At 31.5% G+C, this 116,240-nt stretch overlaps 4 protein-coding genes across 7 annotated transcripts; 2 read left to right on the forward strand and 2 right to left on the reverse strand.

Annotated features, from left to right (window-relative positions):
- The first annotated feature begins 2,078 nt into the window (after positions 1-2,078).
- Positions 2,079-46,794, forward strand: LOC119609438. 4 transcript variants are annotated; one of them, XM_037964204.1, is made up of 9 exons: positions 2,079-2,159; positions 2,384-2,521; positions 3,579-3,731; positions 7,281-7,433; positions 13,277-13,491; positions 19,820-19,870; positions 25,551-26,177; positions 40,209-40,322; positions 45,384-46,794. In XM_037964204.1, the coding sequence occupies exons 1-9, from the start codon at positions 2,150-2,152 to the stop codon at positions 45,528-45,530; spliced, it is 1,608 nt and encodes a 535-aa protein (XP_037820132.1). In that variant the 5' UTR covers positions 2,079-2,149; the 3' UTR covers positions 45,531-46,794. The 4 variants fall into 4 exon arrangements, with proteins under 4 accessions (XP_037820132.1, XP_037820133.1, XP_037820134.1 ...); XM_037964205.1 differs by having other exon boundaries at positions 25,596-26,177; XM_037964206.1 differs by lacking the exon at positions 19,820-19,870.
- A 14,141-nt stretch (positions 46,795-60,935) lies between these two features.
- LOC119609444 (uncharacterized protein K02A2.6-like) lies at positions 60,936-65,154 on the reverse strand. The gene is made up of 3 exons (XM_037964213.1): positions 64,428-65,154; positions 62,652-63,906; positions 60,936-61,242 (listed from the first exon to the last, which is right to left on the reverse strand). The coding sequence occupies exons 1-3, from the start codon at positions 65,152-65,154 to the stop codon at positions 60,936-60,938; spliced, it is 2,289 nt and encodes a 762-aa protein (XP_037820141.1).
- A 37,704-nt stretch (positions 65,155-102,858) lies between these two features.
- On the forward strand, positions 102,859-108,633 carry LOC119609439 (probable WRKY transcription factor protein 1). Its single transcript, XM_037964208.1, has 4 exons — positions 102,859-103,221; positions 105,135-105,288; positions 105,633-105,760; positions 107,571-108,633. The coding sequence occupies exons 1-4, from the start codon at positions 102,859-102,861 to the stop codon at positions 108,513-108,515; spliced, it is 1,590 nt and encodes a 529-aa protein (XP_037820136.1). The 3' UTR covers positions 108,516-108,633.
- Positions 108,634-111,191: 2,558 nt separating this feature from the next.
- On the reverse strand, positions 111,192-114,059 carry LOC119609435 (60S acidic ribosomal protein P1-like). Its single transcript, XM_037964201.1, has 3 exons — positions 114,041-114,059; positions 113,925-113,967; positions 111,192-111,428 (listed from the first exon to the last, which is right to left on the reverse strand). The coding sequence occupies exons 1-3, from the start codon at positions 114,057-114,059 to the stop codon at positions 111,218-111,220; spliced, it is 273 nt and encodes a 90-aa protein (XP_037820129.1). The 3' UTR covers positions 111,192-111,217.
- Between the last annotated feature and the right edge of the window lie 2,181 nt (positions 114,060-116,240).

Consider the following 116,240-nt stretch of genomic DNA (forward strand, 5'->3'; position numbering starts at 1 on the left):
GAATTTTACTACAATAGATTTATTAATTAATGAAATATGTGCGCTTAGGTGATTTTCGGAAGTGGACTTTATATGTATGGAGCTATGACCTTACACAAAACATATTTGTGTCGAATTTTATCAATATATCTTTATTGGATAATGAAATATGTGCGTTTAAGTGATTTTTTTGAAATTGACTTTATATAGGAGCTATTACCATATATGGACCAATCTGGAAAAAATGTGGTAGAATAATTTTTATGCTCATAAAACATATTCAAGTCGTACTTTATCCCGATAACTTTATTATTCAAAGAAAAATATGCGTTTAACTGATTTTCGTAAGTGGACCATCAACACAAAACATATTTGTGTCCAATTTTATCAAGATAGCTTTATTTGACAATGAAATATGTACTTTTAAGTGATTTTCGGAAGTGGACTTTATATGGGAGCTATGACCAATTATGGGTCTATCCGGAAAAAATTTAGTAGAGTGATTCATGTTTAGACTAAACATATTTTTGTCGAATTTTATTAAGATAGCTTTATTTGACAATGAAATATGAGCTTTTAAATGATTCTCGGAAGTGGGCCTTATATGGGAGCTATGACCAATAATGGACCGATCCGTAAAAAAATTGGTAGATTAATTTGTATGTACACAAAACATTTATTTAACTCGAATTTTATCACAATACCTTTGTATGGGGTCTATGGGAAATATTCGATCGATTGTAAAGATTTTGAACATAATTGATCACCGCCCTGAAAAAATAACGTGTGACAAAATTCATCGAAGTATCTTTGGTAGTTTCTGAGAAAACTTCAAAAGAATTATGAAAAAACCGTAATTTTGTTCGAGGTAGTCTGAAATTTTTACTCATAACTTTTTACGTTGTGAACCGATTTTGCTGATTTTCAATACCAAACTGCTTAGGATAATAATAAATATTTTGGGTGAATTTGGTTGATTTCCTTTGCTTAGTTTTAACGTGAGCGTGTTTTGCACAGACAGATAGACAGACGGACATAGCTAAATCGACTCAGTATATGGACCCAGAATATATATACTTTGTTGGGTCTTAGATGAATATTTCTTGGTGTTACACACGGAACGACAAACTTATATATACCCTCTATCACCACTGATGGTGGTGCAGGGTATAAAAATGTTGTTTCGATATTGTGAAACAGGCAGTAAGAAAGGATTTCTGAAAATTCGAATGTTTAGGGAATAAAACGGGTAAATCCGGTAACCTAATATTTCCTTAAGTAGAAAAGATACAAAAACAGTTTAAATCTTATCGCCGTCCTTTTAAAAAATAAGCGGACAGATGTCTGGTACTTTTTTAATTCGGTCCTTTTAGAAAATAAACGGATAAAAACAGTATTTAGGTACTTTTTTGATACTCCATCATTCTTTTAAAACAGTGAAAATACAAACTCAATTATTTTAATAAAATTTCAGAACTTTGTAAATTTAGTAACACTATAAAAAGGAACTTTTTCTTTCTTCAAAAAGTACTTTTTGAATTTTTGTGTTTCTAGGTTCAATAGATAACTCAAAAACTACATTTTAAAGATCGAAAAAGTATCAAAATGTACTCTTTACAGATTATCTTTAACTCCGGACTCTATTAGCTTAATATCATGTTTCTAGGATCAATATTATAAAAAACTCAAAAAAGTACCAGCTAAAAGCGAAAAATTACCAAAAAAAATATTCCTTTTTAAAATATTATTTTTTAATTTTTATATTTAATTTCCCACATACAATTTTCTATCTTTGATATTGAAAATAACAATAACAACACACATACGCTTTTGAATTTTGTATTAAGCGAAAAGAGTTTTTGTCTAGGATATAGGAAGGTAAACGGTTTAGCATTTCGTTTCTTCGAAAATTTTTATTTATAAATTTCATATTTATATTTATAATTTTTGAGTTTTTATACATTTTTGATCAACAGAGAGATAAAAGTAATTCCTATCAAGATATGTTAATTTAAAAACATATACATATTTTTAATAATTTTATTAAAAAAATATTCTTTTTTAAATTTATTGATATTTTGCGTTTTTTTTTTTCAGACGACACTTAATTCTATCCTGTCAGGGAAGTTTACATATATTTCCATTCGATGATCCGAAATGTTCATTTTCTATGGAAAGCAGTGAGTATTAAACAATGTGAAAATTTAATTAATTAAACGTTATTGTATCTATATTTAAATATATAAATGATTATAAGTCAAATTAACCTTATCATTTACTCATTCTTGTTAATGTAGTGTAAAGTCCAAATTATTTTAAATATATTTCTTTATAAATAACTTAATAAATAGTAAAGCTGTCAAACATTGAAAAAATCTTATTTAGATAATATATTCTATTACAGTTTCGTATGAAGAGGCCCAAATAAAATACGTTTGGAAAAACGATGAGGATACTTTACGCAAAAGTCCCTCATTGACGACATTAAATGCATATTTGATAAAAAATCAAACAACTGCCTGTGATCAAAATAGCTGGAGAGGTGAGTCCACAATGAAAGCAATTTCTCTTGTTTAATATAGTTTATCTTTCATTTCAAATGCAGAAATTAGTTTTGTCGTTTAATGTTTTTGGTATTAATTACGTTTAGTTTTTCTTTTTTAAGGTTCTTCTCGTTTCTTTTGTTTTTTTGTTGAATTCTTTTGTTGTAGCCTAGAAAAGTTTTCTTTTTTACAAAATGTCTATTGTTTTAATTTGTTTGTTCAAATATATATATATTTATCTATTGTATATTTAACTTAATTATATTCACATGTCTGACTTAATGTTCTTTATCATTATTATGGTTTTATACTAAAATATTTTCTAGTAATTAAAATTCTCTCTTATTGAATTTAATTAAATTCCTTGTGTTATTTATATGTAGATTTTAAACGATATGAACAAATTTAATTTCTTAACAAATTCGCAAGTAATTTAGCCAATATTTATTAAACAAAAAAGAAATTTATTTAAATTACATTACAAATAAAATATTTATTATACGTATGAGTAATTAGATTATTTTCAATAGTTTGTTATTGAGAAAGAAAAATTTTGAATTGTTTATTTTGGAAAATAGATTTAAATTTTTAATTAGCTTTTGCTACATGCCATTGCTTTGGATTACTATTTGGTAATATGAATTGGAGATTTTGAAATTATTTTCTTTTTCGGTTGGTTTTCAAATTAGAATGGCTTTCTTTCTAATATTGATTTTAAAAAAAGAAAACATTTTGCATTTGCTAAATTTTATTAATTAAATATGATTTTTGCAAACTTACATAAATATGCATAAACTATAAATAATTTGCTCCTTATAATTATAGAAATCAGAAATATGTTTAAACAATTTTCAGTTTTAGATTTGCTGTTTATTTAGTTTCGTTTTTGGCCTTTAAATTTGGTTGAAAATGGTAGCTGAAAAAAATTACAAAATAATATTATAGAGTTTAAACAATTTAATACAAAAAAAGGCGTTTTATTGTTTGTTTGTATTTAAAAGAATTATACATATCTATCTATCACTTTCTACTATTATTCCAATTTTAATTATGAAGGGAACTACAGCTGTCTTAGAGTCGATTTAATATTTACCAGAGATCGAGCATTCTATTTCACCACCGTTTTTATACCTGGCATTATATTGGTGACGTCATCATTTATAACATTCTGGTTAGAATGGAATGCTGTACCGGCTAGATCCATGATAGGTAACAATTCACATTCAACACCATCTACTACTTTAATCATTTAACAAAGGAAAACCTCCCCCCCCCCCCCCCAAAAAAACAACAACCACTGCAATTTACATACATAATTTTAAATATGTTGTAGTACAACAACTATAAAATTGAAAACTGAATTTTCATTTCAAAACATCAGAAAATCAAACCAACACCATTTCCTTCTTGTCACCACCACAACAATTAAATAAAATTGAACTCATTTTATTTGGATCTTGTTTTATGATTTTACTTTGCCGTCGCTGCCACCATCTTCAGATAATTTATATAATTATTTTAATTATTCCTTTGTATTTATTTTTCTTAGTTGTTTATTTCATTTTTCCAAATTCATCTTTAATTTTTCAAAAATTTCCATGACCAGTCAAACAAATCCACCAACAGATACTTGAAACATTAACAATCTGCCTGGTAGCCCCATGTAACATTTTTACAAATGTTTTACCTAAATACTGCATAATATTTAATTAAAATACTTTTTCAACTTTTATATACTAGACATTTTCAGTTGAATTCCTTTTTTTATTTAATTTTCAATACTACATCCATAAACCTATAAATCGTATCTCTGACATATTTCTTTATTTTTCGTAATTACCCCTTAAGTATTCTGTAGTATAAATTGACAATATTTTTTTTTGTTATATTCAAATACAGTTGATATACGGAATTAATTTCGACATCACTTTTTAAATCACTGCAAATTTTTTATAATTCATAATTTATGTGTTTTATGCATGAACCTATTTCCCAATTAATCGTATCGTTTATAATTCAGAAAGCAAAAATTTAAAAAACTAAAATTAGTTATAAACAGTTTTAGGTTAAAGAAAACTAGGATTAGTATACAATAGTAATAGATATAGCACCAGGGATATATTCCATAAGAAAGTTTTCTAATATAGTATAGAAATTAGGGTGTTAGTCCTAAAACATCTATATATTTGTTTAAATGTTGAACATTTTGTAAAGTGTGTCTAAAATTATTGTTAAAGTCCTACGTCAACTTTTACACGGATAAAATTAATGCAATAATATAATTATTAAAAAAATATATACTTCTACTATATGCACTACCCTAATATATTTGTAAGATCAAACTATTTTCTCAATAACTTTTATAACTTTCAATTTACAACTAACAAGCAACAAAAACAACTGGAATTAAGGTCCAAAAAAATAAATGGATTTTAAACATGTCTATGCTAAAAATCTTTGACAGTACTGGCGTTCGGAGGGCATCTGTTACTTTCTCGGTATTTATTAACAAGTCAGTAACGCCAAACTAGCTATATCTATTTCTATAGCTCTTTCCCCATCTATTAGCTAACTCCTGCCGATTTTTTCCTTGCACAAAAACATGAACTTCTTTTATAGAACTAAATTTGAATCGAGTACTTTTTAATAACATTTTAACCTTTGAAAGGTTAAAAACCATTGTTTTTAGCCTGATAATCCCAATGACTAGAAAATGGGTAGAGTCACCCCGATACTAATATAAAGGAAGAATGTGACAAGGGGTCAATCAATACAGGCCGATTTCCCCTATATCACTAGTTGCGAAGACTCTTGAGGCACTCCTCCTCTCCCCTTACAAGCTATTCAGCCATCTAACAGCAGATCGTCACCAGCATGGATTCTGTAAGATGCACAGAACTACCTTTGTATTAACTGCCATAAGCACTGAGATCACACTGGGCTTAAATCAGCAGAGGTCTTGTGAAAGGACACTCATAACGTCAAAGGCCTTCGATACATTCTTCAAGCACATCTGCAGTCCCAACATCTTCAAGAGATAGATTGTGAATTATATGAGTGGTCGCCTGTCGTTCGTTTAGTTTAGAGTCAAGTGTTCAAAAACCTGTAGAGTTAAATAAGGAATACCCCCTACTGTTTAACTTCTACTTTTTAAACGCCTCATGTTGGATCAAATACCGACTATGAATCACTTTGACTGCGACACCTAAATTCATGTTTACATCATTCGTCCAGGTGTGAAGAGTGTTGCTGAACGGGCTGCATGCAAATAACCTTTGAGCACCGCCTATACGAGAAAAAGAAGGTCCTCGCAGTCAAGGAACATAATGTCATGCTGACTGAGAAGAACCTGTCGCTGCAAACAAAAGTTGCTCTGGCACAACTTAGATTGGGATGGAGAAACAGGCTGAACGCCTACTGATCCCGCATAGACCGTCCCAGTATGCGGCTAGGGTCTCCATGATACCCAACATTGTCCAGACCACCCTACCTCACTAAGCCCTATGGAATTATGCACTAATCCTATAAAAGTAGCCCAACTTCTTAGCTTGGACCTTAATACAGAACCCACGGATTTAAATTATATAGTTTAAGCTGTTACAACAACAACAAAACTCTTGAAGATCTCAAGACAAGGTATACTGATTTCGCTCCGTAGTCAAAAGTTTTAACAATTATACTAAAAAGGGTTCGGGAAGAAAAAATGTTCTAAGCTATATAAAACTAGCAAATACTTTAAAAACAAAAAATTTTATTTCGAGATAAGATCGTAATGGGATCAATAACTCGTTAATGTATATCGAAATGTGACCTGAAAAGCTCCTAAAACTTTTTTTCAATAACACCGTCGATGTAAGCTATTTTGGTAAAATGTAGAATTCGTAAATCAATTCTTTTATGTCGATTTCTGCTTCTATCACAGGGACAGCTCGGACGATATAGCCTTAAGGGTCATCGTGTTGAAACAGTACTTGTACAATACAATACTCACTTTGAAATCTTTTTGAAAAATTGGAAGCTGATAAGCTGAACAGAGCAGCAAAAACTTACGCTGAAAATAATGAGTTTAAAAGTTATTAGAAGTACCTTTCACTACTTACACATTGATATTTTAACTAATTTTTTGAACATGGCGATATCATTGGAGAAAAGTACTTATCACGTTCGCTTACAAATAAGTACTTAAATAAGTCCTTATAAATGTCATATTCTTAAACAATTTTTAACGATTTTAGGAAAATTCTAAAGAAATAAATTCTATTTAATAGAAAATAATATATTCATTTCCAAAAGACGCATGAGAGAATAGTAGCTGTATAATACTAATAACAGGTCCTTCGCATAATCTACATTGAGACATTGAGTATATAAAATAGCTTTTGCCCTTTAATTTAAAGAGATTATCGGTACATATACAGCTGATACCTGTAGATGCTTTTCTCTCATAAACTAATATTATTATGACTGTATCGTCCAATTTTGCATTGTGGTGTTCTGATAATTATGGCATCATCAGTTTAAGAATATTTTAGCAAATATCGGGTCCCTATTTAATGAAAAAACAACAAAAAGTTATTGAGAGAAGTAAATTTGTTTGATCTTGCACCTTGTTACGCGTAGTGTATACTTTATTGTATTATTTCTGTATTAAAAAATCTAAAAAAAAAAAGCAAAAATCAATCTATGTACTAACTTACAACTTTTGATGATATGCCAACATGGTGTCTTCTTCTGTATTCTGTATGTGTTCTTTTAAAGGTAATTACAGTTGTCTACAAGTTGAGTTAACATTTACCCGTGATCGTGCGTATTATTTTACAACCGTTTTCATACCTGGCATTATATTGGTGACTTCATCCTTTATTACCTTCTGGCTGGAATGGAACGCAGTGCCAGCCAGAGTTATGATCGGTACGTAGAATTCTTCCTTCCTTACAAAATAAAAAAATAAAATAAAAAACTATACATACAACATATATTTTGATTTCTCTCTCTCTCTCTCTCTACTTAAATATATTGTAATTGTAGCAACTAGTTATACATAAATACAATTAAATGTTTAAACCAAAAGTATCTGTGTAAAAAAGAAATTATGAAAATACATATTTTTCATAAATACTAGTTTATAGTTGTCGTTATATCGTACTTATTCGTTATCAATCTCTATTCTCTTTCCCTCTTATGTACATACAATATAATAAATAAAAAAATCAAAAGGAAACAATTCAAAAGTAATTGATATGTATTTACATCCGCCCCCCTCGGATGTTGGACTGAGTTTTTAGGTTAAAAGTTTTGTTTTTAACTTTTTGTCTTAGAAAAAATAAAAGAAAAGAAAACAATAAAACAAGAATAGTTAAATGTTTTGATTGTTTCATTGTCTATAATTCTATTAGTAGCAAAATATAAAATCTACAGTTTAAAAAAAATATGTCAGTGTTTTTGAGGTTTTAACTATTATAGTAAGAAAAAGTTTGTGTTTTTGTGTTCCGTTTCTTGTAATTTATTTAACAGCAGCAGTTCAAGTACAAGTTCTTTAAAAACTCGTATAGAAACTTTTTTGTTATTTTGTCTAGTTTTCCCATTTATCTCATTATTTAATTGTATTTTCCTTCCAATTACTTGATGTTTGATTTGATCTGCACTGCATGTCTTATTTCATTGCACAAAATTACATCTGTACCTACCCCCTTAGTACATTTCCTACCATCCATATACGTATACAATCACAAAAATTTATCATTCATGCACACACAAATAGTTCTTAGAAATTGTAATTTTATTTTGATTATAAAAAGTTTAAGGTTTAAAAAGTCAACATTTGGAAAATTAAGAAATTCGTCTATTTTTTCCCAAACTATATAATACCAAGTTCTCAAGATGTAATTATTCGGCCTTCATGCTCTCATTCGTAAGAGCATGGAGGCCAAAATTTCAGCTGTGAACTAAAGGATGTCATCACAATTATGGTTCGATCATCGTAATATGACACTAACTATCAAATATTATACCCTGATATCAGAGTCCACTTTTCCAAAGTTTTAGGATGAAAATTTCGCCGCCACACAGACGATATTTTTGCATATCTGAGGTTTCCTACTTTGGGGACCTCTTACCATGCCTTTGGTGGGCCCATGAGTTCCAAATTCAAAACTCAAATTTGACAACACTCTCCTCTATACACATTTGAAATTCAATTTAAATTTGAAACTCAAATTAAATCGGGAAGTTACAGATTTATTTCGCATTTTTCCCTTGGTGAGCCTTGGTGAGATAATTATCAGATACACAGTTTTAAGGTGCCTTTGGTGGGCCCATGAGATCCAAATTCCATACTTAAACTTAACAATACTTATTATTAAAATATGTGAAATTTCACTAAAATCGGACTACGTTTAAACATTACAGATTTATTTCGCTTTTTTCCTAGATTATACCACTGTGCGTTCATAAATTTCTGATAAACAAGTTTAAGGTAAAAACAAGAAAATCCAGCAATTCCAAAAGAAAACTAACCAAAATTCCAATTTTTGAGATTGTTATTAAATTTTTAAATTTATCTAATAAATATATAACTTATAATTCTTTAATTCGTTTTTAATGAAAATTAATATGCGTAATGGTATACGCGCAATTGGGACGAACGACGAATTTCGTATAGCACGACGAACTAGTCGTCAAAAATTCGTTGCGTAAATTCGTCTAATGGAACACAATCAAATTATTCGTACTGCGAATTCCTTTCAAAATTTGTTTGTTCGAAATTGGAAAAAGTAAGAAAAAGGAACAAAAATTATATTTTTGCGAATCTCCACGATTTTGAGATAATTTTAACAGCTTTAAAATTTATTCGAATATTATTTCGAATTTAGAAAATGTAAGAAATTGGCCTCGAAAAGAACTATAATTATATTTTTGTGAATATCCTCAATTTTGAGATTATTTTAACAGCTTCAAAATTTTTTCGAACATTACTTCGAATTTTCGAACTTAATTTTAAATATTCCAACACAGCATTGTAGTGTCACCAAGTGTACTCCAGACTGCCAAATTGCAGACAATTCGGGCCACGAGAACTGGTTTTAATGGCCTTAATAATTTTTCGAACTTAAGTTCGAATTTTCGAAACTTTTATTTTTAACCAGAGATAATTTTAAGAGCGTAAAAAATTCTTCGAACATTACTTAGAATTTTCGAATATAATTTCGAATATTCGAAGATAATATTGTATTGTCATTAGCTGTACTCACTAAATTTCAGCAAATTCGGGCTACCGGAATTGGTTTTAAAACAATTTTCCCCAATTAATTCGTCGTTCGTCTGCGTAAGAAATAGAAATAAACCTATCGCATAGTTCATTATGAACGACGAATTTCGTCATACGCAATGATTGTGTACATTTTCATATACCCAAGTGTGTTCTATTTCTGACGACGAATATTCGTTCCGAAAAATTCGTCGTTCGTCCCAATTGTGCGTATGCTATAAAAAGGAAGTATTGCCGGATTAAAGCTTTGAATCTGGACCTCATGGAATACCTGGGTATATATAAATATAAATATGATTTGATAGGATTTGAAAAAACATTAATATGAAAGCATTAATGTTTTTTCAAATCCAAAGAAATAAAATCCTTTTTTTTAATTTTACATTTGGAGTTACAAATTTATTTAAAATTTTTCCTTTTCTGTCCCACTGTGGGCTGCTAAAATACTTTAAGGAAGAGTAAAGAATACATGAAGGATACAGCTTATTGACTTAAAACAATGTAGACAAATGTTGAAATTTAATAGCAATTAAGAATGTATGTATATGAACGACCATATGATACCCTACACCACTGAGTGTATTAAAAAGTGGATTCTGGAGTATTTTAACAATCTGTTGAAATTAAAGTGATTTGCCTAAAGACGGGTTATATTGGGGAAGGGGCAACTATGGGTTAAACCTTATAAATTTTGTTACGATTACATTTAAGTGATTTATGCAGAGTTTCATGGTAATATTAATATAAATTGCCACAGCCACAATATATTCCGATCAGTTTTATTACTATTGCCGAAGTTATAGTCAAAACTGTTGAATAAATTTCTATTTAACAGTTAAACATTTAAAAATATTAAATAATAACACTTAATTTTTGTAGGAAGTGCCACGCCCACTATTTTAATTCCGCTCATGTTTATATAAATTACGTAAAATGGAAATGAAATTACTCGTGTATAATTTTGGGACACGATTTATTATAGATATTAATTAATAATTTTTTTAATTCTTGCAATGTTTTGATACTTATCAAAATAGTCGACATTGTAATAAAAATTTCAGGAAGATGCAAGCCCCCTACAAAAAAACAGGCCGATAAAATTTTAAAAAAGTCGAAACCCTCAGACCTAGTTATACTAGCCTCTATCACATCTGTTATTTGAGATATTGTGTCTTGAAATTTGAAAATACGCGATTTTTGGCACTTTTTGAGACATTATAACAGCTCCAAGACAACTTTATTTATAAAATGTATGCCATCTGAAAGTCTATTCGGTCAACTTTAAAATAAATGCTTAACATCTGACATATCTTCTTTCTTCTTCGAGATATATATACCCAAAGCTTGAAAACATTTGGCTTTCAGTATATTCACGGTATTTATACCCTACTTTACTACACTTTCTGATTCGATTTAACGATGTCTGTCCATCTGTCCGTTATTGAAGGCGCCTTAGAAAATATTTCTTATGACGAACTAAAATACTGGGTCCACACCTACCTGAGTATGTATCAATCGACTCAAAATCACTTTCTGATTCGATTTAACGATGTCTGTCCATCTGTCAACTTCAACGCATGATATCTCAGCAACTAGAGCAGATTGGTACTTAACTCTGTCTGTCACCGGTATATTCTTGTCCATGGTTCAATATACTCAGAAATTTTTGTCTTTCTTGTGAAAAGACATATTTCGGTCTTCGCCGGGTTAACATTGAGGCCTCTACGTTGAGCCCAGCTCAACGTCGTGTTCAGAGCCTTCTCAGACCTTCCACACAAGTAATTTGGATCCTATCCCTTTAGAAGTATTACGACATCGTCTGCATAGCAGACAGGTCTAAGTCCTTTCTTGGTTAGGACCCTTAGGAGGCTATTTATCATGGTTACCCAGAGTAAAGGGGACAAAATGCCGTCCTGTGGTGTACCGCAACATATCCTTTTCCTGATGGTTATATCGTACATCTCGCAGCTTATCCATATGTTCCTTAACATGTAGTTGATCCAGTTACGGAGCACCCGTTCAACATAAAACTGGTCTAAGGATTCGATAAGAGTATCAATGTGTACGTTATTGAAGGCGCCTTCGATGTCAATACATACCGCCAGTGTATACAGTTTGCTTTCGAAGGATTCACCTATATAGTGGACAACTTCATTCAACGCCATTTCTACCGATTGTCCCATAAGCATGCTGCTTATATTTGAGATGCCATGCTTTTAACCATACTATCGACTATCCGTACCAAGGTTTTAAGTAGGAAGAACGTAAGACTTATCGGTTGATAGGACTTAGGTGTCGCATAGCTAGGTTTTCCTAGAGCAGATTATTAAAGAAATCAAAAATATTTATATAGACAAAAGTTTTAAAAATTGCAATATATAAGTTTTTCGTAAAATATAGGTAAAATTTACGAAAAAAAATCAGTATTTATCAATTTATTGTTGTATAAAGTTCATGTGACGATATCTCGAAGAACACGAAAGATATGTCAGAGGTTAAGCCTTCATTTCAAAGCTGACAGAATGTACTTTCAGATGGCATACAACATTTTAGAAATTCTGGGGCCAAATTTTGATTCAGCGCTGTTCAATCCTTTATTGTTTACCTTGTTATTGTTTACACATAAAAAATGCTTAATATGTAGTTATAAACTACAACATTTTAGAAATTCTGGGGCCAAATTTTGATTCAGCGCTGTTCAATCCTTTATTGTTTACCTTGTTATTGTTTACACATAAAAAATGCTTAATATGTAGTTATAAACTAGTTTTAGAATCGAAAATACTAATTATATAGTTTGGAATATAATGACGCCAGATTGCATATTTAAAAATTTGAAATTATTATTATTACAATTAATACTTATCTAAAACCAATTTAAATAAAATACGATAAATTTTCCGAGAAATCATGTGTATAATGAAATAATAAAAAAGTATAATAAATATGAAATTTACATACATATGTATATGTAAAGTATACATATACTAAGTATAATCATACATCTGTCATGTCCTTTAGTATGCAAGACATTATTTATATATTGTATTTAAATACATACATATGTATTTTTATCATATGCACTTTAAGTTTCATCCACATCTATGGCAAAATGTGTATACACATCCATGTTACCTTTCGTAGAGATAGTTATACCATAATTTTTGCTTTTGCCGAATCCAATTGCGTTCACCTATTATAACCGCACATACCCTCAAATACACACCCATACATATATTCACCTACAAATTCAATCAATTCACACTCAAACAGTTCAAACAAATATTACAAAAAAAAAGATCAAATATTCAAATACTATCACTGAAATGTATCAGCAACATTGAGACCAAACAAAAATAGACAACATATTGTATTTTATTTTTACTACATATTTTTTTTATTCATTTGGAAATAATATTAATCGATTTTTAATTTCTTTCCCATGTTACGCTTAAAATCAAAAATACCAATTACGGACGGAAAAAAGGTGTAACAACAATGTTGAATTTTTTCACAACATCCAACGGTTTCCGCAGCACACTACCAGTGGTCTCAAATCTTACAGCAATGAATGTATGGGATGGAGTTTGCATGTGTTTCATTTACGCCTCCCTACTGGAATTTGTTTGCGTCAATTATATGGGACGTAAGCGGCCACAGCACAATGTAGTCTATCGACCCGGAGAGAATCCTGTTACACAGGTAATGTATACAATCAAACGAACAACAATAATAATATAAAAGAAAATTCTAGATAGAAAAACCAATCAAAAGTACAGTTAGTTAGTCCATTTATTCCATTTAAATATTTATTTATTATAAACTGTGTATGTATGTTTAAACGAACTTTATGAACTCCCATCATTCAATCGAGGTGAACACATACATACATACATAGTATAAAAGCAAATGAAAAAATATAATAATATAAAATTGAAATCCCTTTAAGGAATATGTATAAAAACATATTTTTTTTTGTGTGGCATAAATTGAATTGCTAAAACAATTTAATCAGAATCAAAATTTTAAAACCAATCAAAAATATACAAAAAACGGATCAAAATCGAACAATTCATAAAACAACAAAATCAATCAGTCAATCTATCTATCTTTCTCTTACTCTCTCTCCCCCTCTATCTCGTTATATTTTTCGATTACCCTGTATTCTCTATTCTCTCTATATAAAACAGTCAATCAATCGATTATACTTTTACTTCCCTTTATCATTTTTCGTTTAATTTTCTCTCTATCATTTGAATTCATTTTATTTTTTTTTAATTTTTAATTTCTTTTGAAATGGTTCATTCTCTAGAGATCACAAACAATCGATTAAAATTCACTCTCTTTAAAGTATTATATCGTACGCTCTCTATATATTCTTTCTCTTTTTAATGTATCCTCAATTATTTAATAATAAATAACAACAACAATATTCTCTTCATATTTATAAATAAAAAAATTCTCTCTTTAACTCTTAAATTTTTTAATAGAAATTTATTTATATATTTTAAATTCTTTTGAGTTTTCATTTACTATAGTTTTAAAACAAAAACAAAACAAAGAACAATATTTTTATTTATATTCCTAATAATTTTCTGTTCACTTTGCGATAAATTATTTTAAATGAAAAAAAACATTTCTAACTATTAGTAGCATTTTGTATTTTAACAATAAAAAAAACATACAAAAAACCCAACAAACAATAATTTATGTGTTTCTATTTTACATAAATATAAAAAATATTTAAAATTTAATTCAAATGTACCACAACACCAGTTCTTTCTCTTTCTCTCTCCTATTTAATATTTATTATAAATATATTTGGTTTTTATTTTTTTTTTCAAAATTTTTAGTTAAATTTTTATTTAAATTCGGTTTGTTTCTAATTTCTGATTGTTTGTTTTGGTATGTGTGAAAATGTTTTGTTTTTTACTATTTTCGGTTTGTACTTCTTTTTGTCCTGCAACAATAAACTACCATAAAATAATGATAATAATATAATAATAATAATTAATTAATTCCTTTAATTGTTTTTGCATCAATTAACCAAATTATTCAATTAATCCATCAATCAATATCAATAACAATATTTAGTTATAAATGAATCTAATCCAAATTGTTATATTAATGTGTTCATGTGTGTGTGTGTGCGTGTCTAATAAATTCTCATTTTATCCATTTGATTTTTGTTTCCCGTCTATTGTGAATTTTTTTGTTTGTAATATTTTATTAAATATTTTTGAAAAAATTTCTTGCAAAACAAAAAACAAAACGTACTTTAAATATTGTTATGATAATGTGCAAGTTGACTTCAAAATTGTCTAAATTCTTAGGTCCACTTACAGTAGTTTAGAGGACTTAGGTATGTATTTCCATTGTATATAAAATGTGATCAACTAAGCAAAAAACCCATAAAAGAATACACTTCAATATAAATTCTCTGAAATGTATGTTAACATTAAACTTTTTCTATTATAAGTGAAAAATAAATTATCTTTAAAATAAGTATCTATAAATTATAGTATTATATGTATTAATTATCTTCTCATACTTATATAGCCCAAATAGTAAATTTGCTAGTGTTCTAGAGCAGTAGTTGTGCTTTCGCTTCAAGTCACTTAATTAAGTTATAATTGTAGTGTTATATAATAAAGTAGTCAAAATTAAAAGAATTTTTTGTTAGTTTTAGTTTATAACAGGGGTCAGAAATGAAGAAATAACAAATTGAAAAAAAGCTCAAAGCTGTAGCCATGAGAAATCTCAGGATTAAGCTCAAAACCAAGTTCAGATATGAAGTAACTGCTAAGAAAGCGTTTTCTCTTAACAGCTAGAGCAGGGCGTTCACAGAGAAGATGGAAGACCGTTTCTTCCTTTTTCCTGCCTTTGCAACTGCGACAGTGTTCATTGAAGGGGAGCCCAAGCCAACTTGCATGTCTGCCTAGCACCCAGTGTCCTGTTGTTACTGCTGTCAACCTCGATATATGCCGTCTACTACGGTTAATAAGGTGTTTTGTGCGTTTCTCATTGAAGGAGGGCCACAATATCTTGGCCCCTTTACATGCGTTGGAGATATCAAGTACAGATCCCGTTCTGGCAAGATCATCTGTCTGTTCATTTCCATAATAGTCCTTATGCGCAGGGACCCAAATAAAGGTAATGTCAGACACACGGCCCAGACTTGACAGATCCTTCTTTGCATTGTCTGACTAATAGGAAAGTTGTAGTACAAGAATTTAGTGAGAGAAGTGCCACTTGACTATCGACAAAAATGCCTATGTTGACGCGAATATTGAGGTCATGTAGTACACTACAGGCTGACATTATATTTCAGCCTGAAAGATACTACAGTTGTTTTGAAGACGGAGAAGAAGCTGGGGTAAGTATATCTCAACCCAGTTTCTTAACAGAAGACACCAGAACCAACACCGCAGCTCATTTTAGAACCTGTAAAGATTCTGTAAAGATTCTGGTGGTATATTCGCTCGGTAAGTTACCCCTACACCACTCGCTCTTGAAAGGAATTCTGATTTTGAGGTAATACTCTTAAAATCTTAGAATGTCATATGTTCTTGATCTCCAACTTATGAATGAGTTAAGCCTCAGGCGGATATTGCCATTATATGCAGATATATAGGTATTCTCTTCATAATAATATAGTATTCAAAGCTTCTAAAGGACTAGTTCTTAGAGCACCTGTTATCCCAATGCATGCTGAACTCTGAACTTTGTATAGCTGATCTAAAACAAACTTCTTCTTAGTTGAAGTCCACCATACAATAGTTCATTATGTAAGAATAGGACTTACTATAGCTGTGTACATCCATTTAACTATGTTGGGACTAAACAAACATCTTTGGTATTAAATCATCCTTTAGACTGCCTAACTATTGTAGTGCTCTTCAGGCAGAAATATCTATTATGAAAGTGAAACAACTTAACAGATCTCGTGATCTCTGGCGTTTATGCGATGCTCTTAAATCAAGACTGCTTATAAGCTTTGGAATATAGCAGATAAGAACATTTGTATCAGTAATTACAGGACACTGTCTCGTAGGCACACATGCTAGGAGACTAGGCATTGGATATAACGACTACTGCAGAAATTGTCATAACGAAGAAGAAGATGAGACGATATAACATCTACTTTGCTATTGCCCAACGCTCACTGATAGCAGGGAATATGGAGGTTCTTTCTGGGATAGTTTGAAGACGTAAGTGGGTCACCCGATTCTTTTGGAGAACTCGACAGAACACTTTTATTAGTTGACATTTCTGCCAAATGACAGTTGCAATTTTTAAAGTTTTATTCCCACCCGATAGGAGTTCACCTAGGGCTCTGTTACAGCAAAGCTCTGTGATCAGACAAATTATATGAGGAAAAGATTTCTGCTGTCTTTTTAAGCCCCTCCTGATAAACCAATTACCTAAACTTCCTTTCTCTGGTGGGAAAAAATGTAACATAAATATGACAACAGATATGGGATTTACTGCAACTAGAGACAACACTCGGACATTTTTTTAACTTGGACCAGCACTCAGGGGATGGCCCCTACTCATGCAGTGCATTGTGCTGGAAGGGAAATAAGTTGTGGGATGGAGGTAGAAGGAGTAGTATTTGTGGATATTTGATTTAAACCTTTTCACATCGAAAGTGGCGGGGAATACTTCTTCAGAAATTTGTTCCACATACGAACAGTACGGCTGAATAATGAATTTTCTCTGTAATGTGTTGTGCGGTTCACTGGCCAATCGACTACAAATAAGTGTGTTCTTCATGAGAGTCGTGTGTTGCGTAAAAATATACGGGTATCGGTAACAAGTCACCTAATTTCAGAGGAACATATTATAGTATCGATATAACAGTGCAATACACCCCACGTTGTGACGGTGCTCCATTAGAGTTGGATACCCTTCTTTCACCGATAAGTACCTTCACCCTCTCCTGTAAGCAGTCGAGTAGACATTGAAGCTCCAGCCCATACATGAGAGTTGTGTTCCATTTTCGGTTGGTTGTAAGTGGTGTAATAGTAAAAAGATCAGATGGAGTGTGGTATGTCTTACACTGTTTCAAAAGTAAAACCGAGACACTTAAATGCTTCTTTCGATACTTGAAAAATGTTTTTAGTCCAGCGGACATCGCAATGTATTTTCATGCCCAGAATATTAAGAGTTTCCGATTCCTTAAAATAGATGGACCAACATTATGTGTCATGTATTTATGTGTTACAAAATACCATTGAGTTTTGTGGGCCTTAAAATCGACTCTGTTAACACAACCCCATTCAGATATTATTATCAAGTCGTGATTGAACGATTCATTCATATTACGCCTCATTGCCCCAATCTCTGGAGAGCTTAGCCTATAATTTAATGAATAAGAATGGCAGATATTGCTGTCATCAGCAAAAGAGTAGATAGAGCTGGAAGTTTGCAATATAAAGATAAGAAATAGGATAAGTGAAAGAATGAAGTTTTTCTGTACCCCTGCATTAATCATGAACTCGTTTGATGAGATCCCATCTATAACAACTTGTATAGTGCGATCAATGAGAAAACTCGATATAAATCGAGTAAAGACAACAAATGCAATTAGTTTTGATACAAGTGCACCATGCCACACTCTAGAGCCACCACTTTACTTTCGCCAAAATGGTGAATGGAATGACACCATTCCATAGAGGGCGACCTCTACAAACGCCATACTGGTGGTCGTTAAGTAAATTGTTGGACTCTAAATATTTGACCAGATGGAAGTTAACCATACTTTCCATAACTTTGGAAAGTGTAGAACAAGTTGCTATTGGGCGATAATTTTCAGGATTACTAGCCTCTCCCTTTTTAGGAACTGGAGAAATTTGCCGGCATGGTATGGAATACTGAAATGATTAGCTAATGCACCAGCTAGCATATGTCATCTGGTTCAGGAGACTTATTTATGTTGAGATCCGTTAAAACCCTTTTAACTGCACGCGATCGGAAGAATATACATGGCATAGCTTTTGATACACTCTCGAGCTCTAGCAGTAATTGATCGCATTCCTCCAAGCAAGAATTAATTGCGAATAAATCAGCTAAAAGGTTTATCAACCGGGGTCAGTGAATATTTGGTCGTACATGAAAAGCGTCGGATATGCAGAACTAGCATTATCCTTTACACTTTAGCACGAAGGTGCTGCTCGTGTAAAGCTTTTTCGCGTCTAAGTACTCTGGCACACGATTTTGGCTCAGTGTGATATCCTTAAAATTATTCCTGGTATGGTATGAACCGATAAAGATGTTTTAGATTATATGTTGTCAAAGCATTCAAAAATAGGCTCACTATGCGGGAGACTCTTTTAAATTTTCCGTTTAAAAAGTAAAATGTTAACATACATTTCTAAATATTAAGATTAATCAGAGCAAAGACAAGATATACTTCAATAGAATTAAAAAAAACTCTATTGTGAAATCCTTTTTTTTATCAAATAATTAACATATTTAATATACATATAGAATACTAATTTAGTTGTTGTTTAAATGAAATTTTCGATTTAAACGTACTCGTATTAAAAGTTTAATTAAATATAAAAATAAAAACTGAAAATATCTATATACAAAATCAAAATCTATTTATTAACATTGTTCCCAATTTCAGTGATTTACTTAAAAATTACCTTTTAAAATGAACTGTGTAACTAACGAAAAAAGAAAGAATCATTTTGATTTTGAAAAATATAAAAAATAATTTTTAAACAAATCATTCATTACATTTTCATGAAATTTAATATTAAAAAAAAAACACAAAAAGAGCAATTTATTTTTCTGTTAATTTAATTTAGACAAGTGTTTAGTTTTCATTTTACTCGTATTATTTGAATTAATGTCAAGAAATAATGACGAGAAATATAATTTAATAAATTTTAAATTTAAATTCAAACTAAAGATATGACATATAAAAAAGAAAGAAATTCAAAATACATTTACATATTTGATTTAACACCCATCTTAAAGTGTGTTTTAGTATCAACAATATTTTATGTAAATTTTCCAGCGTCTTCCAGCGGTTCTAAGCAGGATTGGAGTCATTCTTGCAAGTCCTTTGGTAAGCTATCAAATCATGCACATCCTCTTCTCTCTTTTCAAAACAACACAAACATATACATAAACAAATTTCTCAACAAAACTAAACAAATTCAAATTCATGTTAAACACACAAAAGACACAATTTTGTTAACAAAACAAATTTAAAATAAAATATAAATTCTTCAACTTCACCCACACTGACCATCAATCAACATTGTCAGACATCCTTACAACCACTCACACAACAACTCAACTCTCACATCTTACGTCACAAATCACTTTAAATCACTAACAAACAAAAAAACGCTGCTAAATAAAACTCTAGAATTCGAACTTTAAAAATAAAAAAACTGAATTCGTTTGAGGCAACAATTTATAGTTAAAACTAAAATAAAAAATAATTTAATTCAAAACTTGATTTTTGATATTCCAAAAAAAAAACAAAAACGCTTAAACTAAACAAAAAATGGCATGTGAATTTCGCTTGAATTGCAAACTGATTTCTTATGAATTTTCCGTTTAATCATTTAGTTGATTTCTTTGTAGACGCACGCTTTGAAAGTATTTCTTATTATTTATAAACAATTTTATTTAATGCCATTTATAGAGTTATATTCCTTTTAATTTCTTGTATTTTTTTTAAATTTATTTATTTAAAACAAATATTCTGGTTTATTTTTCTTTACGATTTCAACTCAATTCAATTCAAGATTAAGGACCATTTATATGTTCAAAAATATACTTCTTTTGTTAATGTTTTGTTTTCTGAAACATATTGACCATCAAATCCGTTCATTAAAAATATAAGACAAACAAAAGAAATGAAAACTTGAAATTAATAATTAAATAACAAAAGAAAGAATGAATAAAATAAAAAAAAACACACTTTAAGGTCACTTATAATTGGGAAAAATGTTACGTGTGTATTCGTTTTAATCGTATTTATCGTATTTCCGTAGTAGTTTTTAATTGTATGTAAATAAATATTTAACAAAAAAAAAAAACATTAAAAAAAACTAGTTTAGTTTATAATTTCTTTTAATTACATTTATTTAGAATGCTTACAGTTACAATTACAATAATTAGAATTTGAAATGTATTTAATTGAATTTACACACTTACATACATACAAAACATGTAAATATTAATAATATATTATATATATATAAAATATAAAAATAATAATGACAGAATGAATAATACAATATCAACACCGACTTTACACACTGTCTTTCATTTTACACTCACATACTCACATACAGCGGAAGGAAATGAGTGCGTAAGGCATTATGCAATTGTGTGTGTGAGTGTGTGTATAAGTGTTTGAAAGAGTTTGCCAGAAACTTTACTGACTAACTGATTCTTTAAGACCCACTACTCTTTTCATGAGATACAAATTTGGTAACAATTTAAAAAAATAAAGCAACAATTATCTAATTACAGTTATTCTCAGAATAAGGATTCGTTTATGAAATTTTTACTTTTATATTTTATTAATTATTATTTATTTATGCTGTAATTGGCTTTAAATTCTATTTTATCTATTTCTTGTTTTGCGCATTTTCACATTTCTTTAGTTCGAATGGCTACAAAGAAAATTCAATTGTTTTTTTATATTCTTGGAACTTTACACAAAAAATAAGAAATATTGTGATAAAATGTGTGTAGGTTCGTTTCTCTTTTAAACAGAGACGTTTTCGAAATATTGAAAGATACAATTATTAGACATTAGATAAGGAAATGTGTAAAAAAGAATGATCTGAAGATGCAATTAGGGTACACTTTTATAGAGTTCAAAATTTTTAAGTTTTTATACCCTACACCACCATAGTGGGGAGAGTATTATGCGTTTGTGCTGATGTTTGTAACATCCAAAAATATTGGTCCTACACCCACCTTAATGTATAGCAATCGGCCTAGAATTTGAGTCGATTTAGCTATGTCCGTCCGTCCGTCTGTCCGTGTGTCCATGTAAAGATTGTGCGCACGTCCCTAGACTTAACCTAGAATTTGAGTCGATTTAGCTATGTCCGTCTGTCCGTGTGTCCATGTAAAGATTGTACGCACGTCCCTAGACTTAACCTTTGCGCAAAAGGATATTCAGACTCCCCTGGCAACAGCATCAAAATTGATAGATGAATGCGCTTTGAGTGAGACGGAACTCAAGTGGTCAAATATCACCACTTGTACAATATCAAGACTGCTCTGGTCCACTCTGACAACAGATAAGACTAGAACTCTCTTGTCTCTTAGTAAGAACTCGATTAGACTTCAAACTGGTATAGTTATTGGGAACTGTATGATTGGACATCTGTGGGAACGTATGGGCTACCCAAATTATAATTACTGTAGAAGCTGCTTGGACAAAGAAGGGGAAGCGGTACAACACCTTCTATATGACTGCCCAGCCTTACAAGAGCACAGACTACTCTATCTTGGTAGAGCTCTTTTCCATGATCTAGACTGTCTTAGAGATGCGTCACTAATAAACATGATCGGTTTTATTAAAAGCAACGGCTGGTTTACACGGAGACCGAACGAACCAAGTAGTCAACGAAATTAGGGAGGGAAACCATTCTCTCAATAATAGGGAATGGTAATTCTAAGGGTATCACAATTTTAACAAACAGACTGGTGTAGGATGTCATATGGTCGGCCATACCAGATTATACTTTCCTACTTGTTTTATTTATATTTATCAGATTACACTGATATTTATGAAAAATATGTTCCCAATTATTTAGGAAAAACTATATCGTTTTCACAACTAGTTCTAGATACATGATTATAACCTGTACTTGTTCTATATTGACGTTGAAACAAATGATTTATTTTCGAAATTTGCCACCTTGGACTAGTTCTATGTAGTGTTTTGGAGTCGAGATCAATTCTATTGAACAGTTCTGGAACCATTTATTTAATCAATGATTTTCTTTTCGGATTTGTCAACCTGAGAACTGGCTGGTTTAAGTATGAGATCTGACACCGAGAAACCAAAGATTATCCAAGTTCATACCTTCTAAATCAAAAACCAAACTCTAATAATTTGTAGCTGCATTAGCATTAGATTCTCGACATTGACTTCCACAGACAACCCCATTTTGTTAGTTGATAAACATGCGCCTCTTCATTACAAAAAATAAATTCGAGGTCCTATAAAAGCTTCGTAATAGCTTAACTGAAAACCTATGATTTAATCATACATATATGTACATTATGATAACGAAAATAATAAAAAATTGTTTTTTGGATTCATTTGTCGCAGCCTCTCAGAAAAAAACTGTACTTATTGGGTAATTAGAAAGGTATGTAATGTGGGAACTAAGTGGAAACTATGTACTTTTAAGGTGAATCGTAACTTATTTTTGTTGTACTTGGTGGATAAGTTATGTAATAAACAGTTAGTTTTTGGTTTTTATGACAAACTACCCTCATCTTGGTGTGATTGCAATCCCGGAGTAAAAAGGTGCTACCAGTACCTCTATTTTGCCGGAACAAAAACTACATTTTATTGTTCCATACACAGGGGGAAAAAATGTTTTACAATTATACATGCCAAATTATCACCAAAGTATTTATAATTTTTCAATAACATCCGTTGTCAATGTATGTACGGATAGTTGTCAAATGAATAACAAAAATATAAAAAATACACGACGTTATCAAAACAAACAAAAGATAATAATGTGTTTCCAAAGTGACAACGTTATATTGTCTAACAGAACGTTGCGTTGTCGAAATCACAACGATGCATTGCCGAAATGACACAAAGCGTAATCGAAATGACAACGATGCATTGTTAAAATTACAACAGTAGTTGTTAAAATGATAACTGGGAGTTATTTACATTTTATACACATCCGTTGTCTAAATATTAACAAACGTAGTAAGCACAATTATGACAACGGATTGTATCAATTTCGATACTTTTCTACCGGTTTTTTCCCTCTGTGTAAGTATCTTTGGAATGATTTGTTCTGAGGTCCAACCAAAGCACCTATCATATCTGTTACCAGGGGTATTGGTTGGCCGTATAGAGGCCTCACCTAACCGTATACATAGAATGTATATGTTCTTTGTTTTCTCAATGTATGTGTTGGATAAATGAGAAGTTCGCTAGGTTGCATGGTGATGGATTCGACAGAAACGTACACAAGTGATCCCAATGGGTTTTCCCTCCTTATCAAATTATGTTCAGAGTTTACTATGTGTGTTCTCTTTGGCTTGGATTCCTATTTCAGTCTACCGGAGAGAAACCATTCCATCTGCTTGGTAGTAAACGGATATTAAGTATGTTTTTGGCACTCGGATATTACACAATAGACAGCAATGTTCAGAGAATATATAGGTCAAGTACTCGGGCGAAGTGCTTGTATATGGGCCGGAACCATGTACACTTGCCATCTTCGTGATCTTTACAAGACATAAAACGGTGATTTTGAGTCATCTCTAGTTCAGGCTCTTGTTAAGATAGTACCACAGTGATATCTATGAATTTGCGAATATTTTAACTGCGATATAAAAAATTTTAAAAATAAAAGTGAATTCGCTCAATTTAACGACTGGAATTATTATAACCTAAGATATCAGCTGTGAAGAGTAATTCTAATGTCTTATTCGGATTCATTACAGCTGAATTCTTTTAAAAGTATTCTCTGGTTTTAGAATTAGAAATTTCTTAGAGGGTTTTAGTCTATGACTCTGCAAAGTTAATATATTATTAATTATGTAAGTCGAACTACAAGGAAGCATTATAAACAATTTGAAATGTGGAATGCATGGAAATGAAAAAAGTATTAAATGTTAAAAGTAACCAAAACGAAATATAGAAATGTCCAATTTAAACTTTGTTAAGAAAGTTATGTAAAAATCTAGTATGCATTTAAATGTAAATAAACGTTTTCTAAATCAACATAACAAAATTTGTTAATATTTGTACAAATCCTATAAATGTGTATATAAATATCCTATTCCTTACCTTCATCAATCTTGTTGTCAAGCACTTTAAGACTTTGAGCATGGAATGGACTTGTCACAATTGTGTTTACTTATCAAATATGTATCTTTATGTCCCGTACAAGTTGTTATATGAGAAGAGAACATAAGTAAGGTGAAGTTATCAAAAGTGACTGGAAATTGTTGGGAAATAAATTACTCTGTATTAAATACTCGTATACAAATTAAAATTTTTCAATTTTAGTAACATGATGGTCAGTTTTATAAAACAAAACTTTTGCTGAATATTTTCAAAAAAAATATGGAATCTTAGAGCTATTTAGGTAAAAATTGTTACAATTTTACAGCAAGTAGAATGTATTAAAAATAACATGCATTCGAGTATAACTAAAACGAACTTTAACACAATGCGTTACTAAGACATTTCAATAAACAGAATCTTTCTCGTATAGTTTGTCATAACCATGTTCTGCTGTGTGCATCAACTAATGCATTCAAAATTAGCCAAGAATATTTTTAATTAAGTATGTGTGTATAGTCAAAAAGAAAAGAGAACAACTAACTATTAACAACTACTCTCATGTTTCCATGTTGATGCATACATTTTCTAACAAACGAACAAACATTTTCCCTCCAACATACTACTTCATAGACAAAAACTCAAATACAATGCCAAAAAAATATATATATATCATCAAGACAATATTATATTTGGTGTACCAAGTAACTGTACAAAAATGTAGGAAATAATAGAACGAGAATTTCATGCTGCTTTATCGTCTGAAAAGGCTGCAGCAGGACTTTCGAGTGCTGGAACAAGTATGGGTGTAACGCCAGCAACACCAGCTACCCCAACATCTGAACCTATGACACGTGTTCACTTCTACCAAGAGCCATCGGGAGGAATAATTGCTACAGCTGTTCAGAATCTACGATCCAGATCCATTAAACGAAGATCGAATGTTGTCAAACCGGAAGAGGTGGCCACCAGAGAAGTACCTAGTCATGTGTACGAACACGTTTACACAGAACCCGGTGGTGTGACAACATTTTCAGCTGTACCTTCAATTACAACTACAACTGTTACCATTGAAAGTGATACCACCGATGATGTTGCCGAACAACCTAAATTACGTCGCACCCAATCAATGTCAACCAATACGCCACCTTTGATTTGTAAAGGTGAAATACAAACGGATATAAATGGTGACACCAAAACTGAGCCGGAACCCAAGCAAATGGATGTTGAGCAAATGCCTATAAAACCACCTCGTAAGAAGACATCTCGCTCAACTTCTCCCAGTTCACAATACGATGCATTACAAAGGGAAATAGCCGGAATGATGGAAATTTCCGGAACCGGTAATCTTGTAAGTGCAACAAAAGTTTTGCAAACTTCTTCTCTATAACACACTAACTTGCTAGCTAATAATTGTTGCTTCGTATAGTTTGTCCCCTTCAACTGTGTATGCTCCCAAAGTTGGACGATATTAATCTTGAACTTTGTAAAAACTTTATTTGTAATGAATTTACTTATATTAGTTTTAATTGTTCATATCTAACACTTACTAAACAAAAACAACTACAGCGATAAAATATTCATAACTAACACCCGCAGAGTTTGGCTTTTCAGTTTTGGCAATGGGAATTTTTTTTTAATATCCTGTTTAAAACTTTTACTAACACTATTGCTGGAGAAATTTTTGCGATAGGAAAAAAAAATCAAATTATTATTAACATGATGTATTGCAAGAATATTTTTGAATTCTTTTTTTAATGAATTTGTTGTTGTTATAAAACTTTAACAAATTGTGTTGTTGGTTGTAATATAAATAAAACTTGTTTTTGAAAAATAGGTCAAGAAATTGAAGTAGCCAAACATCTTAAAAGTAAGTATTAGGCTTAAACAAATTAATTAATTTATGTAAAATAGTAATATTTTAATTAACATATTTTGCTTTAACCAATTGTAGTTATATATCGAGACACTTTATTACATAGTGAGTTATTTATATAATGAACTTATTTATATAGTGATTTAGCACTTTTTAAATAGAGTCTCGAAATGGTAAAAATTTCATCAGAATTATTCTCAATATGCAAAATATATTTTAGAGAAGATTTTTGGTAGGACGTCAAAAACAAATCTTTATAGTGAAATGACATAATGCAGGCTTACCGAGAAAACCTTGAGCAATTCACTATTTTATCTGAAGAAGTGAAATACACACACAAGGAGTTATCTCGATAAGACTTTAAATTAAAGATTTGTCAAGAAGACATCCTGATTATATTTCTATGAATAAAGTCAAATTTCATAATATAGTCTTAAATGCAGGGGCTATGGGAATCTTTTCTTATATGCATTCAGTTTACAAGGGCCATTGTAATTTACCACTTCCGATATGTCAATAACTAACTAACTTATTGTAGAGAGTTAGCTATGGAAATAAGTTTTGTAAACTACTCTAAACAGTAAGATGGTGTGTATATTGTAGGGATATGTGGCGCATTTAGTTTTAAAAATTTGTAATTTCAACGATATAAATTTTCGACCGTATAAATATGCTGGATTATGGAAATATAACCATATATGGTGTCATTGTCATGCAAGGTTAGGTTATCACAGGTAGCCAAATCCAGCTTTACTTGGGTCCATGTTGATTTCTTTGTAAAAATACCTGTAAGAAGAAGAAAAAAATTAAAAGGAGTAGAATATACAGAATATAGAGAAAGAATAAGCAAAGTCAAGAAACAGGCAGGATTGCACTGCAAGGTTAAGAAACCCACCCACAATCTGATAAATTAATGAACACAGTAAGGCGTTTCAATGGAATATTCGACAAATCGACAATGGAATATTCGACAGATCGTCAAAGTATCGTCAATAGGTACACTTGCTACCGTACGTATTGAATTTAGAGAGGAATTAGTTGAATCTTCTATTGAGATACAACCAGGAAAGTATCTGAAGAGTCCAGCTACCATCCACTTTCTGTATGTAGCTAGGAACAAAAGGTGACTTTAACTGAATTTTACGAAGACGACCCAATTCGGAAGAGTATTCAATATTACTACAGAAGGTCCGCCACGAGTTCCGTTTTGCATTCCGAACTAGGTTTTTAAATTTATTAACATTCAACTTGTAAAGGGACCAGTTTCTTAATCTCTTAGTCTCGTTAAAAGATCGAAAAGATTCTTATGCTCGCTATATCAGGATTCCACCATGGAGGTTTGTCCTTATTTAGTCCTTTTGATGGTTTGCAGGCTCTCTTCGTAGCAATACTTAGATAACTTGCAATCCAGTTTGCAGCTAAGACTTTATCACTCCTGTTCTTTAGTTGCGGAGCAGCAGGAAAGATGGTGCTGAGACAAGTTTTATGCATCTCCTAGTTTGTTTTCCTTCTATTCAGAAAAGATTTCTGCACCACTATAGTCCAGGTAGCATTGATCATAGAAGGAGCAGTCTTTGGAGGCATTCCAATATTTGATCAGTTCTATATAAATAGTACTAAAAGCCGTAATATCCAAAACTTCCAAAACTTCCAAAACTTACTGTTTGCCACAATAAAAGTGGTTCTGAACCTCTATTTACAGCTGACATATTATATTCTAATACATAGAAAGTCAAATAAACGCTCACCTCTGATGTTTATATCTGAGCTACCCAGGGAGCTATGGTGAGCATTTGCGCCAGCGCCAATAATAGCCGGAACGTGACGCATATTCGCCTAGTGCATAAACTTTCTAACCATTCTGTTAAGTGGTTTGTCGCCATGGTTGTGTGCCATGTAGCAGCTAAGGAGCTAAATGGTGTCATGCAAAATATAATTTTCTCAGGCTCATATCTTGCAAACCGTTCGGAATTTCAATTTACTCTCTGAGGCAAAGTTGTAGCTCTTGTTATAAAAAACATTGTGAACATTCATGTTTTTATTTGAAGTGGAAAGTTTTACATTGTGAAATTGCACTGATTTTATTAACGACACTTGAACGTATACGTGATAATGATTTATTGATATTACAAATATTATGTATACGCCTAATTTATAAAAGAACTTGAAATAAAAAAGAAAAACGATTTTTAAATTTTTTTGCAATTTTGATCTTGAATTGAAGTTTTTTTATTTTTGTCCTCTATGAGAGTAAATCAAAATGCCAAACGGTCTGCAAGATATGAGCCTGAGAAAATTATGACTTTTTACAAAAATGAGACCAAGGCCCCAAATCTCTTGAGGTCCCATAAAAAAGAGCATGACTTTGGGCGAAACTGAGAGACACTCGTTTTTTTTTTTTGGTCTTTTATAACCCTACATGAAGAAATATGTGTCATCACCAAGGCATCCAATTGACATCGATAAGCAGTGTCAGCAAGGTTAATACAATATTACTTTATGTTACAAATCGTTTCTTAAAAGTGCTAAATGAATGACCGATGACCTCAAACTTCAATAAACTGAACATTCAAACCAAATATTATTTTCAATAAAGGTTCACTGTATTCACTTTGAAAATTAATTGACCAAACATTTGGGCCCGCTGACTGAAAGTCAAAATTTCGAATGGACAAAGAGAGTTTGCTTATTTTTTAGGTTCATACAAATTTTCACCATTTTTATAAACATTCCAGGACCAACAGTTTTCGTTATAATGAATAGAACAAATCTAATGTTATATAACAACTACAATGAACTCATTGAATTTAAGTAGCTTATGCTGAAAAAGTTTTATGTAACCTTTTTATCTACATAAATATATGAATTTTTACTAGTCTTATTGTCAGCATGAATATAATAAATAAATCATAACAATTAGCAACAATCAAGAATTATCTCAAATAATACCAAATAAATAATCCAGGATTTAAATTTATTTGATTAGTTTATTACCAATTACATAAAATATGTTAGTAATAGTAATTAGTATTTTAAATATTTATTTGTCAAATACAAACTTAATAAATTAGTATAAACCATTTAGCAAATGTAGTTTTCTACATCTAAATATTTATATGTAAATCTGATTATAAATATTTTGCCCAAAACTATACTACGATTGAAATCAAAACACTAAACAACATGATTAACAAGAACGGAAACGGAACCAACAATTACTAGATAAAGTCTGTCTGACAGAGCCTGACGACACTGACTGCAGCAGCACAAAATTGTATGTTTAAAATGAAAATCAGTGAGTAGACAAATAAATCAACAGATAAATGTTAAAAAAATAAACAAGAAAATGACAAACATTAATTTGTATTTTTGTTTCTGTTTGGCCAAAAAAAAAAAAAATAATAAAATTGTTTGATATTTTTGTTATTTATTTTAGAAAATTGATATTACAATATACACATACATGTAAACATACATATGTATATGTATACATTTGTATATGAATATAATTTGTATATAACATGTACAATATACATACGTATACATATGCATATAAACATACAAAATTTATTTACATTACATTGATTTTTATGTGTTTGAGTGTTACTGTTGGTGTTTGAGTTTGTGTTTGGGTTTATGTCTGTGTTTTTGTCTCTTTATTTTTATATTTAGCACAACGCATCTTTAAATCTGCTTAATAAATAAATACATACATACGTATGTATACATTTTTAATGTGAAAATGTGTTCGAAATACATGATGTATGAAACAGTAGATAATTACTCTTTTTTTGCCTTGCTAATTATAAACATTTACTAAATGTTTATCACTTTTGTTGTTGTTGTCATCGCCATCTTTTTGTTATTGTCGTTGCTGTTATCATTTAATTATGTGCGTTATGTACGTTGTTCTTGTTGTTGATTTTGCTTTTCTTCTCTTTATTGCTTCGTTAATGTTGCAAGTGTAAATTCAAGGCAACATCTACAAGTTAACATAAACATACATACATACTTTTCTAATATTCATGCATACGCATTATTTAGGATGCCTCTTAAAAATATCCCTGCAGTTCGCGGTAACTGGACTGACTAAAAACTAGACTATAGGCTAGACTACAGACTAGACTATAGACTAAACTATAGACTAGACTATAGACTAGACTATAGACTAGACTATAGACTAGACTATAGACTAGACTATATACTAGACTATAGACTAGACTATAGACTAGACTATAGACTATAGACTAGACTATAGACTATAGACTAGACTATATACTAGACTATAGACTAGACTATAGACTAGACTATAGACTAGACTAGACTAGACTATAGACTAGACTATAGACTAGACTATAGACTAGACTATAGACTAGACTATAGACTAGACTATAGACTAGACTATAGACTAGACCATAGACTAGACTATAGACTAGACTATAGACTAGACTAGACTAGACTATAGACTAGACTATAGACTAGACTATAGACTAGACTATAGACTAGACTATAGACTAGACTATAGACTAGACTATAGACTAGACTAGACTAGACTATAGACTAGACTATAGACTACTATAGACTAGACTATAGACTAGACTATAGACTAGACTATAGACTAGACTATAGACTAGATATAGACTAGACTATAGACTAGACTATAGACTAGACTATAGACTAGACTATAGACTAGACTATAGACTAGACTATAGACTAGACTATAGACTAGACTATAGACTAGACTATAGACTAGACTATAGACTAGACTATAGACTAGACTATAGACTAGACTATAGACTAGACTATAGACTAGACTATAGACTAGACTATAGACTAGACTATAGACTAGACTATAGACTAGACTATAGACTAGACTATAGACTGACTATAGACTAGACTATAGACTAGACTATAGACTAGACTATAGACTAGACTATAGACTAGACTATAGACTAGACTATAGACTAGACTATAGAGACTAGACTATAGACTAGACTATAGACTAGACTATAGACTAGACTATAGACTAGACTATAGACTAGACTATAGACTAGAATATACTAGACTATAGACTAGACTATAGACTAGACTATAGACTAGACTATAGACCAGACTATAGACTAGACTATAGACTAGACTATAGACTAGACTATAGACTAGACTATAGACTAGACTATAGACTAGACTATAGACTAGACTATAGACTAGACTATAGACTAGACTATAGACTAGACTATAGACTAGACTATAGACTAGACTATAGACTAGACTATAGACTAGACTATAGACTAGACTATAGACTAGACTATAGACTAGACTATAGACTAGACTATAGACTAGACTATAGACTAGACTATAGACTAGACTATAGACTAGACTATAGACTAGACTATAGACTAGACTATAGACTAGACTATAGACTAGACTATAGACTAGACTATAGACTAGACTATAGACTTAGACTATAGACTAGACTATAGACTAGACTATAGACTAGACTATAGACTAGACTATAGACTAGACTATAGACTAGACTATAGACTAGACTATAGACTAGACTATAGACTAGACTATAGACTAGACTATAGACTAGACTATAGACTAGACTATAGACTAGACTATAGACTAGACTATACTAGACTATAGACTAGACTATAGACTTAGACTATAGACTAGACTATAGACTAGACTATAGACTAGACTATAGACTAGACTATAGACTAGACTATAGACTAGACCTATAGACTAGACTATAGACTAGACTATAGACTAGACTATAGACTAGACTACTAGACTAGACTATAGACTAGACTATAGACTAGACTATAGACTAACTAGACTAGACTATAGACTAGACTATAGACTAGACTATAGACTAGACTATAGACCTAGACTATAGACTAGACTATAGACTAGACTATAGACTAGACTATAGACTAGACTAGACTAGACTATAGACTAGACTATAGACTAGACTATAGACTAGACTATAGACTAGACTATAGACTAGACTATAGACTAGACTATAGACTAGACTATAGACTAGACTATAGACTAGACTATAGACTAGACTATAGACTAGACTATAGACTAGACTATAGACTAGACTATAGACTAGACTATAGACTAGACTATAGACTAGACTATAGACTAGACTATAGACTAGACTATAGACTAGACTATAGACTAGACTATAGACTAGACTATAGACTAGACTATAGACTAGACTATAGACTAGACTATAGACTAGACTATAGACTAGACTATAGACTAGACTATAGACTAGACTATAGACTAGACTATAGACTAGACTATAACTAGACTATAGACTAGACTATAGACTAGACTATAGACTAGACTATAGACTAGACTATAGACTAGACTATAGACTAGACTATAGACTAGACTATAGACTAGACTATAGACTAGACTATAGACTAGACTATAGACTAGACTATAGACTAGACTATAGACTAGACTATAGACTAGACTATAGACTAGACTATAGACTAGACTATAGACTAGACTATAGACTAGACTATAGACTAGACTATAGACTAGACTATAGACTAGACTATAGACTAGACTATAGACTAGACTATAGACTAGACTATAGACTAGACTATAGACTAGACTATACTAGACTATAGACTAGACTATAGACTAGACTATAGACTAGACTATAGACTAGACTATAGACTAGACTATAGACTAGACTATAGACTAGACTATAGACTAGACTATAGACTAGACTATAGACTAGACTATAGACTAGACTATAGACTAGACTATAGACTAGACTATAGACTAGACTATAGACTAGACTATAGACTAGACTATAGACTAGACTATAGACTAGACTATAGACTAGACTATAGACTAGACTATAGACTAGACTATAGACTAGACTATAGACTAGACTATAGACTAGACTATAGACTAGACTATAGACTAGACTATAGACTAGACTATAGACTAGACTATAGACTAGACTATAGACTAGACTATAGACTAGTCTATAGACTAGACTATAGACTAGACTTTAGACTAGACTATAGACTAGACTTTAGACTAGACTAGACTATAGACTAGACTTTAGACTAGACTATAGACTAGACTATAGACTAGACTATAGACTAGACTATATACTAGACTTTAGACTAGACTATAGATTAGACTATAGACTAGACCATAGACTACACTATAGACTAGAATATGGACTAGACTATAGACTAGACTGTAAACTAGACTATAGACTGGACTAAAGACTATACATTTTGCATGTCTGATTTAGGGTATCTCTCTTAAAATAAAGTGATGGCTGTAATCAATATGGTTTTACATATAGTTAAATATCAACCTTCTAACAAAACTCTACAAATAATTTTAGATTGCCTAGTTGCTATTTACTTTGTACAGATTAAACAGAAAAAAAACTAACATGAAAAAAATTAAAATGCTTTGCTAAAAACACACACATTATATATTATATTTTTTTAAATGTTTTTTTTTATAAATTCCAGCACAATTCTATTGGCCCTTCACCAACTCAATACTGTTGCCACCACAAATCATCTGTAACTGTTAAAAAATCCTGTCATTATATTTACATTAATTTAAAACTACTTATTTACTTAAAGTTTTGTTCAAATTTCTTTATTTTCTTATATTTATTCGATTCTTTTTTGTTCATTTTCTTCTGCAAATTAACATCGTTTTGATAAAACAAAAATACTTTATTACCATAAAGTTAAAGAAATCATATACATAGATTTTAAATTTACTTATTGCTATTTAGTGTTTATATGTATGAGCAAAATTTCTTAAAGTTTAGTTTTGTTTTCTTAATGCTTTTATAGAAGTTTCAGGTTTTATTCCGTACGCCAAATATATAAGAAATTTTTGGTACTGACATATAGTAATAACCACTAAAGTTTGCTTCTATGTATTAAACTTTCAGAAAAATTAGTCTAACCTCTCAGCGTTTGGAAAGGATACTAATGGTATTTATTATAACATGTGTTAATAAAGTATAGACTGTAATGGACTCAATTTTACTGACTGCTCTATAGTCAGAACTTTAGAATTACTAAAGTTTGTTTATTAGTATAGATTGGTCTATTGTCAAGACTGTTCCATAGTTAAGACTATAGACTGTTCTATAGTTAAGACTGTAGACTGTTCCACTTTACTATAGTCATACTATAGATTTTACTCTAGACTATTGACTTTTCTGTAGCCAAAACTATTGACTTTGCTATAGGCAAGACTATAGACTTTTCTATAGTCAAAACTATGGCCTTTTCTATAGTAAATACTATAGATTCTTCTATAGTCAAGACTATAGATTCTTCTATAGTCAAGACTATAGACTTCTCTACAGTAAAGACTATAGACTTCTCTATAGTCAAGACTATAGACTTCTCTATAGTCAAGACTATATACTTCTCTATAGTCAAGACGATATACTTCTCTATAGTCAAGACTATAGACTTCTCTATAGTCAAGACTGTAGACTTCTCTATAGTCAAGACAATGGACTTCTCTATAGTCAAGACTATAGACTTCTCTATAGTCAAGACTGTATACTTCTCTATAGTCAAGACTATAGACTTCTCTTTAGTCAAGACTACAGTTTTCTCTATAGTCAAGACTATAGACTTCTCTATAGTCAAGACTATAGACTTCTCTATAGTCAAGACTATATACTTCTCTATAGTCAAGACTATATACTTCTCTATAGTCAAGACTATAGACTTCTCTATAGTCAAGACTGTAGACTTCTCTATAGTCAAGACAATAGACTTCTCTATAGTCAAGACTATAGACTTCTCTATAGTCAAGACTATAGACTTCTCTATAGTCAAGACTGTATACTTCTCTATAGTCAAGACTATAGACTTCTCTTTAGTCAAGACTACAGTTTTCTCTATAGTCAAGACTATAGACTTCTCTATAGTCAAGACTATAGACTTCTCTATAGTCAAGACTATAGACTTCTCTATAGTCAAGACAATAGATTTCTCTATAGCCAACACTATAAATTTCTCTATAGCCAAGACTATAGACTTTTCTTTAATCAAGACAGTCAAGTCTATAAATTTTTCTATGGCCAAGACCATATACATATCTAGAGTCAGCACTATATACTACTCTGTAGTCACAATTATAGTCTGTTATATAGCCAATACTATGTCCAATAGTCGGATCTTTAGTCAAGACTATAAACTGACAGATTAAATATATTGGTCACATAAAAATTGTTATACAAATAAGATATCGATAAAGTATTTAATTTATATATCACTAATGTTTGACGTAGGGTATAAATCGTAATCCAATGAAAATCTTTTATGAAACTATTTTTAGAAAATTATAATTAAAAATCAATAAAAGTAATCTACTGATAATTAAATCCACAAATATTTTATATAAAATTTTTAGGAAAAAGGGACTTTTTAAAAGTAAAATTTTAAAATGTTAAGAATCCTTCAAATACATATAAATAAAAAAAGCTCATACATACAAAATATAATAGATACTTAACTATTTAGTAAAGATAATTATAATTCCTTTTTAAACGTTTTTACTCATACTACTTGTCACAAAAACATACATCCGACATCGACTTTATGGTAATTTGTATTTTGTAAAAGCGTCTACATACATATCATCATACCATGAATATGTACGTCTTACATACATACATGCATACTTACAACCCATACTTACATATTCATACGATTATAACTGAAACATTCATTTAAATCATGTACATTTCATAAGCCTTGTATAACAGTACTTTAGCAAAATTCTCATGCCAAACTCAAAATAAAAATAATGATAATTTTGAAACATACAACAAACATACTGCATATATACAAAAATGATAAAAATATTAAATATATACATAATATAAAAATCTGATAACTTACACTGAGAAAATTATTATTAATATGTTTTCCTGGAATTTTGAACTTCCGTAATATTTTCTGGAACTAAATAATTCTGGAACGAATAAACTATTATAAATTTAAATGTAATCGGAGCCAAGTGTTTTAGAGTTAATAGTTTCTGCAAACGGATCTCCAAAGTTGGTCCCCTTGAACATACTTCTTTCTATTCGCCAAAATCCTGAAATCTTTTTATTCACCAAAAATCTGTAACAATATAGATCAACAATAAAAACTATTGTGCAAAATTTCATCCTGATCGCAAGGCGTCGGTTTCAAAAGTATAAATATTTGCATGCCGACTATGGCTGTTGGGCTTAGACCCTATTTAAATTCTATGGTTCTCCAACATCGATAATTTAGATTCTTATATCTTAGAAATTTTAATATATATTCTGCTATTTGATTTATTCGTGTTTCGAACTAACGTATACGTCTCTAGGTGCTGTTGCTGACAGAGGCCATAACATCTTCGTGGTTGTAACTGGAAGTGATGTTTCTATATCTTCGAAGTTGAGCAACAGGGCAGCAATGGTCAGAGATTGAATAGCTTGAGTACTTGAGAAAAGACTATAGACTAGACTATAGACTAGACAATAGACTAGACCATAGACTAGACTATATACTAGACTATAGACTAGACTATAGACTAGACTATAGACTAGACTATAGACTAGACTATAGACTAGACTAGACTATAGACTAGACTATAGACTAGACTAGACTATAGACTAAACTATAGACTAGACTATAGACTAGACTATAGACTAGACTGTAGACTAGACTATAGACTAGACTATAGACTAGACTATAGACTAGACTATAGACTAGACTATAGACTAGACTAGACTATAGACTAGACTAGACTAGACTAGACTAGACTAGACTATAGACTAGACTATAGACTAGACTATAGACTAGACTATAGACTAGACTATAGACTAGACTATAGACTAGACTATAGACTAGACTATAGACTAGACTATAGACTAGACTATAGACTAGACTATAGACTAGACTATAGACTAGACTATAGACTAGACTATAGACTAGACTATAGACTAGACTAGACTAGACTAGACTAGACTAGACTAGACTAGACTAGACTAGACTAGACTAGACTAGACTAGACTAGACTAGACTAGACTAGACTAGACTAGACTAGACTAGACTAGACTAGACTAGACTAGACTAGACTAGACTAGACTAGACTAGACTAGACTAGACTAGACTAGACTAGACTAGACTAGACTAGACTAGACTAGACTAGACTAGACTAGACTATAGACTATAGACTAGACTAGACTATAGACTATAGACTAGACTATAGACTATAGACTATAGACTATAGACTATAGACTATAGACTATAGACTATAGACTATAGACTATAGACTATAGACTATAGACTATAGACTATAGACTATAGACTATAGACTATAGACTAGACTATAGACTAGACTATAGACTAGACTATAGACTAGACTATAGACTAGACTATAGACTAGACTAGACTAGACTAGACTAGACTATAGACTATAGACTATAGACTATAGACTAGACTAGACTATAGACTATAGACTATAGAATATAGACTAGACTATAGACTAGACTAGACTAGACTATAGACTAGACTAGACTAGACTAGACTAGACTAGACTAGATTAGACTAGACTAGACTAGACTAGACTAGACTAGACTAGACTAGGCTAGACTAGACTAGACTAGACTAGACTAGACTAGACTAGACTAGACTAGACTAGACTAGACTAGACTATAGACTATAGACTATAGACTATAGACTATAGACTATAGACTATAGACTATAGACTATAGACTATAGACTATAGACTATAGACTATAGACTATAGACTATAGACTATAGACTATAGACTATAGACTATAGACTATAGACTATAGACTAGACTAGACTAGACTAGACTATACACTAGACTATAGACTAGACTATAGACTAGACTATAGACTAGAATATAGACTAGACTATAGACTAGACTATAGACTAGACTATAGACTAGACTGTAGACTAGACTATAGACTAGACTATAGACTAGACTATAGACTAGACTGTAGACTAGACTATAGACTAGACTATAGACTAGACTATAGACTAGACTATAGACTAGACTATAGACTAGACTATAGACTAGACTATAGACTAGACTGTAGACTAGACTATAGACTAGACTATAGAGTAGACTATAGACTAGGCTATAGACTAGACTATAGACTAGACTATAGACTAGACTATAGACTAGAGTATAGACTAGACTATAGACTAGACTATAGACTAGACTATAGACTAGACTATAGACTAGACTGAAATGATGGTTTTACATCTTGGAAGTTGAGCAACAGCGCAGCAGTGGTCAGAGATTGGATAGCTCGAGTACTTGAGAAAAGTGCTTTTACATGTACCAGTAGAACACGGCAGGTGTTCACGTAAAGCACTTCGGCATTTATTACATCATCATCGTAAGAGATTGGTCTAAATTTTACATCGATTAGGGAGCTCAGGAGACTTATAATCGTGATATTTTTAACAAATTCAAATATTTCTTAGCAATTTAATAATTAATTTTTCTCAGTGTATGTTTCAGACATAATCATATTTACAGTGTAATTAAATACATGTTGTTGTTTTTTTTCTAATAAATTCTCATATATAAATACTAAATACATCTAAGTTTTTTTAATATGTTTGTGTGTTTTGTTCTCTCCTCTTCTAATATTTTAATGCTTCTCTGAATTGACATTTAACAACTAATTCAGCCCGTAAGTATAAAGAAAAGTTCTTAAAAATGTATTTGCTTAAAAGCTTTAAAAAAATAAGATTTTTCGTTTAAATTTTAAATCATTGTATTATTTAGTTTGATAGATAATATTGTGTATTAAGAAAGAAACAAAAAAACAAGCAAAGCAATGAAAATATATGTATTTTGTTTATTTATTTTTTTGTCTTTCTACTTTTTATTGCTTTTTTTGCTAAAAATTTTGTTGTTTATTCTGCTATTTAATCTCGTAAAAATATATTGTGTATTTAAATACAAATGAAAAAAAAAATAATAAAAACTTAACCAAAACTATAATAAAACTAACAAATTAAAATGCAATTACATATTTACATACCTATATATATGTATTAAATATATTTATAAATATAAATGTGTATTAACCATGTATTGTATACCCCAAATGCCAATTTTATTTGTTCTTCTATTTGTAATTTTTACTTTATTTTTTTTGTATCTTAACTTGATAAAATCATATTATACAATTTATTTCTTTGTGTGTAATTGTACATATAACTACATACAAAACTGTATGTACTACTTGCAACTTTGTAAATTTTGATATTGTATAAAAATTTTTGTTAAATTTACCCCAAATTTATAAATATTTTAAACAATAATACTAAATTTATACTCACCTACAATACGTACATATATTTGTACGTGATAATTTGTACAAAATATTTGAAATTCGTAAATGTGAAATTATAATTAAAGTTTTTTAAATTTACTGCCGTCTATCAGGGTGAAAAGAAACGTGATGCCGGTGGACCCAATGAAATTGTTGCTTGTACCACATGTGGCGGAAGTAGTGGCAGTCCTTGTACACATTCAGCCAATAATGGTTGTGCAACAGAGGTAAGTACATAAATGTAATTTAATATAAGAATTGTAAAGTTAAGCAGAATTTTAAGTATTTACTTTTTGGAAGTATTTTTATGGAGTACCCATGTGTGTCTTTCTTTATACCTTGGTTAATGCAAATCAATCAGGTACTTTAGCTATTTCCCCTTTGAGCGTAGAGTAAGTCAGTGAATATATAACTTTTTTTCTTCCTTCAAATGGTACTTTTTCATTTTTTATAATATTAAACACAGAAACAAAACTTCTATATTATATATTCGGCTATAAAAAATCTTTTATACACTTCAACGTAGTGTTTAAAAAAAGATAGTATTTATTTTAATAAAAAAATATTTAATAAACAAAATTTATATATACATATGTATCTTTATACTTTTAATCATACACAATCTTCCATCCCTGACTCTACCGTTAACTTTGGCTATAAGACAACAATAACAACATACACCTTTCTATGTTACGCATTGTTCTTGTTGTATTTATTATACCCTACACCACTATAGTGGGGAGGCTATTATGCATTTGTGCTGATGTTTGTAACGCATTAAAATAATAATACCACATATATCCACCTTAAAGTATACCGATCGACTCAGAATCACTTTCTGAGATTTAAGTATGTCCGACCGTCCGTGTGTCCATGTAAACGTTGCAATCAAAGTACAGATCGCAATTTTCCAGATAATTTGATGAAATTTGGAATACACGTTTGTTTTGATCTAAGGGCGAAGTCTATGGTTAAAATCTGTCCATTAGTTAACCTAGCCCCCATACAACTGAACCCCCCGAAAAGGGCTTTTGAGCTCATAATTATGTATAATATAAATGAATCTCGATAAAAGTTCGCACAACTAAGTTTTACATAAGCATTGATGACCTTGCCGAATCTTGAAATGATCGGACTTCATTTGACCCTAGCCCCCTCTTCAGAAAGTGACTTGAATATATAAATATTATATAAATACAAATCTATCCAGCCCCCATATAAAGCCTCTTTTAGAAAATAAGTTTTTCGTCTATAAATTGCTTAAATAAATCGGAATCAAGGTTATATTCAAGATAAATGCTTTATTATGAAAAATAAATCACATTTAATATTCATAACTGGTGTAGGGTATCATATGGTCGGCCAAGCCCGCCTATATTTTCTTACTTATTTTTATAGAATAGAATTAATTATTCATGATTTGGATCTCTTCAGATAATTGATCTCAACAACCATAATATAGACCGACAGACACGGTGTGACAAAATTCTTCTCCACGTGACCTAGTGCAGTTTGTACGTCTAGTACAAAAAATTACTTTTCGAATTTTCTAAATACCCCGACAAATCCATTTTTTTGATATAACCCTCAAAAAAAATGGATTTTTAATTGCTTTAGGAATTAAACATCTTTATCTCATATTTTTTAATACGATCTAATTTTAAAACTCTTCTAACATAAAAAAAAGTGTAAATATTATGTTCGTTCAGAGGCTCGGTTTGCTTTGGACGTTTGGTTTTCGGCAGGAAGGTTTGTTGGAGAAGATGTTCTTTCTGCGAACGCTGCCATTTTGGCACTTCTGATACGGCTTGGTCCGATACATCTGTATTAGATTGAGGATTCAAACACTCTCCTCAGCGAGAAGGGCCTTGGCACAATCTATTGACGATTTCTCAGCTGTTGTAAGTGCATCAACCGGATTAGTTCCAAGACATTCTATTACACAGAGGGAAAAACAAATATACACGCCTGGTACCATATTGACGCCAAAGAGTTTATAAGTTTTCAATAACATCCGTTGTCAAAGTACATACATACGTACGACAACACTATGTAATGTTACCAACGCAACGTTGTCAACATTGCAACAATTCGTTGTCGAAATCTAAATTTTATACACATCCGTTGTCTAAATGTTAACAAACGTGGTAAGCTCACTATTGACAAACAAACCGTTGCCAATAGTGAGCTTACCACGTTTGTTAACATTTAGACAACGGATGTGTATACAATTTAGATTTCGACAACGAATTGTTGCAATGTTGTCAACATTACATACATAGTGTTGCCGTACGTATGTATATACTTCGACAACGGATGTTATTGAAAAATTATAAACAGTTTGATGTCAATTTGGTACCAGGCGTGTATATTTCTTTTTCCCTCTGTGTAGGCACAAGGCGGCACGCCTTTGTACAAAAGCCTCCCTTGAGGACTCTTTGCGAGGAGGGCGGTTTTTGGGAGTCGTGAGGGAGGAAAAGGGAACAGTTCGCAATCTTTTCGGAAACCGCTGAGGTCACCTCTTGGTCCTCTATGTCCGAAGTAGGGAGATTTCTTGGCGTTCCAGCATAGGCCTGTGCTGCTATTGAGGTGCTTGCCATGACGGCCGAGCCGTTCCCACTGCGATCAACCCTACTAGATATCAGCAAAAGAATAGACAGCCAGTTCTTTGCAGTCCACTAGCTTAGGTTTCTCCAGCTAATTTTCCGATGCTGGTTATTGTTTTCCACTGTTTACGTTATTGGAACTTTACATTTGACTCCCTCTAGTATGTACGTAAGGGATTGGACGACCCATGCTGTGACGTGGACTAGTCTAGGAACTACAGCCGATCCATACCCCGGCAATGGAAAGGAATTGTTAGCGACTAGTCTTCTTTAACCACTGTCCAGCGACTGGTCTTCTTTAACCACTGTTTAGGTTCTCGGTGCTGTTTGGTATGGGAAAAAGTGGGAAGAGGAGAACAATTGAGCTATGTAACACAACAACTAATCATTTGCCACGAAATGTATCATGGTTTATGTTATTCTTCTTATACCCTTTCCTTCCCCCCGGGGGCATGTTACCTTAATGAACTTCCCCATCCTAGTGTTATTGAAATCCCGGGGATAAAATATCTCTAGTCTGTCGGGACTATATACTGGTGATGATCAAATGTATTCTAGGTCTTTCCTTGGAATGATTGAACCAGAGAACTAAATAATCTGGTACCACGGAAACGGCTAGCTCACAAGACAGAGTTTCGTACTTTGTGTTGACCCGGTTTTTTTGCAGTGGTGCCTTCGGGGTGCAAGTGGTGGCTGTGGTTTAAACCCAAAATTTGGTTAAAAGACAGACAAGATAAAGTCTATAATTCGGGATAAGTGCAGTGCTGTTACCGAGACAAAACATACCTCACAGAAGAGTGACTGCGGGACTAAGCATTGGAAATGAGTTGGTGTCAAGTGTATTTGATACGGGATGGATGTAAGGTATGCGGGCCTTAGCCATATGTATACCTTGAGCGATGTTTTTCTCAAATAATGTGTCGGATAAATAAGAAGTATGCTGGGCTGAATAGTGATGGATGTAAGATATATATACAAGTGATACCATGGAATTTTCCTTCCTTGTGCGGGTATGTTCAGGGACTACTCTGTTCATAGCAGATTTACCACAGTGTGTTCTCTGTGAGTAAGAACAAGTTCTCGGCTTATATGATGGATTCGTGTTTCGGTCTAAGTCTCTTAGGCGCTGTTACCGACTTAACAGAGATCATCCCATCTGCCTGCTTGTAAACGGAATTGATGTTTTTGCATCTCGGAAGCTAAACAACGGGGCGGCAATTGTCAGAGATTAGATAGTTCGAGTTCTTGGTAAAGGTACAAAAATTACCACCGACGTGTAAAATACACAAAGGGGCGGTGGTGAGTCATCTAATTTGCTCATCTTGTAGTTGTAAAAGAACCACATACCGTTTTGACCTACGCACTTCGACTTCTATACCCTTTCCGATATCTATATGACCATTTTTCGAAAAAGTATCAGCATAGGTATAAGAATGCGATATATTTCAACGTGTATCAATCTAGGTGTAACAGATCTATTGGATTATTTTATACAAATACAATGTATCGGGTGGCTCATAGCTGTTGTGATCATTCGTATCGAATGCAAATGTCCGATGGGAGAACTGAGATCTCCACAACTGAAAGATTTAATAAAAGTAAAAATTAAGTAAAATTTAACTTTCGTAATTTAAAAATAAATATCAAATAAGTTCCTAATAACTCACTTATGTTTTTAAAAAGTAAGAATACCTTTTATGTACTTTCTACTGCTTGGCGTGGCGGACCATATAATACCCTACACCAGTTATGACCATATCTTTATTAATTTTAATAGTAAAGCATTTATGTTGAATTTTTCCTTTATTTTGATAACTTTCTAATGGAGGCTATATATGGGAACTAGGGTCAATAATGAACCGATCCTAACAAAATTTGGTGGAGAGATGTTGGTTGACATTAAAGTTAATTATGCAGAATTTCATTGAAATATACATTTTTTATCAGGGAATTAACAACGTTCAAGCATTTTCAGAGTGAGACTTTGCAAGGGGGCTAGGGTTAAATAAGGGCCGCTCATTACGAAATTTTCCAGTATTATTTATGCTTGTATAAAACTTAGTTGTGCCTATTTTTGTAGGGATATTAGTATATTTGTCATATTATGAGCTCCAAATCCCAATTAAGGGGTTCCGGGTATATGGGGACTAGGTGATATAATGGCCCGATATCAACCAAAATCAATAGAGTTCGTTCTTTGTTCATCCAATTATCTTCAAAATTACGACCTTTAGTTTGATTTACATGGACAGACAGTTTGGTTTACATGGACAGACAGACGGATGGACGGACATCGCTTAATCAACTCAGAAATGATTCTGTGCCGATTGGTATACTTAAAGGTAGGTATAGGACCATTAATTCTTTGCGTTAAAAATATCAGCATAAATCCAATATACCCTCCCCACTAAGGTGGTGTAGGGTATAATAAAATCAGATTAAAGAAATTTGAGATACAAAGACCGGTTTTTGGGGATAACACCCAATTTTCAGGGTACATTAAAATTTCAGTTAGGGTAATCTATTCAACTAGATATACAAACTTGGTAATCGTATACCAAATCAAACTTGCAACCTGGAAATACTCATAGAACATATGTATATTAAGATACTTTTTAATTTTTATTTTAAAATATAGAACATTTCATATTAAACAACTATATTTTTTAAATATATTTTCAGACTTGCTTTGTACAAGTACGCAAGAAGGAACCTCCACATCCAATACGTATCGCAAAAACCATAGATGTAATTGCTAGAATTACATTTCCAACAGCATACGCCATTTTCTTAATATTTTTCTTTGTACACTATAAAGGATTTTCATAAAATTATAAAATAAAGCAAAACAAAAAATTATTAAAACAAAAAAAAAAGAAATAAATTACAAAATAACAAAGTCAACACTAAAAATGCTGTTTATTTTAACGTAAATCACTGCAAATAAACTAAAAACCAAAACGACAATTAAAAAAAAAAAGTAATTAACAAACTGCGAAATAAAAATTTAAATATATAACGAACAAAAAAATAAACGCAAGATATTAATAATAATTGAAAAATATTACAAACAATTAATAAATATCTACATATGCAAAATTCCAAAAGAAAAAACTTAATTGAAATACAACCCCCCTCCATGCCCCACGAAAACCGAATTCTTAATAAAACGAAAGAAAAACATATTTTTTAAAACATCTTGAGAAATTCATATAAATGCATTTTCTTAATTTTATTAAAATAGAGAACCTATTACAAAATTATACTAAATATCATAATTAACAAGTTTAGCAAATTTTTTTTATTAAAAAAAATAAAACAGAAAAATCAAGCTCAAGTTAGGGTGAACAGCTCAGGAATAATTTAAAAATGTTCGAGCAAAAACCAAAAAAAAAATTAAAAAAAAAATATTTTTTACATTATTTTGAAAGCTTATTGTTAATTAAATGGATTTATTTTAAATATTTATACAAAATCTCGTAGATTGGCAAAGAAATTTGTTACGTTATGATCAACTGATCAATAAATTTGATTGCAGCAACTAAATCTGTTTCTTAGTATTGACACAAAATTTCTGTTGGTTGCGCCTAATGTAATTCATATGATATTTATTTCTAGCAACAGATATTCGTTAAAAATATTAGTTTATTATGAGGAAATCGCCATTTTTTTATTTAAATTCAAATTAAAAATGCATTTATATGAATTTACTCCCATAATGTGCTAAAAACAACATAAATAGTGAATTAAAAAAACTTCATTTAAGCTCAAAAAAATAATTGAAAAAAAAGCCATAAATGCACCATTCTAGTAAAATTTTCATTAAAATTATAAATAAAATAAAAGAAAATTCTTTAAATAAAACAAACATAAAAACAAATTATTAAAAAATATTAATTAAATTATTTACATTCTAAGCATTAATTTTAACAAGTAACAAAGGGAAACACAAACAACGTGATAAAATAATATATAAATTAAACAATTATATAAATAATTTAAAAATAACAACAAAAAACAACAAATAAATTTGAAATTTATGTAAAAACCCTACCCTCCCCCCATTATTATGTAATAAATTGTAATATTATTTGTTTTTATTCAGCAAATTAAAATTATTGTTATTAAAAGAAATATTAACTTGTTTATTTATTAAAATATAATATTAGTTATTTATTTAAATTAAATAAAATTAATTTAGGAACAAATATAAAAGAGAAACCAAGTTAAAACAATTTAAATATTGAAACTAAAATCCAAAAAAAAACTTTAAATTTAATTAATATTTTCGACTGCCTTTTTTAAACATAATACCAACAAAAAACCAAAAAAAAAAATTAATTATGAAAATAAATAAATAGTTATTAAAGTTAAACATAAATTTTTTAAGTAATTATATTGCGTGTTTAGTTTGAAAAAAAATGTTGCACTTTTTGTGCTTCTTATGTAGAAAGTGGTCTATGCGTTCGGAAGTTCCGCCCAAGACCATTTTCCTATATAAATCAAAAAGTGCAACTTTTAAAATATTAACACGCAAAAATTAAGGAAAACGCTTTAATCAAATGCTAAATTTGAAAAATCTTGTTTCTGTACCAGTAACGTTTAAGTATTTTTATGGTTTATTTTAATAAATCCCAGAAAATTTAAAAATAATTTACGAAACTCAAAGAAATTTTGACTAAATTAAAAAAATATATGAGCATTTAAAAAAAAAAAAAAAACATAACCTTATATCAATGTTTCCGACTGAGACTCTAAATGAAAAGAAGAAAGATACAAGTTTCGTTCAACCTGTAAATATTCTGCCGTCTGAAATATTTATACCCTACATTACCATAGTGGGAAGGGTATTATGCGTTTGTGCTGATGTTTGTAACAACCCAAAATCTTGGTCCTACACCCACCTTAAAATCGTCTCAGAATCTATCGTCTCAGTCGATGTAGCTATGTCCTTCTGTGTGTCCATGTAAACATTTAAGATAATTTGATGAAAATTAGCATATACATTTCAAGGACGACGCCTATTAGAAATAGGCCCCATAGTCCCCAAACAACCGTACCCCCGGAATAGGGCTTTTAAGCTCATAAATGATCTTGTATCACCCCTATATAAAGTCCCCTTCAGAATATTACTTAAAGGTCAAAATTCCCTTATAAACACTAATATCAGGATGATATTCTGCACAAATAACCGATGAGGACATCCCTCTACAAAAATGTATAAGGATAGGACCATATTAACTATTGTCTGTTCTATAGTCTCGACTATTGTCTGTTCTATAGTCTATTCTATAGTCTCGACTATAGTCCATTCTATAGTCTCGACTATAGTCATAGAATAGACTCATAGAATAGTCTCGACTAGAGTCTATTCTATAGTCTCGACTACAGTCTAATCTATAGTCTCGACTATAGTCTATTCTATAGTCTCGACAATAGTCTATTCTATAGTCTCGACTATAGTCTATTCTATAGTCTTGACTATAGTATATTCTATAGTCTTGACTATAGTATATTCTATAGTCTTGACTATAGTCTATTCTATAGTCTTGACTATAGTCTATTCTATAGTATTGACTATAGTCTATTCTATAGTCTCGACTATAGTCTATTCTATAGTCTCGACTATAGTCTATTCTATAGTCTCGACTATAGTCTATTCTATAGTCTCGACTATAGTCTATTCTATAGTCTCGACTATAGTCTATTCTATAGTCTCGACTATAGTCTATTCTATAGTCTCGACTATAGTCTATTCTATAGTCTCGACTATAGTCTATTCTATAGTCTCGACTATAGTCTATTCCATAGTCTCGACTTTAGTCTATTCTATAGTATCGACTATAGTCTATTCTATAGCCTCGACTATAGTCTATTCTATAGTCTCGACTATAGTCTATTCTATAGTCTCGACTATAGTCTATTCTATAGTCTCGACTTTAGTCTATTCTATAGTCTCGACTATAGTCTATTCTATAGTCTCGACTATAGTCTATTCTATAGTCTTGACTATAGTCTATTCTATAGTCTCGACTATAGTCTATTCTATAGTATCGACTATAATCTATTTCTATAGTCTCGACTATAGTCTATTCTATAGTCTATTTTATAGTCTCGACTATAGTCTTTTTTATAGTCTCGACTATAGTCTATTCTATCGTCTCGACTATAGTCTATTCTATAGTCTTGACTATAGTCTCGACTATAGTCTATTCTATAGTATCGACTATAATCTATTTCTATAGTCTCGACTATAGTCTATTCTATAGTCTATTTTATAGTCTCGACTATAGTCTTTTTTATAGTCTCGACTATAGTCTATTCTATCGTCTCGACTATAGTCTATTCTATAGTCTTGACTATAGTCTATTCTATAGTCTCGACTATAGTCTATTCTATAGGCTCGACTATAGTCTATTCTATAGTATCGACTATAATCTATTTCTATAGTCTCGACTATAGTCTATTCTATAGTCTCGACTATAGTCTATTCTATCGTCTTGACTATAGTCTATTCTATAGTCTCGACTATAGTCTATTCTATAGTATCGACCATAATCTATTTCTATAGTCTCGACTATAGTCTATTCTATAGTCTATTTTATAGTCTCGACTATAGTCTTTTTTATAGTCTCGACTATAGTCTATTCTATCGTCTCGACTATAGTCTATTCTATAGTCTTGACTATAGTCTATTCTATAGTCTCGACTATAGTCTATTCTATAGTCTCGACTATAGTCTATTCTATAGTATCGACTATAATCTATTTCTATCGCCTCGACTATAGTCTATTCTATAGTCTTGACTATAGTCTATTCTATAGTCTCGACTATAGTCTATTCTATAGTATCGACTATAATCTATTTCTATAGTCTCGACTATAGTCTATTCTATAGTCTATTTTATAGTCTCGACTATAGTCTTTTTTATAGTCTGGACTATAGTCTATTCTATCGTCTCGACTATAGTCTATTCTATAGTCTTGACTATAGTCTATTCTATAGTCTCGACTATAGTCTATTCTATAGTCTATTCTATAGTATCGACTATAATCTATTTCTATAGTCTTGACTATAGTCTATTCTATAGTCTTGACTATAGTCTATTCTATAGTCTCGACTATAGTCTATTCTATCGTCTCGACTAGAGTCTATTCTATAGTCTCGACTACAGTCTAATCTATAGTCTCGACTATAGTCTATTTTATAGTCTCGACTATAGTCTCGACTATAGTCTATTCTATCGTCTCGACTATAGTCTATTCTATAGTCTTGACTATAGTCTATTCTATAGTCTTGACTATAGTCTATTCTATAGTCTCGACTATAGTCTATTCTATAGTATCGACTATAATCTATTTCTATAGTCTCGACTATAGTCTATTCTATAGTCTATTTTATAGTCTCGACTATAGTCTTTTTTATAGTCTCGACTATAGTCTATTCTATCGTCTCGACTATAGTCTATTCTATAGTCTTGACTATAGTCTATTCTATAGTCTCGACTATAGTCTATTCTATAGTCTCGACTATAGTCTATTCTATAGTTATAATCTACTTCTATAGTCTCGACTATAGTCTATTCTATAGTCTCGACTATAGTCTATTCTATAGTCTCGACTATAGTCTATTCTATAGTCTCGACTATAGTCTATTCTATAGTCTCGACTATAGTCTATTCTATAGTCTCGACTATAGTCTATTCTATAGTCTCGACTATAGTCTATTTTATAGTATCGACTATAGTCTATTCTATCGTCTCGACTATAGTCTATTCTATAGTCTCGACTATAGTATATTCTATAGTCTCGTTTATAGTCTATTCTATAGTCCCGACTAGTCTATTCTAGAGACTCGACTAGTCTCTTTTATAGTCTCATCTATAGTCTCGACTATAGTCTATTCTATAGTCTCAACTATAGTCTATTCTATAGTCTCAACTATAGTCTATTCTATAGTCTCGACTATAGTCTGTTCTATGGAGTCGATTATTGTCTGTTCTATAGTCTCGAATATAGTCAAGAGTCTGTTCTATTCCCTAGTCTCGGCTATAGTCTATTATATAGTCTCGAGTATGTTCTATTCTATATTTGTTAAAGTTGCCTTTTTGAGACAGTCCATTGTGGGCCATTACGGCCAAAAATCATTATTTTATGGTCACCGATTTTAAAGTTAAGTTACTTATTTGAAAGTAAACCTCAGGAGGCAAAAAATTACACAGCGAACAGTGTGATCAAACATGAACTAACATGTTTGTATATGGGCGAGGTGCCACACCCATATACAGCATACTAATTAAAATTCGTATATATGAGAAACTTAAATACCCAGTGTTGAAAAGTTTTTGCACCGATAACCTTGAAATCTACTATTAAAGCTAAATTTACTAAAATTTGTATTTGTAACTTAAGTTTCAATATAAATGTTTAGTGGGAAATGGGCGGCCTAAAAATAGTGGGCGTGGTATCTCTCATATGCATAAAAAAGTAAAATGATTTTATTTTGGAAATTATAGCACGTTAAACTTTGACATCGATATAAACAGGGATACTGTTACAGCTAGAGTCACCAGTGTGTGTCAGTATATTCGTATGATTTTAAATATTTAGGACATGGAGGTACAAAATATAGTGGGCGTGGCATATTCCACATGAATAAGATTTTAAAATTCGTTTATCTGGGAAATAATAACATTTAATATTACCACATTTTGTACAAGTAATTTTAATATCAATATAAATATTTCAAACTATAATGGGCGGAACACCAATATAAGGTGCGGTTGGACATAAAAGCATATAAAACATGCTTGATATCAGGTGAAAACCATGACACCAAGCTAATCCGGGAAAATTTCCGAGTCAGTTAAAGATCATCTTGCTGAAACTCATGTATAGTGGCGTTGTTTTAGAATATTAAATATTTCAACAAATTTAAATGCTCATATATTTGAAGATGTTTTAAAAATTTTATAAATATTTATCTACTTTTATGATAAATTAAACGTTACTGGTACAAAATAAATATTTATGTACGTACAAATGTGCATCTCAGTATGCTACAAAACTATTCACATATTATAGACGAAAAAGAAACATATGTGAATTACTTTTTGAACATACTGTAAAAATAACTCATAAAATTATAATAACATACATATATTGTACGAAAATCGACATACCTAAACTCATATAAATACACACATACACAAACATACCTACATATATTCATACGTGTAAAAAGTGAAATTAGTTTAAATTTAATTAAATTAGTTGTTAATTACGAAATACCAAAAGAAAATAATGCCAGTGTTTTTTAAATAAACTCTAGTCTCTTTTGGAGCAAAACCTCAAAATGCAAAAAGTACCAAAAAAACCGAATAAACCCTACGCTTTATTAGTTAAAAGAATTTTTTTAAATAAATTTAATACTAAAAATGTTATTAATCCTTAAAAATATAAATTTCATAAATATTCATGAAATCATACAAACTTGGTAAAAGTTTAAAAATTAATGTAAAATAATAAGAATTAGAATTGCCTTTAATAAATTTTATTTTTTTTTAATTGTGATAGCTTTTGAAACGGGCATAAAAAATCATTCAAAAATATTTTTGGAATTATGAATAAATTACTTATTTAGAAAAATATAAATTTAACAGTTTAGTCGCTTTAGTCGCTTTCAAATTATATTTTGAACTATAATTTTCTATAAACTGAATAAAATGTTTCCTACTTTTGAATCAAAATGTGTATAAAATAAAGCAAAAAATTATTTGTATTTGCACGAATTAGCGAACTATATATCTTGCAAATATTAATTTTCTAATGCAAATTTCTTCTAACGATATGTTATCTAATGGGCCACGAAAAATGGTCAAGAGGTCAACCCTCCAAAGACCGAACTGAAATTTCTTTCAGAGATTAAACACCTCGGCTGGATGGCATTTTCTTGGGAGCCAAATATCTTTTCGTAATTTTGAACACTAAACTCTCTAGAATAATTAATGACTGATACCATCTACTAGGACAAATACTGTCTTATCAACAAATACATGCTCTATGAGCTCATTACCACTGGCAAATCTGTTGAGAAGTTCTGCTAATTTTCTTAAAAGAGTGTCCTGAATACCTGGCCATCTGTATATAACCATATACTGACACTTCTACATGATAAAGAACCAAAAGATAAAACGAACTGTGTCTCCCAGTTTTGTCCAAAGTCATGCACTTTTTATGAGTTCCCAAAGATTTGGTGCCTCGGTGTACTTTTGTAATATCGTTTTCTTATGCTCATATCTTGCAAACCGTTCGTAATTTAGATTTAGATTTAGAAGTTGTAGCTGTTTTCATAAAAGACAAGTTTATCTTCAGGATAAAAATCGCAAAAAGTTTTAAAAAATTCCATTTGTTACATGTTAAAAAATACTTCAAGTATTTCCCTAAATTAGGCGTATACTTAATATTTGTAATATCAATAAATCATTAACACTCATACGTACAGATGTCTTTAATAAAAGCAGTACAATTTCACAATGTAAAACTTTCCACTTGAAATGAAAAAATGAAGTTGAAGATTTTTGGATTTTATATGTTCACCATTTTGTTCTTTATTACAAGAGCTACAAATCAAAATTACGAACGATGTGCAAGATATAAGCCTGAGAAAAATATCACTTTTTTGCAAAAATGACACAGAGGACCCAAATCTTTGGGGGTCCATAAAAAACTTGCATGACTTTGGCCTTTTTTTGTTGTTTAGTCTCTTATTACGTGTTCATAAACTTGTTCTATATCATATAATCTAATAATCTAAGAAGAACAGATAGTTTAACATCTATCCTGGCAACAACTTCCAAAGCTTAAGGTTCGATATTCCTTATTAATTGTATTAACTGCTAGTCCCCACTTTGACATCATTTTGTTTCCATGGCATGGGGAATATGTAATGAACGGATAATTCAACAATACCTCTTTCTCTTACAGATATATAACTAACAGTGATTTCCTCTTCCTAGACTTTTCTTTTGGTTCCGTGCATTATTTCATTATAGAAACGTCTGGACGACATTTTAGTTAGAATAGCAGCGTGGATCGAATATCCATAACAGTCAGATGGTCAACATTGTCAGGTTTCAAGCGTCGAGCAACACGAAATCATAAGTTTAGGGCTAATTGATTGGTAATGAAGTCTTTAGACAGCAAAAACAGAGTATTAGATTTGCATTCCAGCAGACAATTACATACAATACAATGGTTTACAACGTCTTGTTACTGATCTAATACAAAGTACTAGGTACTAGGCCTGCTTAAATTTTTCATACACCTTAAGGTTCCACAACAATTTTGAAATGGTAATAATCCCATATTGAACAATATCAAATTCTTAAAAAATTTTTGAATCCACATTTAAATGTTATATACATTTGCCCTTTTTTAAATTTTTTATGATTTTTATCATATTTCTTGCAAATAAACCATATGCAAATTTAGTATCATATGAAAGGTCTTTGGGAAACGATTTCAATGACATAAAACAATTTTATATACAACTCCAAAATTATTACATATGTCGTAATTTTTCGCAAAATTGTTAAGTTTTTCAAATGTTTACATAAAATTATTTAATGTAATTAATTAAAATTATTACATTATAAACCTCATACAATTTCACCGAAATGGTTTTTTCTGTTTTTTCAAATTCGTTATGTTTTGTATTTTATTATATTTTAAACTTTATTTTGTCCCAGGCTTTCTGCTAGCTATATTTTACGTGTAATTTCATTAGCTTTACAATGGTATATAACACTTTATAGTTTCATTCTATTATAAATCTAATTTTTCAGTTTAACTACAATATTAACAAAATTTATCCCAAAAACATCTACTTATTTGTTATGCTTGCTTTGTAAACAACGGTTTCTATGTTATTGTTTACATTATTTTGCAATGTCAATACTACATTTCTTTCCTATGGAAGAAATATGAAAAAAATCATAAAAACCTCAAAAAAGTACCTCTTTATCCTTTGATCCAGCTCCCCAATTATTGGCGTCAGGAAAAATATTTTCAGAAATCTTATCTTGGAATCAATTAAACTTTAATTTTAGTTGGGAACATTGACACTTTATTTTTCTTCCATACAGACGGGGCCACCGTAATATACATATGTATATCCTGTATATTGGTTTCGTAGTTAGAAGTTTTGTGATTTTCCACAGACATGTTGCTGAAACGGTCATTAATTTAAATGGCTTAAATTTCAGTTACACATAGAAAACATCTTCTTTTAACCTAAAATAATACAAAATTTTCATTTTTAAAATTGTTTAAAAAAAAAATTATGATTTTATTATATGTATAATAGCCCCTTACTAAAAATGCCCAAAGCAAAATACTCATTCACACATACATTTTTTACCTTTTTTAATAATGTATAAACTATTATCACATATAACTCTTATTAATATATTTAAATTTATTTTCATTAAATATTATCATGAAAGCATGAATAAAGTGTTTCTCATACATTATGCAATTTAAAATGGTCCATATATAAATGAAATTATTTTTTACATTTTAAATTTTATGTGGCCAACAAAAAAGACTTACTTACCTGTGGAAATTTTAAATAAAAAATGAATTGATATAAATAAAACCCATCAACGGGAGTTTACTACAATTATTTTGCATTAAATTTACATTCAATATTTATTAACTCTTAACCCTTTAGGGAGCGACATCATTGCAAGTTGAAATTGAAAATTTATGAACAATATTTGATTTCTTATTAGTGCCTGAGCTGTTTTGAATTATTTTTTGGAAAATATAATAGGAGCCAAATACGTTTAAAGAATTGTATTAGAAATTTTGTATACTACATATATTCAAAAATTACTATATCTTGCTTAGGCCCTTTAATTGAGACACCAGGACGAAGCCTTATGCCAACTTTCATAAATCTATCTAAAATTCCACAGTTTGCTTATTTTGTCGGCTAATTTTCCTGGGCTATATAAAGAGATTTATCGTCCATTAATCAGAAACTCAATTCACTGAACGTAGTTCCTTAAAATTTCCCAATCAGTGCTCCAGAGGGATGAAAAATATGATATAATATGACTAACATGGATCTAATTTTGATAAAAGCCTAGTAATGACAGATAAAGTGTTTCAGGGTTTCAGAAACTACAATCGGCATTCCTTATAAACGTAATATTTACAATAACATTGCTTACAATGACATTTGGATCTAATTTCCACGAGTGCCTGTTAATGACAGAGTAATGTTCCGTCTGAATACGTTAGTTCAATTTTGTATAGTTGTGTCCGTAAACCTGTGTGCCCACTAAGAATATGTATATATATATTATGTCCTATGGTTCCTATGAATAACAAAGGGCCACCACAAATTGGTTCCATTCAGATCTATTGGATGATTTTTGTTTTATCTATCTCCAGCTAAAACCGCATTGAGATATCTCAATCTCAAGTTGTCAAGCATCCTCTTCTCCGTGTGTTGCCCTGTGGTGTCTAGTCGATGGCTGCTTGGATCTACGTAGCGTATTACCTATCCATTTCCAATTGCGAAGGAGCATTTCGGTTTTTATACTTTAATTTATCCTGCGCCATAGCTTCTCATTTGATATTACCGCAGGCTGGAATATGCGATAGCACACAGATGTCATCTGCGTACTCTAGGCATTCCAGTCGTTCGTTGAGGCCCCATCTTATGCCCTTTTTACAGCGAGTGGCATTGCGAACAATGACATCAAGAATATGTATATACAATCAAACCAATATCTGCAAAGTGTCATCCCATAGGATATTAGTTGTCATATCCACCGTTTCATTATGTTTTTAATTTAACCTTCGTTACTTCCGACGCTTCTGTATTCGTCAGATTAACTTCCTTAAGCTTCCTTCCCTTCATTCACTACTGTTTTGCCGATTCTCCCCGAGTGGCCTCTAACCAGACCCACTACGTGATAAAAGACAAAAAAGGCCCGTGGTCAAAAGACCTTTGAGCCCTCAGTATAACTTTTGCTAAGTGGTAATCATTTTCACTGGTTCATATCTTACAAACCGTTCAGAATTTTGATTTATTCTCGAGGCAAAGTTTTAGCTCTTGCCATAAATAGCAAAAATTGTGAACATATAAAATTACTTTCAAGTGCTTCTCGAGGCTTCTTAGACGAATACTTAATATTTATAATATCAATAAATAAATAAAATAAACGTATACGTACAGGTGTCGTTAATAAAAGCAATCAAACTTCCGAATGGTTGTAGGCTATCATATGGTCGACCATGGCCGAATATACCTACTTATTACTTACTTGTTTTTCTTGAGAATTCATTGTTGCCGTTCTTTACAAGAGGCTTAATTGCCACTATATAAATTTTTAATTACAAAATTAAGCAAATAATTCTTAAAATCTCATCTACCAAAATGCATTACAATAAATATTCACAACGAAAATTTAATCTAAGTTATTTCCCCATATTATTTATGTAAATTTGTGCCTTTTCTATAGAAATAATATTAAAAAAAAATTAAATTAAATGATTAAATATAAAACTTGTATAATAAATATTAAATGCCTAATTAAAATGATTTGCAAATGCCTTGTTTTATCAAAAAAAATTTATTTAAAAATTCATATTCACAAATAACTCTCTATCAATGTATTTAATATTTATATATAAAAAAAACACCGCCAAAAAATATTTTAAACCAAATTTTACAACATTCACTCATATTTACAGAAGATTTAATCACAATAAACGCAAAAAAACATAAACAAATATTTAAACAAATATAAAAAAATAATGATAAAATACTCTCGTGCGAGTAGAGTAAACAATGATATTAAAGTAAAACATCACATGTAAACAATATTCATACATACATAAATACGTACATAATATGAATAACAATAACAACAACAACAATAAATGCATAATATAATACTTAGAGCACAGAGCTTATGTTAAATATTTACATACATATAACTAATTTAACAACAACAGCAACAACAACATTAGCAGAGAACAATTATTTACATGCAGACATTGATCCATTGACAAACATGCACATTACTCAATTCTTATACACACATACACATTAACACATTTACTCAAACGGAAATGTATGACAGACATTTTGTAATGAGAAAACGGAAATAAGAAAAGCAAACAAAATATAACAAAAGACTATTTAAGAGAAGAGAGAAAAAAAGCCTTCTTAAAAAAACAAAATACTTGCGTAAATAATAGGAAAAACACACACACAAACACGTATGTATATGCACACATACATTCATACTAATTTAGTAAAAAGAAAGAAAAGTAAAAAACAAATACAACAAAAGAAACAAATCTAGTTAAATGTATGCTGTAAATACAAATACATATTCTACATACATACATACTGACTTACTTACATACATGCCCCTAAAAGTCGGCATTTAGACACACAAGAATAATAATATGCCGATTTTAATAATTTTGTTGAATATTTAAAAAATGTCTTTAATTTTTATACAACAAAACAAAATAAGAAAAAGAAAAAAATATTAATAATATTTGTTTTTAATAATTAAATTAAATTTAAAACAAATAATTTTTGTTATTACTTATTTACGTATAATGTACTTTTTACACTTTATACACTTATTTCCTACCCCCTCCCCCCTTTTACAATTTAAGTTTTAACATTTTTCAACTGTAATTTTATTATTGTTAATTACTTAAATCCACTATTAAAATTTAAAAAACTGAAAATAATTACAAGAAAAACAAATACATTTTAATATTGTTAATTGTTTTATGTTGAACAAATAAAATGAGTCTATTATTATTGTTAAAATGAATACCAAAGAAAAGCATATAATATTGAAATTATTTTTAATTTAAAAGAAAAAATCTAAATAGAATTTAATTACAAAAGAAAAAATAATGGAAAGAAGACATAAAAACATCAAATAACAAAGATAATTATATTTATTTTATAAAATTATTTATTAGTAAATTTCAAACTTCAAATTATTGTAAATACACCAGAAAAAGCTTGGCATTAATAAAAATCTTAAATAAAATTTAACAAAAAAAAGTTTTATTCCTGCACAGTGGTATCTCATAAACTAATGGAGATATTTATAGCAACGAAATTAGGTAGGTTAATAGGTGGATGATCTATGTAGATATTACAGTCCCATGTTCAGAAACTCAGTTTCCTGTTATAATGTTATATCCGGAATATTTAGCTAGCAAGATATTTGAATCTTAATTCTACGAAAGCATGGGCCCATAGTTTCTCTACATTCGTATGAATCAGCATCTCCAATTTTTTATATGTAGTTGTGTCCATAATCCCGTTTGTTTATGTTAGGTTGATAGAAGTATGTTTATTAAATCAAATCCGAAGAAATACATGCTCTATATTCGTCTGAATCCGCACGTCCTATTTTGTATAGATATGCTCTTAATCCTACGTGTCCAGTCAGAATACGTACCATCATACAACCCACCACATTATTCTAAGAGGCCTTATGGGATTCTCTCACCCATACTTTGCGTTTGTCAGCTCCCTTCTCTTTAAAACTATTACATTCAAACTTTCGTAGCCGACTACTCCCGAGTGGCCTGGTACCCATATGATGTAAACCTTACCTATGGAGGAGTATTTGGTTAACGCTTTCCTACAATCCAATACGGTCATAGCTTTAATTATATCACCTGATATCGCCCTAATTCCCTTCTGGCTGTCGGTGAATATATTAAGGGCCGTGGGCGCCATATTTATTCTAATCCAATTTACACATTCCGTTATTGCTCGGACTTCTGCCTGGAAGCTTGTGTTATGACTTGGTAAACGGTGGTATATTTCTGTTTATGTGTCTTCAATATAGAACCCCAGACCCACTTTTTCCCCCAATTTAGAGCCATCCGTGTAACAACGGAGTCCTACTGGTATTTGCTCTTGTGTTGCGCTTGACCAAGATATTCTATCTGGGATCAGCGTTTCAAAGTTTCCGACATATGCTGTGTCTGTTATGCGATCAGGCACATACGATGATTGTGTATAACCTTCCAATGTGTCCAGTATACATTGATGACGTGTTCTGTAACCGCTTTTGGCCAGTTTCCCTAAAGTAAGGAGCCGTTAGGCTGTAAGCGCCGCCTCATATCTTAAATATGTTTTAATGGGTGGAATATCTAGCAACGTTTCCAGAGCTTTGGTTGAAGTAGTACACATGATACCGCTTATAACCAAGCAGCATGTACGCGGAACTCCCTGTAGTAGTTTCATATTACACTTTTATAAAGCCAATTTGTCATAGTAGGGTCTTATTTAATGCCCATAGTTCTCCTACATATCGCCCAGCACCAATATGCCTTGTTGATCCTATCCTCCACATGGTATCTCCAGTTTAATTTCCGGTCGAGGATTACACCCAAGTACTTAAGTTTGTCTGTCATCGATATCTTCTTGCCCAGGAAGCAAGGTTCAGTATACGTAGAAATTTATGTCTTTCTTGTCAAAAGACAGATTTGAGGCCTCTCGGTTGAGCCCAGCTCAAGTCCGTATTCAGAGCCTCCTCAGCTCTTCTACACAAGTAATTTGGATCCTTTCCCTTTAAAAGTATTACGACATCGTCTGCATAGCAGTTAAGGTACTTAGGAGTCTATTAATCGTGGTAATATACTCCTAAGTACCCTAATGTGGTGACAAAATGCCACCCTGTGGTATACTGTGAAATACCTTTTTCCTGATAGTTCTATCGTACATCTCGTAGCTTATCCATCTGTTCCTTAGCATGTAGTTGATCCAGTACAAGAGCACCCGGTCAACATAAAAATGGTCTAGGGATTGGATAAGAGTATCAGTGTGCACGTTATTGAAGGCGCCTTTGATGTCAATGCATACCGTCAGTGTATACAGTTTGCTATCGAAGGATGCACCTATGTAGTGGACAACATCGTTTACAGCGGTTTCCACCTATCGTTCCTTTACATAAGTGTTGGGGTTTGTATTAAAACAAATTATATTTTTATAAAATATTAAATAACAAAAAAGTTCTATTTATTTGAAAAGTCAAAGTAAGAATGAATAAATGAAAAATTATTTTTGAAACATGTATAAAATATTTCAATGTACTCTTGATATAAATTAAAATATAAAACAAGTTGTTATTATTACAAGTGTCTCCAACATCTCCCCTTTTTGAAGTTAGTTGGTAAAACCAAATCTTTCTGGAGGTTTCACATTTCGCTTTGGTCTTGAAATACTTGCTGGAGGTTCAGCTATTGGAGTGCTAAATGTTAGTGGTGAATGTAATTGATTTTCAGGAGAGCTTGGAGTTGAATTTGCTTCAACTTGTCTTTGTTCTGGAGTACTTGCTGTTACATTTGCTTCAACTAGCCTTAGAGGGGTTGATGGAGTTGAATTTTCTACTGGTGGTCGTATATGAGATTGATTTATAAAATTCGGTTTGATTCCAAATAGTTCTAACATGAGTTGGATTGAATCTGGCTGACTAAAATTGTTATTTTTATATCTTCTTTTTAGTTGGTTGATATGTGATCTTATTAATTTTGACTTATTGTCGTATATGTAAACATTATAATTAACCATCCACATCCATCCATAATCCACACCATTTTGTTATTTTTAAACACCTGTGCATAAACAAGGTCTTTTGCTTTAAAATTTCTCTCTTTGGCACCATATTTTAAATTAAATTGTTGTTCCATTTTAATATTTCGTTGAGGTGCGGAAATTGAATGTTGAGGTTTTAACAAATCTAAAGTTGTTTTTATTTTTCGTTGGAGAAATAATTCAGCTGGAGATTTTGAGTTATCCCTTGGAGTTAATCGGTAAGTCTGTAGGAATATTTCAAGTATCTCATGGCTATTTCCCTCATCCTTAAGTTTTTGAAGAGCTTGTTTTAGTGTTCTTACAAATCTCTCTGCCTGCCCATTCGATTGTGGATGATATGGGGCAGTTTTTATATGTGTGATACCACGAGATTTGATAAACTGATTAAATTGTGCGCTTACAAATTGTGTACCATTGTCTGACACAATTGTTTCACAATCTCCATACCTGGCAAACATTTCTGTTAGTTTGGCTATGATTGTTGAAGATGTGATGTTTGGGACTTGATATATTTCCGGCCACTTTGAGAATGCGTCTATTATTACGAAATAATATTGACCATTGCATGGTCCTGCTATGTCTATATGTAGACGTTCCATTGGTTTTGTTGCTAATGGCCACGACTGTAATGTGTGTTTCACTGGTGCTGTAGCTGCAACTGCACAATTATGACAGTTTCTTACAAAAATTGCGACATCTTCATCTATTCCTGGCCAATAAACATGACTTCTTGCCAATGCTTTCATTCGCTCTTTTCCAGGATGTCCACGATGCAATTGTCTCATGATCTTATTCCTTAGACATTTTGGAATAACGATTCTGTTGTTGTACATTAAACAGTCTTGAACTACGCTTAGACTTTCTCTTCTAGAGTAAAATTGAGTCAGTTCTGGATTTTTATTTGAAGTCCATCCGTTTTGTAGTGCATGAATTACTGACTGAATTGTTTGACATTTCTGAGTTGCTTGCTTTACCATGTTGAATGTTACAGGTAACTGATCAAAATGGTTCATGAGTATGGCTGTGCAATCTTCCTCAAGTGTCGTACAAGCAATGACGATTTCCTCATCTGGTTTTAACTCGGTATCGATTAGTCTTGAAAGCATATCGACACAACCAAATTCTTTTGTGTTTATGTACTGAATCTTGAAATTGTACATCATTAAAGTAAGTGCCCATCTCTGTAGTCTATTTGCTGAATAAACTGGAATACCTTTTTTACTTCCAAAAATAGCTAAAAGCGGTTTATGGTCCGTACACAGGATAAATTCCCTTCCATAAATGTACTTATGGAATTTTTCTACAGCATATACCAGACCAAGTGCTTCTTTTTCTATTTGCGCATAGTTTTTTTCCGCTGGAGTGAGAGTACGGGAAGCATGTTCTATTACTTTCTCCGAATTGTCTGGAAAAATGTGACAAATGTAAGCTCCAATTCCTTTTCCTGAAGCGTCGGCTGCAACTTTGATTGGCAGATCCGGGTTGTAGTGGGTTAAAAGGAGATCTGAATTTAAAATTTCCTTAAATTTTTCAAAGGATTGTTGGCATTCGTTTGACCATTTAAATTTGGTGTTATCTTGAAGTAGATGATCAAGAGGAGTTCTTAAATTGGTCATATTTTTAACATATTTTCCATAATAGTTTATGGATCCGAGAAATGATCTTAACTCAGATATATTTGATGGTGGTGGTAGATCTAAAATTGCTTTGATCTTTTCTTTATCAGGACGTAAACCCGATGAAGGCATGATATTGCCAAGGTATTTCACCTCTTTTGCAAAAAATGTGCACTTCTCAAATTTGATATGAAAACTATACTCACGAAGTCTTTGAAGAACTCTCTTTACGTTATCGATGTGTTTTTCCACCGTTTTACCACCAACGATTATGTCATCAATGTAGGCTGCTGTATCATCTATGCCTATTAACATGGTGTCCATTAACTGTTGAAAAGCACCTGGAGCACTTTTTACACCGGGAGCTAGACGATTGAATGTATATAACCCTTTATGAGTATTGATTGTCAGAAGTTTAGCTGAGTCTGGAGAAACTTCTGTTTGTAAATACGCGTCTGACAAATCAATATGCGTAAATAAACAACTGTTCCCTACTTTTGCATATAAGTCCTCAGGACGATGTAAGGGATACATATGTGGTTCTAGACTGTCATTAAGACCAGATGAATAGTCTCCACATATTCTAACTTTTCCGTTAGGCTTCTTCACTGCAACAATGGGTGCTGCCCACTCTGCGTTATCAACTGGATTGATTATGCCTAATGTTTCCAATCGCTGCAATTCATCTTCAATTAAACTTAGCATAGCATAACCAACAGGTCTCTTCACACGGAAAATTGGTTTGACGTTTGGTTTAAGTTGTAAATGTACTTGTGCTTTAGTACATTTTGAAGGAGAATTTTGAAAAATATCGGCATATTCAGATTTGATGTTATGTAGGACATTAATGTCAATTTCTTGATCCTTTATTTGAGAACATACATTGCTTAATGGTTTGTCCCATAGTCCAAAAATCTCAAGCCAATCTGAACCAAAAATTGAGAGAGTATCAATGTCTACAACTAATAAATTACAATGTTTTACATCACCTTGGAGCCGAACTTGACATGGAAACTCGGCTATGAGTTTGATCTGATCCTTTGAAGCGCTTGTGACATAACGATTTGACAGTTTTGTGCCTGGATTACCCATTTTTCGCCATAACGTTTTACCAATAATCGACACATCTGATGCGGTATCGATTTGCATTTTGCAGATGTTGTTGATGATGAAGGTATTATATTGACTGTGACAAATTTCCTTCTTGACTCATACGAGATCCGGTTGATTTGAACAACATTGGACTTCGGTTTTGAATATTTGTGATTCTTGTTATATTTCTTTTTCTTTTCATGAGTGAACTTGTTTTCTGACTGATGATTCTTGCAGTAACCTTCTTTATGTCCCATGTTTTTACATTGTGTACATACATGTTTTAAATAGGTGCAATATTTTGAATAGTGCATGGCACCACAGTTCCAACAGGGGGTTTTTGGCTTCACCTTACCTTTAAAATCATCATTTGATTTTAGATTTGATTTTATAGCATTTATGGATGATTGTGTGTTAACTTCTACCATTGCTGTATCGTGTTTTAAGTTTAGCAATCTTTGAGCACTAGTAATTAGCTTATTAATGTTTTGATTACGGTCATCTTCTAGAGCTGAAAGACATCTCATTCGAACATCAGAGTATGCATTGGATTGTAGACCACAAACAAATACTAAGCATTTGAATTCATCTGCGTTCATCTCAGATAACTTAAAATTTTCACACAGTTTGTTGACACGAGCTCCATACGAAATTAAATCCTCATGTGACATCTTGACAGTTTGTAAACATTTATATCGAATACTAAAAATTGAATCTTGAATTCCATACATATCCTTAAGAATTTTGACCGTATCCGCAAAAGTGACATCTCTTGGATTTCTTGGTAGAATGTATGCTGAGTATTGCCCATAAGCAATATTGTTTAGTTTTCGCATTAGGAGTCTCACACGTGCAGCATCGTCTAAATCCTTGCCTTCTACGAGAAAAATATCTTCAAAACGAGCATACCAATTATTGAATGTTGATGAATTTGCTTGATCATAGCAAAATTCAGTTATGCTGATCGATAATTTTTCCATTAGTAAATCTTGATTGATGCTTGATGCATTTCCTTGGGTAAGGGTTGCAAGAAGTTTGCTTTGTAACTCCAAAAGTTCCAGTATTTTTGAATCTTGAGCCATAATCCTCGTCGCCAATTTGTTGGGGTTTGTATTAAAACAAATTATATTTTTATAAAATATTAAATAACAAAAAAGTTCTATTTATTTGAAAAGTCAAAGTAAGAATGAATAAATGAAAAATTATTTTTGAAACATGTATAAAATATTTCAATGTACTCTTGATATAAATTAAAATTATAAAACAAGTTGTTATTATTACAAGTGTCTCCAACAATAAGCATGATGCTTAAATTTTAGGTCTTTGTCGGCTATACTGCTTTTAACCATAGTATCAACTATCCGTTCCAAGGTTTTAAGTAGGAAGGACGTAAGACTTATCGGTCGATAAGACTTAGGTGTCGAATAGCTAGGTTTCCCTGGTTTTGGTATAAATATTACCCTTGCATCCTGCCATTTAATGGGGGTATATGTTAATTTCAAGCATGCAGTGAATATCTGAGACAGATGTACGGAAACCAGTCCCGCCTCCATCTGCAAGAGTACCGGGCAAATGCCATCCAGCCCTGCAGCTTTATAGGGAGCGAAGCTCTTGATTGCCCCTTTAACCATATCAGATGTAATTACAATTTCCGTGTTAGCCTCCCCTTCATCCAATATCGGTTCATCTATGTTATTCGATATACCGGGTGGAAAATGAGAGTCCATTAGAAGTTTCATTGTCTCGTCCATATCCTCCTGCCCGTATCATCGACCATAGATTCCGGTTGTACATGAGTTTTGGATAGGAATTTTTTTATCTTCGATACGTCATTTACGCTGTCTACCTGTTCACAGAAAAGTTTTCAGGAGTCTCGTTTGGCTTTTCGAACAAGTTTTTTATATTCACCAAGGTTAAATAGTTTGCGAAGAGTCTTCCCAATGTTCCGGATCTCCCCTGTTACCCAGGGTTTCTGCTGTGCTGATCTCCGCTCTCGCAGAGGCCAGCTGTTCTCGAACGATTCAATCATGACACTTGTGAGCATTCTACTTTAGCGTCTATGCCCTCTTTATTTCGACATTGAAAATTGTCCTGACATAAAGAGTTCTTTAGTATGGTCCCGAACATTGTCCAATTAGTTTTAGACTTATTCCGAAACTTTATCCTCTTTTGTGCGGCCGAAGTATTTTAAATCTTATGTACCGATGGTCACAAAAGGAGTGCTTGTTCGAAACTCTACAATCCTGAATTTCCTTTATAAGCTCTTCTCAACGTATAGTTATATCTAATACTTCTTCTCTGATTCCATTGACGAAGGTAGCTTTATTACCTATGTTGAATGTGATCAAGTCTTTAATATTAAGGAAGTCCATGAGGGCTTGTTCTCTATCTAGTGTACTTTGTTGACGTGTCCTATAACTGACTTTGGCAAGTTAGTCTAAAGTAAACAACCATACGGCTGTAAGTGGCTCCTTATAACTCAATACTACTCAAGTACTTACATACATACATATGTATTACTAAATGTTCATAATAGTACCAAAACAACTCATAATTACTCGTTTAGTTTGAGGTGGTCTCAGATTTTTACTCATATCTCCGTTATTTATTGACGGATTTTGCTGATTTTCAAGAGGAAACTTCTTGTATGCCGTTTCTGACAGAATTATTGAAGATTTAAATCTAAAATATATCTGAGGTCTTCAGTAAATTGAATTCAACAGACAGACGGACATGGATTAATCGACTCCGCTATCTAAGGGGATCCAGAATATACATAAATTTATGATTATATTATGGAATTTATAAACAGAATGACAAACTTATATACTTATACCCTTCACATGTAGATGAAGGGTATAAATATGTCCGTTTTTACGTGTCAACAGTGTCGCCAAATGTGGGGATTTGTCCCCAAATTAGCGATTTCATGTCTTATTTGGGATAAATTTTCGTGGAAGGGACTTGGGGATTTTCGAAAAATTTGGGGATTTTTTATAATATTTCCACTATTTTTGGGGATTTTCATATTTCTTATAAATATTAACAATTCATTCTAGTTTATTTTTTAAAATATTTTAAACAGCGTTCGCAACTTACCCTCTCCGACTAGGAGAAATACTCTTTGAACAAATACAAAATTCTAAAGAATTTTCAAAATCGTAAATTTTTTAGATTATAGCGAATTTCTAATTAAATTGCTCGATTTTATTAATCTTTGTCTCAAATTAATGGTTATATTGTTCTAGCTTGACAATTTTTGAGAAAAAAATGTATTGGTTTTAAATAAGGATATTAAATTCAAAAACATATTTGAGTGAAGTATATCTCAAAAAAGGGATATCTTCGATTTTTGTAATACTAACATTAAAATTAGAATATAGTCTCTGATACATATAGAGAATGGGTCCATTAGGGAATTTCAAGAATATTTTTATAGTGAAATAATCAACATTATTTTCATTCAAATTAAATAATTTTAAAATTAGTTTTCGACGAACAATATTAAACTTATGAAATAATTCTTGAAATTACTGCCTGATTTTCTCTAAATGCTATCACTTACTTACAAATTCTAGAAAAGAATGAAATTTTGAAACGTCATGACGCAACAATATTTTATTTTATTTTTTTAGGAAAAATTTGAAATGACCAAAAAATAATAAATTCTGTCGATAAGACAGTACAGAGCAGGAGCATTCTGCTGTGCACAGAAATTTCGTCAAGCTGTGTGCAGCAATACCATTTTTTTTATATGTGCTGCGCCAAATAAAAGTCAGCCTAGGGATACACAGCAGCATAGGTCCCATAAGTAATACACGTGTTTGTGTGAGGTGCACAGCCAAATCTGCTTATTCGCAGCAACACTCATAACAACTTTTATGATGAGGTGATAGCGAGTGACAATTTGTGAAAATATTTCTATGTGGTTTCAATAAATGTCAGATTTTTTTATATGTGATTTGACATTCTGGAAACTCAAAGCCAGCTGTATGCAATCTTCTTTTCTAATTACCATGTTAATAAACTGTTTTAGCTGAACTGCTTTACCGGCAGAGTTGATGTGGCAATGCTATCCGTTAGTTATGTCAAGACAGTGGTTTGTGTCATTGCTATTAATGTGTGTGGCTTTACTAAATAAAAAAGATACTGCCAGATGTAATAAACTGTGTAGAATGTATATTAAACAAATTGTTGCCAGCACTAATTTATATTGAATCCACTTTTTCAAACAGTTGAAATCTTAATTGCATAGTATCTAAATGTTAATTTTTGGAATATCAAAATTAGCTTTTTGCTCTGAAAAGAATTTTTTTGCTAACAAAGTTTGGAAAAAAACAAGTAAGAAAGTATAGTCGGACGTGACACATTTAAGCAATTTATGGATGAAAAACTAATTTTCTGCAAGAGGCTTTATATGGGGGGCTAGGGCAAATATGGACCAAGCACGAGAAAGTTTTGTGACTGTATTTATATTGATATACTATTTTTTGTGCTGAATTTCATCGCGATATTTGTGTTTATAAGTTAATTTTGGGCATTCAAGTAATTTTCTGAAGGGGACTTTTTATGGGAGCTAGGGTCAAATGAGGCCCGATCTTTATGAAATTTGGCAAGGTCATCGAGACTTGTATAAAACTTAGTTGTGCCGCTATTTATCGATATACAGGTTATGTTGTATGGGGGCTAGGTGAAATAATGGACTGATTTTAACCATTTTTAATAGTCTTCGTCCTTGGGCCAAAAAAATTTCATCCAATTATCTTGCACAAGTTTACATGGACAGCCAGCCAGACGGACGGACGGACATAGCTTATACGACTCAGAAAACGATTCTGATTGGTATACTTTAAGGTGGGTACATCACCAGTTCCGAAGGTGACAATTTCGAACAGAAATCTTTGGTCTAAACACCAAAGTAGAACGAGTACTGGCTATAATCATCCGTTCTTGAACTTGTTGCCTGGCTTTTTTTAGATCCAAATATCTTGTGAGCAATATTATTCCGCATATAATATCCCTCACGAAAACTGATTGAAAAATTCTAAAAAAAAAACTATACTATACTTATATGGTTTTTCCCACCGACAAAGGTGCGCACAACAGGTCAAGATATAAATACATATATGTACATTAGGGTGGACTAAAATTAAAGTTTAATCTATACATATATAAATGAATGTGTGTTTGTATGTATGAATGTTTGTTTGAACTTTATAGACGGCTAAACGGCTGAACCGATTTTCTTGAAATTTTCACAGTGTCTTCCGGTATATCTGGAAGGAACTATAGGCTACCATTTGTTTTGGAAATTCAAGTAGGCGAGGTGCTACGCCCACATACATAATAACTATTAAAAGTCGCATATCTCAGCTAGAGTCCCCAAATTTTGTATGAACCACTTTGACATCCATATGAACACATGTTTGCAAAATGGGCAGCCATGGTACAGTAGGCTTGGCACTTCTCATATAAACAAATCTTAAATCAGTATATATGGAAAAGTATAACAACTAGAGTCCCCAATTTTTTTCGGACCCACTTTAGTAATGACATGAATATTTAGGACAAAAATTTGGCGGACTAGCAATAGGGGGCGTGGCAATTCCTATGGGAGTTATATACTAAAATTAGTTTATCTGGGAAACTATTGGAGTTAGAATCTTAAAATTTTGCACGATGACTTTTAACATACATGTGAAAATTTCGGTGTAAAATGGGCGGACTTTCACAACGGGGCCTTGGCACCTCCCTTATGAATTAAATACAAAAATTCGTTTATCTCAGAAATTATTAGAGCCAAAATTCTAAAATTTGATATCTATGTCAACATTTGTGTGATACCTGGTACCTCCCATATGAATTAAATACAAAAATTCGTTTTTATAGGAAACTATTGGAGCTGGAATCTTCAAATTGTGTACGAAGAACTTTAACATCCATGTGAACATTTGAGAGAAAAATGGGAGGATTGGCATCTCACATATGAATAAATTACAAAAATTCGTATATCTGGGAAACTGTTAGATCTAGAATCGTGAAGAACTCCGACATCCACCCAAATATTTTAAAATTTAACCTATTCGCAAAAATAAAACAAAATATGTATATTTGATCACAAAATATGAAAAAAATTTATAGACAATTTGTAGGTTAAGGTATTGCTTAATGTTCGGCTATGTCAATCGAATATTAGATCATTCAGTATATTTTTATTGAGTAAAAAATGTTCCTGTTTTTATTTCAGCAACGTATGTATGTAAGTCTAACGTAGTAAAAGTAACGTATTTTCTATATAAAAGGGAAATTGCGCCATCATACTTTTAAAACAGCCACAATGTGTTCACACACATTGTGTAAAAACACACACACAACACAGTCAATAATAAAATATATATTTTATTCAGACATTCTTTACAAATTTAAGAAAGATGAATTAACCCCTCGTGCTCTTTTTCTTCGCAGGTGCACGATCATTGATTGGAACGAATTTATGTAAAAAGTCCACTGACTGTGTATTTATCAGCACACATGCCTCCTTAGATGATAAATTGAATTTTTGTTCGTATAAACACTTGTCGCTCTATTTTCTTTAAACAAAAATTGCAGACAGGTAGACGTACATAGGTACTAAGGGTAAGAAAGACGGAAGGAAACCTGTTTATAGTAAGATGAATTTTACATGTGACCATAAATACTTGCTTTAATTATCATGATTTTAAATTAAAATGGATAGGGGACAAATAATATAATTTTTTATAAAACCGTTACAAAATGTACTGAAATTAAATTTTCACTTTTTGGTAAAATAAAAATTAATGCAGACAAGGAAGAATGTCGGCTTTGTAATCATTAAATTCTCATGTATAATTAATTTCATAATTACGTACTCTAGTTCATTATTTTTATACCCACCAAACCAAAATGATTTTGTCATTGATGTTTAGATCTAAAACGTTGCACCGGGGGTCTGCTGAAGGCACTGAAGTTCAATCCGTCTACTTTAAAATTAAGGTTTAACCTTTGTTATATCTTCTACCTTCTTCGAGAAATCTTTGCCTAAAGCTTTATCACACGATATCTCAAATAACTTATATGATTGTTTGATTCTGAGGCCAGATACGCACTCAGATTAGCTCAATCCTTGGTATCCAGGTTTCGACTTTTTCAAATTTTATTATTGCATTTTTTAAATTGTTTAACCTATAACATTCCGATTTAAAATAAAATTAAAGTTTCTTACGAAATACACAAAAAAAACTTTCTTAAATTGTGAATTCATTTACTACTAGTTTGTTCATTCATTCATTTAATCCGCCTCTATAATTATAGTTTAATTTTCTTTTATTTTCATACGATTTGCAACTATTTGCTTAATAACTGCAGTATGTACACCAACAAACAAACATATGTAAATATGTATAGTGTACTCACATAGTATATATGAATTTATTTAAAAGCCAATATTCCCCTCAATTCTGATTTAATGCCCCCGTTCTTCCCTTCCCGACCAGAGGTGTGAGGATGGCGACAGGCGTTGATTATAATACGAATACATTTTAAATTATATTGCTATGTAGTATAATAAGTTACTTGCAGAGCTTTAAATATGTAAATTGTTGTGTTTAAATTCTTAATTGTAAAATAATCTAATTGAATTTATCATTCCGTTTGTAATCCGTCGAAATATTTGTGGTTCAAATCCTATATATCAGTAGTATTAAAAAAAAAAACGTCGATATACACTTTTATGTAAAAACTATTCCAAAGATTACTATAAAATAACTTGTTAAAAAGCACTGAGTAAGCGCATAGACTAATAATCACAGATAATAACTGTAGAGCCGCCTTTAAGACCAGGAATGTAACTAGTTAGTTTTTGAACCTCGTGGAACAAACATAATTAGTCATTTATCCCGAACGTAAATACCTACTACCACTTTGCTCCAATATTACTTGCCTGGTTATCGGGTAAGTTAATTTTTTTCCAGGGTAGTTAATATTTCGGTTTCGGGGTTTTCAATGTATATCCCCTGAACAGTTTTGTTACACAGTTTAGAGCCATCCGTGTAGCAACGGATTCTTAAAGGTATTTCCTCTAATAAGCCGCTTAATCACATTTTATCTGATCAATGTGTCAACGTTCTCAATAAATTCTCGGTTCGTCCCCATCCGATAATTGTGTATAGCCTCCCAATATGTCCTCTATCTGCCTATGGTCAATTCGCCTAAAGTTAAGAGCCGTTCGGCTGCAAGTGCCGCTACATACATATCTTATATGACCTAGAGTTTGGGAATTTTCAGAGTTTTCAATTTCCCGTGAAACTGGAATGAAAAGATTCATTTTCCGGGAATCCCGAGAAATTTATATAAAACTTAATTTATAACTATTTTAACAAAACAGACTAAATTTTTTCTTATAAATTTAACGATATCTAAAATATTCTCTCTTCTGAGAACAAATCAAACCATTTTTATTAATTTTGCCAACGAATTTTAAACATACTTATTTAAATCAAACCTGTAGGGTACTACATGATCTCAATATTCGCGACAACATAAGAATTTTTGTCGGCAATTCTCTCACTAAACTCTTATACCACTACTTCCCTATTAGTTAGACAATGTAAGAATGATTTGTTCTTGTCTTTGTTTGGATCACTTGCTAGAACGGGATCAGCTCTTGATATCTTCAACGCCGTTTCAATAGCAACTCCGTTAGGTATTATAAAGAGCTGTATCCTTACATTCTTTCTTCAGAATGCTGAAGATGGGTGGAAGGCATTAAGGCCTTCTTTCAATGAGAAATGCACAAGACAACTTATAACCTGAAATATGAGGGATATATCGAGGTTGATAGCAGTAACAACAAGACACTGGGTGCTAGGCTAAAAAATCGACGATAAATTATAAAATCGCTAGTTTTTCAAAAATATGTTACAAATACGTTAATTTAAAATTAATGAAGTAGGAAAGTATCGTCGGACATGGCCGACTATATGATACCCTACACCATGGGTATATTTTGAAAATTATTTGTTTTAAATACTTTTATATGTTTATGTTGAATTTTACCTTAATTCCGATGTATTTAAGCAATTTATTAATAAAAAAAATTCTAGAAGAGGTTTTATATGGGAGTTAGGGTCAAATATGGGCCGATCCTCAACAATTGGGAAGAGGGATGAGAGAGAGAGCTGAATTTTATCGTGATACTAATGGTCATAAGTAATTTTTTGGAAGTTTAAGTTATTTTTTAAAGGGGGGTTTGTATGGGGGCTAGGATCAATCGACGGCCGATAATTATAAAAATTGGCACGGTCATTTATGCCTATATAAACCTAAGTTGTGCCTATTTTTGGTGAGATAGTATATTTGACGTAGTTATGAATTAAAACCCCCAAATCGGAAAGTAAGATTGTATGAGGGCTAGGTGAAATAATGGACCGATTTCATTTCAATAGGCATCGTCCTTGTGGCAAAAAAACTCTTATTATCAAAATTTTATCAAAATATCTTAAAAATTGTGGCCTGTAGCTTGCGCACAAGGTTTACACAAGTACTTATTACACCTAAGTATATAACTCTGGTAATCGTAATCTCGGTTGAGTCCAGCTAATGTTCGTATTCAGGGTCTTCTCGGTATTACGACATTACCTGCTATGAAGAAGGCAGGTCTAAATACATTATCGATGAGTTTCTTCAGGAGGTTATTAATCGTGGTAGAAAAGTGGACAAAACCTCACTACTACACCAGCGCAATACCCTTTTTCAGATATTTATATCGACTTCTGTTCATCTGTTTCTTAGCATGTAGTTGATACAGTCACGGAGTGCCCGTTCAACATGGAATAGGTCTAAGAATTGGAAAATAGTTTTTGCGTGTATATGCATACCGCAAGTGTAGAAAATTTGTTATCGAAAGATTTCCGCATATAGTGGACATCTGCAATCGATGAACTTTCCACTGATCTACCCTTTAAATAATCATATTCTTACATTGGAGTTCTTTGCTTTGAGGGGAATCATCTCCATAACGCATTAATCATCTGACCATGTCATAGAGCATAGCTGTTAACTGAAATTTTTTTAGGAATTTCTAATTTTGAACGATATTTTTCACCAAGTTTACTACGGTACTCATTTCAGTCTCTTTACTCCTTTGGCGAGATTGCGAAGAGTCTTTCGAAGATTTCGAATCTTTCTTGTTATCCAGGGTTTGTTCTCGGCAAATCTTCAATCTCGTAGAGGACACTGTAATTCCACATAGTTTGGAATTCGTTTAAGACATAAATATTATTTCGGGATTTTAATTATAATCCAAATATCCGGCATAATGTCCAATTAGTTTTTGACTTTAATCGTCTTCGGTAGTCACAGGATCAGCATGTACCGATGATCTGAAAAGTAGTTCTCTTTCGAAACTCTGCATAAACTGTGTTTGTAAGATCCCCAGAGCCTATTTTTATGTGTAATAAATACTTCTTCCCTGATTCTAATATCCTTCCTTAGTGCGACTTTAACCTATTTCATCAAATCCGACGTTGGTGGTAATTTTGGTAGTCGAAGGGCAAAGTCAAGGTATATATTGCCTCTCACTTGATTCACGAGTGTTGATAACAACCCTTTTGAGAAAAGAAATCATAAGTTCTTATGGAATAGTAACGTTAGAAATTTATATGCTTTAATCCTGAATCATTCGCCCAAGGTTTAAAGCTATGTAAGTTTAGTTTATTTTAGCCATCAGGGCTTTGGTTATCATCTTGCTCCGATGGAGATTTATTTAAATAACCTCAAACCTCTATTAAACTGTCGTCATGTGAGTTGATGAACACCTCTTCATTCTTGACTCCTCTAGGTAGTCTGCAGTGGCTAAAGATGCTGTGGACACCGTTGTTGATACTTCGGTATCTTTATAACAGGCCTTCCAACTGGCATATACCCAATTGAGACTTTAAAATTAAAACTTCAGAATTTACTGGAATGAAAGTTATTAAAAGCTTTAACAATAGCAATCAATATGAAATGACCCTTTCAGCAAAATTACATTTTAAAGAATAAAAACTGTATATAAATTTAGTCATATTAAAAAATTCTTTAGATTATCTGACTTTTTTTCAAATAGTTATTTTTTCGTACATAGTGAAAATTCATAGTTGTTAAAAAATCGTTTTCGTGTACGGATTGTAGTAATTGTTTACATGCACACTTCCTTAATTATTCAGCAACTAAGTGGTCATGGGCGCCAACAACTACAAACAAATCAAAAATTCATGTTCATTTTCTAAATGGCTTTATACGAACAAAAAAAAATCAATATTTTTCCATAAATATTTTAAATAAATACATTTGTATATTAGTATGTATACATACATATGTAAATGTATATAATCAAAAGTATATATGTTAATGAATACGAAAGAACTGTTTTTTAACAAATTTAACTAACTTTTTTTTTGTAAGTAAGTATGTATAACTAAGCAAATAAATATGTATATACTTACTTACACATGTAAAAGAATACAAATTATCAACATTTTGATTATATTTTCTATTAAAAAAATTTCTACATACATGTTTTATTTACCTTAAGTATAATTCGTCAAATTATTCCCATGAATTGTAATTACCAGCTGGTCTGGTCATTAGACGAATGATTTCAGGATAACTAAAACACCAGTGGGTGTTTGTATTTGAATGTGTGTGTGAAAGTTTGTATTGAAACACAACTCACACTACTTTGAATAATTATATTCAATCATATGTATTGCTATCAAAAATAAAATATACGGGAATGGATGGACTCCTTCCTTCACTTGGTGTTATTTAGTTGCGTTAATGTTCGAGTAAATGCTAATGTTTTAGACATTTCCCATACTTTGCTGAGAAACCATTAGACCGTATAGTTTGTCAGGTTGTAACCGTAAATCTATGAATATTAACTACTACTCTGCATGTATAATACGCATACGAAATTTGTTTTCCAACGATTTAACTACCCCCTGGTTAGTTTATTTATTAAAAACAACAAACACCAAGAAAAAACAATAAAACAAAAAGATCAAATCGATCATTATCATAATCGCATAGAAACGCGACATACTAGGTTCACATTTGACACCAAGGACACAATTATTATGCCTTTTTCTTATATTAGTCAATTATGCGTGGGTGAATGGAAAATGAATTTAAAATTTTATATGAAAACAAACAGATGATGTCAACTACTACCGCATCTGATTGAAATTCAAATCAGGTGATAAATTCTTCATGGATTAATAAGAAATTTAGAAAGATTGACTTGAACATTGTTTTTCTTTCAGTCTTCAGAAAATGTATCCATCATGTCGTCCGAGCTAGCATCCTTAAAACCCTGGAAAGAATAATTTATATTCATATATTTACTGAAATTGATAAATCCTTCCTCGGAAGCTTTAAATTCTCTAGTAAGAGTCAGTGTTAATCGAGAAAAAAAAAACGAATTTGTAACATACTCTGGAATATGCAAGATTTCCCAGTGTGTTTTTTTTTTTTCTTTTTCTAAATGTTGAGGTCTTATTACTATCGAATAAGCCAAACTAATAAGGAATAGTCCTAGATAGAAAATGATCAGATCTGCAGAGATCTTCACTGGATTTCTTGAAAAGTTTTTTAGATCTTCCACTCATCTCATAACCTTAGCTTTAAGAAAAACTTACGCTGTTTGTATTGCTTAACTGGTTACCAATGGAGCTGCTTGTCAAAAAACTTGCAAAGTTCACTGCTCCTGTGTGCTTCTCAGAGCAAATCCGAGGTTATCTGACTGGGCATACTTGATATTGACATGCTTAACATAAACATCATACCAAGCCAAAGACTTGTTCTTACTCACACTGTTGTAAATTTGGTATAAACAGAGTAAACCCTGAACATACCCGGACAAAGAAAGAATTTCAGTGATATCACTTGTATAAGCTACCTTACATCCATCACCATCAACTCAGATCACTTCTTATTCATCCGACACACTCACTCTAGCTATACGGATGATTGACGCCCGCATATCATTCATGTGCTTTAGTCTTTTAACCAACATTCTTTTCTAGAGAATTTGGGTTTAAACCGCAGCCACCACGTTAACCCCGAAGACATTCTCCAATAATCGGGTCAGGACAAAGTCCGTAACTCTGCCCAGTGGGCTTCCGGTTGCCGTGTTACCAGATTATGTGGTTCTCTGATTCCGCCGCATGTCAAATCATTCCAAGGAGATGCCAAGGATCATCACCGGTTTATAGTCGCGGGAGAATAGAGGTACTGAGCAGCTCTTTTCCCCAGGATTGCAATAACACCAAGATGGGGGAAGATTCATCAAGGTAACATGGCCCCAGGGGGAAAAATTGAATGGGTATACATGACTGAAGGTTCATTCACTGTGAATCACTAACACTTACAAAAAAATTAAGTAAACTAGTGCACAGACGGCCCGGTAGTGACCTAGGTGTATTTCTTCATTTAACACAACCTAACTACTAATCTAACTAAATATAATGGCGAGACATTCAATAATTTTCCTTATATGGATCAAGGGACACAGAGATAACAAAGTTGATTAACTGGAAAAAGTTGGATCCAACTAGTCAAAAACCTATATTCTGTATTTTTCTGATCCGAAGAAATACACCTAGACCACAATCTGACCTGTTGTACGTTCCTTTTCATGGAAAATGTTTGTAGGTAAAACAATGTGGTGATCACTGTTTGTGTTACAGATCGATGTTCAAAAACTCAGTACACTGGACGAATTCCTAAGAATTTTTCAATAGTATCGCTCTCAACACATTTGGATCTAATTTCGACGATTCAGCCCTCGTTGCGTCAAAAGCTTTTGCCTTCATCAGGTTAACTACCTCGAACCCCTTTTCTTGAAAGCAAGTTCATTTGCTCTTTCCCGAGTGACGTAGCACCCATATGATACAACAATATCGCTCTCAAGATATTTTATTCTAATTTCTACGAATAAGCCTTCGTTGCATCGAATGGTTTTGCGTTCTTCAGGTTAATTACTTCGAACTCCCTTCCCATTAAAGCAAGTTCATTGGCGTGACACTCAAATGATACAAAGTTTATATCTGACAGAGTAATCGGGTCAAGCATTTTTACAATCCCATAAGATCTTGGGTTTTACAATATAGAACCTGAGGCGCTTTGTGTCCCCCAGTTGCCATGTAGCAACGGATTTCTACGAGTATTTGTTATAATGACAATGACATTCCATCTGAGTGCAGTGTTTCAAAGTTATCGACATATTCTGTGTCTGGTAAGCAATAAGGCACCTCCAATGTTATATATATCAGTTATATATTTTTACTAGCCAGGGCCAAGAATTCAGAATACCTTTATTTAATTTACTCCCTTTTTCATTTCCCTACTTCTCCCACTTTTTTTTCTTCTTCTTACAGGAACTCACAAAAGGACTTTTTGAAATCAAGTGGGGCTTACCGCGCTTCGAAATATGGGGAAGACTAACCTAAGCTAAAGAAAACATCTTAAACAGAACGCTCTTCTGTCTGTTGACATCCTTCTAATTGCGAGTCGGTATATTCCGGTATTTCTACAAGTTTTATGTTACATCAACTTTTTTGGACACTGAACCAGGATATTTTTTTTTTAAATTACACATCACACTAACATGGTTTTCCATTGGTGTTATCTTTGGCTATTAATTGTTCTGGTAAGCTGCTCATCCTACGAACGTTACCGTGTAAAGACTATATATATGACGTAGGTAGTTAAATGTTATTGATATTAGAAGATTCGGAGCTACAAACTCAGACAAAAGGGCCTTGGTTTTATCTAACCATTTAGTTTTACATAGTCATTAAACCCAACTTCACCACAGTGGCACTACGTCAAATGTAGTTTTAAAACAATTTACAAAATTTTCAATAGCGCCACTTACATATGTACATTAGCATACGATTAAATACATATTTTCATACATACATAATAAACCTTCATATTTCTAAAAGTTTACTCCTTTGCCACTTAATTCCCTTTGTGTACTCGTGTTCCTTTATTCTTGCGGCAAATGAGTGACTTTGAAAATGTGGTAAAAAAATATACATAACACGTAACCTGCATGAATTTCCATATTGCGTGTAAAGACTTTATTGTGTAAAATATAAAATAGTTTATTATTTATCCTTATTTTATGAACTTTTTTTTGCTAATGTTGTACCAACTTGTGATTTATAAAATAATGGGGAAAAACTTTTAATTTGCTTCATATAGTAATGTATTAATAACCATAGGTAGACTTCAAACGACTGCTTGACGAGCTGTTTGGATAAAGGGCAATGAGTTCAAATAGTAAATAAAAAACGAAATAAATAAAAAATACAAAAACTTATTTAAAAAAATTGGAATGATTCGTATTAATTAATTTGTTATATATCAAACATTTTCCTATATTTTTCATATTATATGGACATTTAGGACAAAAGAAACAATGCCCTCTTTGAAGCATTTAAAAAATTAGGAAATCTTGGGCCATGAACACAATTTAAGGTCCCAAAGGGGGTTTAAAGGACAACATCCCACGAACGGCCTATCCAACTCATAATTTACCATTTACCATAATTTAGTATGAGTTTGTTTATACATATTAAGGCATTTTACGTCATAGAAATTGTTTATCATTTTAGTTCAATTGATTAATTTCACAATAGTTTATTATTTGCATGTGAATACAATAAAAACAAGTAAGAGTGTTATATTCGGCTATGCCGAATCTTATATACACACCATCAAACCTCGTTTGACTAGAATGAAACTTACTTACATATGTCGAATTTCATCTATATACTCGTATTTTTTAGGCCAGTTATAAGCGTTAAAGTAATTTTCTGAAGGGGACCTTATATAGGGGGTAGGGTCAATTATGGGTCGATCCTAATATAATTTGGTAGACAGAATTTGGTTCGTACTAAATTTATTTGTGTCGAATTTCATCGCTACACTCGTATTTTTAAGCCATTAATGAGCGTTGCAGTCATTTTCTAAAGGGGACCTTATATGGGGGGTAGGGTCAATCATGGACCGATCCTCATAAAATTTTTTAGATAGATTTTGACTCGTATGAAACTTACTTATGTCGAATTTCATCTATATACTAGTATTTTTAAGCCAGTAATGAGCGTTAAAGTCATTTTCTGAAGGGGGCCTTATATGGGGGGTAGGGTCAATTATGGACCGATCCTCATAAAATTTTGCATAATGATTTTGGATCATAAGAAACTTACTTATGTCGAATTTTATCGCTATATTCGTATTTTTAAACAAGTTATGGCTGTTAAAGCTGCTTTTCGAGGGGCCACTTGTATGGGGGCTATCAGAAAATGTGGACCGATATTGCCCATTTTCAATACCAAACAAACCTTACCTGTAAGAAATATTTATTTGAAATTTCAACCCTCTAGCTCTTTCCATTGGGACTCTATCGTGCTTTCAACAGACAGACGGACAGACGGACAGACGGACAGACATGGCTAGATCGACTTAGAATTTAATGAGGACCCAGAATATATATACTTTTTTGGGTCTATGACCAGTATTTCGATGTGTTACAAACGGAATGACAAAATCAATATACCCCCCATCTTTTTTGATGGTGGGTATAAAAATCGATTGCTTAATTTACACATACAAAATCATTAGTTGTTATGGTTACACATACTCGTTCATATCTCCAAATTTACAATGATTCACACTGAATTATTCAGTACAAGTTTAATGTTATATTCACAAAAATTAATTGTATCAACCAAGTTTTGCAAGAGCGATTTACGATGACATTAAAGTTATTATTATAATTTAATCGCGATACTAGTGTTTAAATGTCAATTTTCACTTTCCAGTAATTTTTTGAAGGGGACTTTGTATGGGGGCCGAGGCCCGATTATTACGAAAATCGGCTATATCTTTTAAACTTATATAAAACCAAGATTTGGAGATTTTTGTATAGATTCTACAACATTCAACACAATTATAAACTCAAAAGCCCTATTCTGGGGTACGGTTGTATGGGGGCTAGGCGAAATAGTGAACCTAATTCAATCATTTTCAATAGCGTTCGTACTTGGATCAAAATATGTATGGAGTATGTGCCAAATTTCATCAAATTATCTTGGTTTTATCACAAGGTTTACAGGCTTTTGAACTACCCTTAATGTCAATAGTGACAGTGTGTATTTCACCACGCGAAAGAACGATGCAAGCGATACTGGCTTTATTGGCCAAACTCTTAATCAACCATATGAACTCAAAGTTCTTCGAAGTCCTTGATGAGATTGGAAGGGTTGCTAAATTTGGGCTTAACACTATCAGGTTCCGGTACCCTAATCATGACAGGACCAAAGAAGCTGTTAGTGGTGCAGATATACAAATCTGCATCACTGTGCGGCAGCTTCAGCCGAATTATAGCAGTATTCCACAAGCGGCCTTGATAAATATTCTGTACCTATATACAAAATTTTGGAGCGAGTGTGGCGGCTAGGAATCTACTAAGACTCTACGAGTCCTAGTTAGTCAAACCTTCTGGCAACAATCATAGAAAAGAAGTAGTTCTACTTTATCAGGGCAATTCCCCTTGCGAAATTACTGATTATGATATTACGACTCTACGGTCATTCAGACTCCCTATCTTTCAGGCAGAGATCCTAGCGATTTGGAAAGCGACAGTACTGATACGAAATCATATCGATCCAAGGTTAGTTGTGAAAATTTAATTCGATAATCAAGCTGCTCTCAGAGCATTGGCATGTTTCACAGTATATTTACATCTGGTTGTAGATTGTAGAACTGCCCTTATGGACATTATGAGACTGTTAACCATTAGACTATTGGCTGTCGGGACACCGCAATGAGCATGTTAATGAGGTTGCGGACGTACTAGCTAGATTAGCTTCGAACCTTAATACAGGGTATGGATAGTAAATCCACCCATATGTCACTATTATAGGTTGATATTCTGCAAAATCTGCAAAATGTCAAAGGCCTTATATCCATCACTTAATGTGAGGTGTAATAAGATACTGGATAAAGCGTTATAAGGCATTGCTGAATTAAGGCCTTTGCTAGTAAGTGAGGCACGAATGTCGAGAGCTTAACGTGACCACCTGCCATGGCGGCCTTATTTCACGTGAACGATCTACGGAATGACAGGCAACTACCAAGTGTCAACCTGAAAATTCCCTAAATTATACTGGCGCCATACTACACGAAGAGTAAGAAATACTCAACGGGTTCAGGAATCCAGCATATGTTGCTTTGTCACATCACCCAGTGACATCTGTTGAGATGGTATCAGCATCGGAGAGAGAATCCAGATATATTTGGCATTTGGATATATCAGTCCTTAAACCAACATTCTCTCCCCGCAAATTTGGGTATAAACCACAGCCACTACGTGGATCGTGAAGGAATCTCAACCAATTGGCCGGTCAGACTAGGTCCTGTGGGCAACCGGCCACCCGTAGTGCCAGATTATATGGTACTCTGGTTAGACCCCATGTCAAATCATTCCAAGGAAAGGCCGAGGATACATTTGATCATCACCAGGTTATAGACTAGAGGTATTGGTAACACCTCTATACCCCGGGATACAATACACCAAGATGGAGTTTTTCATCAAGGAAATATGACCCGGGGGCGAAGTAAGTGAGGCAGTAATATACCGGACTATTGCAGACGGGGAATAGGTTCCATGATGAACTGTTGGACATTTCGGAACTTAACCCCCGCAATTAGTAATTTCTTCGACTGGGTTTTATAGGAAAACTATGATTGTAAATCTTCCAGGTGTTGAAACCCCTTGAGAATAGAACTGTTTCCATTCATCTCTCCTTTGTTCCTATTTTCTCCTTTTCTTGTCTTCTTCTAGTGTTTTTGTTCCTCTATCTTTGGATCTTCACTCTCTATGAAGGTAATCGCAATGGACCTTATGGTCTCCGAGTGGAGATGCACCCTTCTTAACTTAAACTTAATATAACGGAAAATAACGTCATCGTGGACGCTTTCATTAATAAACTCAGTTTTTGTCAATAATTTTTGCTGTTTATAGGTGGCGTTTTATAATGTCCATGAACATTATGACATACCAAAAAGTATCATAGTGTCCATCTACGTTATGACAACAGAAATGTAATGGAAAATTAGTTTAGAATTTAGTAAAGGGACTCTCTTATCCTGAAAAGAATTGCTTCTAAATTTGGTGCATGTTACATTTCGGATTCCTTTAAAAAAGTGTCGTGGATTGTGAGGCTTTGACCGGGCGTAAGGGTTTTATAGACTCCTTGAAATCCACGAACTTTACGTCATTTTGCTCATAAACATTGTGACACTTTTGAAATTGTCATAACTTCCTTGGATGCTAAGGCTAAATTAAGAGTGTCACAACGTCCATTGACATTATGACACGTCATCTTTTCTATACCTATGTGTGTATGTATAACACCAATAAAAGATCGGACAAAAGATATAGAAAAAGTGTTAACCTAAATATCTCATTAAATTTTGTTTCTATCGAATGTTAAACCCGAGGTTTGACTTTGGACGAAGCCAAAAATGACGTTATATCCAATGTTTCGCAGAATTATTTCAAAAGTTTATAAACCACTGTGCAACATACATTTACACAGTATATAAAAATTTACGAAAGTCTACATCAATGTATCTACATGTATATGTATGAATCTGCTCATACAATAAGTCAGGGGTAGAAAATATTCGAATTTGAGTAAAACATTTAATCGTGTCAGTTGTGTGTGTTTTGTTTATTATTTGCGTCTACACTTTAATCACATCAGGTAGCTACTTCGATACCATTTGATTGTAGTATTCTTACTATTTTATTTACTTTAGCCGAATATTCTCAATGGATGTGTTTTTTTCGATCCATGTGTCTGTGCTTCATGTTGTCAGCTTTAGTATCTTTAGTTCGTTATAGCATATGTTGAGATCATTAAGGTTAATGCCGCTCACTGCATACTCCTGCACCTTGCATTTGCGGCCAAAACATATGGAATTTTAATTTGTAGGTGTGTTTTTGTATTATTCGAGTCAGTTGTAAGTGTATGTCTCGATTGATCATTAATTTTGTTAAAATAATAGTAAATGTTAATGTAATAAACAAATAAATAAATATTGACTCGACCTAAAGGCAAATGATAAAATTATCAAGAAAGTGATCGAAAATATTTTTAATCAGTGGATTAGAAGAATACGTATGTTGGATTTTAAAGTAGTTTTGTTCATGGCATTTTTTAAGGCAGCCACGTCTGGAAATGTAATCATTACCTAGCGAAAATACATATAGACAAATATTTATTTTAAAAACAGATTAGTTATAGGTAAAATAATGTGTTTATTTGCAAGATTTAAAACATGAACTTTGCATTTAGTTCAAGTATTGAGGAAGAATTAGATTGTCATTGTCTTAAGCGGAATAGTATGTATATTCGAGGACTTGTGTTCTAAAATTACAGAACTATAATACTTTCAACTGGAACATATTGCATACGTCACAGATGTGATAAATAGTGCGTACCTGCGTTTTAATTAACTTAGTGTCACCTGCTATTGTTTTATTTGTTTTGTCACTTCATCTTCATATTGGCCCTACACTCACCTTAAAATATACCAATCAGCTCAGTAGAAATTATCTTAGCAGATAATGTAAACATTGTGTCGAAATTTTCTTTTGGTCCAAGGACGAAATCAGTCCATTATTTCACCTAGACCCCATACCACCGTATTCTTCGAATAGCTCATAGTTATGTTAAGTATTCTAATAACTATCTTTACAAAAATCGGCAAAACTTAGCTTTATATATATCTAAATGATACGGAAGATTTTCGTAATGATCGAACCCATGCAAAATCACCTCCGCAATTTTTGTAAAATTATAGAATTTTATATATTGATTGTCGCTTATACTATAAGTTATAGAAATGCATTCTTGAAAAATTTTGGGCGCTACGACCATGTTAACTGGTGGCCCCAGGACCCTAAAGGGAAAACCGATTTTAGCAAACATTTTAGCATTCAATTTAAGGGACATTATGAGACGGTTTACCATTAGACTGTTGAGTGTCGGGACACCGCAATGAGCATGTTAATGAGGTTGTGGATGAACTAGCTAGATTAGGTGCGAACCTTGATATAGATGACAGGGAAAGGATGGTAACACCACTCATCTGGTTGTGACAATTTAATTTTATAGTCAAGCTGCTCTCAGAGCATTGGCTTGTTTCACAGTATATTCGTATCTGGTTGTAGATTGTAGAACTGCCCTTAGGGACATTATGAGACAGTTTGCTATTAGACTGTTGGGTGTCGGGACACCGCAATGAGCATATTAATGAGGTTGTGGACGAACTAGCTAGATTAGGTTTGAACCTTGATATAAATGACAGGGAAAATATAGTAACACTACTCATCTATCACTATTGTAGGTTGATATTCGAGAGAATCCGAAATTCCGCAAAATATCAGAGGACTTATATCCAACACTCGCTGTGAGGGCTAATAAGTTACTTTAAGGACTGGATGAAAGCATTATATGGCATTGCTCAATTAGGGCCTTTGTCAGTAAGTGAGATAGTAAACCGGACTATTGCAGGTTATGCGAAGATGAAGAGGAACTAGAGATAATCGATATAATTTGCCACTAGAATACAGAATCTCACTTTAAAATGACTGGGGAATAGGTTTCATAATAAACTGTGTGATATTTCGGAACTCGGTCTACTAGGTTTTATAAAGTGATTAGTCATTTCTTGTACTGGGTTTTATAGGAAGACCAACATTGTAAATCTTCTGGGTGTTGAAACCCTTTGAGAATAAAACTGTTTCCATTCATCTTTACTTTGTACCTATTTTCTTTCTTTCTCAGTTTCTTCTAGTGTTTTTGTTTCTCTATCTTTGGATCTTCATTTTATATGCAGGGAATCACAATAGATGTTATGTATACTTGTGCCCCAAATATAAAATTCTATAATTTAAAAAAAATTGCGGATATTCATTGTCTTTTATACTATAAGTTAAAATTTAGAAGAAATCCATTTTAGCATTCAATTTATATTTTTGGATTTTAATATTTATGAAATTATCCTTCCGATATGATATAGAACACAGAAATCGGATAAAAATTTTAATAATTATTACAAATTCTTTCGAAAATATTCGAATAAAATTATCAAAACCTGATAATCCGGTTAACCGAAAATGAGTGTTTTAAAAAAACGGTTTGCGAAAAACCAAAATATCAAAAAAAACTGGTTAACCGATTAATAAACTTTAATTCCTTTACCTGTTTAAGCAGGCGCAACCACACTACTGAGATGGCTCTGCTATGTGCTAAGATTATTTAGAGTAAACTCCAAACACACCCAAACATGAAGAAAAATTACCGATAAAACAAAGATTAAACACCCGCCACTCAACCGCTCAAAAACCATCAGTCATACTTAAATATGCAGCAAAACTTGATGTTGGAGTTTTGTCATCCTCTTCACTCCACCGTTCTCATCCACTCTTCAATCTTCTAACTCCATCCATCTTCACAACACTTCCGTCTCTTCCGACACCACCGTCTACACCAGCCATCCATCTTTTCCATCAGATACATCATATTCAACAGTCAACACATCATTTTAATGCTCAATCTCTACATTATCAGCTCATTGACACTCTACCCAGTGGTTTGTACCGTTCCTTAGAACAACAAGAGAAAGTTATTCACCGTGAATCAAATTCATCCAACTGTCCCTTCTCACTGTACCCAGTGGTTTGTACCGCTCCTTAGAACGACAACAGAAAGCTATTCACCGTGAATCAAATCCACCCAATTGTACCTTCTCGCTCTACCCAGTGGTTTGTATCGTTCCTTAGAACGACAACAGAAAGCTATTTACCATGAATCAAATCCGTCCAACTGTCCCTTCTCACTCTACCCAGTGGTTTGTACCGCTCCTTAGAACGACAACAGAAAGCTATTCACCGTGAATCAAATCCACCCAACTGTCCTTTCTCACTCTACCCAGTGGTTTGTATCGTTCCTTAGAACGACAACAGAAAGCTATTTACCGTGAATCAAATCCGTCCAACTGTCCCTTCTCACTCTACCCAGTGGTTTGTACCGCTCCTTAGAACGACAACAGAAAGCTATTCACCGTGAATCAAATCCACCCAACTGTCCTTTCTCACTCTACCCAGTGATTTGTATCGTTCCTTAGAACGACAACAGAAAGCTATTTACCGTGAATCAAATCCGTCCAACTGTCCCTTCTCACTCTACCCAGTGGTTTGTACCGCTCCTTAGAACGACAACAGAAAGCTATTCACCGTAAATCAAATCAATCCAACTGTCCTTCCCGCGAATTTGTGTAAAGTCCACAGCTACTAAGTGGATCCCGAAGGAACCTCAACCAACTGACCAGCCAGGACAAAGTCCTGCGAGCAACTGGCTACCCGTAGCACCAGATTATCTCTGGTTCGATACCATGTCAAATCATTCCAATGAAAGGCCGTGGATAGAGGTATTGGTAGCACCTTTTAACATCAAGATGAAGATATCACCAACGTAACATGCTCTCGGGAAGAAGTCGTTCTTAAAAATGTCGAAATTAAAAAAATTGTTTTACTGACCTAGGAGCAGTAAGAACCTTATAACGAATCGTGTATAGCTTTACACGTTTTAGCAATTTAGCTCACGAAGACTTCGTGATTTCGACAGATTCTAAAATCTTTCACTATGGATCTGAATGGACGAAAGGAAATGTACGTCGGATGATAGAAAAAGGAGAATCTTTTAAATTGTATAGCTAATATTTTAAGTACTAGCAATTTTAGTAAGAATTTGTACATATTTTCAATAAAGGAACCGTAACTAAAAACCCATTTTAAAATGTAATTCTAATTCTTAATAAATTTCAATTCGTTTAATTAAACGTTTTAAACATGAATGTATGAATGTGTATGCCTGTATGTATGAACTAATGTTTGTAAAACGCTCGCACAGATATAAAAGGACACAATTATACAAAAAAAAAATACATTTCAAAATTATATCACGAAAATAAAATTACACAACAATAGATCCTAGACAAACATTACTGTCAGATTGATACATTTGACAATAAAAAACTAAAATAAAACTAGAATGAAAATAAAACAAAAGCAAAAAAAATAAAACGTTAAAACAGCCTAAAAAACTACATTAACAATAAAATATAAGTGACAGTATGGACTTTTTTAAGTTCTTTGTATGTTTCAACGTTATTTTTTTTATCTACAACAATCACATTTAACTAAATAAAAATAAGCTGAAAGCAAATGCGCGGGGAAATTGCGACTACAATTGGTAACAACAAAGTCATTAGTCGTAGTAGCAGTAATGGATGTAGCAATGGTGGTCGTTTTACAGTGGTCACTATAAGTTTATGTTCACATGAAATATCAAATTTATTGATAAATTTCATACATATGTAGATATACATATGTATATCGAGGGACCATATTCAATAGTCTCTATCTAAAATAATACAATATATTTTTACGACCATAATCTAAATCGTTATATAAAAAGAATTTAAAATTTTGGATTATTTGCAAAATTATTCACATATTGATATCAGTTAGAGCTTTTTTTGCTGGATATTTTGCCATCAAAATCTTATTTTCTTGAAAATTACCAATAGAGACTATTGAATATAGTATATACAATATGTATGTATATACAATAGATTGTAAAAATTTTCTTCAGAAATGACTTATCAGGATCGCTTTATTAGTAATATAAGGCTTTCTTCAGATAATCTTTTTTAGGAGCTTAAAGTTTACAGTTTTTCTGATACGTACCAGTCGTCTTAGATCGTCGCCGCACATCTTGCGGTTTCCAGGTCAAGGCAGCATGTGGATCGTTATAGGATTTTCACAGAATTTGTTCAATCCAAAAATATTTTATTTTCCTCATTTCGTTCGATATTGTTCTGTGAAGAATATTTCTGAGAATACGGTTCAAAAAGCTCTAAAGTTTTTCCCTCATTGCCATGACTATGAGCCCTAGAGAAGCACTGACTTCATGCATGTATTAAAAATTCAGAATTTAGTTGCAGTGCGGGCCTTCTGTATGCTTCTGTAGGACGTCCTCATTAACTTCTCCATAGATTAAAAGGTCACACCTAATTAACAAATATGCTAATTAGGCCTAGCTGAAATGTGGCAACTTTAGTCTTTTATACTAGAAAAAGATGTCAGATCAACCAAAAACTAGCGGAGTCGACATTTTAATATCCAGCTTTACACGAAGGGCAATGTTAGACCACCGAAAACCAGAAATTATGTATAGTGCAATGCACCTACAGAGGCTTCCGAACGTAAAGTGGTGTTGGCGTGCAAACGATCACCATCTCCTCATCACAGCTGGACATTTTAAGATCACAGCAATAAGAAAGGATTAAAGAAGTTCAATATATCCCGCCTACTGAGAGAGGATGTTTCTACAGGGAACATAAACTTTATAAAATCGGCAGGGTCTAGCAATATCCCTGTCGACTCTCACATCTAATGGAACTCCTTCAAAGAGATAATCATATTTTCTACTAATGAGAACATTGGTTTTAGCAGCACCAATCGAAAGCCATGGTTCACTGACGAAATATGGAACCTGATATTGTAAAGACAGTTCGCCAAAGAGGCGATTATTGCTACAAGGGAGCTATACTTTTGACTAATCGATCTTTTTGTATCCGGTAAGCCACTTAAAGATATTTAGTAGCTTTTATGCACACCTTCTCTCTGAAGGCTATTCTGGTGATGAATTGGGAATGAATTGCTGCTAACATAATGCACAGTGGTATAGGAAAAAAAAAGAGGGAAATAATTCGGTAACTTCTAAACGGTTAATCCGATTTTAATGAAATTTGGTATGCACAAAGAGGAGGTGTTGTCGAGTTTAGGTTTTGAATTTGGACCTTATAGGCCAACCAGGGGCCCGGCGGGGGGTCCTCAAATTAGGACACCTCGGCTATGTTAAATTTTTAAAACGATCCTATTTCTTCATTTGAGTTCCGATTTAAATTTTTTTAAATTTCGTATATAGAATCTCCTCATCGAGCACTATAAAAAATGTCGTCGTAGCAGTAAATTATCTCTTATAGTTTAGGAGATATTCGCATTTGAATATTAAAATTTTAAAATTTTTACCGTCCTTACTTTAGTTTTTTTGATAATAGCAGGTCCAAATATTTCCGATTTTCGCCATTTTTTTTTATTTGCTTAACAACAAGTTTATATACCAAGCAGTGAAAGAATTATGTAAAAATCATGACTGAGTCCAAAGTTATAGGCATTTAAATTTAAAAAATTAAAAAAAGGCGATTTTTTGTCATTTTTATGGGAAAAAAGTATCTTTTTCTTTTTAAGTTATCTAAAAAGTTTCTAAGAAGATGTATATAGAATTTATACTTTTTGGAAAGCTGACTTTACATAAAATACGATAAATGAAACAAAACCTAAAAATTTTTGATACCGAGGGGACCAGGTCCATCCAAAAAAACCCTATTTTTTATGGAAAATTAAATTTTGAGCAAAAATTCTCAAATCGCATAGTCGATATCAAATTATAGTGACCTGTTTTATATGACCCAATAAGTTCTTAATCATTTTGTAACGGGTTTCGATAACCCCGCCCCTGGTATGGATATAATAGGCAAAAAACCAAAAAATCCCATTTTTGGGATCTTTTAAAACTTAGAAAATTAGAAATTTTTATTTAATTTTGGATTTTGAGTAAAAAAATCTACCTAACTGTAAAATTTCATCAAAAAATATTCATAAATAAAATTTTTATTGCAATTTGAAAAATTTGTATCTTCGCAAAAACTGAATAAAAAACATTTTTTAATTTTTTTTAAAAAAAGTATTCCGCGAATTTTTTAATTTTCAAAAATTTAATTTTCAAAAATTAAAAAATATACAGTTTTGAAAAATAGACAAAATTACCTTTCCATTGATATATAACATGCCTACCTAATGTTTTTTAAGTGACAAATTAATTAGGGAAAACTCAACATCTTTTAGAAAATTTGCCTAGCACTATTATTTTCATCCATAAGGTTAACTCTTAAATTTGTTACATATATGGATGAAAATAATAGTGCTAGGTAAATTTTCTAAAAGATGTTGAGTTTTCCCTAATTAATTTGTCACTTAAAAAACATTAGGTAGGCATGTTATATATCAATGGAAAGGTAATTTTGTCTATTTTTCAAAACTGTATATAATTTTTGAAAATTAAAAAATTCGCGGAATACTTTTTTTAAAAAAAATTAAAAAATGTTTTTTATTCAGTTTTTGCGAAGATACAAATTTTTCAAATTGCAATAAAAATTTTATTTATGAATATTTTTTGATGAAATTTTAAAGTTAGGTAGATTTTTTTACTCAAAATCCAAAATTAAATAAAAATTTCGAATTTTCTTATTAGAAATCCCGGAATTCCCAAAAAAGTTTTAAAAAATCCCAAAAATGGGATTTTTTGGTTTTTTGCCTATTATATCCATACCAGGGGCGGGGTTATCGAAACCCGTTACAAAATGATTAAGAACTTATTGGGTCATATAAAACAGGTCACTATAATTTGATATCGACTATGCGATTTGAGAATTTTTGCTCAAAATTTAATTTTCCATAAAAAATAGGGTTTTTTTGGATGGACCTGGTCCCCTCGGTATCAAAAATTTTTAGGTTTTGTTTCATTTATCGTATTTTATGTAAAGTCAGCTTTCCAAAAAGTATAAATTCTATATACATCTTCTTAGAAACTTTTTAGATAACTTAAAAAGAAAAAGATACTTTTTTCCCAAAAAAATGACAAAAAATCGCCTTTTTTTAATTTTTTAAATTTAAATGCCTATAACTTTGGACTCAGTCATGATTTTTACATAATTCTTTCACTGCTTGGTATATAAACTTGTTGTTAAGCAAATAAAAAAAAATGGCGAAAATCGGAAATATTTGGACCTGCTATTATCAAAAAAACTAAAGTAAGGACGGTAAAAATTTTAAAATTTTAATATTCAAATGCGAATATCTCCTAAACTATAAGAGATAATTTACTGCTACGACGACATTTTTTATAGTGCTCGATGAGGAGATTCTATATACGAAATTTTTTTTAAATCGGAACTCAAATGAAGAAATAGGATCGTTTTAAAAATTTAACATAGCCGAGGTGTCCTAATTTGAGGACCCCCCGCCGGGCCCCTGGTTGGCCTATAAGGTCCAAATTCAAAACCTAAACTCGACAACACCTCCTCTTTGTGCATACCAAATTTCATTAAAATCGGATTAACCGTTTAGAAGTTACCGAATTATTTCCCTCTTTTTTTTTTCCTATACCACTGTGCATAGGCTATCCATCAACGAGAGCATCGCTTACCCCGCATTATTCCACAAGAAGGAAGCGGGCTTTCGACCCAATAAAGCGTATGTGGACCATTTCGTATAATAGTGTAGTAAAGTGTTGAGCCCGATCTCCTTTGTACTTAATATTTATTGATTTTCTGAATGCATTCCATAATCGATGCTACAACAAAGCTTCGTATTAATGTTGACAAAACGAAAACTATGCGAATTAATACATATGTAAACGACACTCCTCTGGGAAATATACAATCCTTCATTTACTTTGGAATGTCCTTTGAACAACAGGGTGTAGCTAGCTCAGAGGAGATTGAAAGCAGAATCAGAAAGCCACAGTAAACTTTTGGTTAACATAAAAACATATGGAATTCGTCTTCAATCTCACTTCGAACTAAAATACGTATTCTATATGTACGTGAAACATGGAACGCTCCGCAACTTCTTCAACGTTTACAAACTTTACTAAACGTGGTCTTTGACTTTTGTTGAAAATTGACTAGCTAAATACTGGAGCTGGATAGGTCATACACTATAAAAGATAATCCATTGACTGGAATCCACAAGCCAGTCGTAGACGTGGAAAAGGCAGTTTGAAAGGGTTATTAAAAAAGCGGAATTAACTGGAGTGCAATTAAGAGCATGTCATTATATAGATTTAAGATTTTTGATAGAATGAAAATCGAAATATCATACATATTTCGATGTTAATATCAAGACACACCACATTATATTAATTTCTTATGGGATCCGTAAAACAAAAAATGCCTCATGATCTATATTCTATACGGTATTATTTACAATTATTTTCTTATAATAAGTCCTTTGTGCACATTATCGTTTTCTCCACACGGTACTTGTTTTAATAATAGTAGTAGTAATGTTTGGAATTCCTTACAAATACAATCAAACCAAACTACTATCAATGTTCTGTTTTTCAGGGCTTGGTGTAACGGCAAAAATAACTCAAACACACACACTAAAATACTTTTGGTTATGGACAAGTACATTTGTTCGTGTAAATGAAGATAAAAATAAGAATTTGGTAGAACAAGTTGGTTATGAATTTGGCAGGCAGTTGGTAGTAGAAACTGAAATGTGAACAAAAAAACAGCTAACAAACTCATGTTGATTGTTAACACAAAAGTTAAAGACAACAAACAACAACAGCAGCAGCATAGAAAAAGAAACAAAAACAGCCGCATGCCACAGTTCATTTCAGCTGAGCTCAGCTCAGCTGGTGTAATTTTACTTTTGTTCTACCTGTTTTTTATTAGTTTCTACATTAATTTAGCTCGAGTCATCGGTGTTGTTGCCTGCCGCTGGTTTTGTGAGTGCGGAATTTGATGGTAGTTCCTTATTCTTACATAAAGTTCTGGTGCTTGGCTCTATCGCATGTCATTACTAACACTGCTAAACAACAACACTCATTTACCTGCAGGTGTGTGTGTGTAAGTGTACTTATCATTGTCATACCAACCAGGTTAATAGGAATATACAACAAAACCTACCCCTATCGAAACGGCAGTACCGCACCGAATATCGTGTTAAGACGTAAGGTGCCAGCGACAGGTTCTCTATTAGGGAGTTTTTTCTTCATTTCCATGTTGTTGTTTTTGTAGAATGTTTTTTATTATTATTTTTCATATCGTTTCAATATTAGTTAGTAGCTTAAGTTTTGTGGTAACAAATAAAATTCAAGTTAGTCATTCGTCGTCAAGGATACTGTGCGTTACAAATTTAACAGAGCTCGCGAGTCCTTTACTAGTTACCGTAGTTACCAAAGCCAAACGAAAAAACCATAACTTTAATTTTCAAAACTTCTAAAGAACTGCTATTAAATAACAATTTCGAAACACTCTACTCCAGTAGTTGGGTTCATCCAACAACAATAACAACAACACAGCAAGCATATTTATTTAATACTTACATATATCAAACTATATGCACACGATTCCGAGAATTATTTACATATGAATATTTGTATATGTCCTGAAATAGCAAAAGGACCTTGCCAAGTGAATTACAACAAACCATCCAGTCGTTATAGAACAACCAGCACCAGCAGGCAAACTCGATTCAAATCGTATAAAGTGTTTTTGTAGTTGGTGCATTTTGCTAAACAGAGATAGACTCTACTAAATCGAGCGAACGACAAAATAACTTACAAAAAAAAAATTATATCAAAAAGAACAAAAAATTTCTCAGCGGAAACCAGTAACGCCTAGCATCTAGCCAGTTTTTTCCGGCTAGTGCTGAAATCGTAACAGAAATTCAAATTTGAAAAATAGTCAAGGGTGAAAGCTCAAAGGATTAACATGCTTTCTAGCCACAATTCTGCATTGAAATTGAAAGAAAGCAGTGCTAAATCTAAAACTAAATAGTGATTGATAATTTGATGACATCTAATAAAATATTCAGATATACAAATGTATTGAACAAGTGTCAAATTAAAGTCTTTTTTTTCTATTTTTATTTATTTAAAATTTTGATTTAACGTTCATTTAAAGAGTTGTATTTTCAATATTTTTTAATTTAAATTTTAAACAAGTGTCAATCAACAAGAAGAAATTAATATTATTTTAAACATTGCTGTTCTATTCGACGTATCAACTGCTAGAAAAATGTAAGTTTTATAATATTTTTTAAATTGTATATATTGTATAAGTTTAATAAATTATTAATTTAACATAATTGATGAACGATTAATGCCTGTGTTGACTCTTGGCACTGGGAGAATTCACAGTTGTTTTAAATATTAATTCTGTGGTTCTTTGGGTGTCAAATTTTAATGCCGGCTTGAATACAACTCTTATCATCTAATAACGAATTATATAAAATATTCAAAATCATATTGAAAAGTTTAAAAAAACTATTTTTAAGGATTAAGAAAAGAAACTAAGTTTTTCTAGGAAAATTCTTTAAATTCTTTTCAATATTAAAATATTCTGAACAATCATTCCCCTGGGGTTTGTTCTCTTTTACATGCTATAGGCATAGAAGAGGGAACAAACTCCCAGGGAGTATATTATTCAGAATAGGCCTGATTATATATATAAATTCGTTTTGATAACACATAAATGCAAAAGTAAGTGACTTTCCATATTCACATTGATCAAATATTCGGCGAAAAAAGTGTAACATTTATATATATTTTTAATTGAAATCGTATAAAGATCAAATAATGTTGTAGGCCCTGGAAAACTTGTATAATTTGTTCTTAATTTACTAGTTCTAGAACGGATGTAAAACAGAACCATTTCAGATATCACCATTTCTTCGGGAATCTGCTTTTCAGAACATTATAGTCTTAAGCTATCAACTAAAAGAAAAAATTTCGGATTTTTTATAGTAATAACAAAATTTAAACAAATTCAGGCCAATAGTGAACAATTATTCCCAGGGAATTTGTTCGATTTTACATGTTTTAGGCATAGAAGAGGAAACAATCTTCCGGGTGTTTATTATTTAGAATAGGCCTGAAAAAACATTATAAATCCGTTATCATAACACATAAATACAATAGCGAGTGTCTTTCGATATTCACATTGATCAAATATTCGGCGAAAAAGTGTAACATTTATATATATTTTTAATTGAAATCGTATAAAAATCAAATAATGTTGTAGGCCCTGAAAAACTTTTCTATTTTGTTCTAAATTTACTAGTTTTAGAACGGATGTAGAACAGAACCATTTCAGATATCACCATTTCTTCGGGAATCCACTTTTCAGAACATTATATCGATTCCAAAGTACTTCTAAATAGTTTTCGAAGAAACCTGTTCTCTAGTATGAGTTATACGTATATTAGCACAACACTAGCTCAATGGAGAGCATAATAGTTTCGGAACAATTACTTGGAACCGTTGAAATATACATATTTAAAAATATTATATAAATTTCGAATAAAAAAACCGATGAAATTATTGATATAAGTATAAAGAATTGAACAACGGATGTACCGGATAATTAAGCCAATGTTTAATTAAACTGTTTCTAAAAATAGGTTCCAATATTAACAATTTCAAACAAAAAAAAAACGCTGAAGTAAAAAAGATTACTTACCATAAGTGATCTAAAACTTTGCCCGAACTAATTTCAATGGTAAAATATTAGAATGAAAATCATAGATTAAAGGAATGGTTTCAGAAACCTTCCATATAACGAATGTGATCTTCATAACACTTCCACATGACAAGTTTATAGTCATGCATTCTAGAACTAATTATATTATATATGTATATATATTATTCCTGGAGCCTATTAAGAACTTAATATTATTTTAATATTTGAAAATCTTAAAGTTCTTAAAATATTTAATAAATCGGAAGGAACATACAATCAATTATTGTTTATCAAGGATTACATTTATGTATTACAAAATTTGTATCAAAATTGTGAAACGTTAACACTTGATCTTTAAAATATTTGTTCCCTTCTTATATAGATTTATGAAAAATTTCAATACTTATTTTAAAATTATTACTCTTGTAATTATTAGCTTTACTTTAAGACCCAAGTTCTGATTACCTTCAAAAAATTCTGAATTCGAAACGAACCAATCAGAATAGAATGTGAATGTGGTTGTAGTGGTAAAATGGTTACAAATTTAAATTCACTACGTCTTTTATAATACCAACCTCTTCCCCTGATAAAAACTTATGTATTGCCCAATTTACAGCCCGTAACATTCTGAAGTTCATGTAGAAATCTAGCTCTTAGTTATTTAAATATTAGATACTCTGAAACTAATCCATGCCTAATATATACGAACATTTTCGTACATTGTACAAAATGCTTCGTAGTTTCGAAATTGTTTCGTAATATATACGAAATTGTAAGAAATACTTTAATATAATGCAAAATAATTTTAGAAAAAAAAATCGTTAATTTTACGAAATGTTTTTTTTAAATGTAAATATAGTTTAAAAATAGTGAAATTTACGAAATATTTATTTATTTACACAAAAAGTGTTGTTCATTTTAAAATAGTTAACAAATCGATTTTTTTTAAATATGTAATTCGTGAATTATATTAAACTTTTTCTTAAATTAAAAAAAAAAAAATATTGTAGTTTTATTAAATTTTTATGTAATTAATATTATTATGTTTAATTTCGTTGAAATTAAAAAAAAAAAACATGGTAATAAAATGAATTTATTTCGTAAAATTATGAAATTTTCGTGTATATTACGAAATAATTTTGTTACTTTCGTTAACTAGCACATGCCTTAACGAAATTATTTTTGTAAAATAAAACAAAATTTCTTAATATATACGAAAAAAAATATATTACAAAAAGTTTTCATAAAATTAGAAAACGGTCTTTCGTATTATGCACGAAATGTTCATAAATATTATGAAAACAAGTAGTTATGCTTTTTTTCATTCGCAAAGTTAAGTGAGGTTTATTTTCAGTGTACTATAAGCCCGTGTGCTATTATCCGATTTACCTAGACTAACTAAATAAATTAGGATTTTCTAGAAATTCTCAAAATTCAAATGTCAGGTGTAACGATACTACTTATAATCCTGTATAAAATCCTCTATACCCTTTGCAATAGGTATTTTACAAATAAGTTTAGATTTGTATGTTTTTCGGAAAAAATTATATAATTACAAAACCAATTTCAAAATCTTTACATTTTGAAATGAAATCACACTTATCAAATATTTGAAGAAAAGACGTAACCACTACTTTGTAACGGGTTTTTGATCTTAAGTGATTTTTGTAATTGCCAATAATGTCGACACAAATAATAACGAGCTTCCAAAGTAATAAATTCAAAATGTGGATTTATTTAATTGTCACGACATTTACGTCAAATATTTGATAGCTGTGAACGTACCTTTAGACCTTAAGTAATAATTTAAAAATTAAAAATTCTCTAAATAACTGTCACTTTAATATAAATACCTTTAATATTAGATGTTTATGGAAAAAAACATTAATCATTTGAAGACATGCAAACAATTAATTAATTGCATTGATTGACAATTGAAATAAAATTGACATTGAAAAGTGTTAATAAAAATTTAATGGTTTATATGGATACAACTAACAAGGAGTACTATACAACAAATGTGTACTTTTACATACATACATAACTTACACAAAGTATTTACATAGCGTCAACTAAAATGTAAAAGACCTTAACTTAGACAGTTTACTAAAATCACTAAAAAACTAAAAATTCATAGAATGAAATTTTTTCTTTTAAAATTATAAGGAAAACTCGATTTTAAATTATTTCCTAGTTAGGTCAGTTTACATTTTAAGTAACGTTATTTACACTTATACGTATTTAGATAATTGTTTGTATTAGTTCCTTACAATAAGGTCAATAAACTAAATCTCATTATTTATTTAATTATTTTATTGACTTTACAAATGGAATTTAATTTTCTTAAAACAATTTTCATTTAAATATTTAATAAATAGTTTCGTAGTATTCTTTAATTAAGAGCAGTATATCCTTTCTTTTATTTACATAACATTATTAATTTTTATTTAATTTGTTTATTAAAGGATATCGATTCAAGACAGACAATTTTTTACATGCCACGTTTTTTTATTTTTTGTATATAAAATTTTCATTTTGAAACTCATGAAGATTAGGGGTCGTATTATAACTCCTGTTTTAATATCGAATAATTTAAACTTAAACACTTTTGACAAAAATTCTTATTGATAATTGAATTTTACTACTACGTTACTACTTTTTTCGTAATATTTACGAAAATTTCATACATATTACGAAATGTTATTTAATCAAACTTTTTTATAATTTTACAAACCTACGAAAACCATTTGTAATATATTTTTTCGTATATATTAAGACATTTTGTTTTATTTTACAAAAATAATTTCGTTAAGGCATGTGACATTAAACAAAAGTAAAAGACTGTTTTCGTAATATACGGAAATAACAAAATTTTACGAAAAAACTACGAAGCATTTCGTACAATGTACTATATTTTTCGTATATATTATGAATGGATTATTTTCACTTGCACCTTTTTAAAACCTAATCAAATTATAAACAATTTAAGAAACATCAAAATTAATTAGTTTAATACTTTTAATAATTAAGCATTTTATGCAAAAGGGGGGGGGGGGTAAACATTTTACTCAAATTTAATGATCTTGACTATATAAAATTTCGTAAGAAACCTCTTTCTTGAACCTTTAAAACGCCATTTTCAATTACAATTTTCACAAACAAAACTGTTTATATATGAAAATGCAAAATAACGCTTAGAACTGTAACAATTTCAAAATGTATACGAACTCACCTATGTACATATTTATATCTTGATTCAAAATTGAATACTAGCGCTGTAACTAATATTTGTATATTAAATGATTATTCATAGAAAAAAAAATCATAAATGACACGCAAACTACTCATTACAATTAACTTTAGAAAAACATACACACACCCCCACATGTTCAATTCTTATATGTACATATAAAAGGATATACAGCCGAATAAGATTATAACGAAATCGGCTCATGACGAAAAAAAAAGAATATTCAAAATTGTTTAATTTTGAATTCAATTCAGCTAGGATCAAAAGGAATTATTCTGAAACGAGTTTTTTTAATGAATTATTTTTATTTGAATTTTTCACTCATGGTACTAGTTCTTTTTTCGCGATTTTTCGTTCTATGGAATTATTCTGAAACGAGTTTTTTCATGAATTACTTTTTATTCGAATTTTTCAATCATGGAACTAGTTCTTTTTTCGCGATTATCATTTGAAATTCTTAAGATGGAGACCAATTTTGAGAAACAGCTAATGTTTTATAATTGGTTAAATTAAATTACGAAAACTTACTATTTTGTCTATTTGTTTTGTTGAAAGATTTCATCTAAAGGAGATATGTACGTATGTAACTTCTGAACGATATTTTTTAATAAATAATACTCTCAGTATATTCGTTATTCGATTTGTTATATTAATATGAAAGTTTACATGAGTTTTTTTAATTCGATTAATTGGACCAGTGTAGTACTAATATCTAATTAAATGAAAAGTTCTTAAGGGCCCTTCAGACGATCACACTATACGTACGACAAGTCTAATGAAAAAGTAAACTGAAATTCCATCCGTATGACAAAAAAAGAATAAAAGTCGTATGATTTATATTTTTTGTGTTTACACGATTGCTATAAAACAATAACAAAGTAAGATCGAAACAGCTGTTTCATTTTTTTTGTATGTGTTTACATAAAAATACATCCCTGATCTAATGCGACTTGCTTGTTTTTTTAAACATTTCAAAAAATGAAGAAAGCCATACGACTGTCAAATTTCCCATCCGTATTTTCTCTCAATGTGTGATGATTTCATTACATATTGCGTTTAGATGACCCTATCCGTTCTCTTTTACACAAAATTTTGACAGATCATATTACTTGTGTGCTCGTGTGAAGGAGGCTTTAGTAGTGCTTTATAATCACAACAATGGTCCAACAGAACGGATTGCAGAAGTAATTACAATACCAATAGTTCCAAGATTACTCTTCAAGAATTTAAAGTGGTTCTGTTTGCATCTGTTCTAGGACAAATTTAGAACGAATTAAGGAAGAAAGAATAAGAGTTAATGTTGCCCTAGTTCAAGAAAACTTAATTTCAAAGTATTTAAACGGATGATTAGATTTCTCAAAAGAAAATAGAACGAATATTTTTGTTAAAAATTTAATTTTATGTTTTCCTATAAATGTTTTTCCTATATACAGATTCAATTAAATTAAAATTTTCCGAGTTGACCTACATTTTTATGTTCTTATGTGATTATTAGATTCTAAGACGATCGAGCTAAGTCCGTCCATCTGTCCCTTTGAAACAAATTTATTGGTTAATTTGGTGTTATCAGTCCACATTTGATCCTAGACCTCATTTACCTTACCTTACTTTTTGACATTTATATTCAATATACTTTTGCTGCTTTAAAAACGCTCGATTAAAAAGTCCATAGGTTATAAAAATACAACCCAGCAGTTCGGTCAGACAATTCCGAACTAGCTATTTAAACTACCACTTAGGGTTAGGGGTAACCCACCAAATGCCCAGGTAATTAGCTATTTTAACATGTGCTTGTCCTACGAGGAAGTCAAACGTCACCCCATAGATTACGAAGAGCCAGGCAAAAAGCTTATGCTTGTTATTTAAGTGTCCAGTCTCTCGCTTACAAAGGGGATACTAAAGTGACGATTAGTTTCATCCTCGTTTGCAAAGCGTACATCCGTGACGAAAGACTAATTAGAGACAACCAGGTGGTTAGACGTTAGTAGAAATCAATGTCTTTTTTCGGATGCATTGACTCTTTGTCGGACAACTGGGAATTCACAATCGTCGATATACTCAAAATAAAAAAATGTGAGCAATAAAATACTCCACTGAAACAATTTTAAATCCCAAAATACTTACAAATACAGGATTTATGGTAATGATAGTCCTAAGGAACATTTTCATCCATTACAATTTTACATATTTACAGCCTAGCAAAATATATTCTAGAAAAAACCGGAGCATAATTATTACCAACAATAGTTGTAGAAAATTTACTAGTTTAACTTCCGGTATACTAGTAATATTTGGATTTCTTAATGCAGCAACGAGTAGAATACAAAATTTACATTCCCTAGAAACAATATAGTAAAAGGTTTGAATATTGCACAGCAAACATTTTCACCCTCTATACTACAAACTCCTTTTCAGAATCGAGCACCTTCCCCGCCCCTTTAAGTATTGTCAAAATATTGTTAGAATTTCATGTGCAGAGGGTAATTTATTTTATCGTTCGTTGAAATCTAAATTGATCGTTAGTTAAAAAAAAAACTAAATGGAAACAAAAAATAGTCCGACTTTATGGCGGCTTTTTATTACAGGTCAAATACCAAAAAGAAAAAACATACCTTCTAACAATAATGGAGGTGGCTTTTATTTAAAAAAAAACTTTATAATTTAGTTCTGCGAAAATGTAAAAATTTTTTAACAACTATTTGAAATAACTTTAAAACATGAAGAACTAGAAAATGGATTTTTTTCCCTTTAAATTATATGATTGCATGTTGTTCTTTAGGAAAATGTTATATTTGCATGATTTACAAAAAATAATAAAAAATACATATGTATTAGCCGCTGCAAATTTACATATCCTTACACACATACAAACCTCTTATGTATTTATTAAAACATTTTTATAATTTAAAATATTTTAAATTGTTTTTATTTGAAAACATTTATTTATTTATTTTCTTTTCATTTTTTTTTTATTTTAGTTCATAATTTGTATAATTTTATTGAGACCATGGCACCCCAACAAAATTCTACCCTAATCGATGGTAATCTTGAAGTCTGTCCCTCATTGTTGAATATACCGGGCGAAATTAATCGTTATAGTCCCATACTGCCGCCTAAAAATAAAGAAAATCTTGATAAAAACAATAATAACAATTACAATAACATTAAGAACAATAATAATAATAATAATAACAACATTATTAATAATTATCATGAACATCAAGATGTTAACTATATTCCCAAGTGGGAGCCAACGGAAAGGGAACTACGTAACTACTATAAATACAAACATCATCGTAGCGGAAGTAATCGTAGTGGCCACAGTCGTCGAAGTCGTTCAATTTCTTTATACGGCGTCAATAGTACATTGGTGAGTGGCGGTGATGTCTGTGTTGCAAAAAAGAGAAATAGTATAATTAGCAAAATAATTTAACACGTTGATGCTCACACAAAAATGATAAAGTAGCTCAGATGAATATTTAAATTTTGAGTACTTCGTTAAATTTCATGAGTTCTGCCCGAATATAAACTCTAATCCTAAATGTTATTGATATAATGAAACTATATTATTTTAATGTTAAAATAATGTTGAAGGATTTAAGAAAAGTTTCTTATACTCCGATTTGTAGTGAAATCAATAGCTAAAAAATAACACTATATGTCGGCTTATCTGCTTGCATCTTTAGACGTTGTATACGTCAACGTGTTAAATTACTTTAAGAACTTTAAAACCCTTTATCTTAACCATTATCTATTTATGAACATTTATGAACATTTTGATTAGAAATGTTACATAATTTTTATTAGTTCGGGATTTTTATTAAAATTATCCAAATAATACGAATTTATTGCCAAATTTTTGGAAAAGTTTAGAAATTTTTTTATTTAAAGAATTAAGACTTAAAGTAAACACTGTAAGTTAGACCTTCTTATAGCCTAAGAATAGAAAAATTCCAACCCCATTGATCCAGTTAACACTTTTGATGCTCTGAGAATCGAAAAATTTCAATTATTGCCGGATTTCGATAAATAAGCACTCTTAAGAATCAGTAAGTTTCTTTGCTCCGATTCGTGATGAATCAGCTCATTCATTTTTGACTTACGACTTCCTATGTAAGCACTTAGTTTGACTATAAGGTTGTCGCTCGATTTTTGTATTACGACTACGAATGAACTGATTCGTTACGAAACGAAACGTAGAAACTAACTGAGCCTTTATACATTGATAAAGTTTTCTCTATTTATCTCAAACATTATTTTTTCATAAATTTAACACTCAAATTTTTGGGGGAACGGGACCTGCTTTTGATTTCTCCAACACAGTTTCAGTAGCAACAGTGTTGGAGAAGTTGGTTTTATTAAGGGCCAATATTTAGGTGAACGATTAGGCATTAAATTAAAATTAATCCTCGAAAGTTGTTTTTGAGTACTCAGTTAATTTTGTTTGCTGTGTAAACAGCTGATGCAAAAAAAATTAATACAATTTTTATAAAAATAAACAATAAAATGTTTGATTTATTAGTATATATAATGGAGACTTCAAAATACATTTTTTTGTTTTAAATTTAAGTCTTCATTAATTTTTTTTATAAAACATGGATTGTTTTGATAGCAAACAGTGACGTTTTCTGTTGTTTTGTATGGCAACACTGCGAAGTTTAATCTTGTACTCAAAAACATCAAAGGAGATTAACATCAGACTAAATTTATTTTTAGATTAACTAATCTGATTATTAATTGGTATTTTGATTGCCAACTCAAAACCCGCTCTAAAAGTTGTAAAATCAGTTGCCTTCTTCAAATGAATGAAAATATATGAAATAATCAAGACATGTATGTAGAGGGGTAAAGAGGAAACGTTTAAGGTGTCAAGAGGAATCTATTCCGAATTATTGAGATATCTCACTACTACAGGATGAATCTAAACCACATATACACTACGATACATCTGAAAAGTGGTAGAGTCTCCTCAAAACGGAGTCCTTAAGACTGCACTTCACAGTTTGGGCGTTGTAAACTACCAACCAACCCATTCCTCTGAAGTAAAGCTTTTTAATTCCAAGGAGAATTCATTCATTATATTAATTCCTTGGAATCTTTTCCTCGAATTCTTTCAAATTTATTGTTTTTAGGAAAAAATAATCCCACTGACCAAGGAAAAAAAATTATCCTAATTAACATGTTTTAATAAAAAAACAAAAAAGATCTAATTAAAAAAACACTTTATCGATTTCTAAATAAAAATGTAATTATATTTATCAAATAAATTGTTTACTATTTCAGGAGCAAGGTCATAAAGAAATAACAATATGGCTTAGCGATGAACCCCGTTATGTATCTGGTGTCACCAATAAAACTACATGCAATGACATAATCAAGGCTTTGATTGATGATGAAATCAGTAATGGCAATTATGAATACTGTCAACGATTTAAAGGTAAGAGTAGGAAAAACATAGCAAAATCTCAACAGTCATTTTAGTTATTTAAACAAAAATATATACAAACTTAATATTCATACATACAAAGAAACCCGAAAAATACCATATTTAGTTTGTATGTAAAGATATTATACATAGTTATTAAGGCGATAATAAATTTACAATGTTTAATTTTGTTTTATTTTTTACTTTTTTCGTTTACTTTTTTATATTATGATGATTGTACTTCCGTTTCTTACCACCACCTATAACAATGGCGCCATTTTGCTTTAACTTTTCCTCCAAAAAAAATAATAATAAATGAAAAAAAACGCGCACATATCCACTTTCTATAATAAAAGATGGAACAGCATCGCGTGACTACAGCGATTACGTTATAACGGAATGTTGGCGAGGTATAGAACGCAGCTACGATGGTAACATGGCAATTTTACCGGTTTGGAAAGCTTGGAGTCGTGTACACAATGAGGTAATGTTTTAATAAAATAAATACTCACATATATTCTCTCACACATACATACACACATATTTATTTTACCAACATGTTAAGTCAACATGATTTTTTTCTGTTTGCCGTGATTGCATAATTAAAATAATGAGGAATTTAAAAATTTTTCTCTATGTAACTAGTAGATTTTAATATAAAATATAGGACCCAGAATTAAGGATTTTTTAAAAAAAATTTGGAAATGTTTTTCAAAGATTTCTAATAAGATTTAAGATATTTCAAAATATATTTCCAAATTTCTTAACTTCATTAGGTTGGTTTAGATTATGAAGGCAGTTAGCCAAAAATAAGACCGACTTTTGTCCATTATTGGATCCGTTGTGATAACCGGAACGGATCATACACTGATTCACTATTAAGATTGGTGAGAACCAGTATCTAACCAGTAGCGCAGATGAACGATTAATTCGTTGCAACCATGAATTTGAGCGAGATCTGCCAAATCTCGAAGAAAAGGAAATCCCATTGTGACCAATTTAATATCGTATAAAGCGGGACTTAAGCAAATATACCCCCTCTTAAACTTGGGTCCGTCTGATTAGGCAACGAGTGAGTCTTTCTCGTTCGTTGTCCTTTTCGAAAATCTTCCGTAAGAGGTAGTGTTTATAAACCGGTTAACCGGTTAACCGAAAAACCGGTTTTTATTGCATATTTCGGTTTTTCGCAAACCGGTTTTTTAAAACATTGGTTTTCGGTTAACCGGGTTATCCGGTTTTTAAGTCTCGGTTAACCGGTTTCAAAAAAATCTAATTTTTAGTACAAAATTTTATGTTTTCTTTGATATTTTATTGTGATTTTTAAAAATTTTGGATAGATAATTTTAAACATTATTTTCCGTTTGTGCATATGAAAACAGACCTAAGATTGTTAAACAAATATTATCTATATACTTACTTGTTTACTGCGTGAGTATAGTAAAAATCGAGAAGTTTCTCAAACGTTCTCAAAACGGACTTTATTTATCGAAACATAAGGATTGTTGTTGCCGTCCGAGAACTTATGCTGCTGGGGTTTTTCACAAACTGTAATGGCGCTTAGGTTGATTGACAGGAAGTCAGAATGACACCTGTCAATATTCCTAAGCGTCATTCACAGTAATTTGAACAACCACAGGCGTAGTGAGTGGAGGGAGGTCACTGTCTATGTCGAGACAATCGTCGCGAACCTGAACACTGTTTATAGTTCTGGGCATAATTTTTGCTATTGATATATATGGTCAATTTATCCCTCGTATGGCAACTTCCATATACCTAACGAATCAATAATATCTTCAGATCTATATAAGTTTGTTTTCTTATGATATATTAATGTACATATCTATACTAAAAAATGCAAATATCTTATTAAGTAATTTATAATATTTCGCAAAATGACATTTTTCAACTATATATTATAATATTTTAAAGATTTCCAAACATTTCGGTTAACCGGTTTAACCGGTTTTTTATACTCGGTTAACCGACAAACCGGTTTTTTAGAAATGGTTAATTTTCGGTTAACCGAAAAACCGGTTTTTCCAAAAGTCGGTTTTTTATAAACACTAGTAAGAGGAGAAGTAATCTTTGCCGACGGCAATATATGTAGTTGACTTCTCCCAATAAAATAAATTGAATTTTAATTAAACAAAGATCTGTAAAGTGTCTCAAAAATCGTTCCATTTACTTAATAGGTTTTCGAAAACCCTAATTCCTTTTAGTAAAATTTTAATATAACTATTTATTTTAACCTTTTGTATTATACTAATCCCAACAACTTTAAACTTTCTTTGCAGATACGATTAAGTTTAAAACATCATAAAGATATACAGGATCCAGTAAAGGCTTTAAAAAACAACACCACCCTATCGTCTATACGTGATTATATTTGCAAATTGCTTACCTTTGGTAAAAATAAAAAACGTAATACAAAATCAAAAAAGTCCAATAAATCAACAAAATCCAAAAAAGAGGACAAAGAAAATCCAACAAAATCAAACGATCTTATGTTACTGCAAAATATTAATGAGGATATTTGTACGAAAAATGCGGAAGCCAAAGTGAAAAGTTCCAATATTAAACCCACAATTGAAGAAACGGAAATTCAAGCTAAAACTAAAATAAATAAAGAAAAGCTATACAAATTATCTGAAACAAGATCTTCGATTCGTAAACGGCGTTCGGCTAGTAGACGTAAGGATAAAAGAAGCTCTCATGATAGACGACGCGATAGCGTTGACTTTAATAACTTTCTACGCAAACGCAAAGATTCCTCTATACGTAGTTCTGTACGCAACAAATTGGCCCAGAAAAATGCCGAAATGAATGAACTTTATGATCGTGAATATGCTCTCACCAAGGAACTAACCAATAAATGTAAAATGTATAAGCTGCAAAATGATTTATACACCACATCCGATAAAAATCTTGAAATATCTGTGGGACAAATTCAAAAAAGTATTGAAGAGTGTGCCAAAGAAATCATACAGACAGAACACGAACTATTAGAAGTTAAAAATGAAATAAAACACGATATTTCGATTATAAATAATCTTAAACGTTTAACATTGGATGCAGATCTAAATGATTGTGGAGTGCCAATCGATTTAGACAATATTTTAAAGCCACCACCAACCGTTTTAGAGCCAACTCCAACTGCCACCATAGAAACTAAGGACCAAATGTTCTTTGTGGACAATATCTATGAATTTTGTGACAATAATGCCAGTATGTTAGTTTAGCTATGTTTAACATATTTACATACTATATAGAATTAACTTTAAATAATAATTAAATAATTTGTAGACGGATTAATTTATGTACATAGTACTTACATATATTTAAATAATTAGTATCGTAATGCCGTATATTGCCAATTTAGTATTACTTTAAAGTGTCTTGTTAAGTTTATTTTATACATATTATTGCTAAATTATTAATTGTTATATTTAATTATTTATATTATTTATATTATTATCATTAAGATATACATTCATATTTTAATAAAACATTTTTTCTACTAAAATGTATTTAATTAATTTACTGTTTAAACCCTACGCCTTAGTCTTAGACCTACTCATTCAGAGAAGACTCTTCATCCCAAGTATATTCGCTCCTTAATTGCCGATTATCGCCTAGTATCCATAAATACGTTCAATAAATACGTTAACCTCTGTTGTTGCCATATTTATTTCAATCCAGTTTACACACGAAAGTATATTTTATCTACCCTAAGCCAGTCTCTCTTCTATCTGGGACCAATGCCCCTCACAATTCTCAACAATTTCTATTTCTGGTATACGGATATATTTAAGCAAGATGTACGTAATTCAGTTTGAATTACGTACGAATTACGAATAAATGAGTGTCATCTCTAATTTTTATCGGGTATTTATCATAATTACCTGTTTTTCACTGATTGGAGACAAATAAAATTACAAAAAATACAAATAAATAGAAAATATATTACAATTTGTTAAACTAATGTAACAAATGTATTTTTGTATCACATACACACATATATATCAAAAACAAGTAAGAGTGCTATATTCGGCTGTGCCGAATCTTATATACCCTTCACCACAGTGAATTTAAAAATATCAATTCTATACAATTTTATTTCATTTTCCTGTTTATTTAATTATTATAGCAATAGCAAAACGAACAACAACAACGCTAAAATAAACACACAAAAAAACAAAATACACAAGGCAGTAAAACCAACAGACATCCAAACATACGAAACTGAATACACCAAAACACAAAAACAATATACACAATGCAATGAAACATACGAAACGAAATACTCAAAAAAGCAAAAACAAAATACACAACGCAATGAAACCAACAGACATCCAAACATACGAAACTGAATGCACCAAGAAACAAAAACAATATACACAAGGCAATGAAACACACAGCCATCCAAACATATGAAACGAAATACTCAATGAATAAGCTGTGTTGTTGTTGTTGCTTATATTAAAGCATGAAAAAAATTGTATTTTTTATGAATTTTTTAGAGGTTGTCTCGGATTTTTGCTCATATCTCCGGTATTTATGGACCGATTTTGTTGATTTTAAATAGCGATCTTCTCGAAAGCATGTCTAACAGAATTATTGAAGATTCGGATCTCGCCGATATCTGGGGTCCTCTAAAAACTGATTTCAACAAACACACAGACGGACAGACAGACAGACGGACATAGCTTAATCAACTCCGCTACCTATAAGGATCCAGAATATATATGCTTCGGAAAATTATATTATAGAAATTACAAACGGAATGACAAACTTATATATACCCTTCTCACGAAGGTGAAGGGTATAAAAAATTAAAAAACAACATGGCGATGAACTGTCAAAACGAATTACAAATGTGTCGTTAATTGGCTATTGTAATTTAGAGACCGAATTAAGTAATTTAACTGTTCGTGTGAACTTGGTATAAGAGATTTCCTGCAAATTCAGCTGATTTTTACAAATTTCGGTAAAATCGACTCAAATGTGTAATTACTAAATTCTTCAGCATTTAATGTCAAACCATTTGTTTTGGGCTAGCATTGTATAGTGTGCATTTCGAACAAGATGTCCTACTAATAAGAACTTGAGCAACTTTTTCATCTATCATGGTAACCAGCGTTATTTAACATGTGTATGTACGTGTATGGACACATGTACTTTTCTGGATTTTGCTGGTATTCCTTGCAAGATTCTATAGAAATGGGACGGCAAAAGCGTACAGACGAGGGCACTGGATTCTGCCGAACCTGTTAACATCTATTAACATAATGGGTAATAAATATATTTGCATCCGAAATTTGTTCAGAATCTTCCAGAAATATTTTTTCATATTCTGATTGTCTCGAAGAATCATCACAAACCCCCTACTTACATTAAAGTGTTAAATTTTCCAAATTATTTTCACTTAATGGATCAACCTTTAAAATTCTACAAACGGTGTGATCCAGTTGGTCTTTAGAGTAAGAATTTCATATTTCTATTGACGGCGGATAACAAATTTATTTGGCTTAGTTAAGTTTATAATACAGTGGAAGAATATTGCAATTTTTCTCTTAAATACATTTACAGATTTATCGTCAAATCCATATCGTTAAAAATACTCTAAGCTTCGAATCCACTTATAAGATCAATACGTTCACATTGTTTTAATGTTGCAAGTATTTTCTTTTTTCTTCTTTTGACGATTACCCCAAAAGTTGCCCTTAAACTTTGAACATTCGCAAATGTACGTACATACATATTTTATACTTTTATATGTTTTGCTTAAACATGAATCATTCTACGAAATTTTTTCTGTATATGCCCATAATTGGTCATAGCTCCCATATAAGGTCCACTTCCGAAAATCACTTAAACGCATATATTTCATTGAATTCTAAAGCTATCAGGGTAAAATTTGGGTGGGTAAAATTCTGTCAATTTAGTCGAAGAGAGCGAAACCCATATCGTCATCGGATTCCTCAGGTTCTTCTTCCTTCTTATTCTCTTCCTTCTTGGCTTCACCAGCGGCAGGGGCGGCATCACAACCGGCAGCAGCAGTGCCAGCGGGGGCACCAGCACCGACACCGGAGCCAACGTTGGTGATCAAGTCCTTAACGTTGATACCTTCCAAGGCCCACTTACGAAAATCACTTAAAAGCACATATTTCATTATCAAATAAAGCTATCTTGATAAAATTCGACACAAACATGTTTTGTCCATATATGAATCACTCTGCAAAATTTTTCCCGAATAGGCCCATAATTGGTCATAGTTACCATATAAGGTCCACTTCCGAAAATCACTTACTCGCATATATTTTATTGAATTCTAAAGCTATAGGGATAAAATTCGACTTAAATAAGTTTTGTGTACATATAAATCATTCTACCACTTTTTTCTCGGATCGGTCCATTATTGGTCATAACTCACATATAAGGTCCACTTCTGAGAATCACTTAAACGCACATATTTCATTTCAAAATGAGAAAATTCGACACTAATATGTTTTGTCTTTACTTAAATCACTCTACAAAATTTTTTCCGGATAGGCATAAAAAAAATTATACCAAATTTTTTCTGGATCGGTCCATATTTGGTAATAGCTCTTATATAAGGTCATAATCACCTAAACGCACATATTGCATTGATTAATAAAGCTATTGGAGTAATATTAGACTTGATCTTTTTCTGCATATAAATCATTATACGAAATTGTTTCCTGATCCGTGCATAATTGGTCACAACTCCCATATAAGGACCATTTCTGAAAATTACTTAAACGTATATTTTAGATATAGGTATAAAATTTGACATAAATGGGTATTTTGTATATTAAACGGAATTTTTTCCGGACCGGTCCATAAGTTGTCTTAGCTCTTATATAAGGTTAACTTCTGAAAATCACTTAATACCACTTAATTCGTTTTTAAATTATTATATCCGGATAAAATTCGACATGAGTATGTTCTTTGTATAGATAAATCATTCTAAACTTTTCTGGACCTAATCAAAATTAGTTTGACAAAAATTTTGGCAAGTTATCTAAAAAATAGATAGGTAGATGGGTTTCAATAAAAAGTAGCTTGCTGGTGAGGGGTATTTAAGATTCGGCATAGCCGAATATAACACTCTAACTTGTTCTAAGATACCAATTCTCAAAAATTTTGTCATGATGTCAATATTTGGTGAGCTGGATCAAAGGATAAAAAGGTCCTTTTTTAAGGTTTTTAATTTTTTCATATTGCAAAGAGGACTTTGAGAGATTTCAATGATATAACATAATTTTGTATACGACTCCTAAATTATTACAAATGTTGTAATTTTTCGGAAATTTTTTTTATTTTTAAAATTTTTACATAGAATTACTTAATGTAATTAATTGAAATTATTACATTATAAACTTCATATTATTTCACCGAAACGATTTTTTCAGTTTATCGAAATTCGATATTGAGAAATGGTATCTATCCTCCATACAAACGGGGCCCCCCTAATGTACATGTAATGAAACTTTAATTCACGCTAAGCACAATGTTTATATAAAGATGGACGGACCATATTAAATCGCCTGAGAAAGTTATTTTGGATCTCTTGATCTATTACACTCGCAGATTCGCACTGAAATACACTTTTTGACGTTATAATTATCAGTATAAACCAAATTCAGTTATATCGATTAGAACAAAAACCTATGTATATAAAAACACATACACTGTTTGTTGAAAAATTTAGTATATGGATGGACCAATAAAGATATCAATAAATGTAAACATAAATTACAACAATAAAAAAATTCACATATTACTAATATTTGCATTATAATGATCATCAATCATAACAATGTGATTTATACGCAACAACTTGTCATTAAATGAAGTAATTCAAATTATAATTCACCAACGACTAAAAAGATTAAACATGATGATGGTGTTATGAAGACTTCTTGAAAAAAGTCCGGGGAGTTCTGAACAAGCTGGCGTCGGAGTGCTGATATCTTGTTGAAAGAAATGACTAATATAAGTAAATATTATATTTAATTTATACAGAATTCACTGTAAATACAGTTACCAAGGAACGCAAATTGCTGCAGAATATTAAAAAATTAAATGAAGCAGCCGAACAGCAAGAAAAAGTCAAATTACAAGCTGAACTAGAACATCAGAAGTATCAACTTTTGCAATGAAATTGCTCGAACATGCCAATGTAGGAAAGTTTACCTCGTTTACACTAAGAATTTTTTGGATTTTGATCATGAACTTGAGGAAGAAAAATTGCTCAATGTAAACCAGGTCTTATTGACAACGGTCGGTAACGCACTAGTAAGTAATTATGCAGATTCGTTTAACAACAATCTTAGAATGAATAATAATAACAAAATCCGCAGTCGTGTGCGTTTTATGATGCAAGACATAATTAAGATATAGAAATTGGTGTCAATTGCTTAATATTCATAACTTATCATCTGCTACCTTAAATGCGTACGATAGAGGTTTTTAGCCACACGTACATACATAGATATGTATCTTTTGGTAATAAAAACAAGTGACAATGTGAGTAGAATAGAATTGATTAGAAAAATCTAAATTTCTCCAGGGGTGATGATTCTTCACAGGTAAAAACTAAGCTCGGCTATAGTTCAATTTACAAGTGGGCAACTGCTGGTCGACAAACATGCCAATCTAGCGATTCTGAACAATTATTACATAAATACAACACAATACCAGGAAAAACATCAACAACCACATCATGCTAAATACTTACTTATTATGGCTGATGCCATTTTGATGATGCTAGTTTAGCTAAATTTTGCGCATCATATATTTTTATAATGCATTTCCAAACGTACTGCACATCGGATGCAGCACAGTGATGCATTTCCGAACAGCCACAATATTAAAAAAAGAAGTGCATGCGCCGACATTTTTGTCTATCTCATGACTTCTTATGCATTTTATAAGACGTATTTTACGCTTACGACCAATTTGCTAAGAAACTTCCCCACTTCAGACGATCACACTTTACGTATGACAAGTCTAATGAAAAAGTAAAATTAAATTTCATCCGTATGACAAAAAAGAGAATAAAAGTCGTATGATTTATATTTTTCGTGTTTACACGATTGGATAAAACAATAACAAAGTAAGATGAAAACAGCTGTTTCACTTTTTTGTATGTGTTTACATAAAAATACATCCCTGATCTAATGCGACTTACTTGTTTTTTGAATCATTTCAAAATATGAAGAGAGCCATACGACTGTCAAATTTTCCATCTGTATTTTCTCTCACTGTGTGATAATTTTGTTAAATATTGCGTTTAGACGATACAATCCGTTCTCTTCTACACAAAATGTTGACAGATCATATTACTTCTGTTCATAATGGCTATACGTACATATATACATACGGTCCTATGTTACATGAACGTTTCCTAAGTTCAAACGATATCTAGCACACAAACTGTTGCAGTCCTCCGCTGTCTACAAAGGACTTTATTCATGTTTTAATGGTTTACGTTCCCAAAAAAATTGGAGAACTGAATAAAAGGCAACTTTTCATGACGATCTACAGCAATGGCACCAATTTGGGACACTTAACAAATTACAATTCCTCGATGACAGTAAAGTAATGCCTGAAATCTTAACAGCAAATTCCAATGACAACAACAATAATAATAATAATAATAATAATAGATTAACAAAAGCGGATCATCATGTGAAGCGTTTAGAAATATTTACCAGTTCACACAATGATTCGAATTAAGCTTTAGAATATATCAAACAAATATAAATTTTAATATTAATTTTATAAATTAAGTCACCACAATGAAAACGACTCTGTCGGGCTAATTTCCAGTAAGCACTACTAACACAAGTAAAAACAATAGCACCACTAATATGCGAATTATATAATATCGGACTTTGTAAAAAAATATTAAAAACGCTATGTATATTTTCAGATGAAATGAAATGCAATCTTGATAGTCCAGAAGGAAACAGAGGCTATTGGAGAGACATTAGAAAATAACCCCTACACTTCTACAAGAAAATTTTTGGCGGTGGATCGCTGATGGTTTGGAGAGCAGTTTTGCAGCAACGGGGGTATCGAATTTCAATTTGTTTCAAGTAAAATGAACATTATGCCACAAAATGCTGAGAAAAATTAATTTTTCAGCAAGTTAACGCTGACCTACCTAAAAGTGGTTTAACTCTAAAAATACAACAGTTTTAGAGTGGCCAGATTGTTCGCCAGATGTAAATTCTTTGAAAAATATGAGATATATTGTCCAAATATTGACCAAAACTTAATAAATTCATTAGTGGAGAGTATGACTGGAGTGGCTTCTTAAAGACAATTCGAGACAGTCCTCATTTAACAATAGTGATGCAATCAACAAGAGATATCACTTTTCTCTATAAGTGGAAAATTATCAGCAATCTTGTTCTATTCATCACAACTAGGTGGGATTACGTACATACATAACTACTTGCTAATACTAAATCTAAAATGATACATCAAGCGCTGTCTTCAGACCTATTCGAAATTTCACAGATATAATATACAGAGCGCATCCTTAAAACTGTGTAAAATAAACATGATAAATCCTCCAAAAATTCCATACATATATACCTACAAAAAAATTAATTTCTTGACAAAAATCGTCATGAACGTGTTATATTGTTATGGTCGGTCCATAATTGCTTTTAGGTCCCAAATAAGGCCCTATAAGAAAATCAGTTGGAAAAATTATAATTGAATACTGCGATGAAATTTGACTTGAACGAGTTTTATACGAAAATTAATCATTTTACCAAATTTTATTATGAAAATCACTTTAACATTCATAATTGAATTAAAAATATTTGTATCGCAATCAAATTTAACGTGAACGAGTTTTATACATATGAATGTGAAAAATTTTACAGTTTTATTATGATCAAAGCCCATAATTGTCCCTAGAT

Source organism: Lucilia sericata, unplaced genomic scaffold (genome assembly GCF_015586225.1).
Source record: "Lucilia sericata isolate MDLA Ls3-8-SP2 unplaced genomic scaffold, ASM1558622v1 Contig000981F_arrow, whole genome shotgun sequence".
In the NCBI taxonomy this organism is placed as follows: Eukaryota; Metazoa; Arthropoda; class Insecta; order Diptera; family Calliphoridae; genus Lucilia; species Lucilia sericata.

Excerpts from the sequence above, each read along its gene's own strand:
- LOC119609439 (XM_037964208.1), top strand. The coding sequence starts at position 102,859 with ATGGCACCCCAACAAAATTCTACCCTAATCGATGGTAATCTTGAAGTC. Across the intron at positions 105,289-105,632 it reads ATACTGTCAACGATTTAAAG|ATGGAACAGCATCGCGTGAC; the intron begins GTAAGAGTAGGA and ends CTATAATAAAAG. Across the intron at positions 105,761-107,570 it reads GGAGTCGTGTACACAATGAG|ATACGATTAAGTTTAAAACA; the intron begins GTAATGTTTTAA and ends CTTTCTTTGCAG.
- LOC119609438 (XM_037964204.1), top strand. Across the intron at positions 3,732-7,280 it reads ACCGGCTAGATCCATGATAG|GTAATTACAGTTGTCTACAA; the intron begins GTAACAATTCAC and ends GTTCTTTTAAAG. Across the intron at positions 7,434-13,276 it reads GCCAGCCAGAGTTATGATCG|GTGTAACAACAATGTTGAAT; the intron begins GTACGTAGAATT and ends GACGGAAAAAAG.
- LOC119609435 (XM_037964201.1), bottom strand. Across the intron at positions 111,429-113,924 it reads CGACCAGCAGTTGCCCACTT|TGATTTTCGTAAGTGGGCCT; the intron begins GTAAATTGAACT and ends TGTGCTTTTAAG.
- LOC119609444 (XM_037964213.1), bottom strand. The coding sequence starts at position 65,154 with ATGGCTCAAGATTCAAAAATACTGGAACTTTTGGAGTTACAAAGCAAA. Across the intron at positions 63,907-64,427 it reads ATCAAATGATGATTTTAAAG|ATTGGCTTGAGATTTTTGGA; the intron begins GTAAGGTGAAGC and ends TTTTTGGTTCAG. Across the intron at positions 61,243-62,651 it reads GCTGTAGAAAAATTCCATAA|TCAGCCAGATTCAATCCAAC; the intron begins GTACATTTATGG and ends TAACAATTTTAG.